The 138,422-nt window shown below is 41.5% G+C and overlaps 7 protein-coding genes across 7 annotated transcripts; 3 read left to right on the top strand and 4 right to left on the bottom strand.

Annotated features, from left to right (window-relative positions):
• Nucleotides 1–21,987: 21,987 nt before the first annotated feature.
• Nucleotides 21,988–25,311, bottom strand: dusp1 (dual specificity phosphatase 1). Its single transcript, XM_080501804.1, has 4 exons — nucleotides 24,673–25,311; nucleotides 24,278–24,423; nucleotides 23,939–24,158; nucleotides 21,988–23,254 (listed from the first exon to the last, which is right to left on the bottom strand). The coding sequence occupies exons 1-4, from the start codon at nucleotides 25,079–25,081 to the stop codon at nucleotides 22,899–22,901; spliced, it is 1,131 nt and encodes a 376-aa protein (XP_080357930.1). The 5' UTR covers nucleotides 25,082–25,311; the 3' UTR covers nucleotides 21,988–22,898.
• Nucleotides 25,312–29,522: 4,211 nt separating this feature from the next.
• Nucleotides 29,523–50,693, top strand: ergic1 (endoplasmic reticulum-golgi intermediate compartment 1). The gene is made up of 10 exons (XM_080501917.1): nucleotides 29,523–29,626; nucleotides 38,063–38,124; nucleotides 41,413–41,485; nucleotides 41,973–42,067; nucleotides 45,124–45,248; nucleotides 45,808–45,912; nucleotides 46,011–46,071; nucleotides 46,348–46,448; nucleotides 47,147–47,269; nucleotides 48,538–50,693. Exons 1-10 carry the CDS (start codon nucleotides 29,607–29,609, stop codon nucleotides 48,643–48,645), a joined length of 873 nt encoding a protein of 290 aa, XP_080358043.1. The 5' UTR covers nucleotides 29,523–29,606; the 3' UTR covers nucleotides 48,646–50,693.
• Nucleotides 50,694–51,157: 464 nt separating this feature from the next.
• On the bottom strand, nucleotides 51,158–105,857 carry flt4 (fms related receptor tyrosine kinase 4). Its single transcript, XM_080502740.1, has 30 exons — nucleotides 105,642–105,857; nucleotides 84,354–84,450; nucleotides 81,448–81,722; nucleotides 78,395–78,528; nucleotides 78,121–78,286; nucleotides 76,267–76,406; nucleotides 76,007–76,178; nucleotides 72,457–72,574; nucleotides 72,136–72,320; nucleotides 70,971–71,136; nucleotides 66,023–66,158; nucleotides 65,318–65,426; nucleotides 63,103–63,462; nucleotides 62,414–62,560; nucleotides 61,528–61,659; nucleotides 60,959–61,065; nucleotides 59,820–59,955; nucleotides 59,261–59,365; nucleotides 58,181–58,294; nucleotides 57,511–57,599; nucleotides 57,163–57,322; nucleotides 56,928–57,022; nucleotides 54,946–55,068; nucleotides 54,617–54,728; nucleotides 54,387–54,486; nucleotides 54,127–54,232; nucleotides 53,925–54,049; nucleotides 52,737–52,857; nucleotides 52,471–52,556; nucleotides 51,158–51,710 (listed from the first exon to the last, which is right to left on the bottom strand). The coding sequence occupies exons 1-30, from the start codon at nucleotides 105,697–105,699 to the stop codon at nucleotides 51,512–51,514; spliced, it is 4,173 nt and encodes a 1,390-aa protein (XP_080358866.1). The 5' UTR covers nucleotides 105,700–105,857; the 3' UTR covers nucleotides 51,158–51,511.
• A 5,474-nt stretch (nucleotides 105,858–111,331) lies between these two features.
• Nucleotides 111,332–116,785, bottom strand: trim105 (tripartite motif containing 105). The gene is made up of 7 exons (XM_080502148.1): nucleotides 116,744–116,785; nucleotides 116,133–116,441; nucleotides 114,700–114,795; nucleotides 113,828–114,061; nucleotides 113,086–113,099; nucleotides 112,836–112,951; nucleotides 111,332–112,618 (listed from the first exon to the last, which is right to left on the bottom strand). The coding sequence occupies exons 2-7, from the start codon at nucleotides 116,412–116,414 to the stop codon at nucleotides 112,059–112,061; spliced, it is 1,302 nt and encodes a 433-aa protein (XP_080358274.1). The 5' UTR covers nucleotides 116,415–116,441; nucleotides 116,744–116,785; the 3' UTR covers nucleotides 111,332–112,058.
• Nucleotides 116,786–125,027: 8,242 nt separating this feature from the next.
• Nucleotides 125,028–126,143, top strand: npy7r (neuropeptide Y receptor Y7; the record flags this gene model as incomplete). The annotated part of the gene is made up of 1 exon (XM_080502629.1): nucleotides 125,028–126,143. One exon carries the CDS (start codon nucleotides 125,028–125,030, stop codon nucleotides 126,141–126,143), a length of 1,116 nt encoding a protein of 371 aa, XP_080358755.1.
• Nucleotides 126,144–127,862: 1,719 nt separating this feature from the next.
• Nucleotides 127,863–133,536, top strand: prelid1a (PRELI domain containing 1a). The gene is made up of 6 exons (XM_080502342.1): nucleotides 127,863–127,944; nucleotides 128,661–128,782; nucleotides 131,286–131,511; nucleotides 131,622–131,735; nucleotides 131,976–132,054; nucleotides 132,723–133,536. The coding sequence occupies exons 2-6, from the start codon at nucleotides 128,691–128,693 to the stop codon at nucleotides 132,842–132,844; spliced, it is 633 nt and encodes a 210-aa protein (XP_080358468.1). The 5' UTR covers nucleotides 127,863–127,944; nucleotides 128,661–128,690; the 3' UTR covers nucleotides 132,845–133,536.
• Nucleotides 133,537–133,780: 244 nt separating this feature from the next.
• mxd3 (MAX dimerization protein 3) lies at nucleotides 133,781–137,722 on the bottom strand. Its single transcript, XM_080501881.1, has 6 exons — nucleotides 137,597–137,722; nucleotides 136,878–136,977; nucleotides 136,721–136,750; nucleotides 136,513–136,627; nucleotides 135,722–135,887; nucleotides 133,781–134,931 (listed from the first exon to the last, which is right to left on the bottom strand). Exons 1-6 carry the CDS (start codon nucleotides 137,664–137,666, stop codon nucleotides 134,813–134,815), a joined length of 600 nt encoding a protein of 199 aa, XP_080358007.1. The 5' UTR covers nucleotides 137,667–137,722; the 3' UTR covers nucleotides 133,781–134,812.
• Nucleotides 137,723–138,422: the final 700 nt, after the last annotated feature.

The raw sequence follows: 138,422 nt of genomic DNA, 5'->3' as shown, positions 1-138,422 counted from the left end.
GCCTCTGAACACTTACTTTCAGCCAATTTTAATTATTGACTTAATGAGTATAGTTTTTACCACAGGGCTGCACACTTTCACAGCAAAGAAATTAGTCTGGGACAGATGCTGAGAAGTTTCTTGTTTTATTAGTGTATAAAATAACACATAGAGAGGAATATATTTACACTCACACTCATCATGTATGTCTAAATGAAGACAGGCGTCTTGCACCCTTGATTCCCCACTCCCTGAATTGTTTCCACTGTAAACAACATTACACAAAAAAGATTTAAAGCATTTGTGATCAAGCTGCACCCTCCCTCCCTACCAAGCTGGAAACCACATCCCATGCCCGGAGTGTAGCCCCATGATTGTGGGCAATGGACCTCCTCATCAGGACAATTTCATGCGAAGTGTTAGCCCACTGCTGCCATGCCAAGGAATGTGGTGGTTGTCACCTCAAGGTTAATATTCTCCTGGTTGCGGTACGCCCAGCCAATAGAAAATGTCTCTGTTGCAACGATAGGCCCAGGGAGGAGTCATCATAAAGCAGAAGTAGGTGGTATTGATCTGAATAAACACTCGCCTGGATTTGACAGATAATAGACTCTATTAATAAAATCTCGTAAGCAAACAGAGGCCCATGACTGGGGACGGTGCTCGACCTAAATTCACCTCACACTAATAAAGCAATACATACAAAGATAAGGGCTACACATTTGATAGAAGTCCAAGCACCAAATGAGGAAATCCCCCTTTTTTTTCCCACCCTATCCTCTGCCTTCCCACAGCCTTGACAGTTGGGCTTCTCTCAAGCTGTTTCCTGTCTTCTGGACCACACTGCTCTCCGAGAAAGCAATGGCCTGCAGGGTTTGCAAAGAACGAGACGTTACTGAACGGTGAGCCGGGACCCCGTGTCTCACAGAGAGGAGAATTAACGTCCGTGTGTCAAATTCAGTGACCGAAAGCTGCTCTTAAGGAAATGGCGATATGTGAAAATGTTAACGTGCGCAAATGATTCGCTCCGATGTCAATGCAGGCTTCGACTAATTGGAAAGCACAGGGCATTCAACGGTGGTGTGATGTAAGCAGGTTGGCTGTGCTGACACGATCCACATAACAGAGAGGGGAAAAGTGCCGCTGGGCTTCAGCAGCTGATGACATGGTCATACTGTATGATCTAATTCAGCTTGAAGGCGGACAAGTCTCGTGAGCAATGGCGTTTGGGTGAAGCCAGGCTGGAACTAAATATAACACCAAGACAAAAGCATTTGTTTCTACCTCCTCAATGCTGTTTGTTTGAGCAGGATGTGGTGGCTCCTTATATGAGCCTTTGGGTGAATTCTGTTTGGGGTGAAGCAAAGCAGAAGTAAAATTGGACCCCCCCCCCCCTCCCACCCTCCACCATACGCTCCCTCTCCCATACCTCAGAAAGAAAGAGAGCGAAGGGGATTAACACAGGAAGCTACTATGAGTTTGCAATGAGGTCTGCAATCAAGCCTTCCCTGTAAACACAGCAGCGCAGCAGTAACAAGTGCTGCCTCCCCTGATGGTTGCTGTGCTGCCGGAGTGCAGACTATGGGATGTTAATGAAAGCATAATGATTGCCGAGCTGCATTTATTCCAAAGAAAAGGAACTGTTCCTGCAGGAACATTCTCAATGCAGTCATTTGAGAAGCTGTGGGGCGTCTGCAAAATTATTCAACACTACAAATGCAGTTTTTAGTAACTGGTTGATTTGGGGGGGGGGGGCACTGACTGGAAACAGCTCTCTCAAACAGATAACATCAGTCCCAATGTCTCAAATATGATACATCAAGTGAAAAAGAATAGTGTTTCTCAAACTTTTCCTTGGCGCAGCCCCCAGAATACCTCTGACAAATGTTGTGGACCACGTTTCAGTTCTCTGATTTGAAAGAGAAAGAAAAAGATCACAGTGAAGCCAATTCAATCTCACACTGTCAAGGTGAAAACAAGAGGCAGTTTCACACGTCCGATTTAAAAAAGTGTCTTATCTTGACCTGCTTTAACATGTGCAAATCGAATTCTGATAACCTCAGAGCAGACCAGGCCTCTGTGATCTCTGGCGCTCCCAAAGAGGGTCCTGGACTCCTGGACTGACTGCGGGTTCGAAACCACCGCTGTGGAGGCTGTCGTGAGAATTGTGCAAAGGAAAAGAAGGAAGAGAGATAATAGCCTTCAACCCAACTAAGATGAGTCAGCAGAACTACCTCACTGTCATCACGAGGGTATTATTCTGACCACGACAATAATACTTCCGTCTCCGTGACACAATAGTCATGTGAACAAAGTTTCTGTGACCCACCGTTTGATCTGCTATAAACGTAACCAGGTCATTGTTTGAGGGGGAGAAAGCAATGGCCTGCACAATTACAAATACGGGTTTCATTTAAATATAATGAGCAGTTACCAGCGCACATCAGGAGGAATCTAAAAGGCTCATCTTAAACCGTAAAAGATAGGTCAACTTATCGGAACTGGTGTTGGTGTGCGTAATGAAGATTTTCAAATGGTAAAAGCACCACCATAACTACCGTACTCAATATGAACTGGGTTGCCTTTAGTCATGACCCACGTTGATGTCGAGGTTATTAAAATTGGCATAATATACATCCCGACATCGATCAAGCATGTGTTTACATGATTTGGTCCTATGTCTACAGTATCAGAGTGAATGCAAAACAAACCGGATTGTGTTGGTTTCTCTCTCTCTCTCTCTCTCTCACTCTCTCTCTCTTTCTTTTTTTTTTTTAATTTCGACTTCGGTCTGGACCACATAACCACACCAAAACTCTGAATCCTCTTCACAACAGATTCAAATCAGAAGCTTAAGTGGCATCAGAAGACCACTGGCTTCTTTTCACAAAGACCATGCGATGGAATTACAAGTAATCATTCAAACAATATGTCTGCACAGAAGGGCTTGCTCATTTTGAGTCTAGAATTTGGTGGAAGAATCAGCCAATCAAGCACCTTTGTCCTCACAATCCACTTGCATGGTTTGTTTATGTTACTCTGAGTTCTTGATTGACCTTAAAAGACATAAGATCATGTTAGTTCTGCATCTGTTGTTTAGCAAGTTGTAAAGAATCCGATATACATATTTGGATTATACTGGACAATTTGACATATTTCAGCTGAAATAAAATGACTATGACTAAGTTCATTGCAGTGAACAGTCCTCACCCTCCCAATCAGAGTGTAAAAGAACCTATAGTGGCCACAGAACTTCAGTAAAAGTACAGTTTTAGCTTTCAGCATATTTAATTTTGTCTCAACTGTGTATAGCACGCTCTGCGTAAAACAACATGCTTCAAGAGAGTCATTATGAGGTGAAGGATACATGACAAATCTTAGATTCAGCTATTTTATAACCTCGACTAAAGTGATCTCAGGGCATTGTGTCGAGTTGAACAATGTTGTCTATTACACACAGCAGACAAAGATGCAAATGAAAAAGTGCAAGTGTATTCTCTCATAGCAAATCATACACAACAGGCTGCATGCCAGCTCAGGGTAAACTACTTTACTGGTTTCACTGAGGAAGTGTGATGCAGCAGTTTATATATTTACATGATTCCTGACACAAATGCAACATTTAGATTCATTTAGATCCTTTATTTGATGAGTGCAGCCCATTTTTTTATGCTCTGAAACTAAATAAGATTTTTGGAAGGATTATCATCGCAAACATAGTGATAACAGGTGGCATTGCATAATAGCCAACAAAAAATACTAGATTCTCAGCTTTCAGTTTAGATTTTTATACTGCAGCAAAGAGACACAGGCATGTGGACATGCTTTGGCGCTTTTGGTGTGATTGCTAGATGTGAGATGTAGAAATGGCCAAAGAAACAGAAACAGAAATAGGTTTAATTTAATAGGAAACAAACAGAGATGCTTTAAAAAAAAAAGAAAAAAAAAAGGATCACAATGCACACTGTCCTCCTTCTGGGTATCAAGCATCTGTGATATAATGATTTCACAAGAGCCCCCACATTGAATAAAGTTATTTCCAGAGAAAGAGGGCAGACACGCCTCGTTTGCTCAAGGAAACTTGGCCCACAGCAGTGTGACTGCTGCCATGCAGCGCAGCACAGTGACTGGTCCTTGGACAGCAAAGTGTTACATTTGCAGTATTTTAATTATCTTTAAAGATTCAAAGGAACTGTAGAAATGCTGAGCAGATGGCCGTTTGGGAAGGTTTGTACGTGGTGGTCTCAGTATCAGGGGAAGGCTGCTGTCCAAACCCCAGCCACTGATCTAATGGATGAAGTGAGTCATACCCACCTTCAACGTGAACACAGGCATCTCCATCAAACACACATGGGCCAGCACAATGAGCCACATTCATACAACAATGTTTTTCTGGTCACCTCTTTTCGTTCGTGCACTGTTTTCTACAAGAGCGCATTCACATCTGTTTCCAATGTGTGCTCCTGTCTTTTCATTAGGTCGACTCTTAACAGGCCTTTGGAGTCAAGCACCTGCTTTTCAAAAATGCAGCGAGAGTTCAATTACTGCCAAACCCATTGTATCAGTAAAACATCTCTCACGTAGATGATGAAACATGTTAAGTTGAAAGAAAGGTTGTTTTTTGGGGGTTTTTTTCTTCATGGAAAGCAACAGTGCAGCATTCGCCTTTAATTGGAGCCATTTTAGTGGGAGTACTCACCATGTGCTTGGTGCCCTCACAGATTGTTTCAATTTTGAAAATCCTCAGATCATAGGACTGAATGCTGTGGTAGTCTCAAGCAGACAAAATGTATGCATGCTTGGTTGAACGTCTGCAATTTCAGATTTCGTTAAATTAAAAACACCACCATGAGTGGAATCACTGGCAGTGGGTGTAAATTGCATTGCTGCTTGTCATGAACACTGCAGTGTTATTGATTGATCATCTGTGCATTTTCCTCATGTTCCCAACACACTTCAGTTATTTGTTTTTTCATTTGTAGTTGTTTAATGATCTAATCTTCATGTTACGTTAACACAAAACCGTTCAATGTGTTTAAAAAAAAAAAAAGAAGCAAACAACCCTTTATTTAAAAAAAGAATCTTGCAACAACATCTATTACATTGCAAATTGCATAACTGAACATCTATAGCAAGATGTTCCCATTGAAACACATGTGAGAGAACGTACTGAGGCTGAGAAAATAAAAACTACAAAGTGACTCGAACCAGTGTTTAGTTCTTCCATTTGTTGCTATAGTAAAACCACAGCATTGCAAAATGGTGCACAAAAGAACTTGCTTCTTTTGTTCATAGGAAATGAAACATTGTAAGGTACAAAAAAAACAATCAATCTGTTTATATAGTGATGAAAATATTATTTTAAATACTATTTACTGTGCCAATATTCTAATATTCTAATGTAACATATATCCTCCATACCTAAAGGAAACCTTTTGAAAAAGTAGTGTTTTTTTTCCATTTCTTTTATCTTACATACCATATGCATAAATACACATCGCACATAATGTTGACATTTTCACCAAATTAGCCCCCGTTTTTCCACAAATAATCTTACAGAAAAGGAATTCCACATCTGCATGGGAATTCACTTTTCACTGATCTACTTGACCCACAAAACAATATTTATCTAAAAGTAACATGTGATGAGTTATTTTCCTACAAACAGTACAATGATTGTTTATGGACTTGAAGCGAGGCCTTGTGATTTATGCGTTATGAAGCTAACTGACACAAAACTGGGTTGTCATGTTTTGTTTGTGTAAAGCGTGGTCGAGATTAAGTTTATTCGTAAAAGATGAGGCTGTCACCTCGAGTGATGCATGTTTGACTTGAATTACATAAGTGCCAACTGTAAAACCACGCAAAACATGAGCAGCGTGCTAAATGTGTCACCCACGGCTGTAAGTGAACAGGGGATGACCGAGTTGTAAAAAATAATATTAATGTTCAAGATAGAAACATTGACTGTAAAATGAGGAATTTCCAGAGTCGTTTTCCATTGGAAGAGTCTAAATTATGGCATTATGTAACATGTCAGACCCTGACATTAAACGACCTCCCATACCAGCAAGGGAAGCACTCTGGAGGCAGTTTAAGAAAAGAAGCTTTTTTAACCACTTGAGGTTGTGTTTGAGCATTTTAAAAGACATTAAAATGTCAGTAAATCAGTATCGCTCCTCCGTATGAAGAAATACATTTTCAGTTTCTGGTGCAGGAACATGAAACAGCATTGCAGCTCAACTAAAATGTTGTTTTAGGCCTCTCTGTCAGTGGGAGACGTGCTAAAAATGGCCTTTCAATGCATTTAACCAGATGCACGGACAGTGTTCTTCCTCCATCTGTTCTATTGTCTCACTGTTCTCTGGGATGAGGAGCGGATGCACCACCGAAGGAGATGCAGGAAATACTCTTGGCCCAGAACAACATGGCCAACTTCTTCTCGCCTTTTGCATAGTGGCTTCATATTGAAGTGTATCCTAAGATGGCAGGAACAGGTATTCGGTTACGTGGTTCCAGTTGTTCTATTGTTCCGTGTGCATCTAAACGCAGGATGACTGCTCCGCTCAAGAATTCAACCTTAATTTGTTTCTCTTTTGGCTTTCATCTTTTAAAGCAGTGACTAGACAGAAGTGTGTCTGATGTAGTGGAAAATTCATGGAGTCTTGCTGTTGTCGAACTCGTCTCTGGGTAAAGGAACAGGAGTGCTCATCGGCGCTTCTGCCAGGCGCTTTGTCATCTTTAACATGACTCTACAGCAGGTTTGCTCGAGACAGCCTGCCAGGCATCTCCCATAAATAGAATATTTTGGATGAGTGTTAAAATTTACAAGGTCGAGCTGAATAGTCGTGCTTGAAAAACGTGATAAAAATGAATGCAAAAGTTGTAAAGATTAGTGGTATATAATGCTAAATAAAGAGGGGTATGTAAATATGCAGCGGGTTTGTGTGTGTAACTGTATAAATGCTTTTAATGGGATAATCTTATGAAGGCAAGGTGAATAATGTTAACCCACAGCTTTTCACTGCTTTGCCACAGCTTTAAAAAAAATAAAAAAAGTTCTGTGGCATATTCACATTATTGCTGTCAGGCACACTGAGGGAAAGCAGTGAATTCTTGTGGTCTATATTAAACAAAAAACCTATAGTTAACAAAATCCCAATTAAGGCTGTTAACATCATTAGAATTTATGACACAGTTCAAAAGGAAATTACTTCCTAAGCAATTTAAGGCTTGTCAGAATTTGCCTTTAGGCTCTCAAATTCTAACCTCTAAATTGCTTCACTCAAATATTCAGGAGGAAGGAAAAATCCAAAATCTCATTAGAGAAACGCGAGTGGTTTTAAGGAACTGCTGAGCAGCTCAGTTTGGGACTTTTTAGTAACAAGCCTTACACTATTTTAATAATTTCTTTATGTTATTTCCCTTTCATGTGTTCATCATATGATGTGATTTTTTACTAAAGCTACAACAGCAGTTTATTAAAGTTAATGTTCCTGAAAAGTAGAGGTTTTTGTTTTTTTGTAACCTCAAACCATACTGTTAACTGGAAGTGATGTTTGTGACACGAAATGTGTTTCTTTGCATTTCTTTCATGGAGATGTATCCCCGTGGCATGCAAAGCTTAATTGGCCACACTTATCAAGCCAAATATTAACAGACCTGAATATTTCTAACATGTTGCCAGAGGTAACAAAATGTTTACACACCACCCATGGCGATGCGGACCTTGGCTGCTATGGGCTCAGTGACCTCAGGGTTATGGCACAAAATTCTTTTGCTATTATTACCCTGTGCAATCTCCATAAGCTAAAAAAGACATTGAAGCCCACTCTGAGCAAGCGGCTCAGGACAAAGTCGGATGTTCAATGGCAGATTGCAGCATTTCCATTAAGTGAGAGTTGAAGAACCACCACCATCAGCTGTCACGTCACGTATGAACGCTGGTGTGTGCTCCTTTTGTCTCTGAGCACAAAATGAGAGGGCATATAGGGACAACAGAGAGCTCCAGGTACATTACATAATGGCATATTTCCTCCCGGCTCGTCTCTCTCCATTCCTCTGCAGTGAGTAGACAAGAGAGACCTAAGCTATGTAGGGTAGCCTCTGTAACTCGAGCTTTCCTCTCGAATGTTTTCCTGCTTGTTGCCCCTGCTCTGCCCCTCCGTGGGTTCAGGAGTAACGTACATACTGTTTCAGATCCTCATTTCCTATAAAACTCAGAAAACATCTAATTACTGAAAACTCCACATGTCATAGGTTAAACACAGTGGCTCCAATCAGAGATGGATCAATTCACACCAGGGGTTTCAGTTCATTGTAACGTCTTTATGATATGCAATTAGATGTTGTTGGTTTATTTCTTTACTTTAATGAAATATCCACAATCTCCGCAATTGAAACAGAAAACATTATTTCCGAAGCAAAGGCTGTAACACAAAGCAGTCACTGTTCTCTGCACTGTGCATCATGAAGGACATTTATCTCACATTCTGGGGGAATATAAGTCAACCCTCTCCCTCCAGAGCTCCACACATGAGTCACCCATGTCAAATGTCACAAAAGACTCAGAGGCCACTCGCTGCACCGCACCAGGAGGTCCGAGAGCACCCTGCGTCTCTCTTTGGTGTCAAGGGCGATTCTGGGGCCTGCAGCTCTCTTTGTTTTATCTTTAATGAAGGCGTACAGGCCTGTCTCACTTCATGTAGCGTGCCAGCAGTCATGTCCTTCCACTTGAACAGGGAAGCGATGCTCGGGTTTAATTAGCCGATGTAATGTGCACTCACACATGTTGTGCTTCTCAGCGAGACCTGTTGTGCTGAATGGAGGCTTTTTATTGACACTCAAAGCACAATTTTAACACTTTTCCTTTGGTAACATTTGACCTGTCACCTTAGCCCTATGCCAGCAGTGCCTCTCCAAAGCTGGAGTTACTCCCCCCCCCCCCCCCCCCCCGTTTCTATGTGCTCGCTTGTTGTCTTTTACCTCCATGTATCTCTCGTCTACCAGCTACTTTAGAACAAAGCCGTGGCAGAAGTATTCTTTGTTTCTGTGCAAATGTTCTCGAGCTGAAGTGTGCCTCCCAATGTTGACTTGGGTAATCAGAGAGCAGGTCCTGGTTAGTTCAGGTTTCCTGGGAAACGGCCACCATCCATCACCAGTTTCCATGGAGCAGCTTGAAGCCGAGCAGCGTACTGACTCTTCTGTGAGCCGCCACTCTGTTCTGGATGGATGCTCATCAATGAGCACATTATAGAGGCTCCTCTTTCCCGCTACTTGATGTGCTATCGCTTCAGGATCACTGATCCGACAGTGTGAGAGTGAAAGGTACAGGATCACAGCTCAGTCTATCAAATGTGATGAAAACAGACAGCAAATGAAACAGAGTCATCAAGACTTTCCCATTTCCCTTTCAATTCACATCAAATATATAGATGCTCACAGAGAAATGTCACCTTTTTTTTTTTTTAGTTCTGGATCATTTTATCTTTTGTTGTCAATGAAGTACCGGTAAATATGATCTTTAAATAGAGATCATAGTCAGAAATGTGATGTGCTAGTGAGAGGTTTTGTTTCCGCTGTGCTTCCATGTTATCGTCATATCGCCAGACAATGCAAAAGAAAAATAAGCAGTGCACATGGTGAAAGAGCTCTTCTCAACTGATTTGTAGCACTGTGACTGCAACTGAACCAGGAAGCTGGGACAGATAAGCAAGCAAAGCACCAGGCCTCTTCTGTTTTCTTATGATTCAGATCAGCTCTTTGGCTGACTCCGTCAAAGTCCTGCACCAAAACAAACATATCTGTATATTTTCTTATACAAAAGCTAAACAAAAAACCCCTAAAAATTCAACATTTTAGAATGACTGTTTTTTCATGTAAATCCAAGATTAGATTGCCCATTGATGAAGTTTGACTTCGGTGCCAAATCACACAGAGCCACTGTGATTTATTCAAAGTAAACTTGAGCAGTTTAATGAGAAGGTGCAGAGGAGCTGATGGAATTTTAATGCAACTCGGTCGGCGTTGTTCCTCCCTTTGACCTGACACACCGAAAGGGAGTATTGCCAGTATGTGACGTTCAAACGCATCTGTTAATCCCAACGCCATCAGGATCTTGCAGGCTTGGAACGTGTCGGATTGGATGCTGTCCACTATCTGCAGCCTCACTCCGTAGACAGTCTGCGTATCGGACATCAAAGACAGCTGCCATGGAGCGGCATGAGCCAATGACTCTGTAAGCTGATCTGATGTCTGGGAACCTTTGAAATGTACAGTATGCAGCTAATGAGCGCAGACAGGTAAACAGCAGGGCCCACAAACAGGTAGGGATTTGCAGTTTTGTAACTTGTTCTCGCTCATCCGAAGGTTGAAAGACAAAGCCCCGTGTGCCATAAACACCCGTTACATAATTCTTTGATTCCAAGCGGAGAAAACATCACGGCCAATTTCACAGACACTCGCTTCACCTTTAACACTTTGACACTGCTGAGTGCTTCCGTCCATCTGGAGCCCTTTTCCTGCCCTCCACTGCCATCGGGTCAATCGCCATCCAAGCCCTTCATTTTAACCCGTCTCCCTCTACCATGAATTCGAAAGCTCTCCTTTTTTTTCCCTCTCTCTCTCTCCCTCATTATTTTCCTTCCCCCTCCTTAAAGCTAATCTTCCGCCCTCCTTCCCATTCCCTCACCCTCTTCCTCCCTCCCTCGCTCCTTGTCATGACATGGGCCTGTGACACGTGTGGGAAACTTCTGCGGGGCCCCTGCTTCAGACGGGACACTGATATACTGAGAGTGCTGGGTGACGAGGCTATTTTAGGAACTTGTAAATATGAGAACTTCCTTTCCTAAAGTATATCTAATATCCCAGAGGATTATTAACAACAAGGAGCAATCCAGAGGGGAAAGATTTAGCATCGAGCATGTTCGTTATCGCTTTTATTGCAGCTTCCTCTAGGCCAGGGCTTTTCAAAGTGTGGGAGGAAAGGCCCCCACTGACAGAGCTTCAACAACAGTGAGATCCACCCCTCGACTTCTCATGCCAAGTAGTAGTTTTTGGTGGAATGTCTGACTTCCTGCTTTTTTATTCTGTAAGATATTATTGAAAATGTATATAATTTACAGGAAATAAAAAGCAATCTTATAGAGGAGCACTGATCTTAATTTGATGAGTTTTGCACTAAAGCTATGCAATTATTTTTATAATTGTCTCTAATCACATTGAAAAAGTGTCTGTTTTAGGAAAAACATCAAGATGATAGTTTTACCCTCTTTGAGGCCTGAAATGGTGTCGAGACAGAGCAGATTACGAAATAAAGAAAAGTCCCACGATTGTTAGTATGGCACTCACGTACAAGATACCATCTACAGTCATTATTTCATCTGCTTCCACGGGTCAGTGCACAGTTTTATAATGAGGGCAGATGGGTGCATCGAGCTAACATTCTTTAAGAACACCCAAAAGGAGATTGGAACATGATAATATGACAAAGAGTAAAAGGGGGGGGGGGAACATTATTATGCAGGAATTTCAGATGATGAAAGTGAGACTGTGATAAGGGAGATCATGGGATTTGCTGCCAGCAGTAAAGATGGAATCACACCAGACTGGATCAGACTCTGAGCTGTTGCTTTCCAGAGTTAATGAAAGATAGAGTGTGATTTTTCTAACATTGCACTGCACTATATGTATAGCTGCTTAAATAGTTGTGCCAGCAGTAAATTAGATTGACATTAAGAACAGTAATTAAGGCAATAACATCTCATCAGAAAAGGATTTTGAAACAATTATAATGTTAAAGTAAGTAAATTATCAATGCGAGTGAACAAGGAATATGACATAGTCATAAAATCCAAATGATGGTTCATTCATAGGATATACTTAATTTGCAGCACCCTGCTAATAAAAGAACCACTCATCGTATTTTCTTTCGAGACACACAGCCCCCCCCCCCGCCACCCACCCACACACACACACACACACACACACACACACACACACACACACACACACGCACGCACGCACGCACGCACGCACGCACACACACACACACACACACACACACACACACTCAGTGAAATGGCCTTAAATAATTAAGAGGGTATTAAATGTTTATGCAACTCAACTGCTTGATTGTGCGTCAGAGAGATGACCAAGGTCTATGTCACACTCAAAGGACACAAGCTGACTGAGACCTGTTTATTTACCAAATGTCCACCATCGCCGTGCATCGGCAGTGAGGATAGAAACATGTGGCTGCAAATGCTTGGATGTGATCTGAAAGCAACTACGCATCACTCCTTTCTCCCTTCTCTCATCCTCCTTGAAAACACTCGGCCTGGCTGATAGTGTCAGATCCTCTACTGACATCATGGCTCTAACGAGTGAGCGGCAAACAACACTAATGCATACACCAACATAGCAGGTATCGTGACTCCCCGGAGAGAGGCCTCTCCTGTACCTCACAGCCTTCACATATAGAAATAACAAATCCCAGTGGACATTACACAACCGCACCTGTTGGTTGAGGCTACAAGACATAACCACAGAGTAAACATGTCTCAGCAGCACCATGACTTCAGTCAACAAGAGCTTACATATGAACAATGGATGTTTAAATATGAAGTGTCTTTTATAATGATCTAATGCAGGAAGCGACATGATGGAAGATGTAGCCTCGCTTTGGCAGCAATAATTCTATGAACTCATCCTCACACTTGCCAAGTCACATCTTGAGACACTGATCCCTTCATGGGGCCAACCCTCCTTTTGGGATATCACTGTGATGTGGTGGCGCCACCTAGTGTCATTGTACTGGTATGTATAGAAATAGTAACTGCCTCCCATCCCCTTGACGTTACAGTAAAATGTGTTGTCTTTTTCTCGATGTGAGACATAAAACCTCTCGGTTATTTGAAATCTCATACAACCCTCCTCCTCCTCCTTTTTCTGTATGAAGGTCTGAATTGAAGAGTTCAACTCAGACAGTCAGAATGTGGAGCAGGAGCTGTTGGTGAGCAACAGTGACGAGCAGAAGTATAAATAAATAGAGGAAAAGAGAAGAAACAGATAGTGGTGTGTGTGTGTGGGGAGGGTGGAGGGACTTCTATAAATGTGTAAACATACTCCGTTTGTTTGCTTTCTTTTCTCCCAGAGTACTTCAGTTGTTGACCAGCGACTTCCTTAGCTATTCTCACAACCATCTTGTCTATTTCTCATCACCCCACAGGGGTCTGGGAAAGCTCTGACATGGCCCCTGTGAACCTGACTCAACCACATGGAGCTTAATGTAGCCATGTATGAGTGACAAGGCATTTCCTGTCAGCCTAAAACAATAAATAACAGAGTTCAGCTCAATTAAAATGTTGTCAAATGACTCAGAATTAACTGGTTGAGCAACAAAAAGAGAAAGATGTGAAAAAAAAGGAAGGGAGTGAAGGGGATCACCAAATGCATGTGATTGAAACCATGTGTAGATTATGGGAGCCGACGCTGGTTAAACAGGCAGGGTACTGTCAGGACAGGTCACCAGGTCACAGAGTTTGTTGTCACCAGTTACTATAATAAGCATGTTTGTGGATTATAGAATGCAGGAGTTCCCAGAGAACCCACACAGGCACCGAGATAATGTACAAAGCCACATCCACACTTACAGGCAATTTTGAGTCACCGATTAACCTGAAACACATGTTTGTGGACTGTGGAAGGAAACGTGAGTACAAAGAGAAAACCCACACATGCACAGGGAGTATGTGCAAACTCGGAAACTCACACCCAGTATATTCTTTCTGTGGATGGCTGGACGGATGGATGGATGGATGGATGGATGGATAGATGGATGGATGGATTGATGGATGGAAGATATACTTATGTGCAGTAAATGGTAGCATAAAAACCTATAAACAATAACAATTCAAATGCCCCTCTTTATATGTATTCTTTGTAAATAAAAAGGAAACGAATGTACCTCCCGGGCCAGTGTGGAGCCACTAGAGTTTTGGGCCACTGCTGTATTTTTTTTTTTTTTTTATAGAAAGTTTAGTAAATAATATGTTTTGTTCTATTCTAAAAACTATGAATGAGTGGGAAATTGGCATTTTTAAAATCTCTGGACTGTAATGTCTCTTTTTAATGAGTTTGATCCACATTATGAAAAGAGTAATGTGAAAGTTATATTTATTCAGGTTTCACAGGGTTGCTGTTGGAGGCAAAGTGGCTGCTTTATTCCAGTAATCTGTTGTTTCTCTGCTGAAGAGCAGCTTTTCTCTTTCCTGGAGGAAAAGTATCACATCAAACCTGGGCTGACTCAGTCTTCCTGACACCAACATACATGAAGTCCCACTGTTACGTAACTTCAGCCTAGGTGTGATGTTCTAGCATTTTCGGTCTGTTTGTAGTTGTTCATGCTATTTATTATTGTTGCGTCTTTTTTTTGCTTTTTCTTATCATAAATTTGTACATCCAGAGGTTTATAGATATTAAGTTTCATCTAAACTTTATATATTGATTTAGAGTCTTTCATGAAGATAATACAATTCAACTGTGTGAATGTTCCACCAAACAAGTAAGGACAAAGCGACAAATATAAGACAAAAAAGGCCAACAATATAAATAAATAAATAAATAAATAAATAAATAAATAAATAAATAAATAAATAAATAAATAAATAAATAAATAAATAAATAAATAAATAAATGGAGGAAATAATAAAATGTAAAGAATGATCTCCAAAATTAAGTAAGATTCATTCTTAATCTTGGAACAAACAAGATACATCTAAATTTAAAACACAATTTTAAAATAATCAACTTAAAAATCCTAGATATGCTCATGAAAAAAACCCTCTTCTTCTATTGAACTCTGTAATTATAATTTGTATCTGGTTTTAGTGTAAAAAAAAAAAAAAGACATATATGAAAAAGAAATAGGATTTTTCTTACCCCCCGTCTTATTTTTCTTTTCCTTGTTGGGAAGCTGCAGGTTGTTCAAACCAAAGGGAATGCATGGGTTTGAAGACTGGCTGCCTCCCATTGTGTTTCCACTTCAAAAACTGCACAAACTAAGTTACCTAAACAACAGTTACATAAAACGAGGGTTTCCACTGTGTGTCTGGTCTCATTCTGTTAGTACTTTCTCAGTAGTGGGAAAGCGGTTTTATTGGAGCTCTTTTGGAAGCAAAATATAAATCCCGCCTGAAATTCGAAGATATGCAAACATGAGCACGTGGCCATTGTTGTTTATCCAATGGAATTCAGCCTGCAGAGGCTGAGAGCGGAAAGATGTTTGCATTGTGTGTGTGTGTGTGTGTGTGTGTGTGTGTGTGTGTGTGTGTGTGTGTGTGTGTCTGTGTCTGTGTCTGTGTGTGTGTGTGTGTGTGTGTGTGCGTGTCTGTGTCTGTGTCTGTGTCTGTGTCTGTGTGTGTGTGTGTGTGTGTGTGTGTGTGTGTGTGTGTGTGTGTGTGTGTGTGTGTGTGTGTGTGTGTGTGTGTGTGTGTGTGTGTGTGTGTGGACCGTTAACAAATGTCACTGCAGTCCACACTGCAGTTTCTAAAAAGGGGAAGTGGGCGTACGACTACTGATCTTGTCCTTGAGAGGTGAGTGCCATCATGCAGCTCTGTTGTTTGCTGTGGAAAATTACTCACAGCCTTTGGATACCATACTTAAAAAAAAAAAGAAAAAGAAAAGAAGAATGACAAAGCAGAATAAATAGTTTGGACATTCCTGAAACAATGCTTTTACAAGCCTGAGATAATCATATCTATATATTTTATCACTTTTACAAAAAGACAGCTGCCACACTGTCCTGTGGTCAATGAGGCTTTTGGCATGTGACATGGGGGCGAGCACAGGTGTACACTGTGAAATGAATGGAGGTTGAAATCACATTTGCCACTTCAATTTGCCACCCCTGAGACATGGTGAGCACAGAGCATCAGTGCAGGGAGCGCTCAGACACTTCAGTCCATCACAGCTGAACACCACAGAGCGTTAGAGCACTTTGTTTCAACTATGTCGGTAGCACAGTCTTAAAGTAGTCAATATCACTGTTCAGGCTGGAACTCAATATTTCTTGGAGGAGCTTGTAATACATCAAAGTTGATCAAACGCCACGTTTATTTAATATATTTTCATACGTAGGTATATTCAAAATAACTGTTCAGGGTATATAAGTAAAGCAGAATGTACAGGAGTACAATGATAAAGTAGTAGAAATGGAACACTCAGGTAAAATAACTGATTGTTGATCCTTTATCGGGTAAATGACCACATTTGTGAACCTGCAAAATTCCCTTAAAGTGGTGATTGTACCAGATTTGTAGGATTTGCAAGACTTATAGGAATGGATGCCCCCTGACACTGTATTAGATTATATAAAATGTACATATAAAACCAGAAAATATCATACTGATTGTACATTTTTACAAATAATAATTGTTTTGGTTAGACAACAACAGTCAATAAATTTACTGATCTTCAGGGAGAAAACTTATCTGGGTACAGATGTTTTTGAGATATAAGACGTGAAATAAACCACTCACAAAATGCGAGGGATGTTCTGCTTTCGGGTGAAATTTCACACACATGTCCAACTGTTCAACGTCTCAGTGCTTCTTTCTGGAACTTAACGGCAGAATTCAGAACAGGTGTTTGATCCATAAATCCACCAATGAATTTCCCAGGTCATTGGTATTCAAACAGCTCCCCTCACATTCACGTTTTGACATCATGAGATTATGACCAAACCTAACAACTAATCAACACTTGTTGATCAAAACTAGCATAAGTCTGCTATTTATTTTACTTCTATGGCAAAAATAAAGCCAGTGTAAGTTGATATGTTGACTGTGAACACGCCCAAAAACTTGACAAAGCATGTTTTCACACTGTTAATCCAAAGAATGACTGATTAATCTTCAAGTTTGAGGGATTCTGGTGTTGTTTTCATGTCAGTGTTGGCGTTTAGAACAAAAGTAAATGATTAACTTGAAAGAATACAAATTCTCAGATGCTCCCTTTGCCCCCTAAAAAACCCGTCTGAGTACCTCCAGCAACAATGTTACTTATTAACAGAACTAGTCAAAAATCTAGTTTGAATTTGAAAGTACTCTCTGATCAAAAGCAGTCCATTAAACCTGTCAACTCATCCAGCTGACCTCAGCAGCTTCCATCAATAGGACCTTGGAGTGTTGGTTAAATTGTGTTTTGTATGTAAATGGTTGTAGAAGAGATGCATTGGGAGTAGTTTTATTATGTGATTCCCTGAGTCATGCTTGTAAGAAGCACCTTTGTGTTTGACTGGAAGCTCCCATTGTCAATATCTCACAAACACTTGCGTGAAAACAACTGAGCCTTTGAGAATTAGATTAATTTCACTTTATGATCAGGGCGAGTCGATTGAGCCATTAGGAGCAACTGCCCTGCTTAAATGCTTGGAAGGCCCCAGGGAGTTGTTGTGCTCTTTCTTTCTTGTGTGCACCTTGTTCCGTTAGGGGGCGCTCGCACACAATAAACCAGGATGGAGCGGCCCGTGTCAACCGATCCTTGCTGAAGATCTTGCTTCGTACTGCAGACGGTATGGAGGTATTATTGGTAGTGATTTGATGTACATGTTTCTGAGCCTTTTGTCATCCCTCGATTATTGCTCCACATGCAGCCACATAGAACACAACACATTCTGTGTTTATCATCTATTATCATCCCTTTGTGGGTTGTTGTTTTTGTATTTTTTTTCCCACACGATGCCAACATATATGTTTCTTTTCTTAAATCAAAGCTTCAGCATCATGTTATGTTTACCAGCAAGATTTATTTTTCTTCTTCTTTCATACAAGAACCGACAGCTGCAGTAATGGCCCCGAGTAATACAACACCATATGAGTTGTCATCACTTTCCAGTCATGTGGGAACTGCTGCAGTTCACAAGCCAACCTCTGTCTGCAAATGTGTTGAAAAGGGTCAGGGTTTAGACTCAGGAAGTCCCATGCCTTCGCCCAGGGCCGGCTGATCCCTCACCATGATTTATGCTCTTTGATATCACGGCCTTATTTGAGCAGATCTAGCTGATTCTATCCTGAGCTTGTTTGTCGTGATCATTCATGTCAGCAGGCCTCGTAGACATGCTGCCCCTTGTTTCACCAGGGCGGGGCTGTTTTTAATTTCTTTCACATGAGTTATGACATTGTTGAGCGAGCTGTCCTCGGAAACATTCACTTCCTATCTAAAAAATGCTGATTTAGATCCAAAATATGATGGTACAGTTGAATCAGTTTGGCATCTTCCTGCAGCTTTTGTGATTTATGCGTGCACAGACGTACGTATGCTCTCGGGGAGTGACATCATTCGGAGTGCAGTCAGTAGAAGATGCCAAACATTCCTCGAATACTCCACACAGGATCTTGCTTCTGCTTGTGAACACAACCCCGCTTCTCCAGCGAGTGGAAAAATACTGACCCTGTTTAGTGTCTGCAGGCTGAATGGGGCACAGAAGAGACTAATGGCCGACTTACATCTGCCATCGCTCAAACATTTATTGAGCTTTTTGCTTTATTTTTCTGTGTTGCCGAGTTTGTTCTTTTCTTTTCTTTTCTTTTCTTTTCTTTTCTTTTCTTTTCTTTTCTTTTCTTTTCTGTTCTTACCTGGACCAACACAAATGTCTCAAGCACATTGGAAAATGTATACTTATTCCAAATAGTGCCGAGACTATATGCTATGCGACATAATAATATCAACACAAACAGGTTGTCAAAGGAAGGGAAACTGCTGGAGAGGAAGAAGCACTTCATTGCATGTCCTGACATACCTTGAGCGATATCGTGTCACAGATCTGCCCTCATCTGCTCGTGTCACGCAACGAAAAGGTAGAAAGCTGACGCTAACATTTTAAGTTCTATTATTTGGAGGAACTTTAACAAAAAGGCCAACTCAAAGTTGATTTTGTAGCTATGTACAAGAAACATCTAGATTTAACACATCGGCCTCTTTTGCACTAATATCCCATGTTTCTGCCAGTGTTTCCATTAGATTGTGTACACCAGGTTGAGGCTGAGTAGATGTAGAGATTAGAACGAGCCACCTCAGTTCTCCAGCTGCTTCAGCTACAGGATGTTACTGGAGCGTCAGTCACTGTTACAATCCTCTTAAAGATTTACTCCAGGTGCGTATTCTGCCATGACATCAATGCGTGGACTTAAATCTTCTCACTGAGGATATTGTGTTTGTGTGTCTGTGTGAGAGATGTAATCCAGTTCCAAGGTGTTGAGGTGTAAACTAGAAGGCAGAATGACTCAGCAGGAAGTGATTATAGAGGGCTTCTGTTGGATGGCACAATTGGTCCAATAACTGGGAAGGCCAAGCAAATGTGTTATAAATTCAAAAAGTGGAAGTAAGGTTGTTAAATGTGCAGCTGGTCTATTCAATAATACAACTAACTAAGGTTATTCAAGGTCCCCACAATCCATTGAGATAATCTGAGGTTCAGTGTTTTGCAGGAATACAATCCAACACATGAAGAGGGCAAGATGGGGGATCAAGCTGATGACATTGGGATTGAAAAACAATCTGCCTCGCCGATTTTGCTGCATGCAACTTTCCTGAAGTGATCTGACCTGTAGTGAACATTTCACCATTTAATGTCTTGATTTGTTTCTATTTTTTGTTTAAATAATCATTCACATAAACCCTGAGATAGAGACACTCTTGGTCGAGCAGAGACTTTGTCCTCAGTATATTGTAAGTTTCAGTCCATCAGGATGCGTCAGTCTTCACTTCATTGATGTTGTTAACATGTAATACAAATAATAGACTATGATCATGCACCAAATAACAAAGTCTCAACTTGGCTCCGATGTCCAGTATGTACATTAACCTCAAGAGCTGCTGTGTCTTGGATGAAGATAGCTGGGTGTGAATTCGTGTCACTAAGTTGTCTGTGTGTGCCATCCTGTGTTAGTTGTGTGATGGACTAGTTACCTGTCCAGGGTGTGAATTATGTAGCTGATGTTGCTGTTTCAATGGCATGAAACTAACAGTACCATGAAATTACACAGACTGGGTCTGAATCAACTGATACAACAAGGAGGGGTGGGCTTCTGCCTCTTCCAGTCCTGGCAGCAGTTTCTGTTATATAACCATTGTTTTCATAGGATTGTGTTAATTAAAATGACTTTGAAGTTGAGTCAGAGCTCAGCTGCTAAATGAGAGAGCCAATTGACAACTCGGTGAAAATGACAGATGACGTTAGAGTTGGCTTCGTCCAACTGATGACTGAATGTTGGAGGATAATGTCAAGAAATGCAGGCGTCAGAGTCACAGAAACAGAGTTGAACATTCGAATCCTTCAAAAGGATCAGGTAAGGTTTGAATTTCCATTAAATTGTATTAAATACACATGTTGTTTGTCTGTTTCTTTCCTTTTCCTGGGAGCTGTTTTGTGTTGAGTATTTGGGAAACTTTTAAATTTGCAGTCGCTAAATAATGTTTACTTGATTTTATTTTACCTATATTTCACATATAAAACATTAAAATCTGACAATGTTGTTTGAATGATTTTCTTGTCTAAATTAATTAGAAGGGAACTAATCGTGGTGGGAAAAGTGAAATGGCCCTTGGATTCTGTCTGGCGCCCCCTCCCCAAGTGACCCCACACCTTTTTAAGAACATCCGCATCAGATCATAGAAGAGGCCCGACGACTTTAAAGACACGGACAGACGCACAAACACCACCACCTCCCTCACAACTGCAGGAAACCTCACGACACAATGGCAGGCGGGGTGTCTTGGGGCTCGGGGTCGAGGGGGGGTTAGGGTAAGGGTGGGCTGCACATATGTCACTAGAATCACAGCTTGTCTGAGGGAGCTGGTGAGGTAATCATTGAAGGAGCCTTTACTAATGTTTTGGTTTTTTTTCTTGATTTTTTAAATCCCTCTTCCATGTAGACGAGTACTACAAACTGTACATATATTTTCAAAGCATTAACAATGTTTTAGTTTTTTATTTCCCCCTGAGCTTTATAAGCAGCCTTCTTTTCCCCCATTATTAGCTTTGAGGGTGTCATCACGATCCAATCCAAAGGAAGCTTGGTCCCTTTTTTTTTTTTTTCTCACACCCCGCCATGGGTCACAGCCAATGTTTTGACTCATTTGCAAGCCAAACATATTCCTTTCCCTTTCACGGCTATCTCTTTCCCCACCTCCTCATTATCGCGCGAGGCCAAGGACACAAGGCCGGTGCTTGACTGAGCCCTGAATACTCTTTAGTTGTCACACTTTTCCCAAACGCCTTGCAGCTGCTCCTATTGTGGCCGAGGAGGGAGGGCTCCTTGGCTGATTCTTTAAGCCTCCTGCTGTTGCCCTGGCCTTGGAGTGTGGCCCAAACGACGGCTGACGCCATGACATCATGCCTCTTGTTTGGGTCCTCATGCAGATATATGATCAGATTCCATCACATTGACCAGGGTATGGAGGGTACCAGGGATTCTTGTGACATTCCAGATGATTGATCTCCATTAACTTTGTTCTTGTGTACCATAAAGACACTTTTCCCCCTTTAGTTTCTATATGCATCATGGTTAATAGTCAATATGTTAAAAAAAATATATATTTTTGAAAGTTAAATAATTAGGTCACTTTTTTGATCACATATCAAGTCATTTATGATACAAAACTGCTATTTCTATTGTGTTGGATTTAGTAGAATTGATTTTTATGGCAATGTACAGTATTTCACACTTAAGCACAACAACACTAAAACTTGTGGTCCACGCCTGTATTGGTAACCATTTAGATTATATTGACTAATGACTTTAATTTTATTTTCAGAATTTCAACTGTGTTGATCTCATAAGTGCTTAATGCGAAGCAGCTTTTTGTTTGTTTCGTGTGTAAAATGATCCTTCTTAGATGTAAATCTAAACCTATCCCCAGCATCTTTATTTGCATGCAGTTGAGACATGCAAATTTCTATTCAGGTTTTTGTTGAAGTAAGAAAAACAGAGCAGATCTCCAAATGAGTACATAAAAAAACAAATGAGATTTATTCAGCAGTATAAAAACAACATTTCAATAAATGTTTGCAAAAATAGATATGATAACAAATATATTACTTTAGTCAATAAATATGTCAGAATGCAGTCAAAGAGGACTGTGTGGCCCCAGATTTAGTCATTTTTTTGGGGGGGGGGCATTCTGTCCATCTCAGCGCTGCAGTACACAGTACGGAAATATGAGGTATTTTCTGGTCGGCTTCCCCAATCTGTCGGGATCGTCAGGGTTTCATGGTGTCTTGAAAGGTATTTGCTTTTGAATTGGCAACCTTTTCCGCTCAAACATTGAACATGAAGACTCCTGCCACGTCTCCTCTGAGGAGAGAGGGATACATTCATTGTTCTTCAAACAAGGGTGTAACTTCCATGCCATGTTTCACAATACATGCTTTCCTTGACCAGTGCAGAAAGCAACAAGGACATTAAAGAGGATTCCTGAGACAACTGTTTGCCCTCTCCTTTCAGTTTGCTCAAAAATGATTGTGATTATCAAAAGCAGTTGCCTTCATTAAAAAGAAAGAAACATCAGTCCTTTGAATAAAGATTATTCAGAATAATTCCTACACATGACTAACTCCCATTAACTTCTCAGCTCGTTCCCAAGTCACTTAGGATTGAAAATGTGAATGACTTTCACATTTGGGAGGTTTCGTATCAATACTGCCTGATGGTAATCATCATATCTCCCTTTGAAATAACCAGGCCAACCAGTAAGGTTTGGCCTGCAGATCACAAGAGTCAAATGAACTGACCCAAACAACAGTACCCATTCTGTTCAGTGACACCAGCATCACCAGCGATGGATAACAATCAGGACCATAATTTGCGAAGCGCTCAAGCACAGTCATTTGAGGGTTGCGCCTCAGGTCCAAAGTCTTTTCAGCAGCTCGGGGAGGTGGTGATGGGACTGTGGAGGAATGAGAGCTGACTCGTGGAGCTGTGCACGGGGATGGAGACGGGGAAGTTGAACACCGTGTTGCTGTTGCCGATGGCCGGGCTTCCTGCCTCCGAGGAGCAGGTGGATGATGCCAGGACCTGGGACTCAAACTGGAGGAGCTGACCCATGAAGCTGAAGTTGGGGGAAATGATGCTGCGGCGCTGCTTGACAAACTCAAAGGCCTCGTCCAGCTTCACACGGTTGGTCCGCATGAGGTATGCCAGGCAGATGGTGGCGGAGCGGGATATACCAGCTTGACAGTGCACAAACACACGGCCTCCTTTATTTCTCACCGAGTCTGCGAGGAAAGAGAAAGCAAGATTACTGCTCAGTTCTCACCAATGATGTGGCAAATGTGGAACTGAAGGTAAAAACTCAGCCTGTCACAGGAAACCATCAACCCAAAAATCTTTGCAACACTTTCAGTTTCTTTTTGAATTGAACAGCGCTCATTAAGACACAGGAAAGACAGTTAATAGCAGTGCGGGATGTGAGTTTGTGGGGGTGATTCCCAAGGGAGGTGGAGTGAATGGACAAAGAAGGGGAACAAACCCCCACCGGGGGTATTGATCTGGGACGGAGGCTGACAGTGAATGAGGAGAAATTGCCTTTTGTTTGGTCAGAACAAAGAGTGGTGTGGAGGGTGCTATTCACCACAGCCAGCCAACCTACTACAAAACTAGTTTGGAGCTGCCGCCTCGCAATTCATTAAAAAGGGGGAGGTAGTCCTTTTTTTGTACGCCTGAGGGCCGGTGATGATGTAACCCCCATTATTGTGAGGACGGGAGCCTGTGTTGGGCCAGCTGGTCGATTTTGGAGGGAACTTTTTAAAATTTAAATCCAGCAGTCAAAGAGAGAAGCAAAGGAAGAGGGGGGCTGGGAGTGTGTGTGTGTTGCTTCCCACCAACGGGCTATGAGGTAACAGCTGTGACAGGCGCTCATGGTTAACAGTTGAGGGAGACAAGATGGTGCATGTGCTCACCGATAAACTCAATCGCCTCGTTGAACCACGAGCTGATATCGGCTTTATGGTTATCCTCCACGGGGATGCTCTTGTACAGGAAGGAGTCCTCAAAGTGGTTGGGGCAGTTGGCAGAGACGTTGATCAGAGCGGTGATCCCCAACATGTCCAGCATGTCTTTTCTGGATGCATGGTAAGCACTCCCAAGGTACAAGAAAGGCAAGATCTCCACTGGACCCCCCTAGATAATTGGGGAAAAAACAACAGAAAAAACAACACTGAGTCCCATTTAAAGCATCACAGCACCACATGAGTGTGTATTGTTTCTGAAGTTGTTCAAGTATATATCAGCGTACATACCTGGTCGTATAACGGTGTATTGCATGGACTGCAGTTTGGGTCTGCACTCCCAGGATGGCTAGAGTTCAGAGGCAAACTCAGACCTTGAGGAAGAGAAGGTTTGGTACACATCTCTGGATACTCTGAGGAAAATGTATCAAATCCACCTGGAACAGATTCAGAAATACACAGTGATCAGATTACAGAGCCACACAAAATCAACAGCTTTTTTTTTTTTTTTAAGGTGTCTCTAAATAAAGAACAACTGCTCATGGGGGGCTATTTTGGAGCATTGTTTACCCCAGCACCAGCTGGTATGGTGACAGCTGGAAACTGCATTTGTTGCCCCGTTGTTAGGAAACACAAAGTTTTTTTTGTTTGTTTGTTTTTTTAATTAAAAAAAAAAAAAGTCTCACCTTTGAGAATATAGACTCTCTCTCCACAGCGGTCCCGACACAGGGCAGTGACAGCCAGCATTAGGGTGCCGTCCTTTTTCGCCTGGCTCAAGTCCAAACTGCGGTCGTCCAGCAGCACCACGGACTGATACTCCCCGGACAGCAACCGGGTCCGGGTGTCCTCGTTGGGGACTATGTGCTCCAGCCCCAGCCCGCCTCTGGCCCGCCGGCGCACGATGGTGCTGAAGCGCACGTTGGTGGAGCCCGAGATGTGGGACGAGTTGAAGGAGAGGAAGGAGCGACAGTCCAGCACCAGGCAGCCCGGGACGTCGCCCTCCAGCAAGCCACAGAGGGACGCACAGTCGATGGTGGGAACCTCCATTATGACCATAGTAGTACGGCTGGATAGAAATGTTAAATCCAAATACATAAAGTTGTCGAGAAAAAAAACTTCTCTCCCAATATCACAAACTTGTGTTTGAAGCGCGAGTCCTTTGTTCCAGGAAGGCTTGTTTAAAAAAGTTAAAAACAAAATAAAAACAATATATAAAAAAATAAACAAACAAGGAGTTTCACGACAATTTAGGCTGGGTCCGTTCTTCTTATTTAGTGTATCCGATAGAAGCGGTCCTTTTCTTGAAATTATAAATACACAATTTGACAGTGAGTAGCTTCTGCTCGTGGGCGCTTTGAAAAGCGCTTATAAACCAACTTGTGAATGAGAGCCCTCTGACGTCAAAGGGCCGCCCCTCCCTGGCGTCCTGCCAACGCGGCTCACGTCACCACGACCGCCCCGCGTGCACACGCGGGACATTTCTGTACAAACGTACAGCACGTACGCGGGCACGCGGTGGCCAACACTTCAACAGGAGTAGTAGCTGAAGTTCTTTCTTTCTTTCTTTCTTTCTTTCTTTCTTTCTTTCTTTCTTAATACTTTTAATTTAGCTCGTTCTTAAAAATATTCCAAATATTTTATAGATAGATAGATAGATAGATAGATAGATAGATAGATAGATAGATAGATAGATAGATAGATAGATAGATAGATAGATAGATAGATAGATAGATTGATAGATTGATAGATTGAAATATATAAAAAAAGAATTCTGTCATATGTTGTTGAAATTATTACAGCAGTCTATGAGGTACATAAAATTTTATGTTTAACTGTAACTGAACCCTATCCACAAAAAGTTCTTTATCTTTATTGTGTCGTAATAAAGAGGAAATTTGACAGACTTTACTGCTCGTCATGGTTATTACCATACAATTTGTGGTGCCATAATATCTTTACACTTCAGTGTATTTATCATAAAGTTGTAGAAAGTATCCAATATAGCTTCTCCGAATATGGCTTTATTTTAGACAAGTGTCTCAATGCGTAGCCTTAGTCACCTCAAAATTACAAAACGGATAGTAAACTGGTTTCAACCAGTTAGTCATACTGTCTCTCTGTCCAAAAATCATGAAAAAAACAGCCACTTCACGTTGATGACAGAAGTCAAGAAACACTAGAATAGTCCACATGTTAGGATTATGTCAGAATGACTTCTTCTTCATGTGTCAAAAGCGTATGTCAAAATTATATCAACATGGTCATGTGTTTTATGTATTTTTATCAGGCTAATTGTATTTCTTTACCTCAAAATAGGATTCATTCCGTCATTTCCTGTTTTACTGACAGCAATCAACAGTCCGATGATATCTTTAGTTATATAATCATAGTCAATCTTTCGACTGACAATTTTAGCCATCTATGTGAATTAGTTATATGTCAGCAATTAAGGAATTTGGCAAAATTTCCATGATGTTAGTGTTTAATTAGATTTCTATTTTGCCTCTTCACCTGAGAGTTGACAAATAACAAGATAATAAGTAAATATCTGCCATGGGTGCCATAAAAGTTTATTCTTTGTTTTTATTAGGCAGCGGTACATAGTGTTCAATGCCCCGAGAGCAAAGGCCAACCATAAAAGTTAATCACTGTATAGAAATCTGAAGTCCAGTAAATTTCCACACGCTGAGAAACAAAACAGAGGTATACCAGGAAGACAACAGCAGATGGATACTTGCTTTATACGTAACCCTGGTTGAGCAGACGGATGAGGTGTATATTTATATTTAAATATATATATATATATACTGTATATACACTAAGCAATGCTGCTGTCTCATAAAAAGGAACCATTATGGATGTACACTATTCATCTGTTAAAGAGGGTGTGTACAAACCCTTTGTTTTGAGAGTCACAGTATGACACACCGATGTTGTGTTATGAAACATGCTCAGAAAATAGGTCTTGTGCAAAAGCAATCGCTTACAAACATAATAGACACAATTGCTTTGGTTGAAATAACTAGTCCATTAAGATTTATGTAGTAGGAATCATAATTACAATTCTTTTTTGGATGACAAAAAACGTTTTCTGCAGTGACCTCTTCTGTGGTCTTTATTATTAAACAGGACACATAATGATTGTAAAAATGGCTGAACTCTGAACTCAGGATGTATTTATGTTATATTGACCAACTGGATAATTCATATTCCATACACGTGTATACTTTAGACTGTTTACGTCTTCATTGGATCAGGCTGACACTATTGTAGGCCTTGATGTCATTCTCACTTTACTGTAAGTCGAATGAGTGTGAACTTTCTGCCCCGGGTGAATCCACATCCACACTGGTTTGTTTTTGGTGTTTAACTTCAAGCAAAAGGAAAATGGATGTGTTATGTGAGACAGGAAGAAGAGAAGAGGAGGAGGTGGGGGGAGGGGGGGGGGGGTAGAGGGGGTTAGCTCAAAGCACAGAAACTGAACCAATCACAACAGAGTGCAAAAAAACTTCTCGCTGGTTTAAACTCACACTCCCGTGAGATGAGTCAACTGTGAGGCACATGCCACAAAGCAAGAATGTTACACACTATACGGAGGAGGAAGGTCAAATGGGTTCTGAAAGCAGTCTGTACCCAAACATTTTGTTCGAATGCGTCTCCCCTCAAGCTATAAAGTGGTGGGGTTACGAAAGACGTGAGACGTCTGACGACGAGATAAACAGAGACAGCTACTAGAAAGGTGACTTTTAGTGAAGCAGCTCTACTTGTTTTTCAAAGCCACGTTCATTGCTTTCCAGTACAATGACTGTTACAAAATGTTACAAAATGTTACATGAAATGTGTCCGACTGATTCCATGGGTATAAACTTCCCTCTTGTCATGATTAGCAGCAAAAACTATCTCGACGACACCAGCGTTTCAACAAAAAGAACTATACTTCTCATGGTAACATTTATCTGTGCAAATGTCTTCTGAGGTACACATGGTAAGATCTGCACCACCGTGGCCAACACATCAAAACCACGCTCTGAAAATAGCCACAGAGTTGCTACTCTGTTTTTGATTCCCATAATTAGGACCAGCAACAAACCATAACTGTCATCCAGAAAGAGAAGTGAAACAGAGGATGACAAAGCCTCGCTGTCACTTGCAGTTATTGCGGCCAGTTTACTGTCATTGTCACTACGGGCAACGGCTTAGCCATCACTGGGAAAACACAGGATTCATCCAGTGTCTTTTTTATGGTTATTTGTGGCAAATATGTTTTGTTTCATGAAAATACCAGTGATGGGAGACCAAAACTGGTGTGATGGGAAAAGTTCTCATCAGATGGAGTTTAGAGATTTTTTTTTATTTTTTCTTTTCAGATACAGCAAAACATGACATAGAGCTCTCAAGTGGGCTTAAACGCACACGTATGTAAATGGGATTACATTTTAACAGAATATTCATGAGAGCATTTATTTCTAATCAGTGAGTTTATTCAAACTAGAGGCCATGATTTTCCATTTAAACAAGCATTGCCATTTCCCTGTTTGTGTTTTTTGTTTTCACAATGCTCATCACAATAATAGACCGTTGGGTTTTCTTGATAAAGGAGCCTGAAAATGACGTGTGAAATGAAATGTTGTGTTCGATGCTATAAAAATAAAGTTGAATTGAAAATGAACTAAAAAATTTACTAATTCAGGAACATTAGAAATAACTACAGATACATAATTTTAACTAAAGTCAATGTAGTTATTTCGCTATTGTTGATGCTGTCACATTGTGGTCAATAAATATATGATTTATCGATTTTACATTTCAGAAGTTATCATTCATATATATTATACACATGTAAACGCATACATTATCTATTTGCAAATTATCAAATGACATGATCTACTGATTTGATGCGGTCGTTTCTTTAAAGTCACTTATTTGAAGATATTTCTGTCAGTTTGCTTTGATATGTTGTTGTGCTCTTGGACTTCAGTGTATTAACGAAGTTTTGATTGCATTTTGTTGGCTTTTAATTCTGTCTCAACTTCTTGAATTATGCTACCGTATGCCTTGCTTTTGTATTTGCCTGCATTTTTCCTGCTGCTTTATTTTAAGTTTAAGCAGTAATTCCTCAAGAAAACATTAAAAAATATACTGTTTTCCGCAATACAGCCATTATTATCGTTTTTTTCCTGGTTTTAAACCGCAATAAAACTGATCAAATTACTTGAATATAGCTGTGATCAATTAATTCAGGTGAAGAAAAAACGAATGAAAGAATGATATGAAAAACTGTCAAACAGTGGAATTTTTAAAAATCTTTTATATATGAGGATGTTTGAGTTTTGAATTTTGATGATCTGTGTTTCTGTTATATGATCTTTGGTGGTTTTTCCTGTGTACATCCTCCTCTCAGGTCACATCCTGCTCAGGCTCTGCTGATGATGCGCTCGGGGAGGAAGGAGAATCACAGGCACGAGGAAGCCGCTCTCAGCCAATCACATTCTGCAAAGCGTCCTAAGCTGACGTCAGCCCGGTACCGATGAACAACCGGTAGTGTTGAAGGGAGACGTGTGGCCGCTCGTTGTTTGCAGCTCTGTTCGCTAAAAACCTTGCTGTCAAACGCACTAACGCCATGCCGTTCGATGTGAGGAGGTGAGTACGAGTCTTCCCTGTCTTTGTGCTCCGCGGAGAGGCGGCGGTTTGCAGTCCGAGTTACCGGCGGCTCCAGCATCGCCTGCTAATGAGCCTCTCAAAGTTGTAACTGTGTAGAATTTCACCTCTGCTATGAATGGCCTCCATTGTCTGAGAGGTTTTTCTCCCCCCCTTTTTTCCCCCGGTTGAGTGTGGGTGGATGGAGGTGATGCTCAGGTATGCTCTCAAGGGGTTATGTGCAGCTACCGACCTGCGCATGTGCGGGTTTACCCATCTCACAGTGTAGGTGTCAGGGGTCAGAGGTCAGGGGTCACCACAGTGTGGGACGATGAGCCCTTCTTCACAGCTCAGGTCAAACCATGAAGCTTCTTCTCCCCAAACTCTTGCCACATGTTATGGTATGATATAGCTGAATGCCATTTTCCCTTATGTTTATATTATAACATTCACACATAGGCAGCGTTATGCATGTTTTTCATTCGATGTTGTTGTGTTAGCGACACGTATTTGCTATAGATTTATCAACATTTATGCTATGACTCTCCTCTCTCAGTACATATGAAATCACTCTTCTCTGGTGAGTATAGAGACACTTTGAGTATAAAGATTTTCAAAATGGTGCGTCGTCCTGCTGGAAGAAGGTGTAGAAATAACGCTCTGAGGGACCCAAAGTTTGAAAAGAAAATACCCCTAAACCCTTTACACACGCAGAGTAGGATGCGTCCATGCTTTCAATGTGATTACCGGTATACCAAATGATGTTTCTCATCTGAATGCTCTGACTCTAAACTCATCAGAACAGGGTGTTTTTCCAATCTTCTGGGGTATAATTGTAATGAGTTTATACAAACTAAATGGTCACTTTTGCAGTTCTTTGCTGACAGGAGTGGTAACTGGTGTGATATTCTGCATTAGCCCATACGCTTCAAGGTTTAACGAGCTGAGCACTCAGAGTAGATTTGTTTTTTATACTTTGGTTTTAACAAGTGTTTACTTGAGCCTTTCTATCATTTCTAAGTAGTCTAACTGGGCGTTTTCCCTCCAATAACTGCTGCTCAGAAGATATTTTGTTTGGGCTGTTCTCGGTAAATCCAAGAGATGGCTGTCTGTCAAAATGCCGGATCAGGAGTTTCTGAAATAGACCAGCCTATCTTTCTCCATCAACCATGGCAAATAAATAACCTTCTTATCCCGTACTTGTGCTTGGAAGCATGTTTTAATAAAAAATAACTAAAGTTGACTTCTCCAACATCCAATTGACTTCTCTGACGCACTCTCTGGTAGAGAGGCGTCACCCAACACTAACTAGGTTAGTGTCACTGGGTCAGACATGGTGATGTTTCCTAACACATCTGGTGACTTGGGCTTGGTTTACCGTAATTACACAGGAAAAACCAGTTGTGGCTTATGGAGAATGTGGCCGTCATCCTCACAAAGTATTAAGAGAACTAGAGACTGTAAGTATGTGTAACATCTAATGCTTCAAATACTGGAACAACAGGACTGGACACGCCTTGGTAATTGCATGCAAATAGCCCAGGATGAAGTGTCATTCCACATAAATCCTGGTTGTGCAGCTGCTAAAGTTTTCAGTGCGAGTGTGTTCAGATCAAAGTCACAGCAGGAAGAGCATCCGGCTGAAAAATGTAGTCGCGTATGTAGAGCAAATTGAAGGTAAGTTTCTATAAAAATGCAGCAGCATGGAGTATTTGTCAGAAGACGATTCGCTGTGTCCCAAAAGTGATTGATCTATTCTGTCGTAGGACCTAGATGGCCCTCTTAGTGGTGCCCAATTTGAATTTTAGATGGTTCTAGCTATGTTTACTTGCCCAAATAAATTGTCATCCTGAAATGCGACCGTCTGCCTAAAGAGTTGGTTGGTGGGTGTGTCAGCTGAGTAAGAAGAAGAAAAGCTGTTTGGATAAATGCAGGGTGCATGTTTCCAGTATAAACTGGCATTGAGCTGGAGTCTATCCCAGCTGATCGTGTACAAAAGGCCCGATTCGCCCTGGACAAGCCACAAGTCCGTCACAGGGAAAACACATATCGTCAAGTAAATCAATAACAAAAATTATGAACTGCTATTACACTAAATAGCACCGCTGGCCATCAGTCAAAACACTGTGCGATTGTTCTCTGTGTTCCCAGAGACCACAGCCGTGTGGTAACGACAGGAAAATGTACCACACAGGAAGTGGTGACATGCTTCGATAAATACAGTGTTACAAGAGATGACCTCTCGTGCGCAGGCTCATGTCCCAATGTGTCATTGTCTTGTCTTGAAGCAGCGATCAAAAGAAACCTGTTTCGCAACGGCTGGAAATAGCCTGATTGACTAACTAATATGAAGGTTTCTTTAGCTCACAAGTACAGAGGCGTGAGTCACCCATGTGCAACACCGCTGGTTACGGTAGATTACAACAGACTCGTGTTTGGCATGTATTCCCAGAATGATGCGGCGTAAGTGTGTCTTCTTTTTTTTTTTTTCTTCTTCAGCCAAACCAAAAATGACTTGAAATGTACAACGAGTTTCACTCAGTGTCCTCTGAATTTACCCAAAATCCACACTGTGGTTATTTTTCCCCTGATTGCTTTCGGGTTACAATGTGTGACAGCCTACTGCTGATTTGTTTTTCTTTTCACTTGTCAAGCTGAAACATCTGGGGACATTATTGATAACCTTTCTTTTCTCTTTCTTTTTTTTTTTTTTAGTTTAGAGGATTTTTCCAATTTCATTTCAACAACAGATAAATAAAGCTGTAATCATACATACATAATTTTTTTAAATATTTTCTCAATAATTCCTGAGACAATTAGTTGGATTTGAATGACATTAATGCACAATACCAATCAATATCGAGTATAACGATGTTTATCCCATTCATAGAGTTGTGGCTTCAAGGTTAAAGCAACACGTTTGTGACTGGAAAGTTGAGGTTTGAATGTCGTTGTCACCAATCCCACTAATAGTTTTGTGAGGAACATATACAGTGTTACTTGTGCCAAATTAAACATGCAGATCATGATTGATTTACTGTGATGATCCTCGAACGGGTCAAATAAAAGATCAAGATGATCATTTTAGGAATACATTCCTTTATCATTTTTCTCTCTCACTGATTTAGCTGTTTTGGTTTAAACCTCAAAATGTCTTACACAATCAAAATATATTAGTTCTCATAAAGGATTAAATAAATTAGACAGCAATGACATAAAGAAGCTAGATTCAGAGAGTTTTACAATAATTTTTTCCCAAATAATGAGTCACACAGTGTTTTAGATAATTAATGGGGACTGGCTAATTGCAGTTTTTTTCTGAAGAATTAAATTATTGTGTTGTGGGTCCTTTAAAGCAGCAGTATGCAGTCCAATGTGTCTACTTCTTGCGTCGTTTCAGCTTTTGCGTGGACGTTCGTCATCTCAGGATGTATTGGCTTTCTGGCTCCCCTTCATCAGTACAATAATTTGTACCCTCAGATCAGCCCCAATCATAACAACGTCATCCATAATAAGCGGGCTTCTGACGGAACCGAGGGAAAAACTGAGAGGCTTTTATCTCTGAGGTTAATTGACCTTCCAAATATGTCATTTATTGACACAGGGAGGTTCATTGTGGACTAACCTGATGATGCAGTATGTGTGTTATGCGATGATTAGATCATGGTGACTTGAGAACTCCAGTCTTGGTCTTTTGGTCTTCTGACAAAAGCTGTAACTATATATCCTGATGACCTGATCTTGACAGCGAAAACCTGCGTAAAAAGCAAAGTATGTGGGCATGTGTTGCTTACAGGCTGCGATGTGAGGCGATTAGACGTGAGAACCCTGGTCCTCCATGATGTGGGCTTACTCAGCCATATACGTAAACTGAATGCACTACCAACTCACTGTGACTCATCGATGAGATTTAGTTTATTTAGTAAGCTCTTTCCTTGAAAGGCGCCTCTGTTCCTTCATTTAACACTGTTAACAGAGAGATGCTGGTACACCATGTCCTCACTAATCACTAAACATCTGAGTTTTTTTTTTTTTTTTTTTTACGCAAAAGGGTGGGCAGCACGGTGACGGTGTGACGGAGGGAGTTGTGTTGACTGTAATTCAGGAAATTACAAGCGTCAGCCGCAGACCGATAGGTGAACTCTCAGGAGTCAGCTTTAATATCGATGAACACAAAGTGTTCCGTGTAGAGGAAATTAGGAAACTAAGCTCCCATTTAATGAAAAGGAATGCCAAGATTTGAACATCTACATATTGTTAATATGCATGTATCTGTCTACACTGTTTTGTTTTTCTTAAATGCGTATACATCACATTTTAAATAATCTATTCAATTTCCGTCTCACTGTATCACTCAATACTGCTATAGAAAGTAATTCTGTATTAAAATGTGACTCCATATGATTGCGTCAGTTCAGCTGAAGTGTACTGTAATCAGTGTTCAAAAAGAATAATAATTAAAATATTTTTTAAATTATATTCTTTGATTAAAATAGGAATGAACGAGTAAGTCGTTAATTATTATCGTACATTTTTAGCCGTCATCTCGGGTGATTGTTGGTCTGAATGGGGCAATTGTTCACGTAAACGGAATTAGTCACATCTTACTCAGGTTGAACAATACTTCTCTTTTCCTCTCAAAGTTTTGCAATTCAAGTATTACATCTTTTTATTTTGGCATTCAATCTGACTTTAATGAGATAACTTGTGCTTAATCTCATATTTTATCATGAGCAAATGCATAAATAATTGTGTAGATAAAGGCAATTTACAGGGTTACACACACACACACACACACACACACACACACTAACCACTGTCGGCAACACCGGTTTAGTCATCAGCGATGACGCAGAACGAGATTATACTTTAACTAAATCATTTCCTGAATGAAACCAATGATAACCTGGTTTTACTAATAAAATGGTCAGCATTTCGATTTGACGTTTTTATTATTAAGGTTCTATATTTTTAGACACAAACGGGAAAGACCATTACTGCCTCTACAGAGTTCTTGTCGGTTGCATATCTATAGGCAATAGGCATGTCATCTGTATCAATGTTTATAAATAATATCTCAGTTAACATTGTCATTTTTTCATATGATTTTTCTACGGATAAACGCAGAGTGATTCGTAGTCCAAAACAATGGGGAAAAAAAGCTGAAATTTAGCTTTGTTATCCTTATTTTTTCAGACTCAGGTGACAGAGGCAATGGTCATTTTCCACGAAGAACAAATTGCGACAATCAGATATGTCACCTGTTCAAGCCTCAAACTGAGGTGATGTGTGGTAAAGGCTGAAGATGAGCGTCAAATAAACTGCCCTAACGATGTACAGTAAGCCACAGTGGCATGGCAGATCCGTTCACTGAAGAACCCCACACCCCCTGAAGGGCAATATTGATGTCACAGTCCTCTGAAGAATGACATTGTGGTTTAGTGAAAACTTATTTTTGACAGTGAACAGTCAATACATCCGCTATGTTGGAAAAACATCCAAAGCCAGACAATTAAACGATTTAACAGTTTGCCATCAGCAGGCCTCAAGGTTCAAACTACATCAGAGGTGGAGAGAAAGTGACGTTATTCCAGACTGCCATACGGGTGAGATAATCGCATGACTCTCCATTATAATGTAATATTGGTGCTTATTTGTTTCGGGGTGTTTTTTTTTCTTCTCCATTTTAAAGCAGACTCGTCAGTTCATAGGATGCGGTAGCTCTTCATGTGACTCCTCAGGCTTTTCAACTGCAAATAATCTGGTTACGCTCCATTTTCACTTTGTTATATCATTGGAAATACTTGAGCAATTACCATATAAGTCCAGTGAAAACGCAGCGGCTCAACTCTAGCTTTTAGCATCAAATGTAATGTATACCTTGTAGTTAGCTCCAGACCGTCTGCGGAGCATCCAGCAGAGACTATTTACAGTTTATATGTGCGATCAGATTCCCTCTCGCGTCTCCATTGACCAGCTGAGGGAGATCGTCTTTCCCTGCGCGCATTCAGATTTAGCAGTGGGGAAACTGCAAGTGCTAAAAATATGCATTTGCGCTCATACAGCAGTGATGAGGACTTCTTGGGCTATTCATATCTTGTTTCTTTTCCAGCAGCCAGTCAAACACAGTCAGCTGTTTGTCAGATTCGATGTGCAACATTCAAACACAGACAAGTCTCACAGGTTCAGCCTATATGCTTTTAAAGTACCGTAATCTACACATTTACAACCTCAGTAATATATGTCAATGTTAACACTTTTCAGTTAGCTTTACAATCGAGACATAAACGGTGAGAAATCACGCAGTACATATGGAGAGAAAATAATATGGTAAAAGAAACAGTTCAGATCATGGTTATAATAAAATAATCAATTCCACAAGATATCATCACTAAGAGGCTTCAATAAACTCGGGGCTTAAGGTCGATGCTTTAGTATAATATAATTGATTCAAGATACCACTGTCTATAAATAATACATATCAATAATATGTTTCATATTACTGCATCTTCCCAGACATGCTGCCCTTCGAAAACAAAGTCTACAAACAGCTTCGATTAAAAAAGCAGCTGCAAACATCACACAAGCGAAATGAAATACTAAGTGCTGAGAAGTAATTTCCCCAAGGGGATCAATAAAGTACGACGTCTTTCCGAAAGTGTCTTGTCGCCTCAGGGCGGTGTAAAACCAAATATCTACGAATCGTCTATTTTGAAAGTTTGAAAGTATAGATATGCATGTTCACAACATATTTGTTCAAGCTGGCGAGATTAATTTTATGTTTGCGTTTGGTTCAAATGAACAAAACTGTATTCCCATGTTCTAAATGCGATTAAACTGGAAACGGTGTGAGAATGCGTGCAGATATTCAGTGTAACGCTGAGACAGTTCACAGCAGCAGCAGGTTGGCTCATAACTGTTTCTAATGCTGTAGATGACACCACAGCAGTTCTGTGCTTGAACATGAAATAGAAATATACAGAAGAGCCTATAATGGAGGAATACAGTAATAAACACCTGTTACGCAGACTCGCGTGTCGGTTAGTATCACTGCTATTTGTGTTGGTGGAGACAAACGAATCATTGTTTATTTTCTTTTGGTTTCATCCGCGAAGTAGTGTAATTAACATTCAAGGTCGCGCTGCTGTTCTGAATATCGGCACATCTGTGATTGTTTAAAACCTAATCTCAAAGTAATCTAGACTCTTTTGTGCGATGTTTGTTGTGCCAGTTGGCAGTGTATTTTTGCAGCTTACATCACACAAACACTTCAAGACTTGGCCCGCTTCTAACTCGGCCACTTTGACCACAGCTTCCCCTAACGACATGTGTCAAGCATTTCTCCCACGACTCGTAATCATTAAAATCGCTTATTTGAACAGTGTGAAAGAGAAGGACTCTCTGCGAGCTCCTCAGCTGTTCAGCCTGTCCCGTATAGACCGTCTGCTATCGGCACAGAGATAATCCTGCAGAGAGGGAGGCTGGCTGAGATGTGAAGGATCCAGGAGTAGATGATAAAAAAAAGGAAAGGAGCGAAAGCGGGAGCCGAGGTAAAACAAGAGCAGCAGCGAGGTCAGGGCCCCAGCAGGAAGCCCTCCCCCCTCCTCCCGCTTCCTCCCCCGCCCTGCATTGCATCAGCTGTGATTCTTTCTCTGGCAGCTCTGGCTGGAAGAAATGTGAACAGATGTGAGTGTTTTTGGAAGGAGATGAGGAAGAAGAGGGAGAAAGAGAGGGAGGGGAGAGAGAGAGAGAGAGAGAGATTTGTGTATATCGATGGAGTTTGGGGTCTAAAAAGTTTCACTGCCCGAAAAAGGACATGCGCAAGAACGCCCAAACTTAAATAGTTTTGCTCTTGAGTATCCTTTTTTTTTTTTTGCCACCCCCCCTCTCTCAGCTCCTCAATAAGGCAATGGCCGTATTTCATAAGCGCGACGCACCGTGTGACGGGTGGTAATTTTCTCTATCCGATCTCAATTCACTGATTCACACAGCTCATTTTCGATTCAGATCCCAGTTTTGTAAAAAAAATAATCTGCTTTATATGAATATACTTTACAGATCAGATATATGAAGTTGTGATTCTTTTCATTGGTCTGTGTGTTTTTATACTGACGCTGTGTTTTCCTGTGTGCATCGACAGTCGCAGACTTTTTGTTGGGGTCAGGTCATGATTATAGAGCATACATCCCAAGGAAGAGGTGTGACCCCACAAAAAAAGTGTGTGTGCGAGGCATGTGTGTGTTGCGGCGAGCCGTCTGGGTCTATTATGTGTGTGATGGCTGCTGTCCAGAACTAACATTCCACCTCTCCTCTGTAATATCACACAGCCCAATGGGTACAAAATGTGCTGCTTTTCTCAGCACGTAATGTTTACTTTTGCTGTTTAGTTTTTTTTTCTCTCACTCCCTTTTCCCTTTTCTTCCTGTCTCTCCTCTTCAGGTTCGATATCTACAGGAAAGTTCCAAAAGATCTCACCCAGCCAACATACACAGGAGCATTCAGTGAGTAACGCTGCACCCACAAACCCAAAGTCATGAGAAAGCAATGGAAGTGTTGACTTAGTGAATTGCTGATTTCTTCTCTTGTTTAGGTGTGGAAATGCAGAATCCACTTGAGTTAAACATTGTTCTGAGCAGAAATTAAGCGTGAGAGGAAAAGATCGATGATATTGTTGGGAGTGTTTAAAAAGAAATACTCTTTCTTAAAAGTCATTTCAGTTGGTGAAATATAACCAGAAGACATTTCACCAATAAAACTGAAATATTTGAAATAGCCTTAATACTTTTAAGGCATTTATTGGGTGGAGTTGTAAAATTAACAATGAAATCATCCAGCTCTCAAAACAATTTTCATTTCACTACCTTCAACTTGACTATTCCTCAAACTCACAAAAAGCACAGTATTAGATTTATTCTCATTTATTTGTCTGGCACTGATTCTTCAAGTTAAAAAAAAAATGTAATCTAATTTATAGTGCTGAGAACTGTTTTGCCTCAGTCATCAGGTTTCACAGTGTGGCAGTAATACCGGATTATATAACATGTATGTAAAATGGAAATATTGACAAAGCTGCATGGTGGTGAAGTCGTTAGCGCTCTTGCCTCACAGTGAGATTATCCCATGAGTCTGGATTTGGGGCCTTTTTTCCCCTTTTCTATGTTGGCATGTTCTCTGTGTGTCTGTCTGTCTATCCGTTTGTCCTGTTTTGGACTGGCAACCTAGATGAAACTGTCCAATCGGGGAGGTTTGCCGTGTTTATTCCAAGTGATGGTATTGGCTCTTTGTATTCGTTTGAAATCACGTTCTTCTCTCAAATCATTCTTGGACAGCATTAGTGCTCAGGAGCCCCGGGCTCACTATTTAGCGTTCCTGAGGAATGTGATGGAAAGTTGTACCACCCCCTCGGAGCCGCGCACAGGTTGAGACACAGCTAATGATGGAAAAGGTTTGATAGTTGTAATTCAAGTACCTGCCTGTCTCAGCGTCTCGACGGGGCCACACAGGCGTACCTGTTTTAGCTCAGCGAGTATGATAAGAATGTTAACGATGGTCCCATTCATCACCACAGGCACCTCGGGACGCATCAGTGGAAATATGAATGTTTTTGATTTCAGGTTGGCTCATGTGTTTTCTTGCCCGTCATCAATAAGTCACTCTGTTAGGTTCATTATTTAGTGGTGTAACACAAAAGGCCGATGACACATTTTATGCTTCTGAGTTATAATGTAGTGTCAGTTAATTATTGATCTGGTGATGACGGTACAAGGTAAAGGAAATGATTGACCTCGAATAAAATTGATGACGCGGTGAAGTGATGCAGGACCTACATACTGAGCAGTCGGATAGGAAAAGCTTTTTAACACCTTCCTCGATGACGAGCGGCTGCTAAAGATATACACCACCAGTTTCCACCCAAGAAAAACTAAATGGAAGTCCTTCCTGTTCACAGTCGACTCCCTTCCTGTCTCCATGCACTGTCTGGGCTCGAGGGCATTGGGTTGATTTGGACATTAGGCGTGAGTTATTGCTCCATCCGCAGCAGGTCAGCTCACAATCCGGCCTGTGTGGTTCAGAGGCGAACACAAACTGGACTCCCCCCTTTTCACAACAGCCCAAATAGTTGACCCCATCTGCTTTTGTTCTTCTCTTTTAGGGGCACATTCCTCTTGGTTAAATTTTGATGGTATTTGCTATGAACAATGAGCCCGTTTTTTTGTCACAGTGGCCACTTTCTGCTTAGGATTGGATGGTTTTATAATTTTAATTCTTCACTGAAGTTATTCTGGAGATTATCCATTTTTGGATAATGGAAGAACATTCACAAAGAAAGAAAATAACCGATCAAAGAAAAAACAGAATGTTGAGGCACTGTAAAACAATGTCAAATAAATTCAGGAATGGGATCATCCACTAATAAACAAGGTCAAATTCCCATGTCAGACTTTTTATCTTGATGTGGATTTCGCAATAGTAAAAGGCGTAAAGGGTAAAGGTTTCTTTTTCTCTAATGCTTTTTAAGCGATTACAGAAACCTCCTTTTCACACTCGTGTCCCAGCGTGACTGCCGTCTGTCCTCTAAACTATTTCTATTTACATTTTATGAGGAGAATACACATCTGGCAGAATATTAACTGTTTAAAAGTAAACGGCACATGTGATTTTCAGATGTCACCCACTGATTCATGTTGGTATGGTGTTTAATTCTCTCGTGTCACGGTCTTGATAATGCCTCAGCACCGCGGATGACTTTAGGTTTATATGAAAGCCACTCATGTGAGACAATTGTAAACCATTTGGCTCGTCAGTGTTTCCACTGCAGACCTGTTGGAGTTTGAAATCAGAAGTAAGCCTCTTCCTTTCATCCTGAATAATCCCCTTCCAGTATGGTGCCCTTTGAATCCTGGGAGGGACTACTGTACAAGTCTGTAGATGATCATGAATTGGTGACCTATGTGTCACCGTGGCACTCCTTGTTGTTTGTTGGTTACACATTAACTTATGTAAAGCCTCCACCAACCGCAAGTTCAGCCACAACATCCTGCCAGCCACAAGGTCATGTGATCGTGTGATCCTAGGAGACCGTTGCCACATAAACACGCCTCACCTGCTGAGTGAGAGCTTTCGGATCATGGCTCTCGGCATACGAGATAAACCACACTTGTGCAGGAACAGATCAGTTCCCTCCATATTTATCTTGGTAAACACATGACAGCGTTTTATTTGAGCCCGGCGGATTCGTTTGACACATGAAGCGATACAGACGGCTGCACTGCTTCTCCTTTTAAGCTCAGACTTCATATTTTGGCCCGCAGAGAACAAAAACACCGTTTTATTTGGGGTTTTTTTGTAAAGTGTTGAATATTTTGAGTTTGGTTTGTATCCAGCTTTATGGGAGCTGTCGGTGTGAGAGTTTGTCCAAGGAAACCTAAAATGAGCTGTTTGTATTGAAACTCGGCATGAGATCACCTCCCTCAAAGAAGATATGCTGTCATGACTGCCTGCTGTGTTGGTATTTAATCTGTAATTACTGTAGCAGGGTCTTTAAAGGCCTGCGTAATGGCAGGATTGGCACTGCCAAGTAAAACCACTGTTTAGGGGAAATCTTTACGGCCGCTGTGCTTTTATTAATGTCAACGACTTAGATCATTCCAAGAGACGGGGTTCGTCCCTCTCATTTGCATCGCTGTGCAAAAAAGAGCGTCTGATGTGAGATCGACGTAAAAGAGACCCACAGTGATCTCGTTTCAAACACGGTCTCCTCTCTTACTTTATTTCCTCTTTCCCCACAGTTTCCATCCTCTGCTGCTTCTTCATACTCTTCCTGTTCCTGTCTGAGCTCACTGGATTCATCGCCACTGAAATGTACGTAGCAGCAGCTTCTGTCCCGTCATGTAATATCCTGCTGCGGAAACGCACCGCTCCACCGACCGGCCCTCGGCTGCCACTCGCACACAGGGACAAGACGAGAGGAGACAACACCTTATTCCTGAATATAAATGTCTCCATTATGATGAGTTCTGCCTGGCCGCCGTCGTAACCAATGAATGGAGACAATTTTCTCACAGGAAATTGTCTCTGTGCGTGCGTCAGCCTCTTGGCAATGTCTGTCTAATAAGGGACGACTTGGGGAGGGTGTGACAGAAAGGAAATTACACTGACAGTGCAACACAATTGCTCTCTCCCCAGCAAATTGGCAGAAAATGTGTCCCTGGCTGGTGGAATGGTTAGCAAGGAAAAGGTTATGAGAGTAGAAGTGTAGCAAAGTTTGTTTTCTGTGACGTACACTGCATTTCTTCCCCTCTCTTTTTTGGGTTTCTAATCACCCGTTCATCTATTCCCTCCACTGCAGCGTAAATGAACTGTATGTGGACGATCCAGATAAGGACAGTGGTGGGAAGATAGATGTGACGTTGAACGTCAGCTTGCCAAACCTGCACTGTGACTGTGAGTATATAAACACGCTTTCTCCTTTACCATGTCTCAGACCTACGATTTTCCTTTGCATTTTTTCCCCTTTACACACAGTGTCCATGTCTTGTTCCTTTTGACAGGCTTCATCGGCAACGTTACGGTCATGTTCATAGATGTATAGATAAATGAAAATGTCTTACTCGCTACCGAAGGAACAAATTCTGAGCACTTAATGTACGATGACGTGTGTATGATAGGCATGGCTTGTAAGGTTAGAGAATTTTAATTCAATACTTCAGTCTCCATTATGACCACACATCTAATTTGTGTTTTGATTGTCGCTCTTGAACATAATAATTCAGAAAATGCCTGTGAATGGTGGAGGTGGAAGGGAAAGGATCTTCAACCAAACACCATTTTCAGACTTCTTTATTGCTTTTTTCGCCTCTAGTTTTGTTCTCATCATCTTCCATTTGGCTTTTCTGCTTTCTTAGTTCGAGTTCAAGAATCTTTACTGTCTCATGTGGGCAATTAGACGGGACCTGGAGTATTTTGGTCTCTCATTCCTGAATCTGGGCATCAGATGTCTGCGTCGAGAAAGAAACAAACTTGAACTGTTGATGGAGTGGGTGTAGGAGTCTAAGTCTAAACCATCAGTCTAGTCTTATCCACAGATCTCATTTTGTGCAGGTCAGAGAGGGTGTTAATACCAGCAAGCTTTCTACTCATTTATAACAGTCTATTTTTATTCCTGCTTGAGAAAAGTTCAAACCAGCAGGTTGAAAGTTAATAAGGGCGCGATAAAACATTCTCATAAAAGTAGAATCCACATTAAAAACATGGAGCTCTCAATAAAAACAAATCCGCTGGTGAGCCTTCTTACAAAGAGTCCATGTGATGTATTTCATGGAGAAGTGTTCCCAGGTGTTTGTACTGGCTTACATATTCCCAATCTTCACAACAACTGCATTTGTTTTAATCATTAACGACATTTGTAAATGACCATGGTGGCTTACAATAGAAAATATCACTCAAAAGATTGATTTTAATAAACTTGCATTGCATTTTGATATGAATGACAGCCTGAAGTCTTGACTCTATAAACACCAGCAGAAAGTAGCTTTCAACCCTGTTGCAGGCTTGTACGTGACCCTTTTGCCTGAAAAAGTCAATATATAAACTATATAAAGTTTCCGTTTAATTTCATGTACCAGGTTGAGCTGCGACACGCTTGTAGATAACACGAGAAGAGTCCCTGCTTTGTGTGGCTTCTGTTTATCTCCATACTGGACAGCTGCAATCTGCCTTTGGCGTGAAGTTGCCTCTGATGGTCCGTCTACTGTACTTCGATGTCATGGCGGTAGGCAGGGCCGTTGAAGCGTGCCAGGACGGAGAGCAGTCACTGGTTATTTGCTCCTCATGACTCCCCACAGAAACTATGCCCAATGACAAAAACGCACGCGCGCGCGCGCACACACACATACACACACATACACACACACCAGATTGTGCTCCAGCAGCCGAGAAAACACATTTACCCTTTTAAAGCGATATCCAAAAATGGCAAAGCTAATAAATACTTGTGTGAGAATTAGATCAAGATACGAGCGTCTTTGGCTTGCTCACACACACACACACACACACACACACACACACACACACACACACACACACACACACACACACACACACACACACACACACACACACACACACACACACACACACACACACACACACACACACACACACACACACAGCTGTGGCCCACATGTTTGAACAACCTTACTTTTTTTTAAAAAGTGCCTGATGATTGTCTGTACAGTACTAACCCCCCCCCCCCCACACACACACACACACACACACACACACACACTGCATGAGTCTCAGCTCCTCAGTCTGGGAGTTAACATTGTACATGGGTCCATTTTTTATTGTCGCCTGTTTCATCATAGGACGCTTTGCATTTCCATCCCTTTCTAGTGTTTATGTGCAATACTGTTCAAGCGTTAAACCTGAACTCCCTCCGTTGACCTTCACCGCTCGCCTCGTCTTGATTCGAGACGAACTGGAACAAACACGTAATAGCCTTATATTGACCCTCTCTTCCAGTCCAAAATGTCTTAAAAAGGAGAAATGGTGGGTCTCTCTCTCTCTCTCTCTCTCTCTCCCTCTCTCTCTCTCTCCCTCTCTCTCCCCCTCTCTCCCTCTCTCCCTCTCGCCCTCCCTCTCTCCTGTACTTTCACCATGTATTCTGAGATCTGGATACAAGGGGAGGGGAGGCAAACGTGTGTTGAATGTCAAAGGTCAGACAGACAGCATGAGCACCATTTAGCACAGGACCCCCCCCCCCCCCCCCCCCCCCCCCCACCCCTCGCATCCTCCCCTCTCTGTATCCCTCGCTCTCTAGCTCTCCGGCTGGCCAACATACGACACAGGCAGTTTCTGTAAATAGGCCACTGCCAGTGTGCCAACACATGGTGGCCGGCAGAGGGGGGTGGGTGGGGGGGGGGGGTTAAGTCTTGATGGAAAAACACAGAAAGAAGAGGGGGCAATGGGCATGTGGTCTATGTGCGGACTTGTTTACTTTGTGGGTCCCTGCAGTGATGCCTATTCTTTTCTTAATTCGATAGATTTAGATATTATATAGGAACAAGACTGAGTTTTACTTTTGTTCTTTTGCTTCGTCTCTTTTTGGAGCATTAGTAATCATGACGTATTTAATTTTTTTTATTGTTATGATGCAATTTTCCTGATATTACTTTTACTTTGAACATACAAAGTAAACTTGTGTCATTTGAATCTAACACTTTAAGTCCAGGTTTTTCAAGCTCTTTCTGTGTGTTATGTCACTGTGAAATGTGCTTAAAAAAACAAAACAAGTTGGTGTAAATATTATCCAACTCTTCTTTTTGCTGTTTTCTACCATTTTTAGACTGAAGTTTGACATATGAGCATCTGAAATACAGAATCATCTTCATCAAAATCACTTAAAAGTTTGCAACAAGCCGAAGAAAGCGTCCATTGTTTTGCTGCCTGCTGTCGCCATACGCGTAAATCTCCTGCTGTGATTCTCGTCTCTTCCTCAGTGCTGGGTTTAGACATCCAGGATGAAATGGGCCGCCATGAGGTGGGCCACATAGACAACTCCATGAAGGTCCCCCTCTACGACGGGAGAGGCTGTCGCCTTGAGGCTGAGTTCACCATCAACAAAGTGAGACCTCATGACATAAGAGAGAAGGAGGATTTATCTAAACATGCTTTGTGAATGACGTCTTCTGTTTACTTCTCCCCTTCAGAAAATGTCACAATGAACTTTTCATGCTCAGTGGACATTATGAGGCATTCGCCAGTGGGATGATGTTTTAAAGATCGCACACTTTGGATTGATATGTTGTGTATTTGTCTTGGGCTTGAGTTTTACATGGAATTTGCCCGAACCTCCCCCTCCGCTTCCTCTCGTCTAAATTGAGTTATGTTAAATGGGGAAGCTCTGCTCGGGGGTTCAGTTACATCCGATGGTACAGTCTGGGGCCTGTGGAGCCCTCTTTGTCCCTCCTCCACCTTGTGCGTCAGTCTTTCCAGTACATTTAAAATGATTAACCCAGCAGTCGGACATTTAACACTCTCGCTCACAGAATAGCGATGTGGAGGAACATTTAGTTTCCAACCCAGTGTTTGTGCATTCAGACATGCTCATTAGTTAAACGAATGCGATGCAAGTGCTTGTGCTGCCGTGAACGTAAACTGTCCTGCCTTCTGTGTGTCTGCAGGTACCTGGAAACTTCCACGTATCAACACACAGCGCCACAGCTCAACCCCAAAACCCTGACATGACCCACAGCATCCATAAGTTGTCCTTTGGCGATAAACTCCAGGTCAGGACATGCACAGAAAATGCCAAAACAGAACTTGAAAAGGATAAGATCTGCAGTACGGAGGCCGACTGTGTGCGTCTTTCTGTCTTTTGTCACAGGCACAAAAGGTCCAAGGAGCCTTTAATGCATTAGGAGGGGCCAACAAGCTGTCGTCTAATCGTACGTATCCCGGCCGCACATGTGCTCATTACATCCGCCAGTGTGACATTTACGTAAGCCCGCTTGCTGACACAGGATGATGCACTGAAATGAGACGCCTAGCGGAGAGCGCATGACTCCAAACTGAGTGGAAACTTGATTCACAAAGCTGATAGAGCATCTTGAACAAAGCGCCTCCACACTTTTGTGTCATAATCACAATAAGCGCTTCTATTTTGGGACGTTATTTAGAAAGAAGCTGTTTTATTGATTGCAACAACTGTGTTTCCCCCGCAGCTCTGGCCTCACATGACTACATATTGAAGATCGTACCGACGGTGTATGAGGACCTGTCGGGCAAACAGAGCTTCTCCTACCAGTACACGGTGGCCAATAAGGTTCGAGCGTCCCCGCACGCTTCTTATTCCCGTCTCATGAGATCATCCCTTTTCTTTCTTGAGTCGTTTTTTCGTCACGGAGGCGGCGGTGGCCATCCTAACATATGGCCAGGGCATGTTTTTGAAATGTTAATTCGTGCACTCACCCAGAAGTGAAAGCTCAACCCCTGGTGACTGGAAACACTCTCTCGATGTCAACAAACCATAAACACACTTCCTAGAACTGTGTTGACTGACAGCTGGGTTTGGAGTGTGGAGTCATAACAGTGCAGGTGAGCCGTGGAGCATGGGAGATGGGGGCCTGAGTAAAAAATTCCAAAACCTCATCCCCCCCCCCCCCCCATAGCACACGCCGGGATCCAGCCGAGAGGCAGTTTTGTCCTCAAACTGCATTGACGTTCTCAATATAGTGTGAAGTATTCAATCTGACGTCACTTAACAATAGCCCAACCTCGTTGGAGATTGCTTCATATCAGTGTTATTCAGCGAAGAGTCATCTCTTGTGAATGACCTTATCCAAAGAAAATTCAGCGTATGACTCATAAACGCCACCGCTATCGCTTCAAATAGGCAGGAAATTACTATTTGTGCCAACTTAATGATTCTTTTCAAGTTTGACTAACTCTTCTCATCATTAATAACATCTTTTCTTTCACACACAATGAAATGAGTAACGCTTGCCTTTTGTTCCCCTCCAGGAATATGTTGCTTACAGCCACACGGGGAGAATTATCCCCGCAATCTGGTTTAGATACGACCTCAGTCCAATCACAGTCAAGTACACGGAGAGGAGGCAGCCCGTGTACCGCTTCATCACTACAGTGAGTGAATTCAGTATTGAAATATACATCTGCAGGCAAAAAAACTAGATTTGTGTTGAGGTCCTATCCTGAGCGATATCGGTGACAATTTTTGTCATAGACAATAAATGAGATTTGCTTAAATTCAGACACATTTGAATTTATTTAAAAAAGAAAGAAAGAAAGAAAGCACACAGCCTTGACGGGACATGAAAAAAAACGCATGTTTGGTCACCCCGGGTCATCCTCTGTCTGTTAGCATTTAGTGCAGCACATTGGCCTTGGTGTAGTGTTACATTTGTCCACAACTTCCAACCGCTCACACATTTATCGTAAATTCTATTGACAAAACACTTGACTTGATCTGTGATGTATATATGTTTTCATTTTGGAAGCAAATGTCGGTCATTCTTTATTTCCTTTATAACAGTCTTTCCTCATTGTGACCTTAAAATGTCACTCCAAGCTGGAGTCAAAAGTTGGCAGCCGTGCATTTACCTGATAAATAGTTTTGATATTTACCACAGGAGATAAAAAGAGGATCAATATTGGACTTTGGTCAGGTGGGCAGACAGACGCCTGGCTCCAACACGATGGTTTTGTGTTTGCTGAACGTGCAGAAGGACAACTGTAGCCCAACATTGCAACTTTATAGGCTAATGTGGTCGTGTTAAGATGACAGGATGATGCATTGCTCGACTGTTGATAAAGTGTTATTAAAAAAAAAAGCAAAAATGGACTCGCAGAATATTTCACAAGGCAAAACAAATGCTTTTTGTTCCCCTCCTCTCTGCTCCGAAGCCCAGAGTCTTTCTGCAGCGCTTGTCGTCGCCCATAAGAAGCTTTTAAGCTTTTCATCTCACTGCTGGCAAGCTTCCTCCATCCATTTCGTGTTCCTCTACTCCCCCTTTCTCAGCTGATCAGTTGTGGAATTTCTGGCATCGTCAAGCAGGTTTCCTGCTGACTGATCATGCAGTCGGGACTTAATTGGCTGCCCGCTTGATGAGCTCCACGTTCTTTATCTTTGGGGCTGTTTAGGTTTACTCTGACTGGAGGCATGTGCGGGAGATGACTGTGCGTATAGCGTGTGATGATGACTCATGGCTCAAGATTGTGAGTCAAACTTCAGGGCCATTTTCTTTAGTCCAGCGCATGCTTTGGCGTCGGGGTAATGTATCATTATGAAGAAACATGTCGAGGGCCAGCTGATGTCAGGTCTTTTACAACCAGGGATGAACACATCACAGCTCTTCCATGTCGAAACTGATGGTTTGACGTCTCTCTTGCAGATTTGCGCCATCGTTGGAGGGACGTTCACCGTCGCAGGGATCATTGACTCTTGCATATTTACAGCTTCAGAGGCCTGGAAGAAGATCCAGATCGGAAAAATGTCCTGAGGACCGCGTCCCGCCCCTCCTCACATTTTATTTATAAGTGCAAAGTTGCTAGCCTGTTAGCTAAATCCAGTCCTGCTCCAACCAGCTCCCTTGTGGAGAACGTGACCGACGAGGAGTCTCCGGCTCTCGATATAGCTACCAGGCTGCACGGCAACGTCTCTTTTGCCGGAGATCCTCCCCGGCTCCATCTGCTCTGGTGAAGTGTGGACGCTGACTCTCACATGTCTGCCTTCTCCGTCATCAGCAGCGGGAGCGGAGAGGGAATCTCTTTTGTTACTGTGGAGATGAAACCTTGAGTGCTGGAGGTCAGGATCCAACCTCCACGTGTCATGGAAGGATGGACTCTTTTTTTTAAATGAAGTTAAAAAGAAAAAAGAAAAAAAAAGGAAATTAAATCTGTGCTGTTTCAAATTTGGTGCTAACAACTATATTCATAAACTCTTCATGTACAGATGGATGGAAAATTAAAGAAAAAAACCCAAAACAAAATGTCTTCAGTTGTTTAGCCAACACAAACAGCTTCAGTGCTCCTTGTTATTATTCCTACAACAGGTATTTCATTCTCTATCTCAAGTAATTCAGAGTGACTTTAAATCATCAAACAGAAACATAAAATTGTCTCTGAACATCTTGGGACTGTCTGCCATGCTAAACACTGTGGTAGAAAATAACGAGGAAGAAGAAGAAGCTGTAAACGGCTCGTCAAAACTAGAGGAAGTAGTTTCTATTAAAAACTGTCTCGTCCAAAAGCGTCCAACGTGGTCATTATTTGGATTAATCGGGTCACATGTCCATCTCCCACGACTTTGTGGCACTAAACCCTTGTGTACGTTTGTCCAAACCAGTTCTACATGTTTTTTTTTTATCTAATTCTGGGTTGAAGGGCCCAATCCCAGGTGACGTGTGACAGTTTACACCCTGGACGGATCATCAACCAATGCATAGCAACACACAGTCATTCATTAAGAGGAAACCTTCCTGATTTTAGACCGTGGGAGAAAACCTGCACACATACAGGGAGAACATGCAAACTACTCAGAAAGACTCTGAGCCAAAGAGTTGGTGAACAGTTTTCTCCCATCATCACGGTCTTCAAATGTTTGCTGTTGACCGCATTTTTACCCCCATGTGACTGGAGCTCATGACATCCAAGTTGAATCCTCTTGTTTTAAATAATGACAATATAATGTAACACAACTGGATCAAATGTATAAAATGATGTCTTTAGGTTTATTCTTGAGTTTGCCACCCATCTGTTTGTTCTATCGCAGAAGTGAATCAGTCCGTACATGAGTCCGTCTTCTGGTTTGTTCAAAACTGCAAAAAAAAAAAAAAAGATTATTTGAAGGTGTTTGGGTTTATAAGCACATTGAGCTGAAGTCTATGAGGTTCTTTTCTTTCTTTACTCTGTAATCATGTGTTTAGTGCCACCAGTGTGCAGACTGCGTGCCTTCCCATTTACATCTCTACAGTTTTGCATTATCATGTCTCTTCCTGTTCCTGCCAATGAAAGCAGCTCATTTTCATGCATGTTTCCTCTTCCAGTAGCTATTTTTCCTCAATACTTTACCAAATCAGCATTGTGCAATGTCTTTAGTTTCTCCTTTGCTCTCAGAAATATGGTGAATGTCTTTAAAAAAAATGTTTAGCTTGATTTCTCAGCATGGTACATGAATCTGTTTTTCTATGAAGTTGTGAATTGTTATGAAGGTTTGGTTTTATAAGGGAAAACATTGTTGCTCTTGATGTTTATTTTTGAACTGATATGGTATGAATTGTGAGCTTGAAAAACCAAGTTTAGTTTTTTTTTATTACACTAAGTCTTGTGTTAATGTCCTTGTGATGTTACATGTCATTCCTTCAAAGTGGCTGTTATTAATTCTCTCCTTGGATGAAGTGGTTTCACGTTACTAGTGAGTTTTTATCAGGATGAACTCCACACTAAACTGTTTTTTTTGTGCTTATTTTACAAGCTACTACTTTATATTTCCATGTCTCAAACAGTGGAAGGAGTTGGTTTATTTTATAATAATAAAAAAAAAAATGAAGTGTCATACAATTTAGTCCCATTATGTTGAAAAACACTTAACAGCACGTGAGTGTATTTTGTATGAAGTGGACTTTGCACCCAGACGCTGCTCACCTCCCTGAGGCTGGCAGCCGGAGCCAACACCCTGCAGGTTGTCATTTGGGACGTGTGCCGGTAAGAGGCTGTTGGACTCTCGCGGCAATCATCATGCTTACGTCCAGCTCTGATAAGAGGTGCTTAGTGTGACTCACTCCTTTATTCACCCTACATCCCTCTTGTTTACCTCATTCACTTGTTACATGTCAGCGGTGCTGCGTATCCAAGCGTTTCCACCTCCGCCAAGTGACACAAGCACCACAAATATCTGTTACCTTGGCCATCTCTTGCTCACACCTAAAACTCTGCACTTTAAACTTGTCATTGGCAGAAATAGTGACGCATCCAGCTCGAGCAGCACGTCAGTTAAGGAGTTTAACCCAGACAGAGGATACATTTCTTTATTCCTTCACATGTGAGTCACAATTTGTACAAATCAAGAAGTGGGTAGAGAAGATATAAAAAATATAAATGTGTGACTAGAAAATGCTTGTTTTTGTCATAATGCTGCCACTCAGTGGCTGGTTTGAGGCACTTCACGCTTGTACAGTTTAGTCCATTTGGAAGGCTCGAGAGGAGAGAAGGATTCTGACATGAGTAGAAGTCAAGTCTGGTCTTACGGCGCCATTACTTGACTGCAACAAATACATGACTACATGTCAATACTTCCATGTCATCGGCGCCCCTCGCTGTTTTAAAAAAAAGCCATTTCTGTCTTTGGTCCTTGGGTGGAGAGGGAAGTCAGCGGGTGCCTGGCGACGAGTAGAAGTCGCAGAAGCCCTCCTCGGACAGGTGTCCGTACTCGTTGTTGTAGAAGGTCTGACCGGACAGCTGGTTGAAGAAGTTGGGACGGTGCCGGGCGCTGCTGGTGCCACCGATTTGACCCAGGGAATTGTGGGAGGCCATCAGGGGCTCTGTGCTGCTGCTGCTGCCCATTCGACTGAGGAAGGAACAGAGCAGAGATCTGTCAGGGGGTTCATCCAACGACCTTAAACCGACTGTGGTGATATTTATCAAAGTAGTAAAGATGCTTGAAGGAATTAGAAACTAATTCACGAGCTCCGTGTGAACCTTTTTTGGACAAATAGAAGGAAATTATCTGGAGACTCCCTTTTTTTTAACTTGTGCCCTCCAGCTTTAACTGGACAAACTGGAGAAATCATGATTGAAATTGTCATCTTTAATATTTGGTTGTAAAACCTTGACAGTCAATGGCCTGGTGATGCTCCTCCAGACCTTTACTTCTGCTGGTTTTTCCCCTTCACGTTTGTCTTCTGTAAGACAAATAAATGCTCACATGGATTTGAAATCAAGTGACTGATTCAACAAGATGTACCGGTAGTGTGAATTTTTATATTTTAATGGACCTGCACAAGTTTAAAAAAAAAATTTTCATTTAGTAAAGGTAACTGAATTTGAATGATTAAAGAAAAAAAAACAGTGGGCCAGTTTCTAAGCAGAGGAGACTATGTATGTTTTCTTGTGTTGGCTATAAAGTAGCCAGAGTATCGACAGTACAGATGCGTCCTTTACTAAGATAACTGCAGGCATCACTCAGACCAGACAGTCACTGTGTTGTTTCACACAGACCAATAAATATGTATCAGTCCAAATGTCACACAGTGTGACAGAGCAGTCCGGGCTGCGGCTCTTCCAGTCTCCACACAGTGGCCCCGGATCATCGCTTTCATACGATTAACCTTTTTGAGACAGCTCCCCTGTGGCTGTGCTCGAGTCTCTCGAATTCTTCCGAGGCCAGAACCATCCCGCTGTCTGTCTGGTTATCCTGGGAAGAAACACAGTGTCACACCATGTCAATAAAATGTCTTTACTTGACCTCCCAACTATTTACGGTAATTAAACGAGAAGAAACATTCCAAAGCAGCAGTAACATTATTGGGAAAAAAAAAAAAAATGTCAGGTGCCAGTTCACATTATTAGCAACTGATAAGAAGACAGAGCTGACCTGTGGAGCTTTCTGCGGATGCATCTCCAGGGGAAACTCTTCAAATGTCGGCACTCTGGGCTGGCATGTTTTCGACGGCCCCACAAACACACAGCCGGCAAAGGGCACGCAGTTATAATACCTGGTCAAGAGGTTAGAAGAAGATTATCAGGCCTGACAGGACTTCCTGCTGACACACTGGTAGATGGAGAGAATGTGGAGACAGTATGAACAGTATATGCTATATTTAATGCAGCGGGGAGCCTCAGCGCTGTCTCACAAACAAAGAGGTGAACATTATTTTATATTCAAGCTATCGATGGAACTTTGTGGTGCACACAATGAAACCAAACACCACAGCTACTCCTGATAATACAGACAGGATAGGAGGTCAGGAAATGACTCAGTGTATAATTCACTTTATAAAGTTATGTCTAGCACTTCCTGTCGGACTATAAGTGAGGGAAACACTTTTAATCTTCATATCATCTACAGTAACTGGTCATATTATGTTCCCCTCTAAAGATTTGGATTCTCGATAAAAATCTGAGTATGAGAGCCATCTAGTGGTGGAAACTCATTTCAGTTCAAGGGTTCAGTTGAATTTAAATGGTGCTCTACCAGTACAAAGATGGCACAATATATAATGAAGAAGAAAATGTCTTTCTGCAAGGAGGGTTGGTGGGATTATATATTTTTTTTAAACGCACGATCAACTCATTAAAACACAAGAAGTCCTCCATAGCAGGGTTCATAGAGCTTCAACAGCATCGTGTCCTTCCCAATTGTCATGCTTCACACGATGTCTCGTATTCTTTTGCATCATGACATTGGTTAAATATGATTAATTTGAAGAATCGAGGAAATCTTCACATATCTGCATCTGTTACATTTTTTTCAAAGAGCTCTTTTATTTTAACTGTTTCTCTGTTACACTTAGAATGAATTCAATTATGAACATTTTAGCTTCACCGCCACATCTCACAGGGAAAAGGCATCCCCCTGATCCTCTAATGCCCTCTGGCGCCCCCTTCGGGGTGAGCCACCGAACACTTACCGGATGAATGCTTAAGTCTTTAGTTACCTGTAGAAACATGGCTACAAACCTATGACGTATAAACTTCACAAGAGAGAAACTTACTTTTATGAACTTAATATTTAGTCGACAAGATAATAGTTATTCTGCATGAAAGTAAACCTCTTTTCTACCTCGTGGGCAGGGTGTTGCAGGCCAGTCTGAAGTCTTCTTCAGACGCAGGTTGAGAGGAGCCCTGCGAGAAGCCGTCGTCCTCTGAGTTCTGGGACTGGTTGAGAGCGACGTCTTCCTTCCCCTCCTGAAGAAAAGTGTTGGAAAGTGTTGGAAAGTGCTCACAAACCACAGCCACGTCTTTGTGACGTTCCTTGTCCTTACAGGCAGCCCGTTGTCCTGCAGCAGGTCCCCCAGGATCTGGACCAGGGCAGGGAAGGTGGGCCTCTCTGTGGGCTCACCCTGCCAACAGGCCAACATGATGCCATATCTGCCAGCAGAGGGCGCACCGTCACAACGAGACCAAATGCTCCATCAATGTGTAAGTACAAATCACCATCAAATCTCATTTCCCAAATGTGCATGTGAGAAACGCTTGGTGAGGTTTACTGATCTCTGAGTCTGTTTCGAGAAGATATCCTCACATTTCCGGGGAGGCAGTGTCCGGCGATCTCATCCTGACGCCGTCTTTCAGTCGTTTACAAAAGTCTTCATCGATCTGCACCCCTGGATATGGAGATGCTCCTGAAGGTGGAGGGGGAAAAAACCAAAACACAAATCACTGCATCAGCTGAGGGAAATATAACTGCTCTGTATATGGATGAAGGAGGAGAAGAGTTACTGACTGAGAGCAGAATGAATGTGTAGATTTTACCAAGTGAAAAGATTTCCCAGAGAAGGACTCCAAAAGACCAGACATCACTTTGACTGGTGTACACCTTGTCAAAGATGCTCTCCGGAGCCATCCACTTCAAAGGTAGACGAGCCTGCGGGGACATTAAAAAAAAAAAAAAAAAAAATCCATATAGATAATACACAACAGTCACATAAACAGAAATGACACCTGCCATTACATGTAATCATCATGCTGGTGATTATGAACAGAAACAGGAAGGTGTCCCTGGTGTTTCCAGGGGTTAATAAAAAATTAATAACAAACCCAGTGAGTTAACTCTTGGTGCAGTGAGTGTACGGATGCCTTACGTTGCCTTTCCTGACATAGTCGGGGTCTTTGTATATGTCCCTGGCCAGGCCGAAGTCACAGATCTTCACGATGTTGCTCTCTGACAGGAGAATGTTCCGGGCTGCCAGGTCTCTGTGGATACACTGGGGATACACAGAGCAGCGGGCATACATCATAACGCTGCAGACAGCTCTGTGTTCCTATGTGCGTTTGTGTTTACTTGTTTTTCTTTTGTTATTTTTCAGTGAGAGGACTGACGAGGTGACGTGAGTGACTGAACTTGGACGTTATTCAATCTGACATTTCCAAATTTTGGCGTGTGTCTTGAAGAACTTGTGTAACTGGGACTGGACTTTGTCTCAGCCAGGCTGGTTTTCGTGGGATCACTGCAAGGAGGAATCAATCTCAAAACCTCACAGGAGTCACGTACATCAACATAGCCTGCTTTACATCTCACTCACATAGTCATTATCAGATGTGGCTGCACACTGGTTTTTCTGTTGGCTCAGTTCAAAAGTAGGAACACGTTTTCCTCCCCACCAATACAATTTGTTCAAACCTCAAAACCATCGTGTTGCCCTTCACAGCACACTGGGATATTCCATTGAGTCGATCAAATTGCTCGTGCTTTTGCCACATGTGTTCTGAAGTCTCCATGTGGAGAAGCTGCCATCTCCACATGGTTTGATGATCAAAACTGATGAGGTGATGCTCTGCGAAATTGTTAAGCTCTTCACCATCGTCAGACATTTCGATCGTTTTAGGATTCACATGCAAATGTGTGCGTTCAGGTTTTAGAAGCCGTAATCCGTAAATACATTTTCTGTGACATGAAATGCCTGTGATGTCTGCTGCCTTTCGAAACGACCTGCCGGGTGACAGTGATGAATGAGGTGTCACAATCAGTTTCACTTAATCAGGTCTGGAAGTGGAATCAAGAGTCTTTAGCACAAAATCACAATGAGGTTTCTTCACTGTCATGGCTCTGTCTTTGTTTTTGCCAACACTCAACAGACTGTCAAAAGAAAAAGCACACCTCGTGCAGGATCATCGGCACAAACACGTCTGTTTGTGCCCTAAAGTGCAACAGACCAACATTCAATAGATTAAGCTAAAATAATGTGAAACAGAACGATAACTTCAACATCCGGGGATTGTACAATCTTCTTAAAGCACTTTATCAAATTATGTCGTTGCCCTTTAGCTTTTTTGCACATTTAGATCCTGGTGGCTGTGGAAATCAGCAATATTTCATTTTTTTTCAATATTTCTTCTTCAATCTCCTTTTGCCACTTTTAGTTCTTGTTGTATTGCAGTATGGAGTTTTATATTTCTGCCTTGGCGTTGGAAATTTGCTGTGGTTATGAACCGGCTGTAACTGTCCTTGTTTTAGAAAAGAGAAATTGAAAGATATAGATTTCATTTTTGGCTTGTGTTCACGAAAAGAGTTTGTCTATTCTGGTTATTTCAAGCAGTTTCAGAATGAGCAGTGGACCTAATTAAACTTCAAGAGGAAGTTTTGCTTCTCTTTTATTATAGGCAATACCTCACACTGTACAGATTTAACACCAGATTAACTAATTTTTTTCAACAACGTAAACAAAACTGAAGAACTTAAAGAACTTTATTCATAGCTATTTCTTATATAACACTAGATTTGCTTTTCTCCCATAGAATATGTAGAAGACTTTAAAACCATGAAACAACACATCATGATGTTCTCACACACCGTTCTTAAAAACTGAGTCATAAATGCAATGCACTGATATGGTGGCTTTTAAATGTCCCATTCAGACACACACAATAGGCAGCAGTAAGCCTGCTAATGAAAGATACAAAAGAAAGCGACAGTGGTCTGAACAACTGTGATTAGCTGCTCCACCTCTTAATTACAAGCTTTAAAACCTGAACAAATAGGTACAATGGAGCCCAAAGCTAACTTTTAGTGACAACTGAACATTATCTATATCCTCGATGTGACATTGTTATGTTAATAACAAACCTTTCTGGAGGCCAGAAACTCCATCCCACGAGCCACTTGGAAACTGTAGCATATCAGATCTTCTATTGTCAGAGGAGTTTTCCATAAGTCATCCACTGGAGAGAGAGAGAGAGAGAAGGGGGAAAAAAACAGAGGAGAGGATGATCTTCATGGAGAGAATAGCATTAATCCAATCTACATTTCATTGTCTGAAAATGAGGCAAATCAGTTACGCTTGTGGATGGAAATGACTCACTTTTCTCCACAGCAGGATTCTTGTCCGACGCGTTGGACGGTGGACTCTGAGGACTGCTTGGCTGAGAGGAGGGTGGAGCAGGCGCCTGACGGGCTCTCTGATCCATCTGACCCGCTTCAATCATCCGCCTCACCTGGCTCTGGGTTTTTGGAGAGCGATCCTAAGGGGAGAAAATGACTCAATGCACCACCCTCACAATCAATTGGGAAAGAAAGAGTTACGAAACATATGTGTTTCAGGTAACAGAGTTCATGAGAAGATAACGCAGTAAAGTCAAAGACACCACTGTGTTGAAAACAAGTATTAAATTTGTAGTAATTGCTGGATTTTCTACAGATGTTTAGATACCCTGTATGGGAGGAAGAACTCTCTCTTGGCTCGTAGGAAGTTGGACAGATTCCCGTACTTGCAGTATTCCACAATCACCATCAGTGGACCTGGTGATTACACATTATCACATCTTTATTTAATTTTATCGAGACAACACTGCTTGACAATTTGAAGCAAAGGTTACACTTGATAGAAAACATGCAAGCGATTTCTGCTGTTGTCAAGGAATAATTTTTTTCCTCACAAAACAGTGTAGGACGGGATATTTCTGCTTGATTAATTCCTGTCTGAGATTAGCTGTTTGGCTGCATTTGTTGAGCATAAATACTTTCAGCTGCCCAACAATATGCTCTATGGGTCAATTCAATGTATGAGGAAAAAGAAAAGGCAGCTCTTTTACTTTTCATTTGATTTGAAATTAAAAAGGTATTAAGCTACAGTTGATTAAAAGTAACTTAAAACAACAAATTACAAGACAATGATGATTTAAAAAAATATGATGGTGACACACCAGCTGGAAAATACAGAGGCCACTCTTTAAGAAGTGTTTCATTTCTTTTCCAGCCTAAATATGTGATTTACAAGCCTTCCTTCAATTAACCAACCCTTGCCAGTAGTAAGTGTCACATTAAGATAGTGAGGTTGGAGATAAACATGACGTGGGATGAGTGTAACTCTGTGTGCTCACCGTTGGGCTTCGTGCAGGCTCCTATCAGGTTCACCACATTCAGGTGGTTACCGATATGAATCAGTATTTTCAGCTCTGACATCAACGCTTTGTGCTCACTGGCCGTAGCCCCATCTGGAAATCCGCAGAGTCAAACTTAAGCTATTACAAAAATATCCCACAATGCCGTTCATTCATTTGCATATCCACTAATTCATTCATAGGTTGTGAAGAAAGAATTATGTTTTGTTTATTTCTTTTTAAAAGGCAAAGCATAATACACCTCGGATTAGTATGAGACAGTCATCTCCCTTAATCAGGCCTGTCTGGTTAACATGCAGACAGCTGTATTGTTGTCGCGCTGCTGTGACACATTAACTGAGCTGTCAGCGTGTGAGGGTCAATCTCATGACTAATTTACTCCTCAAGTTCAGCTCAAATCTAGATGTTAGCAGTTCTTAAACAGAAGTGACCCATGAACGTCAATATATCCAGTCGTGACAGCAAAACCAAGCAGGAACAAAACTACAATTAAGTATTATGATCGTGAGTTAACATTTATTAGGGTAATAATAATGTTAACCACATTTGAATATCCTTCATATTACTGCCAGGAGGACACAATTACTGAGACCCTCATCCTATGTGGCAGAATTCTTGGTTATTAGTATTAGCCAGTTAAAAGTTATCTTTCTAAGTAATTTCATACTCATAAATCAAGTAATCAGGCCCTTATGGTTCTCCATTTATTTCCGAGAAGAAATATTGACATAAAGATGTAATTACAGGGTAAGGTTATGAATAATTTTAATTAAAACACACTTTTTTGTTTATTAAACAGATGTGAAGGAAATCCAGGTATACCAGATATTTCAAATGAAAAGAGTTATGCTTATGTTGATCCCAACAGCTGCTAATTAGCAATGAAAAACAATGTGGTTCAGGCTCTGCGAGAGGGGTCATCCTGGAAATAATTCCTATTTTTCCAGAGATGATACTTCTTTTGGCAGAGATCCAGTAGAGATCTTTACATTTCTACTTAACCATCGCATGCTTCCAATAATACACACATCGCATACGCGTGAAAACATAAACCTTCACCTTTGAGCATTTTGACAGCCACTGTGTCCAAATTCTTGCTCTTGGTGATGCCATAGATTGATGCTTCAATGACTTTTCCAAAGGCTCCATGTCCTAAAACCTTCCCTGTATGAGGAAAATGGACAGGAAAAAATAGATTTATGCAGGTTTGGTTTTACTCTCCACGGAATACAACAAACAGTTGTGGCAGGAAGAATTCGCTTAGCATGCATGCACATGGCACAAGAGGGTGGAATTAAAATATCAATAGCAGCATTTGAGAAAACAAGATGCTCCCCATAAGTTGCTGTCAAGGAACAGATGCTTCTCCTCGGGGCGTCGTTAGAAAAAGCTGCTCTGGGAATGAACGCATATTTAACACGATGTGCTTTACTTGGCAGCACTCCTGCCCGCGTCGGCGGCGATCCAAACCCATGCCATTATGGATCCTGCAAATGGAAAACTAATTTGGTTTCATCTGCCTATCTGCTTCCATATATACGTCGGCGCGTATCTCCCTCTCATCTGCTCCCTTTTGCCGTCCACCCATTCTCCTCTCCCACTGTTTGGAGATACTCACCCAGGCGCAGACGGTCTCTGGAGACTTCCCACTGGGACGAGTCGTAGGGCAGGTAGTCGCACTGCTGGTCCAGTGGCACCTCCCCTGGGTCCATGATGATTGACAGATAGCCAGTCTTTATGTCTACGGGGTTAACCTGAGGTTCAGAGACAGAGAGAAGTATTGTGAGGTGAGTCGGTGGGAGATCGGGGGGGGGCAATTACGCTCCACTTCTATAAAAGGAAGTGCCACACAAAGGTAAAACACACAAGCAGCGGAGGAAGGAAAGGTTAGAGGGGGAAAGTGCAACAAGGGTATTGTATAAGAAGGAGGTCGCCAATCTATTAGTCTATCAGTGTGTGCTGTTATATTGCTTGAAAATAAAAATAGTTGGATGGAAAGAAAAAGTTAGCACAGCTTCTTATTGCTCGAGCCATCTGAAGGGGCCATCTGTGTTCGATTGGCAGTTATTGGCAGGCATAAAGGGAACCAAACAAATCCCACCGGAGCTGCCACAAACAGTGTGAGCTGGGTGTCTGTCCCAAAGAGAAGACCACGCCGCTATCTAATAACCTGCTTCTTTGCAGGTGTGCTCTTTAACAAACTTCAGATGATCAGATGAAGCCGCTATACGCTCCAACAGTTGGTGATGATGAGGCATCTTTAGAATGATGTTTTCCAAGGAATGAGACAAGTCATGTTTGAGTCACAAGTGAGGCAGCGTCACCACTTTTTAAAGAAGTAAGAACAAATGTATTCTGTTATTCTATGGAACAAGGTTTGAAACAGTATTTAACTGGAAATGCTCAGTTCATGTTTGATTTAGAGAAAGTTTAACTATGAGAGGTGAAATGTCTTTAAAACTTCAAACAGGTCCTTTTGTCTTAAACGGAACGGACAATCAAATATGTCACCGCAAATGTAAAACAAAAAGCAGATGGATTCTCAATGTGGACACAACTAATAGCCCTCACTACAAAGCAGAGAGAAGTAATTCTCTACGTGAATGTTAATTACGGACCGTGAGGTCAGGAAGCCTGAACAGAGGCTCACAGTGAGTACGTTTGTTGTAAGTCAGAGGTCACGATGCTTTTGCAACAGGGTGTTAGTTTCTTTCAGGAAACAGAGAGCCGAACAATAAAAAGTTGGCGCCCTCTGACCCGTTTCACATTGCAGAAGATGAGGATGAGCAAGGCCCAGAAGAAAACAGCGATCACTCCTGTCCCGATGAGAATCACAATCTCCACACTGGCCTTGTCGCTTGAGCCTGGGCAGAAAAACAAAAGCGGAGAACTCAAAAAGTGTTACCATCTATTTGGGGTGTGGTACTACAAACAACAAATACCAGCCTTTTATTAAAATGTTACATTAAATCTTCAGGTTAAATCACTGTGGTGGGCAGACATGAAGTCATTTGAGCCAATCATACTTCAGTTCAATGCAATTGAGTTTATTCATTAAAGTGCCGCCAGCAAACCGATTCAATTATTCATTCTGAATATAACATGTCGCAATTCATTGGAGAGCAATTCAAAAGCACAAAAAAAAAGCAGCTGCAGTGAAAAGCGTGCAAGGTGAATAATTAAAATTTGAGACCTGCACGTGTTGCGGCTAATGATGTGAGCTCAAGGGCAACTCTGATTTCAGGCCCAAGTGCACTTGAAAGAACATGTTATCAGTGAGCAAACGTGAGACAAGCCGGGTGTTTGTGTACGTGTGGCGGTCTCACCGATGACTCTGACAGCTGCTGAGGAGTGGACGCACCCCTGCCGATTGCAGGCGGTGCAGGTGTAAAGGCCGGCGTCCTCCTCTGTAACCCGCTGGATACTGAGCGTACGGTTTGAGTGCTGCAGCTGGATCCCTGCATGGAAAACATGGGATTAACACTGACATGCATGAGGACACTCGACCGCCCCTTCCTGGGCACTTGTGAGGCAATACTTTATAACTGAGGGCCACTCCCTCGCCCCTCCCTGTAATTTTAGAAGTCACAACGTTGCATTTCAATCTGTAGAATACAATTAGCATCCAGTTGTGGTTTGTGTGGAGTCACATGTTCCAGTAGCCACTTGGAGTGGGTCCCAAGCCTCAGGTGTCACTCAGACCCATATTGACTCATCTCCCCCTCATCTCCTTGAGATGTTAAGGAAAGATGCACACTGGGAAAGCTAATGAGCCTTGACTAACAGCCTGCAGGCCTGTGTGAGTGTCTGTATGCATGTGTGTGGGCGTGTGCGGGTGGGCATGCGGCAAACGCTTCAGTATGCCTGTCACTGGCTGTGCTTGACATGTTTGTTCACCAGTATAAAGATGGGTGTGCGTGCGCGAGTGCATGTTGGCTTTTAAATGCTTATTTAGCATTCATCTTCAAAAAGTGCAACATCTGCCAAATGTTGCAAAAGATTGTTTCATTTTTTTTTCTCCCTGTGATGTTATGTCAGAGCCAAGCAGATTTTAAATCATACTCACTTGCTGAGAATACTGAGCGAAGGATGCAAGTCCAGCCAAATTAAGTTGGGTATATTTTCTGAAGGATAGTGGACGTATTTAAGCATATGGCTGCTGTGCTGGTGGGTGGGTGTCTGCGATGCACCTGAGTCGGTGTATTCATGCACCTGACATTTGGTGAAGAGGCTGGTTGTCTTTGAACCAAGAGAGACGGGGCGCAGGTCTCCCCTCTGCGTCACACTCCATCCGCAGAGACTCTGTCACATTTACTGTCTGGTTGGTGAGGCTGTGCTTATACCAAGGTGCCTCCAGGGCTGTGAAGGGAGAGGGAGGCAAGATGGGAATGGAGGAGGGGGAGGGGGGGGCATGAAAGATAAAAACAGAGCGAAATGGACATTAGGACATATCAACCCAAGGACCGTAAACCTACATGATATTTAAGAACTAATCTCAAAGGATTGGCAAAAAAGGAAGAAAAAAACTATCTGGACATGCATTTGTCCTCCAGGCAATGAAGCAAGGTTGTACATCACAGTACATGAATGGAGCATGAATTCAGGCCTGCAGCACCGCAGCCTCGTTTTGTGTTACTACATATTGGCGAATTGCAAACACCAGGTACTCTCTCCATTATGTGTGAATGTGGGTGACGGGCTGCGTGGGCACCTCTCTGTGAGTGTGTGTATTTTTAAGCCACTGAGCTTCTCTAAAGCAACTCTGATGCTACCCGTGTGTCTTCCCACCGCCAGGGGTTGAGCTTTTCTCTATAATTAGCAGCGGTCTCAGTAACTGTACTCAATGCCGGATCATGTCTGAATCTCTGTGTCTCGGAGCTTTCATTCCTCTAATCTCTCACCTTTGACAGAGACGTTCCTGTGCAGGCACTGTTTCTCCCTGCTGCGCCTGCTCTGAGCCTCACATACATAATGACCCTCATCTTGTAGCTGTATGGCGGGAATGACAAAGTCCAAGTCCCAGCTGTTAGAGGGCTCCCGAAAGGAGAGCTGGCCAGGAAGCATGTCAGCGTAGAGGTGCAACATTTTGCAATCCAGCTCCCGGGGTTTCCCGTGCTCGTCCAGCAGGGCACGATGGTCAAGGCGGTACCACTGCAGCCGCTCATAGGTGTAATTGTCGGCGCTGCAACTCAGAGACAACTTGTCGTGCTCCAGGGGATTCTCAGAAGGATGAACATCCACGCTGAAGCCTTCAGGGATGCCTGTGAGGAGGAAAAAATGAGAGGAAGGTGGTTTTTATACAGCGGCCATGCCGAACAGTGCTTCATATTGGACAGCCAGAATGTGCAGTCAGAAGTTAATACAAAAAAAGTGCCTCCCTAAATAACAAGAAACAAATTATGAAGTCAAATACATATCTGTTGTTACTTTGATTCTGATTTCCTTTTGATTGTCTTGTTTGCTGTCTCTTAAAACTTCCACTTGTCTTCATGTCAGCTCATTTAATGACCTGAAACTGGCTTTCTTTGAAATTTCACTGCAGTTGCAGTCGATCAATCAGAAGTTTTTGGCAGTAAAGCAGCTGTACAAACCTGCAGGATCAATTGCGAGTGCTGAGAGTGAGATATCCATCCATTCATCTTCTTTCATTCTATACTGCTTAATGGCATTGGAGCCAATCCCAGCTAAATGTGAGAGATGGCAGTGTTCATCCTGGGCGGGCCACTAGTCTATCACCGGTCTATTACTAATTATATATTGATCTTTAAAAGTGAATCAAATAACGTCCCCCATATGCGACCACATGTCTTGTGTGAAAATGTCTTTCTTTCATTTCCTTTTTCATTCAATTATAGTGTTTGGAGTTACTCAAAACTTCCACTCAATGTAGCACCTTTTTAATGACTTTAATGACGACTGACTTTTATGTAGATTAGTCGCAGCTTATTAGTCAGAAGATCTGGGCAAATAAACAGTTTAAATCTAAATGAGATTTTGATGGAATCTCTTCAACCTGCATGCTTTTTGGTATTGTTGCAAACAAATTGGGGAAACCACTGTGAATTCATGCCCATGCTTCTGGTGCAGCTTGATTAACTTCATTAGGTGGTGGTTGTTAATGGAAAAGAAAGAAAGTATGAATTTATGAGGTAATAAGCATTTAACATGTTGTCACAAACTCAAAATAGACTTTTGGATCCATGCAGTGAGATGGTCACCAATCTCTATTTTTCCGCTTTCTGGTAGTTTTTGTAACTCACTACATATCATGAAATGCACCAGAGTTGTGGTTAGGAGAGGCACGCATATCAGTACTGTCAGTAATGGCAGGGTGGGAGTGAAAGGCTTCAATGAGTGGTATAACTACAGCATGACAATAAAATGAGATATTAGCACCACAGTGTGTAACATTGTAATTGGTGCTCCGTGAGCTATAACTTCTAATACGCAACTATTTCTTTGGCATAAACACTATAATGAGGCAGCAGGGCTTCGTGCACAGTTGTGTAAAAGTGCTAATGAACAGAACAGCCACATACTGAATTGAGTGTGGTTCATTTGAAAGTCCCTTTATAATAATTCTCCCTACAAGCATCATCCAAAATACCAAATAATGACAATTACCGCCCCTCTGCTGCTTTCTCTCTGGAAAATTTAGCAGACTGTGAAATGTATTCAAACTGCCTTGCACATTTTCCCTCAATCTACATTTTATCAAAGACAAAATAATAAACATACAGGAAAAAAATAAAAGGTAGATCAGACTCAACTGCAAAGGATGAGGATATTAAACTTACATAATTCGTACTGAGCCGGCTTGCTGTTAAAGAGGCTTATAAGAGTCACTTCAGAGGAAACCATAAAGTTCAGGGTTTCCTGATCTGTTGAGCTAAAGTTTTTGTGCCTGAGAATAGCATTTATTTCTGCATTAATAGGCAGAAGCTAATGTTGTTTTCAAATAACCCATTCACCTCCATTGTAATGAGTTGACGGCAAATACCTTGGATGCAAACATATATATTCAAACCTGAACAAATAAGTACTAAATTACCAAAATAATTATTTACCAGTAATATGAGTTTGAGGTTGGGGTATTGTAAAATCAGCCATACTCACTGGTGACATGGAAGTGGATCAGCCTCTCATCTTTGCCCACTTTGTTTTCAGCGGAGCACTTGTACATGATGGAAACGCTGGCATTGCGAATCTGCAGCCTGCTCACTATCTGTGAGGTGCGAGACGGAGGATGGGATTTTAACTCAACGGGTGCAAACATGCATATTTTAAAAGGAAGAGCAGCAGTGTTGTCATGTAAGTCTTTGTTGAGTCGACACGAACCAGATTTTCTGCTGACAGGCTAACAAGAGGGAAAAATCACTCAGGTGTGTCTGAAAAAAAATAGGATGTTTGCATGTGTGAGCACATGTCTTAGTCTTCATGTGGTGATTTCCTCTTATGGTTGAGGCTTCCAAACACACGGGCGTGTGTGTGCAAAACATGTGCCCCCTTTGCGTGTGTGTGTGTGTTTATAACCAGCCCTTACAGGAAGTCTGCAGAGGAAGACTGTTCTAAATATTTCTACTGTGGAAATGGTTCTTGATTGACAAATTTTGTTATGGAGCTCAGAATTTGGGACACTTACGTAAAGCCACCGCAGTTCATGGATAAGTCCACTTACATAAATGCTTTCATTCTGGGTTACGTTCTAATCATATCCTGTCACTTTGTGCCGCAGCCACATAATCACATTACACATGAACGGTGGTAATAAAAGGTAGGTGTATTTGTAAAAAGACAGGAACACTACAAGCAGCGATGAACCTTTTTCCGCCCGTCCACCACTTCAACAGACGTTTCAATGGCTTCGATTTCATTCATGGCATTTTCCGGGTCAATGCTCTGCCAGTTTTGACAGTCCGCTATCTTGTCACTCCGGCCCTTCCTGTCTCGTCGGGCCCTGGAGAAAAGCACAGACACATGACGTTTCCCCTCATTGACATGTAGAGCAGACAGTGGGCAGCGGCGGAGAATTCAGATGCACATCAAACCGTGTCCTCAGACTTTATGAGGATTTGTTCCACATGCAGGATCATATTGCAGATCAATTTCCATCCCAAAGCTGAGGCAATTATATGAAGTGCCCTAGCAACTAATGGAAAAAAAAAAACCCCTATGATAACAGTTTTTATTATTCAGTGTGAACATCAGAGCTGTCAAATTAAATGTTATGTTGCATTTGTTGATAAACGGAAATATTCCACAAAAATCAAATGTAACTTTATTCGATACATATAACAAACATTGATAAGAACAATGTAGGGAAAAACCCAGTGCTCTTTAAAACTAATCTTTAGATAGCTATTCCCGGGTGAAAATTTAACAATTGTTTGTTTGGTTTCTTTGATCTGGTTTCATATATATAACACATATACTGGAAGCGACTTGATGACCCCAATATATCCATGGGTATGAATATGAGTGTATGTGTACGTCTCTTGGTTGGAATATGGTTGACTGGTGATCTCTTCATAATGTGACCAGGCTTCACCAACAGTCTGATTGGCCTGAGTGAACACTGATCCAACTGAAGTTGGATAAAGCATCATATAAAATCAATGGGTGAGTGTTGAATAATAATAATTTATCCTGTTATTGTTCCTCTTTCACGCTCATATCACATATGTTGTGTCTCGGTGTAAATTACATTCTTTTGCAGGACAGAACTTGGCTTGATCTCATAACTAAAATTTCCACAGCATCCACGATATCTAGAAAATTAAAAAATACCAGAAATCCCGGGAGCAAAGATTTGCACTCATCATGGTGGCTCACACAGGCTCACACAGTGACTACATAATGACATTTAGATAATTATAGAGTCATAAAATCAAAATAAATCCAGGTCCTAGTCATAGAATTGGCTATGGTGTGTATGTGAGGTGCATCGTCAAAGAACATTAAGGCAACATCACAGGCAGCCAATTAGTTATGTATTCTTAAAAATGACAGATCTGATTGATCACCACATCTGAATATCACTAATGAACACATTCCATTTTCTATGAGACATTTGTACAAAACCCAAACAACATTGCTATCCCAAACTAATTCTTAACCTGCTTAGGGATTTGTTTGGGGTTTTTTTTTTCCTGGCAGTGTCACACATTTCTTCCTTCAAACATTCCAGGCAAGCGATGTCTTAGTACACTCATCAATCCATGATTTAGTGACTCGGTGATTCTTTTCGCCTTTGAACACAGCCTGGCAGATGTATCCTCATGTTTAGCACATAAACCGGAAACCAGGTGGTAAAGGCAGCAGAGCAGATTATATGGTAGACTTGATTTACTCCAACAGGGATCAAAAAGAAAGCACACGGCACACACAGTGACGGCTCTCACTCTGGACACTTTCCCTTTGAACCTCTGCCCTCTGGGCCAGAGCTCCGCAACAATTAAAACAGAAACCAGCAGACTGAAAAAGAGTTGCAGCCGTAACAAGACTTTGCACTGAAGACTTCAGGTTTTTTAGTATTCTTGCTGCTGAGTGCATCGAGACTGTTCCAATATTTTCATATTTTTCTCAAATGTATATTTTTCATCTTGCTGTCTCAGTATTTTTTATTTTCTACTAGTGTCATTTTTGTTTTGTTTTGGGTTTTTTTTCAAGAGAATTCAATCTATCAGTTCAATTGAATCTGCTGTGGCTCAGGTGCTACAACATGTTGTCCCACAATCTGATGACAGAGGTTGGATCCTCAGCTATAATGTGTCCTTGAGCAAGACATATACTCCAGCGTCGCGTATGGGTCAATGGGACATTAACTACTTTGAGATGATTTAGCAACTAATATGTCAGGTTGTTTTAAAACAGCCTCTAGTGTGATGCTGTGCTTTTGGCCCAGTGAATATATAGACCCTGCCACGTTTTATGTGAATAGTAGTTCTTTTGTAAAAGTGTGAAAACTGCGTGCAGCAATCCTCGAACACACCAAAGAAAGGACTGAGACAGCTTTTAATGTTGTTCTTTGTAGTCTCACAAATGGTTCTTGTGCGGTTTGACTGAAGTCCAGTTGAAGTACGAAAGAAGCAGGGATGAAACAGCCTTAAGTTAAGAGGATCAAACAATGGATGTGAAATATTGTGCCCTTGCAAGTTTAACATGAGTGATATACATAAAGGAGGAATTCCCACTATTGCTTAGACTCATATATGCATTTTCTAGGTTGTTGGCTGGTTATTGAGTTCTTAGCTGGTAAAAAAATATAAAAAATAATTACACAATAAAAATAGAGCATGCATTGCGCTGAAGTTTAACCTTGCACAAATTATTGTTATGGATGCTATGCCATCTTCACAACAGCTCGTATCTGCAAGTTTGATTTACATCACTTTGTCAGTGGAGGAATTTGTCACTTTATTTCTACTTTGTTCCTGACAGGGGAGTCATTTGAAATGTGAACATTGCTTGGGATCCTTTAAAAAGTGGGTCATGAGCTTCTAACAGTCCAGTCTGATTGAAGTCTGAATGGCACACAGGCTAATGACCGGGAGATGGATCAAACACAGGACAGGTGGAGTCTCTGAACCACACGTTCCGCAGGACACTTTGTTGGTGAGGGTGGAATTCGTGTTGTTTTCAGACTCATTTATCCATCTTAGTCAGTTTGAAGTTGTTTGTAATCCGAACTGACAGTAGAGAGCAGGTGGAAAAGATCCAAAAGAGGTGGAGGCCTGTATTGGAGAGAAAAAGGAATGATGACCAGTGTGTAAATGAGAGAGGGGCAGGGGGGAAGATAGAGAAGATGGATGAGTTCAGGTACCTGAGGTCAACCATCTGGAGCAATGGACAGAGCGTGCAGGCAGTGTGGAGACAACTGGCTGTGCTGATGTGTCAGAGAAAATAACAGCAGGAGTGAAAGGAAAGATCTCACAGTAGTAAAACCTGATCTGATGAATGATTTAGAGTATGGAGTTCTCTCCCAAAGGGTGAAAGCTGAGCTGGAGGTGACCAAGATGCTGAGATATTTACTGGGGGTGAGAAGAATGAGCATGACCAAAAATGGACAAATCCCAGGGAGAAGAGTCAGATTGAAACGGTTTGAACGAGCGCCAAGGAGAGTTTGTGGAACTCTTGGAACACAAGATATTAGAAGTGGAGCTGCCAGGCAGGTAGAGAAGATTAAGATCTCAGAAATTATTCATAGATGCAGTGAAAGAGGAAAATGGCTGATATAACAACAGAAGGAGCTAGAGGAGGGAGTTCTCCACCAGTTAAAATGCCACAGAAATAATCCCACACAGCCCACACTCACATTTCACAGTGACGTTGTGGAGATTTTTGTGTGTCTCTGAGGATAAATCTGGTAGTTAGATATCAAATATGCCTGAATAAAATTAACTGGACAACAAGCATAAACATTGATTTAATCCAGCTAAGAGAAATAAAGTTATAAAGAAGCCATCCTTAAAGGCTTAAACCAAAAGGTTTGGGCATCTGAATACAATGTGGACCCTAAATACAGTGTCCATAGCTCTGCACTGAGTACACGCGGCCCACTTAGTTGTATTTTAGTGGTCTTTTACAATTTTCTTGGTTCTATCCCTTATCCCTTACCTTGCCCTGTCCACATATCAGTGTCTCACGCTGAAATCCAATTTCCCCCCTGTGGTGGTTGAGGGTATTACATCCGAGCTGTCGTAATTGCTGGGTGAGTCTATGTGAGAATGTGGCAAACAATGTAAAAGCACTCAGAGACAGGTTAAAAATCTGTATATACAATAAGTTGAATATATTCACCCTTTGTCATGCAAAAAAAAAAATACCATTCATCTGAAAAATATCACATTTGACAATTCACAGTGCAGAAGACATAATATGAGCTGCCCATCGTGTGCTATGAGTGAAGTCGGATGATTACATGTTTTGTCAGTGAATCGCCTGCATGCACAGGTTGCGTGTGCACTAATGCTGCATGCACACATAGAAAGATCGGAGCAGATATGTGGGAAAAAAATTACACCCTGGAGGAAGGTGTAGGATTTAAGTGAATATCAGACAGATATTCCGCTGAGGTGGCCAAAACACTGGAACTCAATATGGAGAAAAAAAGAGAATACGGCTACCTAGAAAGTCCATTATATCATGGTGTGTATCTCAGAGGAGATGGAAAATGGCAGAAAAAGCCTGCAGCGATAAATGCATGTGTGTGTCTCAGTGTGTGTGATTGTTTCTGTGTGTCTCTGTGTGTAAAATGTATTGCACCCTGATGTGCTCAAATGCACCTCAGTGGCCTATGTGCATTTATGAACGAGCGAGTGAGTCTGTGTGTGTGTTTTGTGTCCATGTTTGCTCATGACACCGCTGTGTGAGAACTGGACCATGGCAAAGCAGCAGTAGGCGAATTATTACCCCGTGGGGGAGGAAACCAGTCGGACACCAGGTTGCTCTTTGCCTTCGTCCACCCCCCCCCACCCAAGTCCTTTACTTCTCCTTTTTCTTTTTTTCCAACCATTTCTTTGCTCTTTTCATCAGCCTGCATTCCTCTTTCTTTACTACCTCTGTTTTTACCTTATCTCATCCCCTCTCGGGCCAGTGAATAATTTCACACGGACTTGTTATTTGGTCTAACATATCACTTCATGCACCGCATCCCACTCCGCTCGTCCTTCCAGACCCATTTGATCAAACCTTATCTTCTCCCGCACTGCATCACAAAAACGCCGGGTTTGAGTCTGAGCCTGTCGAGAACAGAAGAAGGTTTTCTTACGCTCGGCTCTGGGTGCTGCTGAGGACACAAAGGCCCCAGGCCCTCCACTGCCAGCTGACGTTGGGTGCAGGGAGACCGAAGGCAGTGCATGTGAGCGTCTGGCTGCTGCCGCTGGGGTAAGAACTGGACGGATCTGCCACCTCTTTCTCATGAATCTGCGGGGGAACTGCAGAAGAGGGCAGCTAAGCAATCAATTCACCCAAACAGCAAAAACATTTAGGGTCAAGGGGTGCCACAGACTGAATGTCCATTGGATACACTCTGTTAGTAATTGCTAACAGAAACAGAAAGACAAGCAGCCTCTCACTCCCATAGTTGGCATAGTTACAAAACATTTAATTTCTCATTTAGATGGCTAACTGTGGGAGGAAACTATGAGAAGATTGTTACGAGAACACAACATTATAAAACAGCGATGAAGGGAGGGGCACCGGGATAATCATGCAAGCTTCACTTCAGGAAAAGAAGTCATGATATGTGTGAGTTCTGTCTCAAATTCCCCTGAGCAGGAACACCAAGCGAAAACCACTATGACTTTACTTCATAAGGTTTGCTAAGTTTGGACACATTAGGAAACATTAAAGTTTGAGTTTTAACTTGCTGGTTGTCTGTTGTCCTACTTTGTTGAAGTCAAGTGAACTTTGTTTAACTTTTAATGAAACACAGCATTTTGATGTTGTTCAATTAAAATCATGTGTTGTGCCCTCCGATTGACTTCAAGTGAGGAAGGTAATAAAACTCAGCGTGTCAGAAAGAGTAGCAACTGGCGTTCTTTCAACAATTTAAAAAAAAAAAAAAATCCGACACATTTAAAAGGCTGGACTGAAAACAAACCGGGTATTATTTATTGACTCACTACTGCGAGCAAATACCACAAAGCTACTCCCACTGCTATGTTGACCATCAAGCCTACATTGTAAAGTTTGTTATCGGAGTGAGAAACTGTAGGCTTGTGTGGCAGGAATGTTAATCACAGTGCAGATTTCTTGCTGCACAGACCAGTACACACACACACACACACACACACACACACACACACACACACACACACACACACACACACACACACACACACACACACACACACACACACACACACACACACACACACACACACACACACACACACACACACACACACACACACACACACACACACACATACCATTGACCAAGAGCATCATGTTGAGCCTCCTCTCCAACATAGCCGCTCTGTTTTTCAGCACCACTGTGTACAACCCAGCATCCTCCTGACACACATCCTTGATCTCCAAAGCGTGATTGAGGTGCGTTCTCATCCTTTTCATCTTGGACTCCGGGCGTGGGTTTATCAGCTTTCCGTCTTTAAACCTGCACACACCACACACACACACACACAGGACATTCTGAACATCAGCCAATCGGTCAATATCTGCCCAGCCAGTTCTAATCATGCTTTTGCAAATTTCCCATTGTGTTTATTTAATGCGCCACAATCTGATCTTACCATTGCGTTTCGGGCACGGGGAAGGCAGAGACATTCACTTGTAATTTAAACGACTTCTGGCCAGCAGTTACCTCCAGCTCGGGCCCACTTCTGTAATCGAGGCTGATAAACAGCCTTTCTGGAATTAGAGGCATTCAGACACTCAGATAAAGCAGTTCATGTTTCAAAAGCTCCAAGCAGAATGATCAAACACATGCGCACACTGTCGGCATGAAAGGTCACAGAAAAGCTTCGTGAAAGTCTTCTCTGTCATCAATCGCAGATACTTTGCACTATATTGAAATCAATGTGAAAGATGTCATGAAGGCATTGAAATGGCAGCATTTTAAGGTCGTTGCAGAGAATAGCGCAAGGAGTGGCTTATAATTTTCTTCAGATAATTTAAAATATATTTGGTGCAGTGACTTAATTGGAACCAGAGACACTTTCTGTATATTTGACTGATCTCTGGTGGTGTACCTCTTTAAAAGCAAGACTAGAAAATAACTCATCTACTGTCCTATGTATACATTTATTAATGTAATATGAAAAAGGCTTGATATGATTGGTAGTTGATTTTGGCTCAGGTTAAGTTGATGGTAATGAAAACACAAACTGAAACTAATTTTGTTTTGTCGGCTGCTGACTTTGGGACTTCAAATCGTAGTAGAGACATGCTGCCTTTTTGGCGAAGTTAGTGTACGATAAAAATAAATATAATCCCGTACACAGTGTACTATATATGCATTTGAGGTTGGAGAGTGGTTTTACAGCAGTGGTCCTGTACTTCCTCCACTTGCAAAATCTATTGATGCAAATTTCTACATGAATTTAATGTCAGTAATGAGCCGTTTAAAAAAAAGATGTGGGGGAAAAAAATGCCTGTTTGGCGGTTTTTTGAGGCTGATTTTTATTTTATTTTTAAATAATCATTTGCTGAGCTTATTCTAATGTTATTTATGCATCTTACACAAAGCAAAGAAGCTGCCAAACTGGAAACACTTCAATTACAGCCCAAAGTGGATGAACTGCTTATTAGCTGAAAGCATGTGGCGATAATAAACCCACACCACTCATTTAGAAATTATTGGCAATATAGCTCACCAATGGGAAACTCAATCATTTCCTCTTCTAAACAATACTATGTTTGTAAGGAAAATGCATTTGTGGGATGAGCAGTAGCACAATGGGCTACTCTTTTGGAAGAATTGCCAGATTTTGCCTGCTATTGTCAAACAGTTTGTTTTACTGCATATGGCAGTTCCACTATATTTGTCCATCACTTTCGAGCTGCACTGTCAGGTTTTTAATGGCTCACCTTACTTAAATTTCTCAATAGTCATTAGGATGCTGTGACGGGCAGGAACACACAGTAGCGTCTGGAGGTGAAACCATTCACACTCGCCTTACTTCCTTGTTTGTTTTACAGACAGCCACACCCCAACCATTTCATGTCCACACCACACGTTTGATTTATTCATTTGATTTATCATCTATTTTTTCGAGTCCAACACTGTTTAAATGGAGTGCACACATTTTCACATTGAAAGACCGTTATTCATCATTACCACATTTCAGCCGTACTAATTATGTTCTATTTTCAGTTACTGTGTTGGTGGGAGGTGTCATATTGCAGTGGCAAAACCGGGGCAACAGATCGGAGACTCTTTTATGCCGATGCACAAGCAATCAGCCCTACCATCTGTTGCCATGGCAGGGGAGTTTTTTGAGTTTCAGTAGTTTTCTCCATCATTTGTTTTGTATGGTGTAATTAATGTTTCACCCTTGTGTATTAGTTGGTTTTACCCAGCCACTATATTTACTCATGGCTCATTCTGTTAGGTCAGTTAACACCTCAGCTTGTTAGTTATTTTGAGGTTTGTTTTGTTGACCTCTTTTATCATCAGAAACTTGAGTTTGTACCTTCTTGTGTTTTTTAGGTAAATAAAACCCCTGCTTTAAATGTGAGCGTACTCATCGCTCTTCTATGTGAGTTCTCTCTATTTTTATACAACCCAACTCCCTTTCATTTCCTATTTTCAGCACAAATCTTGATTTAAAAATTGTAAACATAATATTACACAATGACAAGTTTGTAAAGCAATCAAATAAAGTAGATTACAGTTTGGCAGTCCAGAAAGTTTGGGTTAATCCCTTTGTCAACTCTCAGAGAATAAACTGAGGTAGAAGATGAGGTCTCAGCATCGAACTGACAGAATGAACTGAGAGGGAGGAGGGCAGAATGTGGACACAAGTACAGTAACTTATAACACACTTGTGGTTCAATCATTTTGTCACCTAAAGATCATATGTGTCGGGCAGCCTGTAATTATATTTATGCTTAATGAGGCTTCAATTGTGCTCGACTGATCAAAAAACATTGTATTTATGGTTGTTAAAAGGGCAGTCAGACATTGTGGTGAAAATAGGGATAATAATTACACCAGCAAAAATGTTAGTAAAATTGATATTGTATGAAATAAGGTGCAAACCGGTAAGTGCATGTGTTTTTATTGGTATTAATGATTGTTTATAAAGAGTTTTGTGAACAATTTCGGATGAAATATTGTGGCAGTGTGTTACTGCCAGCAGCCACGAATGTCCTGATGCTATAGTAGATTATTTTATAGAAAATGAATTGCCTGTCATCAATCTTTCGCGCAGCTTTGGTGATGACATATTCATTACATTTTGATGTGCTGAGTAGAACTCTTGAGACGTACCAGAGTCACAACAACGGCGATATGCACATATAATCCAAAACCACTTGAGCACGACGCGTGCAGAGTCGATCATTAATGCTGATCACCTTCTGTTTGGTATACGGTACTTCATCCTACTCCTCTCGCTACCGCTCCCTCCACTTTACAGGCACACAATGTGCAGTTCGCTGTGACCTGACTCAATGACAGACGAGCAGCCGGCCTACACCTTAGCTTCGCTCCCAGGCAAACAGGCCGGAGGTGTTCGTCGATGACACTGAGACGCTGAACTTTTCAGGTAATTTCGGGTTCCGTGAAGTGGGCCAGGGGTCGGATCATGTCTAATTTGATGAAAATGTCAGGCGACATCTGCCGCCAACCTGCTCACTCACATTCACTTACATCTCCCTGAGGACTTTGCAAGTGCAGAGGCATTGAGCTGGTTGAAGAGCGAAAGTCGGTGGTACTATGAAGCCTTAGTTGCACCTTTAAAGTTAAAGGATCACTTTACTGTGTGTCGGTAAGGCTAAGTGTCATTCAGTGCCATACACACCAGTGGACAGATTACTCCTTCTGGGACCAACTTGTGACAAAACACAGTTAGCTGCTTCAACTACAGTGTATTGATAGCTGGAGAGATGAAGAGAATAGTAAGACTGCAATAACTGGTGGTGATAAAATTTTATTTTAGACAAGCAAGATGTAGAGTAAATTTTTTTGCACCGCTTTTCTGGCCGAGGATGCTGAGATACTGGATCGAGGCCCAGGATTTGACACAAGCTGTATCAAGCTACTCGTGGGAGTTTTAGGGGAATTGATCTATTGAAGAAAAACCAAAGCACCGTAGTGTGTTGTGAAAAGTAGCTCACCATGAACTATGACCTGAGTTTGTTGGGTGAGTGTTGTGTCTGTGGTGGTGACATTGCAGACGTATGGTCCGGTGTCTGTGACATTGACACTGTGGATGGTCAGGATGCTGACGGCCTCTGTGGCGTGAGACAGGGCTTCACGATACGGCTTGGTGTCCACCCAGCTGTTTGTCTGGTGAGGACAAACAAGTTTTTAGTATCATCCTATCGTAATTTCGATGGTGAAATGAACCCTAGATTTTCCCGTCTGTGGAAATTACCTGCTTGCCGGGGTATGTCCACTGAATGTCGACCCCAGCGTCAAACTCCACCAGCGCGGTGCAGTTCAGGGTGAGGGCCTCTCCCACTATCAGCTCTACCGGGTCCTCAGGAAACAGCTTGACATCATAAACCTGACTTCCTACCCAGTGAAAAAATAAAGGGGGGCGGGAGAAGGAGACAGTCAGGAAAGGTCAGTGTAACTTCGTCAGTGGATTTTCCTTCCGCGCATAACCAGAGGAAACGACTTTTCTCTGGATGAGTGAAGCCATCCTACTACAGAGGAGCTGTCTGTCACAACATCACAGTGTTTCCGATCGTGTGTCAACCACTGAGGGAAATGAATGTGGATGAAAGTAGCCTGCAGTTAAGCTTCAATTAAAGATAAGGCGGAAAAGGCAAGAAAGCTTTGGACAGCAGTGTGTGTACCTGATATTTAAGCCGCCGCTGTCTGCAATCGCTGGGAATGACAGCGTGTAAAAGAAAACAAAAACGTTGACTGGTGATGGCTGTGCAGCAGACTGTGAGCGCCTGATTGTTTAAACACCCCATTATTGTTCAGAGAGAAGACCTGCACTGAGTTTTCTTCCTGACTGATGCTGTCATTACTTTTGGCCACCAGCAGTGGATATGACTTTTATTTTAGTCCCTGAAAAGACTCTCACCCTGACCTCACACAACACAGCAAAACCTCAGCATAAAGCCTCACCTTGTCATCTTACTGATCCCAAAAAGGCAATTATGCCGCCCTTCTCTTTTTTTCTTTTAATCCTGTTGAATCACTGACTTACATTCAGCACTAAAAGGGTATTGCTTTTGAGGAAATGGTATAATTCAATGAAAGTCTCTAAGTCATATGCATTAGGACATAATTAACTCACTCACTTCGCACTGAATTATAGCGACAAGGCAGTCAGTGTTGCTCCACCTGCTGATTTCCTCTTTCTCCTTCAAGCCAAGACAGCCTCATAATTAATTCAAATAATGTTTCAAGTCAGAAGTGGGATTTTTCTTTTGTAGCTGCTGAAGTCCAGGTTTGTGTGAGTCTTCCTATTTTCTTGCTGTTACTGTAAGCCGCAATCGAGACACAAATTTCTACATTTAGAGACAAAGTAAAATCCCTGCTATCTGCATATTACTGCAAAATGTGTCAATGATGGGACAGAATTTATCAACAGATGCTTTTTCTTTGCTATTTGCAGTCAAAGACAGTAACCTTAATAATGTTTGAATAGGCTTTTATTACATGTCAGCACTCAGTGGAGAGGTCAAAATGTCAAGTTATAATGGGTTACTTTGTTTGTTGTTGTTTTGTTTGTTTGGGGGTTGTTGTTTTTTTTCCAATTATGTGCTATAGAAATATCAGCAGGTGGCATCCTGGCCATGGCCTGACTGCAGGAATCCTCAGTAATTGAGGCTGGGGAGTTTCTGTGTTTCTATCTTTAATTTGTGCCTTTATGTTGGGTTTTCTTTTTGTTTTGTTTAAAGGAACTCCAGCTTCCTACAACAATCTTTGGATTGCAGTGAGTATAGGTTTTGTCTCCCTCACTGTGTTTGCACCGTCCAGAATGTACTTTGCCCTTTGTCAACTGGAAAGCTTCATCCACCTGTGACTATAACTTTGATAAGGCAGATAAGGAAGATGCTCAGAAGGACTGTTGAATGGATCGATGAGCGGGTAAATGGATGAAGATTAGCCAAGATATCGATGAAGACCATTGTACAGAAAATAAAATGTTGTTGCCATCAATATGCACAAGAAACCTCCAAATTTCTGGGATTGCAGTCAGTGGTTAACATTCCACATCCAAGATTACAATCAAGCCATATATCACATAGACTGTGGTGTATTTTACCAGTAGTGTGAATCAGGTAGTTGGTAGAGTGGTACTGTTTCCCTTCCAGTGTGGCCGAACAAGACAACCCAATCAGCATCGGCATGCTCTCAATGATTCGTCTGGGAATGGACCAGCCGCGCTTGTTATCCCACATCAAGCCACTCTCCTCCAGAGGCGTGGGATACTGAGATGACACAGAAATAATTACAGACACTGCAATCTATTAAGGCAGAGCTTGACAGCTTCAAGTGGAGTAATCTGAGTAGTCTGAGAAATTGTGGTGGGCACGAACCGCGTGAAGGGTGACGTTCAGATCGGGCACGGTGACCAAACATGGCACGATGATGTGCGTAGAGAAGCGCGTGATGAAAATAGTCCCCAGGTCATTTCCGTTGCCAGCGCTCCTGAGGAAGGGCTTCTCTGGGTCTGAAAGAGGGGCACGACAGAAAGCTGTTAGAGGATAACCGTGAAACCATTTGGGGTAATGACAGCTATTACTGAGAAAACTTCATGAGCAGACAGGCCGATCTCTCACCGACTGATAATGACCCCTGAGAACCCACCTTATGTGGAGTTTATCATGATTAGCAACAGTTCAGTGTGTCCCCACCTCGCAAATGGCATTAAGAACTGCTATTACGCTGTCAGCTAAAAGAAGGACAGCAGAGGGGTTTAATCCTCTAAATAGTGTTAGATCTCAACCTCAAGCTGTCTCTCCTGTGTTTTATCCTCAATACCTTCATGTGTCTCTTTTTTCTCTCTCAGCCTGACTCACAGCCCCTGATATGTGGGGCTGTAAGAGACATCACAGCAATCGTGGCCAGTTTACATTTCAGCCGTTATCAGCACAAAACCTCATATCCTCGCAGCATGAGCGCACACTATGAGTAAAAATTCTTATCTCCCTTGGTTTTCCTTTCAGTACCAGCAACTTCTGAAAAGCAGCCAAATTAGTTTGATGACTCCCCCCCCCCCCCCCCCCCCCTTAGCAATAACCATTTTTTATTTTCATACTTTTTCTTTAGTGTTCAATGCTATCACTTCCAGCTGCTGCGAGGCTAAACAAAGGCACTTCCCGAGAGGTGTGTATTTCTGCCCTGCGGTGGGATAAATACACACAAGCAACCGAAATAATACACAAGTCAACACAGTTTAAGTTCATCTCAATATATCACTGCAGGCATTCAGCCACAGTGGGTTTTGGAAGTGAAGATTTCACACCCAAGGCAAGAGAAGTTTGCAAAGCATGAGGGATACGAATCTGGGTTTATGTATGAGAATGTAGGTGAAAAGGTGAATTGGAGTTGTTGTGCATATTACATGTGCAAGTTTATCGCTGAGCAGGCCTGTAGCTCTCGTGCATTAATGCTTTCTGCTCATACTGTAGACACCACCGGCTAAAAAACACTCGGGATAATTGAACCCACATGCAATCCCATGTAAAGCTACTCCACGCTGGGTCAAATTTATGGTCGCGACTTCATCTGCTTCAGATCAACTCACTGGTTAGATCTGTGGAAACTGTTTTGGCACCCTGTCAGGAGGAATAAACACACGCTTCACATGAGTGAACTGGTCAGCAGGATTCCTTTACATGACAGGCATCAGACTCTTCTTTCCACATGACTCCCAAAGTGCGTGGAGTATGGGAAAAAAAGGGCAAGGCATTGGGGATATCACTCAGAAACAAACATGCACACATACATGTAAAACCATGCCTGTAAACATATGTAAACATGAAGGTTGTGTTTCCAGGTTAACAGGTCCAAATACCACTGCCGACGTGTTACCACTGTGTTTCCCTGAGAATGGCCTTGACCCCAGGCTCCCAGGTACTGCACTGCGACAGCCCACTGTCTCGAGTATGTGTCCCGACTATTAAATATGCATAGGAAGGGTTACATGCAGAAAAATGATTTCCCTAATCACATAAATTAGACATGCCTTCCACAGTGTGCCTTCCAATACCCTTTAACTCCTGTGTTCACTTTCCTCACACCGATCACCTGCATGCCCTACCCAACAGCACACATTCAATATATGGTGGTGAGTGTAAATAGTAGCTATCATACTAAAACGTCTAGTAAAGCAACATTATATTAAGTCATGATCACTAAATCCTTTTTAATTTTTCTTAACAAAATGATGTAAAGGAAATTCCTTTCAAAGCTGTCTGAAGATATGATCCATGCTATGATATCATTACCAGGCAAAACTGACTTCTTCTCATTTACTTTGTATTCTGGACTGTTTGAGGAAACTTTGAAACTTGTTAATTTAACAGAATTTCACAGACTTGGTCCCAATTACTGTTTTATATTTGATGTTTTGGAACACCAAATAAAACAGCTGTCTCTTTTGGGAGGACGTCCCAATCCAGGTTTTTTTAATATCTTATTTTTTTTGTTAAATAATTAAGACAAGACATTGTGTTTACCTTTGCATTGCACTGTGTGTTGTAGGTTTTCTGGCTGGCTCCAGACTCCATCAGATAAGTAGATGGCTCCCGCTTTCTTGGTATCATGTTGCATTCACTATAATTTACTCTTTAAGTTGTGAGTCTCTTACATATTATGTTTTGCTCTTACAATGAGTACGTTTGATTTTGCCAATTAAAAATAACATCCAGGTTATTAAAAAAAAATCCTTTAACAAACAGATGTCATCTCAGATTTTTTTTATCAGACCTAATGTTCTTAGAAAGGAACAATTGCTGCCATATTGCAATACAAAAAAAAACATTTCCTTCCTTTAATTAGAAAAACAAGGGAAGATAATTCCTATCTTTATAAAAAGCTTTGCATCTCTAATTTCCTAAACCTTAATTCTGTCTGTATGTGAGGTGTCACTGAGATGACCTCAATACAACTTTCAGTTTTAATAACGCAGCTGCCACTTTGATTATGAAAGTAATATTCACACAGGAGAGCTGATTTAGTGGGATGACAGGCCAAAGAAAACAAAAATACAGATCTGAAGGCACACTGAAACAAGTCAACCAATGCAAGTAGATGAAAACTGCTGTTTTAAAAAACAGTTTGACACCAAACTTAACTCGCAAACATGCGGGCTCACTGCTACGTAAGGTTATTTTCAAAGAGATGGTGGAAAATTCTATGTTAAGTCCAAATAGAAAACGTTGTTTTTATATCTGCTGTGCCCAACGCAATTACCCTTTAAAATAAATTAGAAAAAAAATGCGGAGTCACTCCTTTATAATGACTATATTAAGTCGAGTCAGAGCGGTGAAAAAGTCATTTGAATATTTTCAATTTTCCATCAGGATAGTTCATGACAGCAGCTGTGTTTGTGAGTGTGTCTATGCGTGTGAGGGAACGTCACTACCTTTGACAAAGGCATAAACGCTGACGGCAGTGGTGCCGTCAATGATGGCCTTGACGTCTTTGTAGTAGCAGCGATAGAAACCCGTGTCTTTGCCCTGCGCTCCGTGCAGGACCAGCCTCTTGCAGTACTGCCTCTCGGGCCGCCCCGCACACTCGCTGATCAAGGCCGTCTGCTGGCCGGGTTCTTTGGTGCTGGCCAGCTGGGTCTCCCGGTCTGTTAGGTCCTGTCCTACCAGGGTCTGGTCAGGCCAGGACCAGGCCAGGGTGCGCTGCCCCCTGAGCAGAAACCAGTCAAAGAGAAAAGATCTGGCATCATTACCAGGTACGTATACGACACATGCATACAAATGTACAGTGCGTGTGTGTGTGTGTGTGTGTGTGTGTGTGTGTGTGTGTGTGTGTGTGTGTGTGTGTGTGTGTGTGTGTGTGTGTGTGTGTGTGTGTGTGTGTGTGTGTGTGTGTGTGTGTGTGTGTGTGTGTGTGTGTGTGTGTGTGCCTGCGTGCGTGTCACACTACAAATTCCCTCAGTACTGCGACTACACCCCTGTTTGCTTTGTAAATTTAATTCAGTTATGTTAACCTGAGGGCATTATGAATGAGATTAAGGTGAACCATAATGACTGTTTGAGAACTGATATGTTTGCTTTCATCACTGACCTCCACCAAATACAAATGCCCACGTCTGCAGAGAGCGCGTGCAGAGCTGAAATGTGATGACTGGAAATGACAGAAAATGACAGAGCACAGTGGGAATGAGCTGCAGGTTGTTTCCCGGCCCTGTTAATAACGCCTGTCTACCTGGGTCCTCTGCAGTAATCTGTCGAAAACTTTAAACAAATTAAAATGGGTCTGACTGATTGATTCTCAGCCATGCAGCAATGCAAGGTTTTAGACAAATAACTACTTAAGACCTGCACCGACAGTCCAAAAGTATCACCGGCTTTCCAAAGACAGCATTTCTTCCATTTGACCACAGAAACCAAATGGTTAATGGAATGACAGCTTGGCAGCGTACAATGCAGCTGAGATTTCATAAGGATAAAAGATGTTTATTATGAGCAAATTCATATCTTGCACAGGCTCAATTAAATCAGAGCTCACTGAGCTTTCGAACAAAGAATCTTACTTGGGGAGTTGGCCTCTTCTGGGTATGGTTTGGAATATGTTGGATCCTAAACAACAGCTTTTTGTAATTTGAACTCATCATCTAATCTGAACATGTCTCGAAACTTGTAATTTGTGGGTTTGGGAGTAAAACTGAGGTACAATGAAAGAAGGCGAAAATGTTCAGTCGTCACAATGCATCAATGCAGGAAGAATTTCTTTTGTATTGAATATCAATGGATTTCAATGAGTTAAATAAGCTTTAGTCCAAAGCTAGATATGAATATCACAATTTAAAACATTGAAAAAGGCTTCATGTTGATTGCTGGTAACATCAATATATGATCATGTGAAAAGTCTGCTATTCAAACCAAAATTTGTACTTCGGTTGTGCCAAACACTGAGTTTGTGGTCATGCAATGAGTTGCAAACTGCATGCAATATTTCACAATGAGTGTCACTGCTGAAAAAATACGCATAAAGAAAATGTGATTCCTTAGCACCGAAAATGAACTCAAGTAGTTTTCATTCTATTATAATTACTGGCTCATTATCAGCATTAGTAATCTAATAAAAGAATAAGCACAACATCAGATGCAAGTAGATTGTATTTGAAAATTTGATTTACTTTTATTTAGAAATGAATGTACTCTTTGCATAATTCCAGCCCTTTTTAGACGCGCAATAAAGAACAAATTGTGATGCAGAAAGAGATTTAGAGTTGGTTTCTTTTCAACTTGTTTCCATTCTGGGAGCGTTCCTGAGTGGCTTCATGATCACGCATCTTAGTTTTATGGTAAAACACTGTTGATCACTCAATCAAAAAGGGGGGAAATGACAGAAAACTCAATCAATTCCAGCCCTTCGACCTTGTCCACCACAAGAAAAAAACAAATTGCTCCACTTTGAGAGATCTCTATCTCTTTAAACATGTTCTCTGTGTCCTTAACTGAGACAACGCATCCTCAGGACATCTATTCACACCCTTATCTAATATCAGCCTATTTTCAGTATGCCATAGCTTTATACACGAATATGTTCCCTGAAGGTCGGCTTGGTAGATTTGGGATAGCAAGTCCTCTGTGTAGTACTCCTCTCTCTCAGTTCTCTAAGATATACTTTATATCTGAACTCCATCTGTAATAAAGTCTCCGCATCATCGTTGAGTCCAGTGAATTCCCCTGAGCTCCTCTCCAGAATTCCTTTAGCACACTTTGTATTCTGATACCACACTCCAGAAGCAGCACAAACTTCAGCAGTAATTTGTGGTCCGTCTGTGAGATTGGACCACACGGGCAAGCATCCTCTCCCCACGGAGCACCATCGAACCTTAGCCACCCATCATTCCTTTTGCTGCTTCACTGCTTCTCCTGGGCCACCTTTGATGGATACTGACCACTGTGGACTAGGAACACCCCACAGGAGCTGCAGTTTTGGAGATTGTTGTCTGGATTATTGCATTGTTCTGCTTCGAACACATCTACAAGAACAAACTTTGAGTTCCTGTGCAGCTTAATATGCCCCACCTACTGACAAGTGTCCTCATAAAGGCATAATCAGTCATAATGGCATGGCTGATCGGTGTACCTGTAAGTTGTGCAAGGGTATGATGTCACCATCACTTACTGTCATGTGCGTACAAGATGTAGGACACTGCATTTTGGAAGGTTATGTGTGTTTTCTCTAGTATATTTTCATTCATTGGAAGATTAAACAGTGTGCCATGCACACACACACACGCACGCACGCACGCACGCACGCACGCACGCACACACACACACGCACGCACGCACACACACATACCTGCATGTAACAGTGAGTGTTGCATGAACTGGAATCACGAGTTCGCCTTTGGTGTTGTCTATGACAGGTGGAGTCATAGAAAAGCCGATCACCAGACCTGAAGGGGGAGAACAAAACCAGCATCTGTGTTAGGCTCAGGTTACACAGGTCCATCCAGACCAACTCTGGGTTGTTGTTTTTTGTTTTTTTTATTGTTGTTGTTTTTTCCCAAAGCTTCTTGTAGGCTGTCAAATCCACAAACCGCACCAGGAATCTGAAATTGGACACGTTGCTTATTACATTTACAAGCTGTAAGGCAATATGCAGCAAAAGCCTCGGCCCCCGGATGCTGAAAAACACCCATCTCGAGGAATCATGACCCACTCATGAAGTAGTGTTGCTCTGTGCTCCCTGCTTCCTTTATTTTTTTTTTGTTCCTGAATAAGCTCCAAAGACCATTTGCCCTTGATTCATTACTAATGCATTCACCTCACCATGCATTCTTAATACAGCCAGTCTTGAATGTCATTACCATCCCAAAGTCCCCTCAGGGTGCTATTAGCTCTTAGCCTGACTCCACACCGACAGTCTATCATATATAAAAGTGTCACCATGACTTACTGTATGTGGCACCTGCATATCATTAGAAAACAAAACACACACACAGTGGTAGCAAAGACTGACAAGGTAGTCGAGAGGCTTTTTTTTGCATTTGAGACACAAATGGTCATTCTGTAGACGGAGTTTTCTTGAAAACGACGGTGGTATGTGAGCACTGAATTCATACGCTGTAGATTGGAATAATTCCAACTCCGATTATTCAAGGACAAATGGGCCAGCATCTTAAACAGCTGCGAGAATACATTATAATAATTCTATGTATCAGCTCAATATAATTCATTTCATAGACAAAGAGGAGAGCGTGGGGTCAAAACTGAATACGAGAAGAAAAACATACAAATTTTTTTCCATAAATGACTCACGCATCCTCAAATGGGTGTGACCCGACCAGCCGACTGGGTGGCGAGCAGGAAGAAAACAACGAGTTGTTTCATAAGAGCCGTGACCTGCTGCCAATCAAAACCCCAAGCTTTGGACAGCTGCTAATCTTGTACACAAACCCCATCCCAACAACACGCTCTGCTGCTCCCTGAGCACAGTGCAGCAAAGGTTTTCTGATGTAAATATTATGATAATCTTGTTTGCAGTGAAGGTTGAACCCCGCAGAAAGAGATTGATCAGAAAAGGCTCCCTCTCAGACTGCAAAGAGTTAAAAACATCAAAGATACACTTGACTTTCAAAGGTCAGGAAGAAATAAAAAACTTTTACTCAAAGCTGTTCACCCAAGATTTTCTTTTGAAGAAATGTATATTGCGTCATAATGTAGCTAATGAATGAATGCAGCGATCTTGACTGATTTCACCCCTTACAGGGTAACGCCTTTGCATTTGCAATATTTTAAATTGAGCGAGATATGTGTTGCTGGCTGTGTCGATAACTCTTCTCCATTTGTGGCACTGCAAAGGTTATTCATTGTTTCACTGTGCCATATGAATGTATGCATTACTATAACCTATAGGCACCACTTGAGGAGTCTCACAATGTATTATGAAAAAGAAAACAATGTTCCTTTATCACACAGGGACATTCATTTCTTATTCATTCAGAACAGAAGAAAGAAAGGAAAAAAAAGAAACAATCACAATCTGTCAAATATTCATTCATCCTGTAAGAGAAAACAAATTGGAGAACCAGAGCAATCAAAGTAACTAAGAAACAGTGCAAGATGTTGATTTACATAATTATGATAACATGGTACCTTTATCACCCATTTAAAGCACATCCACACACAAATAGGAGCAGCTGCAATGGAAGACACTCAGCCTGCAATGGGAACAACGTGAAGTTCAGTTTCCTGTGGACGCAGACACAGGGTGAGATGGGGGATAACTGAGATCCCATCATTCTCATCGATACCATCAAATTCTTCTTTTACAACTAAATGTTGTAAATTAGTGTATAATAAATGGCCAACATTTAAACATCATGCAGAAGGAAAGAACAGATATTCATGTTAAAGAGCCCAAGTAATGTAATACGTTTTCTTTTTAGAATTTGCCATTGAGTTCACCACACAGAAGTGTCATATAGTGAATGATTAAAGGGATTTGTGGCACATATAGTGATAAAAAACAAAAAAAATGACTCCATGTATTTATCTGCCATCCACGTGTGGTTGTTTCTCCTATAGACCATTCATGCTGGAGAGAGCCCATAACTACTCTTCCTCCCCCATATGGGAGGCGACACATGGGAAGATTTTCATGATTGTCACTTGAAAGAAAAAATTAATGTCCATTGTACCGGATTCAAAGGAAAAAGTTGCTATCAGGCTTTGGCAGAGGTTTATCACAAATTTTATTTGCAACACCTTTTTGGGAGTAGAGATATGTTCGAAATGTGCTTGGAAGAGCCCCCCCTGTGAATCAGGATTGGGTCACACCAGGGAACATGCTGATTAGCGAAGAAAATCAAGACCAGGTTCTTATCTGTATTCTCAGAATGAAACCCCAAGCAGCATCTTATGTATTTTACTTTATGAATATTTAATGAGTATATTTTATTTCAAACTGTAACACTTGTAGGGTTTTTTTTTTTGTTGTTGCTTCTAAGCTCTCAGATTTTAATCAATTCCCTCAATGTTGTCATGAAGAATTGCTCAAAACAATATGAGCTCCGCACAATGCCGCAAATACAGAGCGAAAAACAATTACAGACACATCGCAGGGTTAAAAGACGATATCTGCACAATCTGACCCATGTAATAAACATACAATGGTGAATAACTGTCTTTTTTTCCCCCAACAACACAGGTATTTTTGTCAATCTTTGGGAGCATTATGAATCATAAACCAGGGAAACATAAAGCCAAAACCACAAACACAACAGCGTCCCAGCTGTGTCCAGCACTTGTTAATGCTCCCTTGGAACCATAGCATTTGAAGGTTACTTCTGTTGCAGTGTGGTGTTTGTTTTTTTTTTTCTGATTGTTTGTCTTCTTTGTATTTGCAGTGGGCCTTAAAGGAAAGAAAAAAGAAAAAGGTGGATTACTTCTGGACAGAGCGCAGAGAGCTGCGTCCCCGAGGTCGCCAGCCTTTTGCTATCCTAAATTAAACAGATGGTGCAGCTGGCTGTAGCCTCGTAGTCACTTTATAGGTATGAGTATTGTATCGGTATTCTCATTTGCCTCTTGGAACTGAAGCAAAAAAAGCAGCTGCTTTAAAAAATAAAAATGACTGTGAATGAGTGCCATGGGTATTGACCCTCTTTCATGCTCATCATAGAAAAATGAGGACAAAAGTCATAATATTTGAGATTTAAATGGTTGGTCCATTTCTGTCTTTGCAAGGAGATTAAAAAAATGATGCATTTAATAATTCAAAACCCACACAATGCTCAGACCATAAAACTTGGATGAATATGAGCCAATATCCTCCCGCTGACAGAAAACAAACATATTGAAGGTTGAAGTGGGAAGTCGTGGCCATCCATGAGTCATTCCCAGCTTGGCTCTCAGCAGGGTCTTCCTTCCCCGCTCTTTCAGAGATGTTTCACACTGCCTCAGACGAGAAGCAAAGTTTCCCCCTCATATTGTCTCAGCTCTGATGTGAACCTTCCACCATCTTCAGTCCCATGCCCTCCCCGCTGCACACACAGCACTGCTGTGGCCACTCTTCCTCACACCTTGGAAATAGGAGGCAGTAAAGCCTAATAGAGGGCAGGCAAATATATATATATAGGGACCAAGATGGGACCCCCCCCCCCCCCCCCCCCCCCCCAAGAGCTGTGGACAGGGGGGGAAAGTGAGAAAGGAAATTCCTGTCAGGACAGCTCCCATTTTCACTATTTTAGTAGGAAGAAATGCCCTTTGCACAGTGTGAGGGAGGCGAACAAAAGAGGCCACCTCACTGAGTCCTGATCCAATCTGTAGACCTCCCACACCTTTCCATTGAGAGCGCGGGTCTTCCTGTGCAAAACACATGTGGTGGCCAAGCCAGAGATCGTGTAGTACAAGTGACTATAAACCTTGTTTGGCAACTTTAAAACTTTAAATCTGTGTGAGTTAATATTCTACCTATTGGGCTATGTTGTGTTTTCGACTGAAATATCTTTTATGATATAAATCACTCATGGCAATTATCCAATACATGTCAACACTAAAGGTTTTCACACTTGTAGCTCCTGGTTCTGGTGTCATGGCCTTTTACTTTCTTGAGGAAATTTTACAGAGTGTCATTAGTGATTGTTCGCAGAAATGGGGACGTTTGCTGTGGTACGTTGGATGATCTAAGCAGATGACATCAGAGGAAAGTGGATTAGTTTGTAAAAAAAAAAAAAAAAAACAGCGATGTTGAGAAAGAAGAAAGCTTGATAAGGTTATCAAAACATTAAGTTTTGCTGAATTGAATGAAAAATGTAATAAAGTTATGAAGACAAAATAAAGTGCAGTGACACAACAAATGTCCGAGCTGCAGAGATTCACAATCGTTTTTATAGCTTCTATCCAGCACCCGTTAACTGATATCATTTATGCCTTGTTAAAAACCAGGAAGTCTGACATCTAACCAAAATATATTATACTACTGGACATGAGGCACACCGTGAGCAGATTAACTTTAGAGTTAACCACATTAGTTTCACCCTCTAACACTAACAGGTGACAGTTCTTCATTACTTAACATTTAAAAATGAATTTATTTGACATTTTCTAGTCTGATCTAATCGTGAATTCACTTTGTCATTATGCAGAAGAGATTGACTTGATCCTCTTGCAGTAAACATGATGAGGCATAAGGGGGGACATGTTGACCACAGGAGGCGCACGCCTCCAAAGCGCACCCAGTAATTCAATTCAATTTATTTATATAGCACCAAATACAAGTCATTTCTCTGTGCTTTTATGAGAGAAAAACCCAACGGATCCACATGAGCAAGCAGGTTTATTGTGACTGTGGAAAGCAAAATCTCCCTCTAACAGGAAGAAACCTTTGCAGAAACCAGACTCAGAGGTGGCGTTCTGCTGACGGGTTGGGGTGATGGGGATAGAGGAGAGGAAAGGAGTAATATACAGCAGAAAGAGCCAATCTGCTCTTTAACAACCACGGCAGACATTCCCACGAACAACAATGCTCAAACATATTCTCCCTACTCAACCAACCATCAGTAGCAAACTGAAGACAAACAAGACATGTTCAGTGTAGACCAAAAAAAGAGACAGAAAAACAGCTTGAGTATACAGCCACTTCACTTTGAGAGACCTCAGCTTTTTTTTCTTTCTTTCTTTCACCAAAAAACTGAAGCTGTTTCATCTCCTGGTTGTGCAACTAAGAAAGTATCTGATAACATCATCAAACACAGGTTGTTACCCTTTTATTGACGTCAACATGTTGAATTTGTGTGAGGAATAGCTGTTGCAGTGAAAAGAGAAATACAGTGGGTTGTGACAGAGATAATGGAGACTGACTGAGAACACTAATGCACAGGATGGCTGTTTTTAACCTCACTTGCTTCCATTCTTAGTTTTCTTAGTCTTATCTAAGACCGCAACAACCACTTAGCCATTACAAAATACTTTAATGAGACTAAATTTAGCCCAACCTAAACCCTGTGAAGTGGCAAATGAGAAAGTCGGAACAAATGACGCAAAAATGAAGATGAATGATCCTGATTAACTTTTTCTGGAACGTATATTTATCTGTTTTGGAAAGCTAAATAGAAAAGAATGTCTGACAAATGGCATGATTTATTGTTGTGGATGAAGCCTGGCTGTAGTTAATATCAAATATATAACACACACACGCCAACATTATCAGAAAATGAATGCCCGCGTTCACAGATGTCAGAATAATTTCAAAATTGCTGTTACGAATGTGCACACCATGGCTTCGTAATTGAATGCAAAAGAAGACAAATACATCACCAAACATATATAAATGGAACATTCAAGCCCGTGAATGCAAAGCAGTGTAGATTTTCAAAAAGTCCCTGAAGAATAACAGTAAGCATGATCAGAAAACAGGAGAAATCAGTGAGAAGACTAATGTAGAGGCTACGGGATGAGTTGTACTCATCTATTGTAGCTGCGTCTGGGTGATGGATGCTTCCCTTCCAATCTGCCGGGAAATCGCACACTGACAGACAGGATGCAAATTGTAAATCTTTCTGAAATGTCATGACTGACTGGCGTGTCCCGGGAGATAAAACAACAAGATGCTGGTGGTGCGTTTGTTGGGGAAACCTGAAAAAGGAAATATTTGCGATATAACCGACGAGTTCAACTTTGTCTGTCTGAAAACGCAAATGGCGAGACTGGCTCACCGCAGAGGGACACAAAGATTTTACACCCACACAGGTTACCTGAGTGCTTCCTGTGCATTCTGAGCTCAGCTCTTCTGACAGTGTATTTTCAGGGTCAGTTAAGAGAATGATGTGCAACACATTGCTTGTCACTATTTTGGATTTCTTATGCAACACTGAGTGGCATGGTCTGAACTGCTGAATGAAGGCAGTAGTGACATAGAATAGAATAGAATAGAATAGAATAGAATAGAATAGAATAGAATAGAATAGAATAGAATAGAATAGAATATCTGTCAATGTAACAAGTATAACCAAATTTAAAAGTGCCATCCAATCTGTACATAATGCAGAGAATCTACTAAAAGCAAATAAAAAAGGTAGGAAGAACATATTCAGACACCCATTACCCACAGACGAGCTGTCATTGTGTCATTTCACTAATCCCTTATAAAACATTTTGCGAATCAAATGTGTTTTTCTGTGTTGAATGTGAGGATTGTTGTTAGGTAGAAATTGTACTTGAATCCGCTTGTCCTTGAATTTAGAGCTCTGTATCGTCCGCCTGACGGCAGCAGTTCAAGCAGAGCGTGTCCAGGGTGTGAATTGTCCTTATTGATGTTTTGTGCCTTTTTGAAGCAGCGGCAACTGTGTACTTCCTACAGCAAAAGGGAAAGGGCAGCCAAAGGATCGCTGGGTGCTCCAAAAATTATTGTGTTTGAGCTTCAACGTGTCGGCGGGGCCAAAACACTCATCAACCTCTCTGCTGTTTGGACACTTCAGACTGAAGAGGTGGGAAGAGGGCATTTCAGTGTCTTATATAATGCAGGTGACGCCTGTGCATCATGCTCCTGGAGCTACTTTCGCCCCATGTTTCTCACTGATGGAAATGTCTACTGCCAGATGTCAATGTGTTCCGTACGGATGTACGGCATAATGTATACACTGAGTTTCTCTGTCAAGACTCATGGTATGTGGACCCGGTCAGCCTGTCAGCCATGCAACTGGTTTAAGCAGATATATAATGCCATTAGTGAGTGTTTGCATTCTGTCAAACACACTTAAAAGCCCACACTGCTTTAATGTACCGTTAATATGAGGTGAATGCCAAAGAAAACCAAACACATCAATCCGGAGAGGTTCGCGGCAGATAGCATATCTTGTCCTGATAATAAACATCTTTTTCTGCTGTGAACTTTCATGCTGCTTTTCATGACAGATTGTTATGACTGTTATCACTGAGTTTGCTCATTTATCTTAATGTGCATTAAACTGTGAAGCACATAAAGATTAACAGCGGTCATAAGTTGTATGGGCATTGTTCTTGAACAAAAGTTTTCGATGGAAGAAAGTCAGTTCATATACCTACAAATGGACAGTGTGTTTGCTTAACAGCAGCTTGGATCAATGGCTTGAAATTCTCCAGTTATCTGCCTTTAATGGCAGAAGCCCGTCAGCCTCATACATGTGAGATGGCTTTTATCAATGAGATATTGATGATTGGAGAATACGTTAGACATTTATCTCCATGCAGTAAATATTACAGTCTTTTGTTATGTTCATAAAAGGACTACCAGTAGTCTGAATTGTGACATATACTTTACTTAGTGGTCATCAGAGTGAAAATAACTAATTTTCAGATACATAACCGTACTTATTATTCTGTATGTATTTGTCCTGTTGTATTTTTCATTAAGTATGCACATCATGAGCATGTCAAGGTCAGAAAAAAACTATTCAAGACATTCTGATGCATAATTGAAGCCAATAAGTTTATTATTTTAATTTAGAGGAGGCAAAGTGTTGTAGTTGGTGTAATGCAATCTTGTATCATACTGAGACAGCTCCTTTTTAAAATCAAGCTTTCTGTCTGGAGTTTATATGTTATACCTGTGTGTGCAAGAGTTTTCTCCGTGCATGCATTTGAGATTAAATGGAGGCTGTAAGTTGTCCTGCAGTGGACTGTTGACCTGTCCAGGGTTTGACCTGCCTTCACCCATAATCAGCTAAGATCAACTCCAACAAATCCTAATTTAATAAAGCGGTAGAGGAGATGGGTGAATTAAATGCCCATTGATTGCCTACATTGGTTTACACAACAAATTACTACGAGTCATGTTTCTTTACTTTATTGCTTGTCTGAAGAAAGTGCTTTGAACATGAATATTTGAAACAAGTAAATGGAATAAAGGTTGAGAGGTAGCACTGATTGAGTTTTTCTCCATTGGTGGTGCTATAAAACACATTATCAATCAAGGAGCATGAACAGCGAATGCAAATGAAGGCTTGGGAGGAGGTGCAGGCCATTTACTCTGGTCACAAAAAGGCGGGCAGCAAAACGAATCAGACATAAACACACAGTCTAGAAAAGGCATGGGTGAAAATCAGAAGGAGAACTAAGCAGACATGCAAAAAAGACCAAAAAACGAAGACTGGACCAGCACACAAACACACAACACAGCTACTTATACCTGGCGAGGACTGAAGGTAGGATATTCAAACAGGTAGCGGGTAAATAAACGAGAAACACTTATGGTTCACAACAGAATGAGCTCATGGCCGCAGACAGGGAACATGAAACCAGACTTGAACTTTAACATGTGCAGAGCGATGACATGAGACAGGAATTTGTACAAGTGGGAAAATCATACAAGCATGACATGAAAATGAAACATAAACCATGAAACTAGAGCCTCAACTATGAACAACATGACCCAACATGAAACCCGAAGAACTCGAGGGAATCAAACACTGAGGCAACAAAACCCCAGTTTGGTTTACTAAAGCATCAGAGCTACAATGCTTTTGGTGTCATGCTGAGCCTGAATATTGTTTTCTGTGTGAAAGCCAGGCTGGAGTCCTTGCCTTCGCTCCAGACTTGTAAATATTGCAATGGCTGCTGCCTTGGCCAGTTCTCTTCTTAAAAAATAGATCCAGGTCTCAGTAGGAATTCACATGACATTAAAGCATAAAAAACAACCTTGGACATTTAATTAAACTTTTACTCTGGATTGTGTACGTCATGGATAAGAAAGGACTGGACAAAACCATGAACCCTTGCCCCTGGCCTCGGTGGGAGGATTCAAACAATGACTGAACTTTCTTTAACTGTGTAAAGTGGGTTTGTATAAAGTCAACTTGACAAAGAGCCACTGATGTTACCATATTTCTTTGAGATGTTAAATTCAGTCAATCAGCAGACTTTTGTTGGTGAGTTGTAAAATCCATCATAGTTAACATCTATAGTTCATTAAATGTCTTTATACCATCACGCTGTCATAGTAACCGCTGTTATGTTATCACTGCACTGCAATCATGAAACACTGATTAATATATATTATGCACCCATCATTCAATTTTAATGTTTATTTGTGATAAATAAATAAACCCAGATTTGTTGCCTGTAGATTACATATACAGACTTAACAGGATCAAACAGAAGTTCATTATTTAAAAATGTGAAATCCAGCTACATGGTTTACAGGAGTAGCTTACAATCACGGTCCTCGAGACTCAGTGTCCTGCATGTTTTAGATGTTTCAGTCAAACTCTGCTGGCATCCAACAACAGCCTGGTGTGTTGGAGTCGTGAGGCTTCTGAAACACGCAGGGGAGGGGGAGTGCCATGGGAAACACAAGCATACATGAGGATTAACTGCAATGTGTTAAGTTTGTTAAAAATGTGATAAAAAATGCAAATTCAGTGTTAAAAGCGATTGGTTGGTTCGATTAGTTTTGCAGGTGAGTCTCTGTGTTGAACTCCATCATTCAGAGACTACTTATCTACCCAGAATTAATCCTTTGACCTTAAAAACATTTGAATGAATGGCGATTGGCTCGTTGACAACCACTTTACAAATGTGAACATGGGCAAAGAGCCAGAAAAATATTTGAGCTCGGTTCTCCTCTTTTCCCAGGGATTCCAGCTGGTGCTGTTAAGATAAGCTGCAGCTTTGGGATATGAACCTCCACCAACAAAAAGCGGCGTCACATTTTAACCTAAGAGATAAAACATGATCATTCCAAGATGACTCACTCTCCACGTTATCGTATGATTACAGAGGATATAAACACGAGTGTAACTTCAGATGTATGTGCGCTGCGCTGTTAGTCTCTCACTGCGTTGACTTGTGTAGGTTTTCCATATTTCTGGTTCTTGAGGTGACAATGCCTTTAATGACTTTAGAAATCTTGTCATTCAGCTCGCGGTGCTCTCAGTGTTTGACACGCTGATCTCCGTGGGTTGGAAAAGATAATTAAATCGGACTGCAACGATTACAGAAGAGTGGAAGAGGAAATGCCCATTGAAAGCTATTTGACAAGCATTTCTATCACAGAGACGTCTCAAAAAGCCGTTTTTTGATTGCTGCTGTATAGAGGTGATTTCTCTTTGTCGCTGTGAAAGTACAAGTTTACTGTTGGAGTTACGAGAGTAACCACATCCATCTGGTTCTACAGAAAAAACTTCAAAAGGTTAAAAAAAATTGTAAGATTCTCCTGAATGACTGGATAAAGAACTGATTTGTAAAAGATGGAAAGGACAATTCAGTGAACTCAAACAAGCCAGATACATGACAAGTGACCATAAAGAGATGGTTACATTTTTGACACATGAGTTCCCACAGCTGTTTTTCTGTCTTCTCTAGCCTGCATGCCTGTGCACTAATGGAGGAACCAGATGTACACATGAGCAAGTGCTAACATTCTGTGTTTCTCAAGGAGCAATTGGGCCCGCTTTCTCAGCATGTGCATCAGTCTGCACTTTGATGTGTCGGGCTCATACACGTGTTTGACAGGGAGGAAAGACGTACGACCCGTTACTTGTCAACCAGAGAGTGTAAACAGCATGCCAGAGGAAGATCTTCAGTAACTTTGTTCAAAAAGCCTAATGAATATGGGTCTGAGTGGTGCAAAAGACAGCTCCATTCGCGTTTTATAACACACATGAGCTACGTCAAATATTGCTGTTAAATTGCACATTAGGTCATCTGCAAAATATGCATTGAGACGGATAAATAGTTATTAAATACTGCTTTAAAAGATAAAAAGAGAGCGAAAATAATTGCCATGTACTACTTGAAGTGAGGTTATTTTTGTGCTTGTTCTTCCTAGTTTATTACACTGAAAACACAGTTAAGTCATTTGATTAGATTGGATAATTAGACCTATTGTTAAATTGTATGTATTACATTAGAGGAATTTGGTTAATTGTTTAATTTCACAAGTTTCTAAGATATTTTCGTAGCATTGATTGGAAAATACAAAAGACATCAGATGAAACAAGTATACTCAGTTACTTCTGACAAGCCTATGCAAGTGTATTTCATTGAGATATTAGTTTGCTTCAAAACTGGATTTTATATTCATACAGTTGAAACCTTGAAGAACACAGTAATGCAACATAAATCATTAAACATCAGGAGAGGTAAACAATGAAAAATGGAAAATGGACAAAAGTACATAAATACATGAGGATACGGTGGGAAAACAGTGTTGTTTTGTTGGAGGGCGGCTCACTGCAACAGATCAGACTATAGCAGTCAGTGATATATCTATTATGTGGGTTTGACTACGATGGCTGTCGGGGAGAAAATAAATGCCTCTGAATCTGGTGGCTGGTGTTTTTAGCACTCGCCGCCGTCTGCCCAACAGCAGTGATTCAAAAGACAGTCGGCATGGTGCGAGGAGTTGCTTGTGATGTTGGTGGTCTACTGAGGCAATGTGAGGTAGCCACATCGTCCAGGGATGGCAGGAGGGTGATTTTCTCTGCAGACTTGACGACCCATTGGAGGGACCTTTTATCTGCAGAGGAGGAGTAATGAGTGTCCCCGACCGGGCTCAGCACACAGTATTTACCAGAGAGAAGCTTATCAATAACTGCAAGGCAAATAAACTAAGCTACCATTGACTAATTCAGCATGTGATTCTTATCTGTTTCATAAGCTCATTTGTTTTTCTCTTCTTTAATAGTTTACTCACTATTAATGTTGAAATTGTGTTCTTGAATTTTTATGTATTTTTTATCTCTCTTCCTTAAATTGTGTAGCACTTTGAGCTGCCTTTTAGGTATGAAAGACACACAGAGAGAGAGAGAGAGAGAGAGAGAGAGAGAGAGAGAGAGAGAGCGAGTGAGCAAGCTCATGCAGCGTTCAGTGAGCCAAACTATATCATTCAATGTTGCAATGTTAACAGTTATTAGTGTGGTAAAGCTAGTATCATTACAGTAACTTGTTATTTATCACATTATTCCCGACAACTAACAAAAGTCGCTCACATGTTTCCATCCATATCTAAACCATCTTTCCATGAACTCACATTTATTATGTTATCCTCTGCTGTGCCATGTGAATGCCACAAAGGCAGAACATTTCTCAATCATCTGCAATGTTCCTTAATCGCAGTAGGAATCCACAAATCAAACAAATGTGTATCTTGGGTCTAACTAATGGATAGGCATCAACAGGGAAGGTTTAACATATCAGTGGGGCTGTTAGTTTCTCGGAAGCTGTAACCGAGATTTGGAAAATTGGAAAAATCGTTTGTTGCTCCGCAGTTATATAAAGAAGACGGTAGTTTGTACTCGCATGTACAATGTGGTTGTTGTGTAAGGAGTTACTCCATACTAAACGTTACAGTAATTTATACGGCAGAACTCAAGCCACTTCAAATGATTGTGTGTGTATATTTGCATTATCCTTGGCTGAGCTCTTTAGGCGACTTATGCGAGTGGTTTCGTCACTGCGACGGGACATCCTCGGTTATGGAGGACACCTGCTGACTAGATAAATCATACACACACAGGGGGGGGGAGCCACCATGCTATAAGGACTTCTTAGCCAGTGAAAAATGTAAAGCTTCTCCGTCAAGCACACAGATGAAAGGCGGGCAGGAGCCGTGAGCGCTAAAGGTAAGACAAAAGTGCCGCTCTCTGCTGGCGCCGCGCATGGCACGTCACATTAAAGCTCATGTGAAAACCAGCACGTCCTTTTCATTGGGAGCAAATTTCCTGTTTTCTTTATCACATTTGTGCTTCTCCCACTTCCCTTTTTCATGGACAGCTTGGAAGACTTTGTCGTCAGTGTTTTCCCGAGCTCCTCTGCAGTTTTGTCTCTGATCAGTCACATGACAGGAACAGGAAAAGAGCAGCCTTGTGTAAACAAATAAAGCTTTTCTCAGAGTCTTAGTTTGGCAAAGAGGATGCGACTGGGGAGCTGTTCAGAAATAAAGATGCAGGTTTTTGCAGATAGAGTAATTATGGCAGGGTATTTGTGCTGCTGCTCTGGTTATGTGTTAGAAATGAGTAAACTGCCTCGAGAGGCACTTGGATTTAAAAGCACCTGCACTGACACTTGGTTCAAATGAAATTATGAAAGGTTAAACGCTGGATAATGGAAATTGCAAACTCCAAAAACGTATTTTCTGAGGGGTTGCGGTCTGAGGTCGAAGTGGAAGTGACACTTCAGCAACGCCGTGACCTCAGTCACACGATATCTGGCGAAGGGCCAAAGCTGAAGCAGAATAAAATTGCCCTCATATATCTGGTGAGGGACAGGAGGCCAAACAGGCCACGAAACAGACCTGCTCTTTGGATGTGGAGTCAGCTGGCCTCAGGCTACAACTCTCTCTCTCTCTCTCTCTCTCCCTCTGAAAGAAATAAAGTCCACTTCCTCTGTCATCTGTGCACAAGGTCGGGCCAACACCAGGCGACAGCCTGACTGGCAGCCCGGCTTTGATTTCATTGTTAACATGGAGGGGGATGACATCCACTATGTCCCTGTACTCTCCACTACTGGGAGACACAGGCCTTTGCAACATCCTGCCCAAGGAGGGCTGTGAAATTGAGGATGGGGCGACAAGCCATCTGGGCCAGCTTCCTATGTTTTAAACCTCTTTCCCTGACTAAACCTTCCTGTACCTGCCACAAAGGCACACCGGACAGCTCATACTCTTCCTCTGAGGCAACTGTTTTTTTTTCTTTGTCATCATTTTTATCACTGAGATATCCCCTCATATGAAGTGAACCATGTGCATACTCATGCTCCATCCTGGCTCCAGGCACTGATATTTCTGTTAGGAAACTTCTGAAATAGCTCCTTTACAACTGTGTTGGAGAAAAACAATCAAGCGGGAAAGACTTGCACAATCCAGTTCTGCTGTGTTGGCTCGAAGGCTCCCACTCACGCTGTGACTGTTTGGAGTCTAAGCTTTGAGGAGCCCCATTATCGCGCTTGTTACCTAATTCCTGAAGATTTGGGCCATAAACAAGTCTCTGCTGCTGCGCTAGATCACTCACTGATCTAAATCACAGTGGCGACTTGAAATGCTGTCGAAAACAAGGGCAAAATAGGGAGTACTGGGTCAACAATTACGGTGCTGAATACCTAAAGGGGAGGGAAGCTGGCAATTTCCTCAGGCTTTGCCAATGGCCTCTTTCCCATGAACCTCAAGTGACCCTCAGCCAAAGGCAAGAGTGACCAATACTACTGGGACTCTCAAGGCACCACAGCTGGCGGACACTGAGGAGCCATTCCAAAGTAATCACAACGTTGACTGGAGTCAAACTGATAAATGCTCTACATGATGCTTGTTTCTAAGCAACGGAGCCACTTTTAACTGTTGTACTAAGTGTGTCACACCCACCGCACCCCAGTATCCAGTTACTGTCAGAGTACAAGCGCAGTCGTCAGGTACGAGATGCCACAGAGCAGCCTCACACTAAATGTCTTTCCATTGGTTGATGAATCTCATGTCATTAGTTTTTCATTGGCATGTCAAAGACATGATTATCCTGATCCATCCTGAATTCTCTTTCAAAGATTAAAAACAAATGTGTTGGAGTCTTCCTTTATAGAAATCTGCAAACAACAGCAGTGACCTTTCATCTCCTATAGGTAAAAGCACTTTGATGTATACATTTGACCTCTTGCTCTTGCTTGGGAGGTTTGCCACACTAAAAGACTCCGAGTTCAAGTACTCAGCCAGCAAAGCAGCAAGAAACACTGTCTTTGTGTTGACTGGCATTTAAAACTCAAGCCTGCATGCGTGAGCAAGAGAGAGAGAGAGACAGCGAGAGAAAGAGAGAAAGGGAGAGAGAGATATATGAGGTGAATCAGTAGGTTAAATCTCTTATGCATGGTAATTACTCCAAGTGTTGGTGAGTGTTTTCAAATTGCAAAGAAAATGGCGTGAAACCGGCTCCTGCTGTGGCTGACATTTGATTTGCACAGTAGGGACGCAAACAATTACTATGAAGAGATTGCTCTGGACTCTTAATATTTAATTATTCTCTTTGTACATGTCGTAGCTGAACAGGCGAGTTATACTGTAACATTTGAACACAACAGTGTTGGATTTCGAAAGGACGGAGTGGTGATATGATGCAATGAAAGCAGTAATTGTCTGTGATGAAAGGCACACTCATTTATTGGGATCATCCATCTTTACAAGACAAAAACTGTCAGTCTGCTTCTCTCGAGGATTGAGTAAACTGAGATACAGTGGTGGCTGTAACATATAATTTCAGTGATGGTGAGAGCAGCTTTATCTTGTGATTGGTCAGCTTGGTGGAGCAACTTGACTCATTTTTCAACCCTGACATGCCCATTTCTGTCGCTTTTGTGTGAACTAATTTTAAAACGCTTGTTGTGATCTTCAAATTAAGTCACTGGTTTTAAAGAAAGGTCAGCAGAGACGAGCCATTACACTTGAGTGTGAATTAAAGGTAGCTGGGGGGAAAGATGACGAAACGAGGGGAAGAATAATAGTGGATGAGTTGAAGTATGTTAGTTCCGCCATCCAAAGCAACAAAGCAGACACAAAAGTGGTGACGGAGTGAGTGTAGTCAGGATGGAGTGGGTAGAAATGAGTGTCTGGGCTGATAAGTGACAGGAACATAGCACATGAGCGAAAGGGAGAGACAGTAGTGACTTACGCTATTGTGTATGTTTCTGAGGCCGTGGCGTTATATAAAACTAGAGGTTGAGCTCGAAGTGACAAATAATGATGCCCAGATTTTCATTGGGCGAGAGAAGGGTAGAAAATAACTAACTGATCACGAGGATGGGGAAGATGGAGGCAAATGATACACATGAAACCCTCTGAACTGAATAGCCGAAAGATGAAACAGGTTTGATTATGATGGCAGCAGCAAGCCTTTACAAACGTTGCAGGCGGCAAAACACAACAGATAATTTGGTGCTTAAATGGCTGATGCTCATGTTTGATTTCAGTTGTCAGAGTAATTTTTTTTATCCTCTCAATCTTTCCTTTCTTTTCCTTTGTATTGTAATCGTAAATTAATTTTAACGTGTGATAATTTCTTAAAAATAACTGTAAAAATTGTAACACCTAAAAAATGTATTTCTCAGGACAGTCAGGCAAAAAAAACCTTCAAAATTGTGACATACATCGACTTCAGTTTGTGGCTATTGTTGTGAATAAGAATGAAAGTGAAAGGATCACTGAAGTTATTTCAGTGATTCTCGAGGAAAGCTCAAAATTCCCCACAAAAATCCAGCATATGTCACTTTATATAAATGTCGTGTTCCGTCGAATGTTCAATAAAAAGCTTGGGAGCAACAGGAGTTCTTAGCACTCAAACCTCTTTACCATGAGTATGATACTACATGATCCAGTGAAGTTATGTAACTAAATGTAAAAGTCGAATGTCCATGCTCCATTTCTCTGCTTTAATGTAGGTCTTTTATTTTTAAATGTTTAATGAATGGCCAACTACTTATCGTTTAAAGAATAAGTAAACATGTCAAATCTTGTCAGTGCCAACAAAGGAGGAGGAAAGTGGTTACTAACTTCATGTTATCTGGACCAGATTGTTTGACCATCTTATTTACATTGCCATTCAAAATGTGATTAACATGGCTCAAATAGCTTGGCACCAAAAACTCAAGAGAGGTCAGAGGAATAAAAAGACAAAAACCACAGATGGTTTTCATCAACTATCTAACACCAACTCAGACACATATTTGGCTTTTGCTGCAGATTCCTGGTGTAAAAGAGCTAATCTCTCAGCTCCCAACATGTTGGTGCCTCGGCGTGATGAGAATGTGAGTGATCAGACATCCCACAAGCCCAAAGGGGGCTTCGCTGCTCCATGCCAGTGATGAGTGAGGCAGCGGATTTGCCGTTTATTTGGACGTTACCACAAAAAACAGTTTCCCACAAGGAGCAGAGGCAGCATTCCTCCTTCAAACCGAGCTGCTTTCCAACTGATAGAGGAAGATATTCCAGGACAGACGCCGTGGGTCCACTCCTCAGGGTTCTGAGTTTGAATCCCTGAGAGCAGCCCTGAGAATCGACGGGTTTAGTTGGCTAAAACAACTTAACCTCTACAAGTGGACAACTAAAATAACACCAAAAGTTGAGTCAGATTTCTGGGATGATCTGATCAAGCAGAGGTATGCGTATAAAAAACACTGCTGAAAGAAACATCAATATTATGCGCAGAGTAGACAGAGTAAGCTTGAGAGCATTTGGCTCTTGGGCTAATGTTTAAAAAAAGATTTCACTTTCAGAAGCTTTTTTTTTTTCTCCTATTTTTTTTTCTTTTGGGAAGGGTTTCAACAGCTAATTATACAGAAACAAAAACAAGGAAATTACAAGGAGATGAATCAGAGACTCATAGTTCATTTCAATACTGCCCTTCACAGTCAAAGTTGCAACACGGTATCTTTCTTAAATAAGGCCGAATTTCTGTAGCTGTGTGATAAATGTTTCGGAACCACATGTTTTTCCAACCAGAGCGTGACAGGAAGATGACAGAAAATGGCTCTCGGTGAAATCTCAAAGCTTCATAAATGCAGCTGTAGTGTAAATTATATCCTCTATCCGCCTCAAATGACAATGACTCCTGGGTTGGCAGGTCTACAATCCACTCTGCCTCAATCTTCCCCTGTGGTCATAATAATAGGAAGCCACTGCTCTCATCGGGCTTGCATCAGACCCAGAGGTGTCTCCTTAACATCAGGCATTTCGCTCAGAGAAATTTAGGAGGTTAAGACGGATTAGACAAACCTTCAAGTTAAAGACAAATCAGTGGATTTTGGGTCGTATTTAATCTTCTTAAACAAGACTTTTTGTCTGATTAATTCAGTGTGGGGTTATACAAATGAGTCAAGAGGCAAATTGGTCTCTTCAAAGTTTTCCCTTTCTGCCTGGGAGGGTTGTCATGTTCCGAATCCAAGAGGGGAAAAAAGTTTGGTGAGTTAACTTACGTAGCTTAATTGTAACAAAAGAGTAGTTTAGTTCATGCTATCAATCCACAATTAATGGGGAAACAGAGGAACAATTGTATCTTGTAATGGTAGAGATTAAAAATAATGGCCCCATCTATGAAAACCTTCAGAACAGATGTGTTTTCACTTGAGATTACAAAATTGGTCAGTATTTCTTTTCTCCAACTTAAAAAAAAAATCATTAGCTCTTTACACGAAGAATGAATAAAAGCTCCTGCGGCCTGAAGCAGGTGGCAAAAAAGCACAGCGACAAACAGATCTCATAGATAGAGGACATGAAGGTGACTCTGCCTCAGCGCTCGTGTGTAAACAATCATGTTTTAAGTCATCTTCATGCCTAACAAATGGCCAAACCAGTCAAGGGTCAAGCTTCAGCCTCCTGAATCTACAGCAATGCAGCACAAAGCTGAAAAAACACAAACGTGTTCAAGTTATTTGATATCAGACTTTTTTTTTTTTAAATCCTGACTAACTGGTTTAATTCACATATGTAAGACAGAAAAAGGAAAACTAACAATATTAGGTTCAGTCATATTAAGATAAAACATGTTGTGATACTTCTGTTTTCTTTTTGGAAACAAATTAATTAGCCACATGCCTATAGCTGACAAACAATGTTTAGAAATAACAAAGCAAGGGAAATCATATAAATAAAGCGGCAGCAGATGGAACAAAAGGAGATGTGGATATAAAATTGACCCTTGAGGTGCACCACAGGTCAGAGTCAGTCACGCTCATAGAAAAAGAAATTGAAACTAAAGAAAAAGCCATTGAAGCTAATGCGCAGACAGAGAGCAGCAGTAAAAAAAAATGATTTAGCTGAAGGAGGATGCATAAACTATGGTGGGCACATATTCCCTGGCTAATTGCATCCTGGATATATTCGTTTAATTCCATGGGTCAATAGCATTTGGTCTTTTTGGCTGCTTAAAGAAAACGAAAGGGAATATAAAACATTAATTACACGTTTTGGATATTTATTTGATCATTCATCAACAGGTTGTTCTGAATGTGAACAGATCCAGGAGCAAAGGGACTCATGACACCACCTTGTGGTTCAAAGAAGTAGATATATTAAATTAATTAATTCAGTAGATATTACTGAATGATAGAATAAATGTTTTTGAGATCACACAATGACTGCTTTTCCTCACTGTTTCTTTTTTTAAGCAATTTGATTGGTTTGATTTTAGGAAGCCATATTGCAGCTTTTAGCCCAAATGGGAAAGAGAAGCTTCAACTGAAGAATATTATCAGTTATGGAGAGTAAAAAAAAAATGTTCTTTTCAATTCGACCTGATGTGCAAAAGGTGGCAATACCAAGTCACAGCATATTCACGTTTTGCTACGTCGCTATTTTAATGTAGCACTTGATCCAACAGGTTCCTGCTCTGAGGCTGCACTTGACAAACGTGAAGACACCAATATGAAGCGCTCTGCCGCCAGGATATTTCTTCAAATGTTTGTTTTTTTCAGCATCTATTGAGGAACATGAAGGCTGAGTATGTCAGAACATGCATTCAATGAGTAAGTGTATACAAATATGAAGCCACACTTACAATAAAAGGCGTATTGGATTTCTGTGGCAGAAAGGTCAGACAGAGCTTTAAAATTATACAACATGCTTTTCCTCCTGGACTGTGTTGCAAAGGCTGTTTCTTTTGTATGTTTTCAGCATCAGATGAAAAAGATGAGAGCTGTCTGCCGTTCGGCCAACACATTACAAGTAAGTTTGGCTCAGGCCACACACACACACACGCACACACACACACTGCAAGACATTAATTTTGTGTGGTTGCAAAAATATCAAGCAGTGTTATAAATGCAACATGTGGATAAATGAGTTTGAAGTCTATTTTTTGTTTGCCTTTGTTTTTTGGAGGCTTGAAAAATTCTATACAAAGCATCAGACACGTGAATTGAACTATTGTTGCCACTGGAGGAGGTTGCTCTTTGCTCTGAATTCATATGTCACATATTGAAGAGAGAAGCTGCCCCACAACCCTGGAGTCATGAATTAGAGGGCCATATGGCGGCTGCCCATCACAAAACTGTTCCCATGTTCTTTATGAACAGCTGTTCAGCAGTGATAGCTAATGCCCAACTCAAACAAACACATTGAGTCGATCCAAACAGTGCAAAGAAAACGCTGTGTGTTGGATTATTTACTCTCCAGTATTCTCCTCCATGGATTTTCTCTGCCAGCAAAGGACAACAAAGCACATGTGGAGGCAGATCAGACTGCTTTCCTTCTCCTCCAAAATTGCATTGCACATTGCAAAAACAGCCAGCTCATATTTTGAAGGGATCACCAAATCACTTTACCCCCCCCCCCCACCCCCCCACCCCCACCAAAAAAAAAACCTTGTTAATCTTTGCTTCTAAATTTCATCAATTACCATGTGAATCAAACACAACAACAGCATGCCTCCCCCTAGTGCCTATCTGCACGCAGAAGAGGCAGGATTCAAACCTGCAGTCGTTTCCAAGTCATCAGGTTAGAGAAAAGTGTTTAAGTTTAAAATTACAACTTAAAACGCGCAGAAAACTTGTGAAATAATCGCCTGTCACTTTAAAACTGAATAAATCTGGTATAAATCTCGGAAGAAGGTAGTGTCAGCTCGACCTTTTCCAGTCAAAGAAAAAGTTGGGCGCTCAAAACTTTTTTTTTTTTGGGGTTCTCCTGTTGGAGAACGCTCACCTGACGCGCACGCTATTCCAATCCACGTCCGACAGAAAGACGTCAGATCTGTCTTCATCTCCGGGTCTCTGCTCCAGAGCTGCTCAACCTTGATCGATCTTATTTTACAAAAAGGGAAAAGAAGAAGAAGGGGAAGGGATACTGTGGGGGAGATGTTGGGATGCTGCTTGAAAGAAAAAAGGGGAAGAAAAAAAAAAAAGTCCGTGACTGAGTGAAACTCAGGTGAAACTCCCAATCGATGCTTCTGGTGCGCACAGAGAGGACAGAGCCCGAGTGCTGAGGGAAAACTGAAGAAAGAAAAAAAAACCGCCTTTTCCTTTTGTCAAAAGGATGCATGAGGCAGTGGATGGGATTTACAATGATTTCCCTTTCCTTTGCTCGTGACTGGAGGCTTGCACACCCACCACTTCATAAAACCAGCTGAATTGGAGGAGTGTGAGTGAGGGTCGGTGGGTGTGGGTCTCCTTAACATCCATGACAAATTTCCTCCCTGCAAGATCCCACTGGCTTCATTCACCCTGCACAAGACTTGCAAATAATGATGCATTGTGTTGTGCTGATGGAGCCCAACACAATGCAAGGAGACCATTACAGATTCTGTGCTGGAGCAGTCAATTATTTTCATCTGGAACCTCAGTGCAGAAACTCTTTAATATTGATTTTAATTTCATGGATTTCCCCGAGCATTTAGAAGGTATCATGAACAGCTCAGCAGGTAATCCTAAAACCATCAGCAGTTCTCACAAAGCTGCCTCGGGAAGACCGCGGTGTCACCGCAGGAGCTGAGCAAACAGCACAGCAAAATCAGACACAGTCTGAACCTTCACAGGAATATTAAAGGCTTTTTACCCTGACACCCTGCCTTTTGCTTTTCAGCTGTTTTTCAATCCGTAAAACAATACCCGTAAAAGGTACTACGCGTCCAAATACCAAAAGGTATGCGCAGTTTTATCTGTTGGGGTCAAATGTCAGCCATCAATAAGAAGAGACGATATCTGGTGGACACAAATTCCTCCTCACATTAGACAAATAAAAACTGAGTTCAGCAGAGCTTCGGGAGGTTTTTTTTTTCTGTTAAGTGTCAGTAATTATTCATTCAGAGGGTCAGTTGTGGTGATCCCTCCAATGAAAGTAACCTGCACAGAGTGCTTGTCCAAATCCTGTTAACCCCCCAACCCCACCCCCCCATCCACCCACCTTAGGGAGTCCTCAGAGTGTGAATGAAAACCCTGTACTTAGAGCACAACATGGGCATGTTGTGAGCTGCTGGCAGCCCAGTTTCATTTTACAGAGGAGAGATTTCAGAAAATTGAAAAACCGTGTACCATATACACTCAGAATAAAAAGTCAAAGAGAACCAAAGGAACGTGCACTTTCAAGCTTTCACGCGACCGCACGCACACATACACACACACACACACACACACACACACACACACACACACACACACACACACACACACACACACAATGTGTGCTTTGTTTTTCTTCGTACCTGCCGCATGTCGCAGCAGCAGCTTCAACCTACAGTTGTCTCATGTCGACCCCAAAGCCAGCATACCAATTCAAGCCAACATAATCAATCCCAGACAGCTTTGTTTTTATAAAGCAGGGACCACGCTGTAGAAATCAATAGCATACTCTGTCTCCACTTGGATATGCACTGAACAAAAATATAGCTATATTTGACTTTTGAGGCCTTCCGAACTGCGCCTGTTGAACTATTGAACACTTCACCCCCTATCATTAATCAGCAGCTGTCAATGATATGCATGAGAAAACAAATTTTCCTTGATATGAATATGTTTTCATTGAACTATGAAGAAACCAATGTTGAGAGCGTAAAATCACAGGGAGGCTAAAGTTCATTGTGTGTTATTGTGGGCTTGTGTTTCCCCTCCAGATCCTGTATGGCAGACCACGTCTCTGACTCTAATGCACAATGTTGTGATTCAATGGTTGTAATTAAAATGTTCCTCTGGTTCCAGGCTGGCAGCGCCCTCACGTTCAAAAGGAAATAAGCACACTAAATCGGGTTTGATAGTCTAACAAAGCCTTGTCTCGGGATGTATCAAATCCCATCGCTGCTTTAGAGCAAACAAAGTCATCAATGCAAAGGGAAACAAAGCCACTTGTATGGTGAAATTATTGAAGAAAAAAAAAAACTGCACACATAAGTCCTTCATTTAACAATAATAAACAATAGTCCCATTGCAGGAAAGCCAGATCACCTCTGCTCTGTCAGATGAAAAGCTCCAAATTTATAATACTTGTGGCCCCGGAGAGACAACCGAGGACTCAAGGACCTGTCCTTGAAGTGTCAGCGCTCCACCCGGCCCATCCTCAGGTCAGGAAACACATTTCTGCCCCATGGCTACTATCTTAGGAAGGATGTGGAGCATGCATGCAACCCACTCACTCTCTCGCTGAACTTCCAGCCTGTGGACGTCCCTGTGCTGCGCTGCGCTGCGCTCGGACACTCTGGACAGTCACTTTGAAGTCGCTGTCAGTTTTCAATAGATGGTTTTGTTTTGAGCAAAGCAGCCAAAACTTCTCATCAGTTTTAGGTCATGTACCGCTATCATTCAACAGTGATGGCAACACCCCGGATTATGAGGGCAGCGCTTTCCACATGTAAATTATTTCCCCAACGAATTAGTCGTGAAGCTAATGCACCGAGTGGGTTGCAGATAAACAAATTGAAATCCTCGATAAGGGCGAACTGTTGCAGCTCAGGGAAAACACACCACAAGGGTGACTATTTAACAAGAGTTTCTTATTCTCTGAATCTCAAAATGTACTTGTTTTAACTGACCTTTGGTCGTGTGGGGAGGCACAGCATTCTGTGTAAAATTTGAAATTAGAAAGCCATAAATCTTATACAATGTTACGATCAAATTGGAGAGCTGCTCCTCCCGCAGTGCAAATGAACAAAAAGCAACAACAAAAGTAGCTCAATATAACAAATAGTCATTCATCATTTACAAGAAATTGCTCAATACACCAAGAAGAAAGCAGCACGCAGAAACAAATTGCACCAACAACAACAAAAAGTCCATGAATATAGAAATGCTCTGCACAAAACATGTTTGGGTGAGCCACATAACAGTATTTTCAAGTTTTCCCAGTGTGGGAGGCGAGGATGACCCACCCTTGTAGAGTTTAAATCACAACCAGTGAGAGTCGGCCCGTTGAATGCCGGATGTCCTCATCGTCACAAAGACACCGATGGCTTGTTGAGATCCATAAGCAATAAGTCTTCTAATGTCCAAAGACTGTAATTTAAATTACATTTAATTGAAGCATGGTTTAAGACTGTTTTTAATAGATTATTAATAGTTTCATCCTCCAGAAAAGGATGCTGAGGAGAGCAGTAATAAAGAAACAATGATAAACAATAATAAACATTTACAGTCTCGTGAGAAAATACATACTATACTGTAGTATATGACCTTGTAAATGTTTAATTATGTTTGAAACAACTCCTACAAAAGGGATTTGGTTTGCTGCCACAGCTACGAATAATGAAAGTTGTATTTTTTCAGAGGAACATTCAGTACCTCTACAAGTTAGCCTTGCTCCTTTAGGAGAGTTTGCTTTTTCTGATAAATGTCTACTAATCTCGTACAAAAAGCAGGTGAAAATCCTCACTTTCTTTAAGGAAAAAATAGAAAAATCCTTAAGTGAGAATTTGTCATGTTTTCTGCTACAGTCTGTTTTAAATCCCCTCACAACTTTTCAATGTGATGCAAATCTGGGCTTCACTTCCTTCATTTTAATACCATCCATTTTTTTTGGGTCATTGCTTTGTGGATTTACTCCAGCGGGATTATCATGCTATCCACTACTTTTGGGCAGACGAATACACGTTATATATTAAACCTTAATCTCTTTGAGTTTATGTGAAATGCAAGACTGAATCTGTGGCTGATGGAGGAAAAATGCAAGCATCCCCAAAGGACAATATGTTTCACAGGTGGAAAGAGGCTTCCCCCTTAAGAAAAAAAATACCCACAACCTGAATTCAACATATGGCCAAGCCAATATGTCTTTGATTCATTTCTTCAGGGCACATCCTCCCAGAAGATCTGTTTTTTTGAACGTATGTTTATTGGAAAAACACAGTGTTGAGTGATTTCCAGGAACTCATTGTACAAGAAATCAAACTTGTGCAATGTCTTTCAGACTGCAGGCACTTGCATATTGACATGGACAGCATCAAGAGATACCCACTGCTAAACTTTGGAGGTTTTCCAGTTACTGCTTTTTGGATCCAACTCTGATTTTTTTTTTTTTTTCTGGGACCTGCCAATCATTGGAAATGTACTATACTCCTCTGATTCAACTCAAATTGGAAAAGTTTATTTATGATTCTTTGCTGAGGATCCTATTTCCTAATCATGGACATCACAACCTTTTCTTGAATGTCGTATCCAGCTCTATAGCTTTTAGAAGGTACAAGACACGACAGCCGCAAAGAACACATCAAACCATAAATGTTACCATAAAGAGGTTGAAATTACAGCCTCTCCTCATTAGCAACAAGTAGTCTCCCGCTTTAATTTGAAGGCTCTGGGTGTATGATGAATGTTAGTGTGTGCACATATCCATATAATCCATCATTTTGAAAACCGTGTGGGAACGTAATTAATTATAGGTCTGAGTATACAACTCATTTCTCAAGACACTTAAAAAAAAAATCAAACCATTGCCTCTTTAATATTTTAATGAGATTCTTCTCATTTCTATATCTGCATGTTTTTTGTATGAAATGCTGAGATTGTGAAGACAGCCAAGAGGAACTGCATAGGATAGGGTTATAGATAATGTTTTGCATTCGCCACTACAGGAAGCTATTTTTATACAATAGTAAAAAAAAAAAAAAAAAAAAGACACATTGACTGTTAAGTCATCATATAAAATACATTGAAACATAAAGGTGGATGGAAACAAAGGTAAGAAACAGTGTGATGGGTCTGGTTCATTAAATTTAAATACATTTTTGATTGGCACATCATTACAGTTTAAAAAAATTCTATACATATTTATATATCACAAACAAAAGGCACGAGCAGTTGAGCAGCAGGTAAACATGTAGTGTTTCTCTGTGTGGATATGCCTCATTATCTTTTCAGATCTCAAAACAGCAGCGTTTGCACCCACACCACGCTGATGAGCAGGAAGAGCCCGGTCCCCCTCTGCTCAGGTTTATTGGGGCACTTTTCCGACAGAAAAGCAGTCAGTGGCATCCTGCTTTGGCAATGCCCCCGAGGCCTGTCAAAAAAGCCCAGAGGCAACCCCACTGTCACTCTGTTTATCCGACCTTTCACCTGGCAGAAGGAAACAGGACGTCAGGGCACTTGTGTGTTTGTGAAGATAACCGAGAGCCTTCCCCCTACTCCTGCTGTCTAAATGTCAGCGATGGCTCACGCATTCAAAAGTTCCCAGTCCAGGTGCCGGAGAGTCAACGAGCCTCCCCTGTCCCTGCAGTCGAGTGGTTTTGGAGAACCACCAGGCACAAGTCGTGCGCTCTGCTTTGATGATGCTTTATAACATCCTTGATCACATCAAGTGGGGTCGAGCTTTAAAGATGAACGGGTCATGAGAGGATGCAACATCACAGCTGCAGAAAAGAAGCAGCAGACATTGTTTATTTTGGAAAGAAGAAAAAATGATTTATTTGCATCAGCATTATTTTTTTCTATACAATACCCGACTATAACCTTCAGTGACAGCAATGGGAATTTCTTTTTCTTAAATCGACTTTGGTGTATTTCCTTTATCCGAAGTATTTTATATATAATAAGGCACATATAATAAGACAATGACTGTTCAGATGAGGAAAAACAAAATTTACATCTTAATGTCTTTCAATCACAAAATGCATTCAGAAGAAAATTATACAAGACATTTTAAGACCCATGTATAAAACACAGAACAATTAAATCACATTTAAAATTGCACAATTCTTTCATGCCGATAATGCATGAATACTATAAAGTTTTTGCCAAGTGAATCTTAGAATAGAATTGAGTGCTAATTATCAAGGTATTTCTTGTAGGAGATGCAGTTTGAGTTACAGAAGCTGGAATGTAGTGTCGTGTAATGTGCTGATCTGATTGGTCCTGCAAACTGAGTGAATCTCTTCAGAGTGACTGCAACAATGAGGCAGTGTTCATACGTTACAGGGCTTTGTAGGCCAGCTTCAAATAGAAAACAGCATCTGGTGAATTTAAAAGTTAAAAGTGCATGGAAAATACAACAGCGAGAAGCCGTAATGGATTACGACGTGGTACAATGATGCAAACTACGGCAATGCTGGATTTTCAAAAACTAAATGAATGAATGATGGTCTTTGGTCAATATACTATTCGACAGCTCTGACATGCTGAAACGTGGCGACTGAGTGCAGAAATGTCAACCCGACAGGGGAATTGAAAGGTCGTGGAGCAGTTTTATGGGATGCGGCTTGTTCCTGCCGTCGCTGATGCACGGGCTAAAGAAGGGGAACACTTTGCCCCTCGGCCCGTTAGTGAATGCGTGGAGCAGACTCATGTCCTCGGCGTCGTAGAAGGACACCTTCCGTTCGTCGCAATCCAAAAAGACGCCGATCCTCTGTGGGGAAGATCCCAGCTGCAGCCTCGTCCACGGCTGAGTCCCGGCCGAGTACTCGTTCCCATTACGCAGCCGCAGGGTCCAGTAGCCGTTGTCGGGGCTCAGCTTGATCCGAGCGTGCCTGTCTACCGCCTCCGAGGCCACGCCCAGGTCCCACTTCGAGCTGGAGCCCACGTCCACCTCCCAGTAGTGTCGGCCCGAGTGGAAGCCCTGCGCGGCCAGGATGTTGACGCACTGGAGGAAACGCTTACTGTGGTTCGAATGATGGTTCACTGTGTCGCATTCTAGTGCCGCTGTTTTGTCCCGGGAGACGTGGATGCTCGGGTGCGCGGTGTCAACATCAAACGTCAACAGCGAAGGACCTTTGGGATTAAAATAATTCATTAAAGCAATTATGACGACGGCATCAAATTTGATGAAAAGGGACTACTTGAAATTGAACCGTGGGACTGTCATCTTCGACATCTTTATGAAGAGCTTCCGTCCCGTACTCACTGTCATTGTTGGGAGCAGCGGCAGCAGCAGTTTTCACCTGAAAGCAGTTTGAGTCTAATGAAGCACATTGGAGGAGAAAATTACCTGGCTTCAAAGACTTGAGCATCCTCCGCCACGTGATGTACCCTAATGGGGCTACGTATTTGTTGCTGAATGCGTTTATATCAAAATCAGGAGCGATATCCACCTGCGTACATGGTCTGTCAATGGAATAGAAAAACACCAGATGTTTAATGCGCTGATGTACGCTTGGCACAAATCATACTGTATGACAGTAAACAAATCAGACGTGTAGAAATGCTCAAAGAAATTGATGAATGGTTGCCATGCTTACCTGAGATGTGGAAGCTGCAAGAAGAAAATCAAAGAGAAAACACAATAAAATGGCTTTTTGAAACAGATACAAAGGTGAAAAAAAAATATCTCTATAATAGACTTATACTGAAGATATCAAAACTATTGATCAACACATAAACATGTCGATTATAGAAATATGTTTCATTAGAATGTTACATATTTTCCATTGCTTTGAGGACAACATTGCACACACTTTGCAATTTTTCCCCCCATTCTGCTTAGTGAGGATGTCGCTTAAATTGTTTTCACTTTACATGCGTGTCTCATCAAGAATTTAGTTTTTCTGCCTTCTGGCCTAAACCATCAGTTGTGTCGAGGTGGGGTTGGCACATAGTTCATTTCCTGTCGATTTCCCATTACGGTTAATTTAATTTACACAATATGGCTAAATCAAGTAAAGATTTCAGTTTCTATCCGACGGGTCACTCCCATCATGTTTTCTCCAAGTGGCGAGCATGAGCCATGAAAACCATCAAACACTGAGATGAAACTGATCTGGCGTGGTCCTCAGGAGTTACTAAATGAGAAGATGTATCTTAACTGTTATTGTTTATGCAGTTTCTAAGGAGGATCAAAGCCCATTTAGAGAAAGTTTGTTTAAAGAAACATGTGGTTTTAGTTTAATGCCAATTTGCAAGATATGAACTGTATGTCTATATATCTTAAAGTCAGTATCTTAAACTGACTATAAAGTCTTGACCAAGAAGACTGACCCTCACCTCAGTCAGAACCACGTTTCCCGAGGCGGCGTGGCACTGCTGCAGCGCCTGAATGTTGTCCTCCAGCTCCTTTAAGGCCTGCTCCACGGCCTCCAGGTGGCGCCGGGCCATCTCCAGCTCCTCCTCCTGCTCCCTCCTCAGCTGCTCCAGCATACAAGTTTCCTCATCGAGCAGGATCTGATGGAGAGCCCGGTACTCGCCTTTGACACGAGCCTGCAGGTCTGATCCGACTTTCTAGAGACACATTAATTGGGGTCAAAATAAGTGGAGATGATATTGCAGTGTTTTCTTTTTCTCGTGGTAACCGGGTTGCTAAGTAACTTCTCTTAAATGTCTGAGTAACTCGCAGTACATGTATGTTTAGAGATCAAACAAGGGAGTAACTGTTGCTACAATTAGCATCAACGTTCGACGTGTCAAGCAACTGCAGTGTTTAAGCAGAGAATGATTTCCTTTTAATCATCTCAGCCCAGAACGCACGGCTCAGCCAAAGCTCTCATCTCCCATCTGGCTCTCACACTTCTGATGTGTTTTCCTTTTTTTTCGCCTCTGTCTGGAAACACTTTTTCAGGCGGCTTGACGCTTCCGCTAATTCTGCCGAGGTGAATGTCGACGCAGGTGAACTGTGCTCTGCGAGTCAGGATTTCAGGTTTAAAGTTGACACAAAATTAATTTTGAGTTTGGAGAGGCGTTCATGCACCCAAGCGTAAGACCATTAGGTTTAACATATCAAAGCACAAACTGTCACTTACCACAACTGCAAACAGCACTAAATATGCACAGTGACATCCTGCAAACAGCCATTAGGGAGGGACATGCGCATTCTTATCTGCTAAGTGCTGCCATCCCGTCGGAGCCCCAGAGGAGTGTACCTTTATGATATTCATCTTTTCTTTGTCCCTCCGAACACGGTTGACCAAGTCCTCTTTTTTCAGGCGATGGTTTTCCAAAGTCTCTTTCACTTGTTTCTGAAAAGTCATGAATCAAATCAGTGAGAAAACAGAAACACGAGAACGAAAACACTTGAATCCCACAATCAGAGAACTCAAGAAAATCAGCTCTATTGTTGTGGAATTAAAGTTCTTTACAATTGGTTGGGTCTGATATGTTTGTACATTTTTCTACATACATAGAATTATATATATTATAGCTTGGGAGACGCCAGTAGAACCAAAAGCCTTAATGGAAAGGTTTAAGATATTAAATGCCTTGTCTTGTTGCTATTCTATGGTAGGTGCATGTCATGGAAAAAAACTTGCCTCCTTTAAAATAAATAAATTAGTTACTTTAGTATAGTGAAGTATGAGGTGATGACAACTTCTTTAGAAGTGATAAATATAATAAAGGTTGTTGCCGTTTTTCAGGCTTTAAGTCTAACCAGCTATTTGCTGTATTCGGCAAATAAATGATCAACCTATCAATGTTGACACGGCGCTTTTCATCCATCTCCCTAAACCAATTTATTTATTAAGGCTGAATCTAACATTGGGGCAAAAGTAAGGGTGAATAGTGTCCTTTACAGGACTGACACACACATTAGCATCCTCAAAAAAACCTACCGTCAATAATTAACTCAGAAAAAAACATGTTTTTGGATTGTAGAAGGATCCTTGATAAAACCAGAATAACAATAGAAGAACATGCAATCTCCACAAAGTCACAACACACTGGAGTTTGCCACTTATAAAGCACTTCGCATACAAGCATAAGCACACTCAGACAAAAAAACACTAAGTGCTTATTAAAACACCCTCTCGCCTCAGCCCACCCAAACAAGCTTTGCAGTTGGAACAGAAAATTAAGTTAGAACTGAAATCACGAAACACTGTTAAGTGACCTAACCTGCAAAACAAATGAGGACATGAAGTGTATTTCTCAACATGATAGCCTGTATGCAAACAACTAGAAAGTTTCATACACACCTCTGTAAACTAACAGTACAAAAGCAAATCAATATATTGTATTGGACTGTGTTAACACAAGTGGTTTCAAGTATTCTTGCAGGATGTCTCGGTAAAGTGTTGTGATTAAATGACATAACCACTAATATAAAGGGGAGTGGAAGATTAAAATTTGATCAGATGTGTTTCAGGTGGACCAGGACTTTAATAAAAGAAAAAGGATGTTAAATACAGTTGCATTCAACTAATAAACCTAATCAAATAAAGCGTCTTAGTTTACTCAGATCAGAAGGATATTTGTACAAGATTACTTCATAACTCTGTAAGACTGTCCACATGATGCAGACATGGGGCAGGTTGAGGATTTAATACAGGCTAATAGAAGGTCAGAGACATGATATTACCTCCAGATTTTTGGTGAAGCTGTCTGAGGTTGTGGCCCTGACCTTCTCCACCATGGCGGCCACCAGGTAGTTGGTTTGGAAGTGTTTGGAGCTGAACTCCTTACGGCACTGCGGGCAGGTGACGGGCCCCTGTGTTCCCCTCCAGTACCTGGAGATGCACAGTTTGCAGAAATGATGCATGCAGGTCAGCATGACGGGGTCCCGGAACAGGTCGCAGCAGATGGCGCATGTCAGGTCCTCTCTCAGGCTGCTCTTGGAGGACGGAGCAGCTTTGGCAGCCATGGTGGTGTGGTGGACAGCTGTTAAAGTCTGCAAGCAGTGACAGAGACACACAGAGAGAGACAGAGGCTTAACAAGAGCTGTGGCTGATTCTTTTTTGAAGGCACATCCCAACATCTATCCACGATCTTGCTAAATCCAAACGAGAGCCAGCTCACGTGGATCAGGTGCTACGTCACGTGGGATTTGGTTTGTTTGGTTTATGCTCCTGCCTGAAATCCTGCTAGCATGTAGCTTTAGCCTGTTCACGGCTCATTAAAACAACGACAGAAAACACGCGCTTTAATGTGGCAATGCGAGTCTACGTGTCGCCAAGACTTGGATGAACTTACGCTGTCTGATGATCGCAGAAATAAACACGCCAAACACTTCAAAGTCCCCTCTCAGCTCTCTTGACCCCCCCCCGCCCCTCTTCTGCCGCTGGGAACAGCGCGTACACCTGTACTGCGCATGCGCGGACCACAGAACCGCCTCTGATTGGTTATTTTGTTTCAAAACTTTTTCATCTGTATAAAACTATAAAATCCGGTTTAATTTTTACAAAAGTCACCACATGTCACACATATGTATATAAAGACAAGCAGCTTTGAATAAATGTAAGACAATCGATCCGTTATTGTTGTTCTTAATCTTTAAAACTGCATGTTCAGTTCTTTTGATATAAATACCTTTTCATGCAGACATGGTTAACTGCTCTCTAGTCAGGCAAATGGCTATATTGTAGTCATTTGCCTTTTACAATTAAGTGGAGGAAACAGGGGTTTGAGATTCTTCATACCCCAGAGAAGACGTTTATCCTGCACTTTATCCTGTGCAGGGACAAGGGGTGCTGGAGCCAGGGTGCAACCTGAACAGGCCACCATGATCCCAGGGCAAAGAAAGACACACACACACACACACACACACACACACACACACACACACACACACACACACACACACACACACACACACACACACACACACACACACACACACACACACACACACACACACACACACACACACACACACACACACACACACACAATGTGATCCCAATTTTGCATTCAGTTATGTGCAATTACTTTTTAAATTACTGACAAGGTCATGACTTAAACAAAAAACAAAACATTATTATGTCTTTCACTTCTAAGTTCCTCTAACACCACACTGGTAAAATCAGTAGTCTTGTAACCCTCTCCAGAACCATGGCTGATAATCAAAGTTCCTCTCACTTGAGGTAACACAGCCTTTAAGTAGCACAAGAAGAGTTATGCATTTCATTGCTTATTGTTATATTTAATCTCATAAAAAATCCTTCAATCTGGTAATAGTTAAGGTGCCAGTTTGGTTGGGCACTATGTCTATTGATGCTCACTAAAATTGTGCCATAGTTTCATTTCTGCTATGTCAAAAATGTAAATTGAATGGTCTGTATATATTTTATGAGGGTAAATTGAATGGCTGGTATTACAAATGACTGCAGATGAAATATAAACTTTGACAAAAAGACACATTCAACAGGTTTGCATTTTTTTTTTAAATGCATTTACTGAATCATTCAGCTTGTCATTTATTTCTACATGCATATATTTTTTTTTCAACAACATGAATGAAAAGATTTTAATTTTACAACATGTTCCACTTCTGACAGTCGCATGACTTTCATCATCAGTAGATCTTCTCTCCTCTGCGCTCCTTTTAACTCAATTGTGAATTGATCATCATTTTTGACACCTTTTAAAATAAATCTAAGGATTTAACTTTTATCCAAATGTAATCTGGAGGGCTTTGAATAGGCCCTTTGGGCTTCTTTCTTCTCCTACACAATATATGTCAGTTCAGTTTGTGTACTTTCCTTGTAATTTAAAGGTCAATTTAGTCCAAAGAAAGAAAGAAAAATGATTTTATACTTAGAATTAGGTAAATGTTGAGTCGTGTGACAGGGGTTGTACTTGAGTACAAAGTTTCAGTGGTCTTTCCACCTGCTGTGTGAGATAACCCGATGAAGCATCAGGGTGAGGAAGAAAAATGATCTGGATGATGATCTGAATGATGATAGACGAGCCTGAGTATTTCAGGAACTACTGATAAACTTGGACTTGGGCACAGTTGTCTATAGTTTTTGCAGAAAATCATTTGGGCAAGTGGACATATCAGATATGTGTCAGTTCTTCAGAGACCCCCCATTGATGCCAGACGTCAGTGGATAAGCCCGATTGCGGAAAATGACAGAAAATCAACACTGAATAAAATAATCACAAGTTATGCAGAGGACCATATCTGAAAGCACAATACTGAGGACAAAACACTGTGCCAGTCCTACAGGACTCCAAGGCTACACTTTTGAAGGGGTCAGTAAAATTGGAAACAAGACGATTAGAAACATCTTCCTTTATGAGTCTTGATATATGGCGCAGCCCACCCAGCCTTTTATTGACGGTTCAGGCTGCTACATATGGGAGATATTTGATTTCCAATCTTTTGTGTTGTGAGCGTTTAATGATGCTGCTGGCCACGTTCAATCCTTCACCATTGTTGTGTCCTCGTCTTCTGACTTTCAGCAAAACATTGCACCACATCACAAAGCTTCAGTCATCTCAGTCTGGTTTCTTAAACAGGGCTTTGAGGACACAGGAAACAAATCACCCAGATCGAAATGCACCCGGCGGCAAGGTATTGGCAAGATGGATTTGAAGCAGACAAATCTGCAACACCTGTGTGATGCTATCAGTATGGCACCACATTTATGAAGAATGTGCCTCTGTGACTTTAAATAATGAAGGCAGTTTAAAGCACAAAAGGGGTCTGATCCCTGACTATCTGGGTTTACCTTGTGTTATGACAAGTGAGAGTGTATTTTCCAATATATTTGGACTTAAATTGCCTTTTCAACACTAAAAAAAAAAAAAAGTGTAATTCACCCCCTACAGATCAGGTATGGATTGAAGCAAAAACACTGACTCATTCGGAATTTTTTTAAACCAGATCAACCTCTGAATACACGGTCACATTTTGTGCATGGTTGAAGTCAGTGGTATTTTCAAAATGGCCCTCCTACCAAGAACATGATTTGATCTCAGAAACGCAGCAGAACTTTCCCACTGGCTTTTATCTTCTTTATTTTCAAGACCCCAGCAGAAATAACCATGATCAGGGTCATTTTGTCGGACTTTTGTGAGGGCATTCCAAGGCTGCAGGAGAAAGTATGTAACTGATTCACCCAATGGGCAAAACTAACACTGATAAATCAACTGACCTTTATCTGTTAAATCAGTGGAGGCTGTATATAATTGAAAATAAAAATGAAAAGGGAAATATGAACTGTACTCTGAGATAAAGGGTCCATTTGGTCTTCCTAGAAGAAGTAATTGAAACCAACTTTACAATTGTTTACTAGTGAATCCAATTTGTGAAGTGCCCAAACTGCCTGTCTCTTTAAATCAATATTTCTAATCACTGAAGAATTCAAGGCTATTATCTGAGACAACTATCAAGTGTAACCATTGTGCACAAAGGAAGGAAGGACTGGATGGTATCTCTGTTTTTATCATCTGCTCCCACCTTTACTCATTCTCAGCAAAAGAGAGACTTGTGCGTAAATGATAGGCACCACAGTCTTTGGTGGTCCATGTCAAAGCTGTAGGATCATCCAGAAATCCTCAGGAGAATGCTCATCATACATAGTGTGTCCATCCATCCATCTATCCATCCATCCATCTAGTTCTGCTGTAATCTATTTAGGGAAGGAGAAACCAAATGAAAGTGGTTAAATGTGAATCTAGAATATTGGTCACACAATAAAATGTCCACTCCAGTTTGTGGAACTTGTCAGGAAAAATAAGTGATACATGCCAGTGAGGCTGAGAGCACTCTTCACCTTGACTGCCAAGCGACCCTGCGCAGGTAGAGACTGTGGAATTGCTCTCATAATAGAACGAATAAATTGAGGCAGAGACAGAGATGAGACCGGCCCGAATCAATAGGGGTAATCTCTGTTGCTCAATCAATCAGGCCATCAATTATTGCATCATTAAACTTCAATCCCGCTGAGAAGAGTCAAGATCCTGGCACAAAATGTGTCCCTGAAAAAATAAATAGATAAATAAATATCTGTCTAAAATACTCAAATGCATCTCATCCCTCCTGGGTTTTGCTGCTGCTCCTCAAACACGATGCAAAACCGTCTAAAATGATGCCACTCTTCAGCATGCAGTGCATTGAGTGAAGACAATTCAATCTGCTTAGTATGGGACCAGTTTACCTTTTCTGATGCTTGCCATTCCTCATCTTCATCTCATCTGCTGTTTTGCCATCAAGCCTCCTGACCTGCTGCTACACTGTGTGACTCTACAGCCACAGATGTACCATCTCTATCTTAGTCCTGTCTGCTTTGCTCAATTACAGTGAAAACCTCAGCATCATCACATCACCAGCTCTTCCACTGACAGACAGATCAGCTTCCTGTCTTATTCCACTGCCACCATCTCTATACCATGACATATCTGGTCAAACAGATGTCCTCTCAATGATTCCTTGAACTTAAAAGGGACTCTTAGATCACTCCTGACATTCTATTCTATTCTATTCTATTCTATTCTATTCTATTCTATTCTATTCTATTCTATTCTATTCTATTCTATTCTATTCTATTCTATTCTGTTCTGTTCTTTTGTATTGTATTGTATTGTATTGTATTGTATTGTATTGTATTGTATTGTATTGTATTGTATTGTACTCTATTGTATTGTATTGTATTGTATTGTATTGTATTGTATTGTATTGTATTGTATTGTATTGTATTGTATTCTATTTTATTCTATTCTATTAAACCTTTGAAGTGCAAAGTTCTTAAACTATGTGTGGGTGCATAGAAAAGAAAATGCCTGATATTGTATGTTACTTCGCTCAAGCTTTTTTTGTGAGTTGCTGTTTAAATCTCTTTATCCAAGTCTGTAAAGCCTTCGGAATGAGTGTTGTTAAGGCAAAATGATCATGAACTGAAATAGGTTTTCCTTGGTGTCCCTGGACTATATTTCAATGCTCTCCTCCTCTTCTTCCTCTTCCTCTTCCTCCTCCTACTCCTCCTCCTCCTCCTTGTTGAATGTCAAGTCCGTATCCTTGGCGAAGACATTTTTCTACACCTCCAGGTAAATCCAGAAACTAAACCCATGGGAGAGACATATGCTCCTTGCCTCATATCTGTATTGACTTGCCTCATAACTGTGTTGTCATATAGACTTACAAAACGTTAGTCATATAGGCCTGATCAAGTTAAGTGATTTTATCTTGACTGGTTGAAATTGCTTTTGGTTGTGAGTCCAGCAATGTGTATTGGATATCGAACTCCATTCATTTCAATGACACCCATGAGGGTATTTTTTTCTTTTTCTTTTGTCACTTGAGATATCTTGTGAATGCATACTACTAGCAATATGTGTAGTGTAATACATAAAATCAACCTTGAACATTTTTCAGAAAAGATATGTCTTTTCATTTCAACAATGGTCAAAGGAAATCAATGATAATGTATTTTCGCATTTCAATATGATGGAAATAATTCAAGTAAAAGAACTAAATACTGACTGACACATCCTATAGCACAATCTAGGGATACCACACTTCAATAACTAAGCTCGGATGCTCCATGCGGTATACACGGAAGCAAAACTGTAAAACCCAATAAATTGGGTATTGTGAGTCTGCGTGGGCACTTTTAGGGACACTTGGGCTTGTTTTATTACATTTCCTCACTGCGTATAAGTTTAAATGAAATAACGCGGCTGTTTCCCTCGAATTGTGATGTATCGAACGCATTTGCCGTGCGCAGATCTCTAGTGACAACCTCTGGCACAGATGTGGACACTCGCACAGTATCCTGTGAACCTGGCTCAGGGACTCACAGTCGAGGCGCAAGATGCGCACCGGGCGCTACAGGCTGGGAGGAGCTTCGGGATTTTTCCCACTTGTTCCATGCCAGTCTCGGGTGAAGACTTCTTTGCCAAAGGACATATAGAGAAAAAGGTGAGTCAGTTAACATGCGCATGGCTTTAATTTAGACTTTAAATAAATAGTACTTCAATCTTTTATGACTGTAATGGAGCCCAGGCTCGTAATATGTGGATATTTCTATTAATGTGCAGCAGCGTAACCTGTACTCGAACTGATACCCTGCGCGTAATTTGGATGTGAGAAAACCTCCGGACTGCAAAATGACCAAGTGTAAAAATTACACATTAAAAAAGACTAAGTCTGTTACAAGACGGGACAGATTGGCACAAATTAGATTTGAGTACTCAGTTGACGATTTCTGAATCCGCACCATGAATTAAGTTAAACAAATGACCACAAATTACGCATCAATGTGGAGCCGTTCGGCGAAGAGTTGCCAGATAATTTCGTGACTGGATAAGGAGAATAGAGGGGATCTTTGGGCAGGTGTTTGATAGCAGATTAATCAGAAGCTTAGCTCGCCTTATTTGATGGGATACACAATGGGCTTTGGCAAATAAATCATTCTTTTTAAAGTGCAGATGTCGCCTGCAGCACCTCGGATGAATGTCGCGGTGCAGCTGTGGTGACAGAGGGTCCGAACAGGCTGTTCGTGCTTTTCAAATCATTATGACTCAAACACCTTGGCAGTTAGAGCCACATTTTCTGATGATCTAAGAATTTTCTGTTATTTTTTTTAGTCATTTTATGACACATATGTGCGCGTACTGGATTTCTATTTGATCATTTTCTTTGTTTCGCGCCTCTTGTATAAATGTGTGTCTTTGTTCAATTCTTAAGTGGAAGATATTTAATTGAGGTAATTGCGCAGAACCCTGAATGGACAATGACTTTTCCTCATGCCATGTCATCATCTTTAGCCAAACACTGGCTGTACTTTATAGATAACAGCATACAATGAACTCGTGCTGCACTTGACACTCGCCCCTGTTTTAACCGGAAAAGCTTATATACGAGATGAATATAAAAGAAAATTATGACGTGAATAAGTCAAGTCAACAAACACCACACACAAACACACACACACTCACACACGCACACACACACACGCACACACATTCAGTCTCCATCATTGAAATTAAAGTGTTGTGGATTTGTGGAGAGCATTTTGCTGAACTTAAAGTTGCTTGCTGTTATGTAATGCAAAGTTCATTTACTTAATTAGAATGGAGACACTGAGTCATCATCTGAATCAAACTGTAGTAAATCTATGCATATATGGGGCAGTGGGCACAGTCAGTGGCATTGCAGAAGCTTTGAGCAATACAATTAGCAGGAATCTCTTTTAGTGGACGATGGTGGTTTCACATTAGACCTACCACACAATATTCCCTATTATGAGATGCAGTCTGTGGAAGCAACCAGACTGGAGCTCTAATGATGTGGCTTTGAAATGCCTCACTCCTCCTGATCACATTGCTTCCTCCATAATTTTTTGCTCCGCTCCTTATAATACCATAGGTGCGTGTGTCCCTTTGATGAATGGAAAGCTGCAAACAAATAAACAGGCTACCTTTGGAACAAGTGCATGGCCTATTTTGGTAGAATTTTGGTCAAACCTTCAGCAAATAAAGAAGAATTACCATTGGTTACCCTCTGTTTCTGATATGCATATATCATTCCCATAGCTTACCAGATGATCCACCTCGTCAATGCAATCATCCATGATTGTTCTAATAATTAGGCTGCATGCAATAGAGAATTATCTTATCTGCAAAATTGCCACCTGTTTCATTACTCTTGAGTTAAATACTACAGCACATGACATTTACATCCTTGTGACATTTGCAATTCGAACTACCCTTTCCAGGTTATATTAGAAGAATAATGAAATGGTTGTATGTCGTGTTTATTCACTCATATTACACCAAAATGTCTAATCAGAGATCTTTCTCTACATACTGATGTGAGAAGGAAAATACCCTGAAAGTAAATGCCATGGCTTAAGGCATGACACTGAAACTACCAATTTGTCTACATCTTTTGGTGTTAGACATAGATATAGCTCTGTGCACTCTTCCCGAAATGATGGAAGACATTGTATAGTGGAAGAGGGGGGGAGCAAATGGGCGAGAAGTTATCACATACATGAGAAAGGCTGTCAAAACACTGATCCGGCATGTAATAGTGTCAGTTTCCCAAGATGCGGTACTTCACGAGTGCCTGCAAACACAGTGACAGTATAAAGCAATTATCTTCTTTATTTCCTTATAACTTCATTGTTCACCATGGTCATTAGTGAGAGGATGATCTGTGAACAACTGCATTGCAAAGATTCTTCATTGTCAGTTCTTCTTAACATGGTGAAGGGAAAAAAAATCACCAAGATGATGATTATTGGCACACTAATAGGGAAGTGAGTTGGGATTAGATCATCGTGTGACAAGTCAGTTTTACCCTGCTGATGATGTGTTGTTCCAGAAGTCATCCTGCAGTGACAAGTAATGCATAAACATATGAGCGCCTGGAGCTCAAACATCGTTCACACAATTTTATTTCTTTTCATCGGTGGAAATATTCTGCCTGATTTTGTCTAATTTATTTTCTTTCATGTCTTGTATTGGGTTTTTTTTTTTCTGTTCAGGTGTCGGCACAGGTTTGATCAAACATCCTCTCAACAAAATGAGCCCACCAGACACATCCAACAGCAGCGGAGACGGGGAGGCTGCTGAAACTGAAACTTCTGCACCCCTTAATGACAGCCTGGGATTGCATCCTCCTGGCTTCCACACCGACATCACCAAGCACCTCGGTGTGCAGATCATCCTGATCACAGCGTATTCCCTTATCATCCTACTGGGCCTGCTGGGAAATGCCCTCGTCATCTACATGATTATTCGCTACAGAAACATGCGAACAGTGACCAACTTCTTCATAGCGAACCTGGCCCTTGCAGACCTCCTTGTAGACACTTTGTGCTTGCCATTCACGTTAGTTTACACTTTGCTGGACGAGTGGAAGTTTGGTGCTGTGCTCTGTCACATGGTGCCCTTTGCCCAGGCCCTGAGTGTCCACGTTTCTATCCTGACTCTGACTGTCATAGCTCTGGAGCGCTACCGCTGTATAGTCTTTCACCTCGGCCGCCGCCTCACGTGGAGCTCCAGCTTCCTCATCATGGCGCTCACCTGGACAGTGTCTGCTGTCCTGGCGGCACCACTGGCCATTTTCAGAGAGTACCGCAACGAGGAGATCCCGTCCATCGACCTGCACATCGCCGTGTGCTCCGAGAATTGGCCCCACGGCACCAGCAGGGACGGAGTCATCTACAGCCTCTCCATGCTGCTCCTACAATATATCCTTCCATTAGCCATCATCAGTTATGCTTACATATGCATCTGGGTCAAACTGAAGAATCACATCAGCCCATCCAGCCGAAACGACAGCATTGCACGTCGCAAAAAGACCACGAAGATGTTGGCGCTGGTGGTGGTGGTGTTTGCTACCTGTTGGCTTCCGTTTCATGTGTTTCAGCTGGCCAGCGACCTGGACCTGGTGCTCAGGTTCAAGGAGTACAAACTGATCTACACGCTGTTTCACATCGTGGCCATGTGTTCAACATTCACAAACCCCCTCCTGTATGGTTGGATGAATAAAAACTACAGGAACGGCTTCCTCATGGTGTTTCGTTGCGAGGATAAGCCGGATTCTTTCCACCCAGAGGGCTCATTCAGGACCCGATCCACAAGAGGACTGACTCTGAATGGTCGTAATGGGGGGCACCCCCCTACTGCCGTATGAGATTTACTCATATTTGAAATGCCTATAGAGTATGAACACCTTGCGCGCACCTCTGCTTTGTGGTGCTTGTGGTTGAAAGCCTTTCGACTTGAATGGTCTGATCTTGAGTATCTCAGTCACTGGAGAGGATCCGAAGCTTTGCATGCAAATTGCTTTATGTAAGGCTCTTCTTTACTTTTTGAATGGTACAGTGAAATACATTTGTCAAGCCTATTTAACTATGTGTTTAAGATGTTTACGTAAGTGTTATTTAACTTGGTAAAATGTATAATGTGTTCTCTTGTAAATGCAGACTCCGGTGGGTAAATCATGTATTACAATTGCCAAAGGGAAGCCGGTGATTGTAACTGTGACAGCATCATTTTTCACACCTGTTTTCTCTATTTATTGGCTGTTTGAAATATATTTGGATCCTATTCACCAGCCAAAGTTTTATTCTGGATTAATTAGCTGACAACTTTCTTGCCAGTGTAACGTTTAGTCTTTATCCAGGATAGAGAATACAAAGGAGGCGATCGGTAAACTTCTGTCAGGTCAATAGCCTCGTCTTGGCAACCAGTTGTTCCTGATTAAATGTACTTGCGAGAATCCAGACGAATTAACTATTAAAGCAAAGGTTTGTGAGAGGGGGGAACAAGATTATTGATATTTTCATCACAGTAGGCGGGCATCTGCTGTGAAGATATAAAAGAGAACTTTTACAAAAAGGCAAAGAAACCAGTACGACCCATTTGTTACTCTGCTATTAAAGTGTCTTTTGTTGAAGGTTTTTAATGAACGCTGAAACATTAAGTGACCACATGCCCTCTGGGTTTACTCACTGAGCCACTGCTGTACACATACACTCCCATGTCTGATTTGAGAAGCAGAGGAATATGTGTTTTCTGCCTCTTTGTGAAATAAAGAGAATTTGGTTTGGATCGGTATACCTCAAATGGATTCACATGCAATCAGTTGCGATGGACTCTGGAAGATGGCTCGAAACAGTGAAGATTTCATCATACAGTATATGCAGTACATATAAAGAAAAGTGTTGCACACTGGCGCAACAAATAAAGCGCTCAAGTATTGGGGTAGCGTAGAGTAATCTCAAATCTTCAATCATCTGCATATCGTACATTTATCTCTTGAACTTGCCAATCAGATAATCCATCTACACATCAACATAAGACTGAATCTGGGGATTGGCAAAGTCCTACAGATAAACTTTGGGCTTCATTTCGGAGAATAACTGGGTCAAGTTAATCCAATAAAGCATTTATTGATGTGGCCTACGCAGTGTGATTCATTTTACACCAGAGAAAATACCTATTTTATCTGAATGCTGGGTTTGTTTTTACACCCACGTCAGTGATTTCTTGGTTTAGCCTATGTTCTTTAAAATGTTGATTATGAAGTATACCAGCTGCCTTAGATCCATATGGCTCTAACCCAAAACTGTATTCAAGTAAATGTTTTTTCTGCAGAAAAATAAACACAACAAGAGTGCCAGATTTAGTTTGATATCTACATACTTAAATGTTAAAGAAGAGCTCTAAACGTACACATTTAGCAACATAACGCGAGTTTTGTCATCAATATTAGGACTTTTTGTGAGACGCAATTACAGTATGTAAATTATGCACAGTCGCCTGCTGCCCTCTAGTGTCCACATGCAGCATTGCCGCTGCAGTCCCCGGATGTGTCGTCGGGTTTGACCTTCTCTCCAGTTGCACTCATCTTTGACATGATTTGTGGGTGGCCGCCGCGGAATGGACTATGAGACGTTAACCGTGATCCTTTGAATGGTGTCGCTTTGCAGGTAACTCTTCTCAGCTCTTCGACGGCCTTAGAGGCGCACGCACTTTACTTTCGCCACACTGTCGTGACACTTACGGAGCTCAGGCGCCTCCATTCATTCATGAGGTTAGCCACATGCTAGGCTAACGCACGCTAAAAGAGGAAGCTAAAGGAGTGCGTACGTGACTAACGCGATGGGAGCGACTTCGGCTGGTGTTTCCAACTCGTGGTCGGGTCATCGATCAATCCGTGGTCGTTTTTAAGCCACGTTGTCGGCTGTCACTCTTGTCGGGTGATTTAAGGAGCTGTTCGGTGACAGTGTGACAGGAAGTGCATGTAGCTTTTAGCGTCCGAAACGACGGGAAGAAAACGTGGCGATTCTGGTACGATCTTATGTCGACACACCGAAAGCATGTTATGTGTCTTAGTTTTTCTTCCTTGAATCGATTTCTTTTATGGTTGACACAAAGTTTCTCTCTCTCTCTCTCTCTCTCTCTCTCTCTCTCTCTCTCTCTCTCTCTCTCTCTCTCTCTCTCTCTCTCTCTCTCTCTCTCTCTCTCTCTCTCTCTCTCTCTCTCTCTCTCTCTCTCTCTCTCTCTCTCTCTCTCTCTCTCTCTCTCTCTCTCTCTCTCTCTCTCTCTCTCTCTCTCTCTCTCTCTCTCTCTCTCTCTCTCTCTCTCTCTCTCTCTCGTTGCACAATGTTGGCACACGAACATGCTGTTTTCTGTTTGTCTGCAGGTTTAATTTCCAGAGAAAACGAGGGGAACAATGGTGAAATATGTCTGCTGTGCAGGCTTGTTGAAAAGCAGCTGGGACCAAGTGTGTGTTGCTTTCTGGCAGCGATATCCAAACCCTTACAGGTGAGTGTGGAGGGGTGACAGACCCAATCTGTATCTCGGCTCTGGCTTCCATACAAAGAAAAGGAAGGAAGTCTACTTTATGGATTCCCTTCGCTTACTTGTCTAGATCTAACCCATCCTATTAATACACGCGTTAGGAGCAGTGGGTTTCTTCAGGAGCTGCTGGGGTCAAAGGTCATGCTGTCACTTGTCGGATTTCGATCAAGTCTGCTTTGCTAACCCCAAAGGCATGTAGTTTTCGGTGTTCAAACGACATGATCCACGTCAAACAGCTTTGTTCTTCTTTTATCGGGCGGTAACTTGTGATTATTGATGTATGACAATTTAAAATAAAGTGCAACATTTGATTCTACTTATTCCTGTTTATGCCTATGGAATTAAATGGCATGCACTTCACAAATCCCACCTTTTAAAAAGTGTCTAGTGTCTTAAATTTTTAAGACATAATTACTTTTGATATCAGATTTAAACACAGTTACTCATGCATCACCAGTTTTGGAAACTGTCTCATGGACGACAATGTCAAAGGGGGTTTAATGTGGTGTGCAGGACACCAGCTTCCCATGCCTGATCGAAGCCGATTGTTGGATTATGTCTGAAAATGTGCTGCATACTGATGTTGGTGATGACTCGTGGCCTACTTAACTAGTTTAATCATTAGCATAGGAGTGACGTATTTCATTTTTGAGTTACTTCAAGACTAATCATTAGGTTTCTTATTCAGATTATTAATGTATTTGAAGATTCATTCAGTCCAATCATGTCAAATATGCAATCTTGTATATTAGTCAAACTTTTTTCAGACCACTTTTGTGTATTAGGTGGCAATAGTGACTTTTTTTTTGTTTTTTAAGGTGCGTAAATCTAAAATTGTTTTATTTGGTTTCTTAATTGTTTTATTGAACGTTTACATTCACTGAAGTAGGTGAGAAATGCACTGGTTTTGTCAATTAGTGATATTATCTTGTTCTGTTGTTTAGCAGTGATTTTGAATATCTTCTAAAGATTGATTATTCATATTGATTAGTGATAGAGCAACGTTACAGAATAGATGCTGCTGTGTTTTGCCTGCACTATTTTACATTCAGATACCAGCAGGAGGTGAAGTCGCACACAGAACAAAGAGACACACTTCTATGTTCCCTAAACATATTCCATGGATTTCCGTCACCGCTGTGTTTCATTTTGTACACCAAAACGAAAGTCACCTTTGATATTTTCGATCCAAAGTCATGCAGCAGCTCCCCCACAGATTCTACAGCTTTAGCAGGAGTTTTTCTCTCAAGTGATTTCATCCGCAGCGATGGAACCAAAGGCGTCTCGCTGTGTGCTTTTTATATAGCCAGACGGCTTCCCGCGACACAGATGTGACAGGAGACCTGACATGTGACTCATTGCTGTGTGTGTTTGTGATCCTGTTGTGATTGCTTGACATACACGCGTACAAAATATGTTTCTTATGACACAATAATTTTACCTTGGATTGATGTAATGGCATAAGAAAATTAAAAAATTTTGTGTTTCATGAAAATCTGATAACTCTTATATGTGTATATCAGAAACTTGCAATTTATTTTAATCATTAGGAAATATCAGTCTGTTATGATGCATTGCATCAGTTCAATATTCAGAGATTTGAATTGATGGCTTTAGTAAATAAAAACAATGAATCAAAAAATTTAAGCCCAAGCAACATTTAAAAGGCCTTTTTTCCTCTCAGATGAAAGTGTTTTGTATGGGTTTTTTGGGCATTTTCAACAAAATTAGGACTTCTTTGGAAATAAATGGTCTTAAAATGTTGAAGTGATTGAAACAACTTTAATCATCACCGGCTGTTCTCTTGTGTCCTCGAATTCTGAAACTGTAATAGTGAGATAGATATACATATACGTGATATTTACTGTAGTAAATATTAGGAAAATAGTCCAGCACTTAAAAAATATATAATGCACAAATCCGTTTCTTTTTTGTTGTTTTCACTGTTAAGTCTACTCGCATTGTTTTTTACTTATTTCTCTCCTAAGTTATTACATTCTAGCCTATATATTTTAGCCTGCATAATTTCTATTTCTGAAGTGTGTGAGAACAGAACGCCATTTCAGTTCTCTATATGTGACAATGTGTAGTAGAACTGACTAATAGAAGTGACTTTGACTTAACGTATTCTCATTGAATAGATGAGAAGTGAAGAAGTGCTGCACTTTGTTAGGGCGAGTTTATGTATGTGTTATAATGCTGCTGCTGCTTTGTACCATGTGGCTGATGATGGGACATGAAATGTTTGGCCATAACAAGCTGGAAAAAGTCTTATTCTCAAACTGTGGTTGCTTGCAAGCTCCCTCCAGTGGTAATGTGGGAGAAAGGCACAAAGGAAGTGAGTTCAACTGTATGACAATATCAAGTGCGGACAATTTGCAGACTCCTAATGAGGTTGATCTCAAGATCTCTGCGATCTGCACCCTGACAACTTTGTAATGATCCGTCCCTCTGCCTTGTTTCACAGTAATCATGTCTTGACGGAGGACATAATCTTCCGAGAGGTCACCCCGGCAAACTGCCTCATTTCCAGACGTCTGTTGACCAAAACCAGCCGAGCGCCTCGCTGGATGGAGCGGTACCTGCCGAAGCACATGGCCAGCTCGGCGTACATCATCGAGGACTCCATCGTGGACCCTCAGAAAAGGACCATGACCACGCTCACGTGGAACATCAGCCACGCTCGCCTCATGGTGCGCTGACATTCATGGTGTTGTTGACGCACAGTCGCACAAAGTAAAAAAGACTCTTATGTAACTTGTTGTGTTTGTCTATCTTTTTTTTTTTTTTGCTATTTGCACAGTCGGTGGAGGAGCGATGCGAGTACCAAATTAACCCGGAGAATGGCAGCTGGACCGAGATAAAAAGAGAAGCTTGGATCTCTTCCAATGTTTACGGACTCTCCAGAGCTATTCAGGTCAGTAGTGTTAGCGGAGCAGCACAAGAGTCCAAAAGGGAGACGTGCCACCGGCTTTTCATTCACTACTAACATAAAACAGCGTCGGCTGAAATCAGCCGACGCCTCCTGCCACGATGAGAATCACTGAACGATTCATGGCATCAGAGTGACAGTGAATATCTTTTGATGCGAGTGTGGTGTTGTTTCACACCTTGCTGTTTTTTTTTAACCGACCTTGCGTTCTCGTCTACTTTTCAGGAATTTGGTCTCGCGAGGTTCAAGACGAGTGTCACAAAGACCATGAAAGGCTTCGAGTATGTCCTCGCTAAAATGCAAGGTAAACCAACCAAACCGTTCGGTTTTAGGAAGGAGTCACTCCTAACGTTTCCAAATGGATTGACGTCGGTTACTCTGCATTAATCACTAAAATAAAATGCCAATTAGTCATAAAAAAGCCCAATAAATTTAGACTTTTTTTTCCCCCTTCCAATTAGTTTTGTGGGAATTTTTCCTCAATTAACAGGTAAACGTCCTTCAGAAGAAAGGTTTCTTAGAGAGTCACTTTAATGTCTCCAGTTTGAGCTGAATGTTAGATTGTCCACCAGGAGTTAGTTTTCATGGTGTTTTCATTCACTGAAACTTAAAAAGTTGTGTTTTTCATTAATCCAATCATAAGGGAACTTATTTACTTTATTTAGAAGAAATTTGACAAATGTGGCTTGACTGATATGATTTTTAAGAACATTATATCAGCGTCTTTCTGCTTTGTTCATCCTGAATCGTGTTGGTCTTCACTAGTGTTTTCGCAGCTGTTCAGCTAACCAATGCCACAATCCTTTAAGCTATTATTATTATTTTTAATGCTGACACACAGATACGCTAAAAGTCCCAGGTTTGTTTTATTTGATGCAAGTGAACTTTTTTCATTTCCTATTTGAGGTGACTCCTCACCGGTTTTACCAACATCTGAGATGAGCATGTTTAAGATCCGCGTTTCCTTCCCAGGTGAAACGCCGTCCAGAACCCTAGCAGAAACGGCCACAGAGCGGGCGCGAGAAACGGCGCTGGCAGCTAAAGAAAAAGCCAAAGATCTCGCTTCGCACGCCCAGAAGAAACAATACGTCTGACGAGCATCCAGGAGTCACTGGTTCTGCGGCCACCGATAATGGGACAGATTTATATTTGCCTCCTTTCATTGTCTACCGGAGCACGGGTGGTGAGGGGGGCGAGACAAGCTGATCCCAGTTATAGTTACACACCTCTGTGAGGATGCATCCGACTGAACTGGTGGGTGGACCATAAAAGGCCTGAGCTGGGTTCAAGAGCCGGCTCCAGCCTCCCCTCTGAATGCTGCAGCGAGTATATATATATTGTTCCTCTGGCAGCACACAGTGTCAGTGTTCACAGGTAAGAGATCAGAAGGGAACGGTTGAATAAGGCTCTGGCTGCCATAAAATAATGACGCTCAACCTCTGTGCCCATCAGCAACGTTCGCTTCGTACCCCGGTTCATTTTGAATCAAGTCTTGTCTTCTTTTTTTTTTGTAACACTTAATTAAAGCTTCAGCTACGTTTCTGATTTTACATCCTGATCTCATATTATCACATTGTCACTGATAAAGTGAACTAATCATGTCTTTGATGGTACTACCAGCATCATCTCGTTTCGAGTTGAAGCACTTCGGCTGACAGTCTATTATTGGCATTTATGGCTTGATGGCAACTGCTATGGAGCGTAGTACATGCAGGTTAATTGGCTTTGCCCACGCTACAATGTGTTCACTCTGGAATATCAGCTTGTCAATAAATTGACTTTTTCTTTCTAATCATAATTCTGTGGATTTCTTTTTTTAATTGGACATGATATTACTTCACAGTAAAAAAATATATATATATATATATCAATTGGCTCATACGAGATCCATAACATTCAAATGGGAACACATGTAATGTGATGAACAGACACCTTAAAATAACCAAGCACAGCATGTAAATATAGAAAATATTTATTCATTAGAAAAAGCTTACACCAGTACAAAAATGCTACATAATATTACTGGGCAGAGAGACATAAAAACAATAAGGCATCTTGCATATATGAAAGTGAAGGAAAGATGCTCCTTCAGTTATTAAATATTAAGAGGTGGGCAGGATGCATGCTTGTAATGCAGCAGAAGTTGCATAACCATTACAAGTAGACATTGCCTGCCTTACTGGAGGATTTGCTGTAATGCATAACTAACATAATCAGAAAACATACACACTGTAAAGCGCACAGTCTTGATAACCAGCACACATCTGTTAGCAGTGAATTCAACTGTGGCTGTGGTCGGACCCGTACAGGAGCCCCTTAATGCTCAGTTTAACGTAGGCATCAAAATTCCTGCGTGTGATTACCGACTGGACTGCGCGCCAACATGCCATATTAATATTTAGCATCCATGTGCAAACACACCACCGTAGAGTTATTGTTCAATGTTTCTGTTATATGCAAAACAAGTGCAACGTGTGGACATAATGTGCAACAGAAGAAAAACAGCAAAATACATGGCTGAAATTACATACTGTAATAGGACAATAAAAAAATAAACACAAAAGATAGCACAGATTTAATATCGAAGAAAACAAAGAAAAAAAACTTAGTGCTGAGTAAAAAGCTGTTTAAAAGACTAAACCAAATCTGATTTAAGGCAGAATTGAGTACAGACGTGCTGTGGTGAAGAATAACTTAAATGTTCAGAATAAAAAGCCCTTGTTTGATGATTTTGCAAAGATCACGAGGAAAAGTGTAAAGAGCTGCTTGAATAATTAGAAGTTGGACACCCCCTCTATAACTGACGCCAGAAGCGCTCCTCCCAGCCCAGTGATTTTTACTGCTATTCAGTGCAAATGGACACGTCTCGCTCGTGACCAAATGTTTAGCTTGTCGTCCCGACGTGTATCGGAAGGAAAATGCCAAAAAAGGTAGTCCTTCCATGAAAAATGTGTTCAGTTGTACAGTAACATGTTCCTCTGTTTTTCTTGGGGTTTTTTTGGAATGTTTTCGTCTCCTGTCCTCGTGTTGACGCCGCACCGGTTGCCGCAGGTTCACTGCTGTCATAGCCAGGCCCGGTCCATGGTGGAGTAACAGTGGTCTGCGTCGGCATGTGCCATGCTCAACCCGTCAGTGTCCACGCAGTCAAACACGATGCCTTCCACGTCAACCTCCACATCCTCTGCAAAGGAGAAGAAAAAAACGAATTAAAAGCATGTAGACAATATAGTTTGCTCTCAGTTAGATTAAATAATAGCAGAATAACTTAAAAAATATCAAGTTTGACCTCAGCTTTAATGCAAGAAGGCAAACATGTCAAAATAAAAGTGGACATGCATTAAACTTTGTAATCCTACCTGCTGTACTGTTTATTAAATTAATATTGATAAAAACCCAGTCACCTCCCCCCCACAATGTAGATTTGGCTATAACGCCACTTTGTCAGGCAGTCGGCTTTAACTGCAGCATTAACTCATGTCTTAGCTATGTGGATTATTGCTGTTCAGTTTCGGGTCATAGTGCTGCTTTGTGACCTCTAATATTATGTAACAGAGCATCATCCAGTGGACAGTTTAGGAACAGCAGTTACTTTCAATGGTAAAGTTATGTTATTATTGATAATAGTGTCTGTTATTCTAACATGGTTATCGCAAAGCCTGGATTTCACTTATTAAACGATCCCCAAAATGCTTTACGATGTCAGTCACATCCCTCTATTCATACACCAATAGTGATGGCTGCCATGCAAGGCGCTCTATCCATCCACTGGAAGTAGTTTGGGCTCCAGAACACTTGTAGAGAGGGGGAGATGCCCTAAACACATTCACTAGTGGCCGACATCAACTGATCAGGCTTCTGATAATGGGCAGTAAAATCAAATTCATCCTCAGTGAATTGAATGTGTTAAATTACTTTTAGTCATATATAATAAAATCAATGTGGCAGAAATTGAAGATTGACCTATGACCTACCTCTGTCCGAGTCTGACCTCTCAGACGACATGGTTGACCCCTGGCTGTTGTTCCTCATCCTCTCTGTGCCTCTCTGCAGCTGCTCCAGCCGCATGCGCAGCTCGTTCTGCTCCCAGCGTAGGCGGCCCTTCAGCTGCTCCGCACGCTCGTCCTGCTCCTGCAGCTTCTGAAATGGGCAAACAAAGAAACGAGTGAGACCTAAAACCCCTATACCACTAGGATAGTCAAGCTAGTGAGCATTGGTGGCCTGCAGGTTATGTTCTAAACATAAGGATCAGTGCAAACAACATGGCTTGAGAATGAGTTGCTGACATCCGACAAACTGTTTGTAATGATAAAATAACAGAAGTTGGAATTCGGGCGGTGCAGTTTAGCGGTGAGCACTCTTACAGAGGCTGAGTGGTCACTACAATTGAATGTATATGTGAACTTGAGTTTGTTTGGTTGCCTGTTTTTTCAGCACTCCAGCTGGACAAAGCACCATGGAAGATGGAAGGATGCTATAATTTGTATTAAAAAAAACAAAAAACAAAGTGCAAATTGAGAAACAAGCCCATTCATTTAAAACTATCTGGAAAGATATTAACAAATCAATCAGATATGTGTTACCTGACTTGAAAGTTTAAATAAATTGAGATGAACAGAAACAGAATTGTGTTGAATGGTTAATAACTATCATGAGGAGTGATCAATCAGGAAATAAGTAACACTGCCATTCGACACACAACAACAAAATGTGATTAAGACTGGACAAAGGTCGGGACTTGTTAATTTGTGCGAGATGGCCGTGCCTTTATGTGCAGCTGGGCTCGCCGTAGCAGGTTGAGAGTGGTGTTCCTCATCGAGTCCGACGACAGAGGAACTTGCTTCTTGAGCTGCTCCAGGCAGTGTCTCAGCTGAGCTCGCCTGCAACAACAAACAACCCCTGCTGCCGTCAAGCCACACACACACTAAAGAATTGCTGATGAATGGAATTGAGTGTTGGAGGGCATTCGTTACCTGTTCTTTTCCAGCTCGTTGTGGACAGACCTGTGGTTAGATCATGACAAAATGTGATCAGTACTTTCAAAGGTTGCTCCATTGGTTAAAAAAAAAAAAAAAAAAAAGCTCCAGGACCACACCCTCCTTTCAGTTGTCTGTTATGTAAGGATCTCACCTGTTGCCACTGGCAGATATCTTCTTGTTTTTCAGTTTGCTCCCCTTGTCAGGCTGACCAGGACTGAGGGGCTGGACTGAAGCATAGCCATGTTCAGCCTCTGAGCAGGAAGAAAAACACATTACATCTGCGTTAGATAATAGGCTGGAGATAAATGTTTTCTATTTATAACAAGCGTGCTCCAAATAAACAGCGACGGGCTGTAAGAGGACCCCGGCGCTGAGGAGAAACTGGGGGGATAAAAACACCCTGCTGTCATCAGCTGGACGTTTTGTTTGGGGTTTTGGCGCCATCACCCACTCGACATCCGTTATTATACAAGCGACTTCACACCAGTCTGAAGAACCTAACAAAAAAAACAAAACCACGGTGTCCACAATGTGCAGACAAAGTGAGAAACTCGTTTGTTGATTTTGTGTCCAGCATCACTTTCATTCGAGTAACGAGCGATCAGCAGCGCCAGGGTTCATTTTCAAACCAGCGCAGATTGGCGCCTTCGAGTACAATGATGAGACGGATATGTAGGTCACTGAGTCAAACGGCGATGATCGCCCAAAAAAATAACCCTCCGCTGAAAAATACCGATTAATCGCATGCTATTCCGTCTGTGCATGACGTCCCCCGTGCACAGTTATTACCGCTTTATTGTGCATTATTGTTGTTCCAACAATAAACCAGCCAACTCCCCCCTGGGCTGACAGTTATCATCAAACACTCACCTCGCTCTCTCCTCTCCAGGAACTCCGCGGCCCGGAGAAGCACCTGGATGTTGCAAATATGTCCCTCCATTGTTGTTTTTAGTTGTTTGGAGAAAATGACCCGACAGCAGGTAACACAAGCCTGGAGTGGATGAAGCTGAGTGTGTGTATGTGTGTGTGTGCTACGTGCTCAGTCCACAGCACCCCAAACACTGGCGCTGCCTTCAGGAGCCGCACGTACACTCGAATATTTCAACTTCATGGGACGCTGTCTACTGTACTTCTGTTGAAAAATATGCGTTAATCTCAATAATACATCAGAAACTTAAGCATACTATCATACATATAACCGGCACAAAATGGGGGCAATTGTTTGGGGAAACTGTATTTTACTTTGCCAATGTGTATAATTACAACTTTATGATAATCACTTTCGAAATTCCGATCGCGTAACTTGTCATGAAGGCATCACAGGAAAAACGTAGAACGTCACTCTCGCTCGAAACCAACTATTATTTCCCCCTTTATGCATACAGCTGACGTTTACCGTCAGATTTGTAAGATTATAAAATTATACATTTACATAAACCGTCTGTGTGTAGTTGTCTAGGAGGTAATTATATTTTTGCAAGTTTTTTTCTTTGCAAAATGATGTTGTAACCTAACTATAGTTTGTAATCCACATTTTTAAAGGTTTGAAAGACACACGTTTTACTATCGCATTAAGCCTCTATATTAGTAGTACATTTAATACATAGAAAGTGTATAAATCATTGCGTGTCAAAAAAAAAAACTCCGTTATATCGTAAAAAAATTGTCAGAAAATACAATTATGTTGCTGATATAT

The sequence above is a fragment of the Blennius ocellaris genome (genome assembly GCF_963422515.1).
Source record: "Blennius ocellaris genome assembly, chromosome: 9".
In the NCBI taxonomy this organism is placed as follows: Eukaryota; Metazoa; Chordata; class Actinopteri; order Blenniiformes; family Blenniidae; genus Blennius; species Blennius ocellaris.
The sequence above is the reverse complement of the archived record's forward strand: the minus strand, read 5'-3'. Positions and strand labels throughout refer to the sequence as shown.

Coding starts and splice junctions, on each gene's coding strand:
- dusp1 (XM_080501804.1), bottom strand. CDS start 25,081: ATGTATTTGGATTTAACATTTCTATCCAGCCGTACTACTATGGTCATA. Junction 24,159..24,277: donor ATACACCGTTATACGACCAG/GTATGTACGCTG, acceptor CCAATTATCTAG/GGGGGTCCAGTGGAGATCTT. Junction 23,255..23,938: donor CGAGGCGATTGAGTTTATCG/GTGAGCACATGC, acceptor CTTTCCTCGCAG/ACTCGGTGAGAAATAAAGGA.
- ergic1 (XM_080501917.1), top strand. CDS start 29,607: ATGCCGTTCGATGTGAGGAG. Junction 38,125..41,412: donor AACATACACAGGAGCATTCA/GTGAGTAACGCT, acceptor CTTTCCCCACAG/TTTCCATCCTCTGCTGCTTC. Junction 46,072..46,347: donor CAACAAGCTGTCGTCTAATC/GTACGTATCCCG, acceptor TTTCCCCCGCAG/CTCTGGCCTCACATGACTAC.
- flt4 (XM_080502740.1), bottom strand. CDS start 105,699: ATGAAGACAGATCTGACGTCTTTCTGTCGGACGTGGATTGGAATAGCG. Junction 66,159..70,970: donor AGCAGCACCCAGAGCCGAGC/GTAAGAAAACCT, acceptor GCTTTTCTCCAG/GGCCCGACGAGACAGGAAGG. Junction 59,366..59,819: donor CAGAGACCGTCTGCGCCTGG/GTGAGTATCTCC, acceptor TTCCTCATACAG/GGAAGGTTTTAGGACATGGA.
- trim105 (XM_080502148.1), bottom strand. CDS start 116,414: ATGGCTGCCAAAGCTGCTCCGTCCTCCAAGAGCAGCCTGAGAGAGGAC. Junction 114,796..116,132: donor GCTTCACCAAAAATCTGGAG/GTAATATCATGT, acceptor ATGACTTTTCAG/AAACAAGTGAAAGAGACTTT. Junction 114,062..114,699: donor AAAAGATGAATATCATAAAG/GTACACTCCTCT, acceptor ATGTGTCTCTAG/AAAGTCGGATCAGACCTGCA.
- prelid1a (XM_080502342.1), top strand. CDS start 128,691: ATGGTGAAATATGTCTGCTGTGCAGGCTTGTTGAAAAGCAGCTGGGAC. Junction 128,783..131,285: donor CGATATCCAAACCCTTACAG/GTGAGTGTGGAG, acceptor CTTGTTTCACAG/TAATCATGTCTTGACGGAGG. Junction 132,055..132,722: donor TGTCCTCGCTAAAATGCAAG/GTAAACCAACCA, acceptor TTTCCTTCCCAG/GTGAAACGCCGTCCAGAACC.
- mxd3 (XM_080501881.1), bottom strand. CDS start 137,666: ATGGAGGGACATATTTGCAACATCCAGGTGCTTCTCCGGGCCGCGGAG. Junction 136,978..137,596: donor CCTGGAGAGGAGAGAGCGAG/GTGAGTGTTTGA, acceptor CTTCCTGCTCAG/AGGCTGAACATGGCTATGCT. Junction 136,628..136,720: donor AACGAGCTGGAAAAGAACAG/GTAACGAATGCC, acceptor TTGTTGTTGCAG/GCGAGCTCAGCTGAGACACT.